Source organism: Crocodylus siamensis, chromosome 7 (genome assembly GCF_052110815.1).
Source record: "Crocodylus siamensis isolate JL-2025a chromosome 7, ASM5211081v1, whole genome shotgun sequence".
In the NCBI taxonomy this organism is placed as follows: Eukaryota; Metazoa; Chordata; order Crocodylia; family Crocodylidae; genus Crocodylus; species Crocodylus siamensis.
Window position 1 is genome coordinate 86,157,877 of NC_143401.1, and position 121,896 is coordinate 86,279,772.

Genomic DNA, 121,896 nt, shown 5'->3' on the forward strand with positions numbered 1-121,896 from the left:
AGAATCTAATTTGGACAACTTTGACATGTGGTGCTAACACTCGGAGACACGCAATTCCTTCTAGTTGTCAGTAACAGAAGGCTTGAGGTTTTCTTATGGACCCTTCCGTGACAGTCCTGGATGACAAGCCGGTTTTCTTAGGGAGTATTCTGTTGCCCAGTCTCACATATCTTTCCCCCAATGTTATTTTTGCGTTGTGTTTTGAGGTTACATTACATTTCCCCCGTTACCCTAGCAAGAAAGGTACGGAAGCATTTTAGCAGTGCATTTTGAAATCATATCTAAAGAACATGCTGCTGTTTGCTTGTAGCAAGAAATGATCTGTTTTAGCTGTTTATGATAAAGGTTAGCTCGTGGGGAAGCCAGTGAAAAGGTTCCTGTTTTACAGGCCCTGAAGACAGGTGTCATGGGATCCCAATCGCAGGCAAACAGAGCAACGTTTTTTGTGTTGTTTTGTAAACCGGTAACTGGATATTGGGGCAATAATTTAGATGCACGTGACCCCTTTCTCAGCCACCTGCATTGTCTATGCCCCTCAGAAGGGCTTTGCTATTTATAAATGATTGATGGAGACTACCTTTAAACACAATGATACACTTCCGAGACCAAACTTAGCAGTGGCCAAAACAGGCACAGCTTTTACTGACTTGGAGGTTCTGCCCCCTTATATCTGTAGTCAATTTGGTTCCCCACTTTGAAATGCGATCATATTGTTAAGAACATAGCAAACCTATTGTTTTTAAGCTAAATCACTTATTCATTAGTCTCCCCAAAAATATTGCCTATGAGATTTTTCATGTTGGGTTTTTATTCCTCAGGTCCCGTCGTGTGACATCAGTACTTTTTTCTCTTCCCGTTCTGACCATGTCCCTTTTTTTTGGTTTGGTTTTGTAACTGGCCACTGCAAAAGAGTTAAAATATAATTTAACCTTATTTCACATGCAGTAGCCCCAGTAAGACCAATTCTAGTCTAGACCCTTTGTAGTCATTGTGTCATCTGTTCTTCTTTGGCTCAAATACTATGATAACTTTTAGAGCTAAAACAGTTATTGTAGAGCTTCACAAGGTGTACTAGCTTGTTCATGATCATAAAACGCACTTCCCCATCCCTGTCCCGAGAGACGCTTTCAAAGTTGGTTTATGAGAGGCCTGGGAGATCTGTTAATGAGTGGAGTAATTGTTACCTATGGGCACAGATTTACAACTACTTCATGCTTTAGATTCCAAAAGCATCAAGGTCTTTGTTACAGCCACGTTGTCCGCAACAACCAAAAGGGAGGACACTCGCATCATCAGAGCAAGAGAGATTTGGCTGTGCAATATATGTTTTTCTATAATAGGAAATAATCATTCAAATAAACAGAGGATTTGGTGTCACCACTGCGAGATGACCAAACACTTCTTTCCAAAGGACCAGAATATTTTCCATCAAATGAATGTGATGAAATCTGAACTGTTTGTGTGCATGTGTAGATGGATGAAATTAGCCAAAAATTATTTTTCTTTTACACAATATCAGACGCTGAATGCGAAGAACACAGTCAGGCTACAGTCACATTCAGTTCAATTCCCATTTTAGTAAAAAATTGTTCATATGGTAATCTTGCCTATTATCTTCTAATACCCAGTTAAACAGTGGTTCTTTACCTGGAAGTAGCAGTATAAAGGGGCCTGAAAGAGAACAGAAATGGTTTCCAGGAAGCCTCGAGGTTGCTGTGACTTAGACGAGGCAGAACTCTGCGTCCATTCAGAGTTCCAGGTGGACAGAGGGAGCTCAAAAATGTCATTGCTCCAATCCTGATAAGATGATGAAGAAGAGAGAAGAGCAAGTTAACTAACTCCTTGTTTTACCTTGTGCTCCCATCCCATGACATTTTGTCTAATTTCCTTTAGCTACATATGTATTATGAGGTCTACCTGAAATTTTATCACATCTTGCAAACGTGTTCTCTTACATGCAGTTTCCCTACCAAATTAGTCTCTCAAAATGAAAGTGATGCCTCACCCACTCTGTCAGCCACGGTTGTATCACTCTCCTTCTACCTAAAGTTTAAACTTCTCCACTGACTGGCTCACCCCATCACACACCCATCCAGCCTCCATCCGGTAAGTCCCATGGACTTCTGTACCAAGCACAGCCACCCTGGTAAGATTGCTAATTGCCCACTCTCTTCTCCATCAAATCCATGCTGTTCCATTTTTCCAGTTTCTTATTATTGCTCTCCCACTGCACTGCATGGTGACTGGTAACAGGCAGAAAATGCAAGGGAGTCCATATGCAACTTCTGGTCTATCCCCAGCCCCGGAGCGCAGTGTTTGTGCCTCTGGTCTCTAACCCCCTCATGGCAGAGAGTTCTTACGTCATTTTTAAGTGCCGTCAAGGACTGTATACAGTAACAGCTGCTAAAAGTAATGACTGGTAATAATGAAAGAGAGCTTTAGCAGAACTAATGTGATGAGAAGAGTCATTCATCATGTGGTTAAATATAGGCAATGTTGCTAGGCCTAGGCTGTCATTCAGAGCTGAACATTTCAAAGCCCTAATATTTCTTTTCTGACCCCCGTCCTCCAATGAGAAGATGAAGAAAGGAGAAGGAAGCACCTGGCTTCATTGCAGCACACCACTATCTCCCAAAGGAGGGACATTTAGGGGCCTCTGCGTTGGGCTCTGCGAAGAGAAACTCTTGTACTGGCGTTTGCTGTCCTCCTCAAACAATTAGAGGCCCTTAAAGGGGAATGTTCAGACTTAAGCGAAAGAAGAGGAAGGGATGTATATTTAGAGAGGAAAATAATTCTTTTTGCAAGTCGTTTCTCCATTCCCTTTTACCTTCATTTCAGGTGCCTTGTATCTGAATATTAAACTTGTCTTCTTAAGACCCAGCTTCATCTGGGTAGCTTGTATGGAGGAATTGCAATCCCACATCCATAACAATAGTCTTAAAATGAACATGAAAGTAATGTCTACAGGTTCACCATAATGATCCTATAGGGATATTCAGGGGGCATACAATAAATATGGTATACAAAAATTAGACGTTTATGAAAGCAATAGGTCTTTATGTCCATTGCACAATATAATTAAAAGCTGAAGCAAAGGTAACTAACTTCCTACAACTATTAATCGGTCAATGCACATGGTCCAAACAGGCAGTGTAAATGGTTTCAAGCAATTTTAGGGATAACTTAATATGGTATAAAACACATATATGGTATAAAGAAGGAAGATTGGCTGCCTGATTCCAATCCCCAATCAGTGAAAATTAGGAGTGGCACTGAGTGAGAACAGTGAATTAACTCTGAACCCAGCAAGAAGAAACAGAAGACTGTCACGTTTATTAAATATAAGGAACCAGTTTGTGCTGATTTTGTCTTGTGATAGCCACCCGCAATTTTCTGAGATTCCAGGCAGTCATTTATTCTTTGCCATGTTGTTTTCTGTTGAGTGAGTTGAAAGCACTCATGAGCACATGCATGCCCATGGAAGGTCTGCTGATGGCTGAGAGATTTTCTCAGTGTTTCTGAACATGAGCTATGCCATCACTAGCGGGTCAGACTTCTCCCTGGTGAGAGCTCCCTGAAATAAGAGGAGTTGAACAAGCAATAAGTGTGACTTTCTCACAATGCAGATATACAATTTTGCCAAAGGATTATTTTGACTGTTTAAACAATTAGCTTGATCTAAATAGAGAGCCAATCTAGCATGAGAGGCTGATTTCTTTTGCAAAGTATTTTCATGCATCTTTTGCCCTTTACACCAAAATCAGCATGAAAAAACCATGTAGGAACAGCTGGGTCCCAAATAAATATTTGTTGCACAAATATGAACCATCGTGCAAGACCTAGTCATACGTATTCAATGCTGCTTTGATCAGGTTCTCGAAACTTCGAGAACATGGAACACAATGGGTCCCGCTAGAGGGCTCACAAACTATTTAAAGGAATACCATCCTATTCAGAAATACTACAATTTTAAAGGTACTTAAGGATACAGATAGTTACCTAAGTGCTCTTGCAAAACCTGACATCTCTCTATATCTTTAAGCCACTAAATACCACACAAATCTAACTTTACATCTTCCATCTCCTTACCTTTTTTCTGTATTCCTTCTTTTGGACCTGTTTCTTAATCACTTGTCTCACGTATGAATGAGTCACCTTTTGCTTTTAAAAACCATGTAACTGAATGTCAATTTATATCATGGAAATGTACTTCAAGGAACCACTTGCAGGATTTTTCATATGATTTACATTACTTACTCCCAGAATAGGATCCGACCGTATAGAAGGATACTGTTAGTCTCTAGAAACTGGAGCTGTTCTAGCTAATTAAAGAGTAACATTATTATTTGCAGCTTTCTCCTCCCTACCTGGTCCTGGACCGTACAATGGTGGACACTGAGAATGAAAAGAAAGGATGGAGCCCTGCATGGCTTCTAGGGGTGCTTGTGCACATGACGGGGTTTAATCCTCACTAAATTAAATGGGTTTATAAAAATGGACATGGTTTGTTTTAATTTGTCACGTCACCATTTACAAGTGACAGCTTTTAAATCAAATTAAGCTCAGTGCACCGTTCACAGTAAATTACAGCAAAAAGCTAAATTACAGGAGGGGGAGGGTGATTCACTAGGAGTTATAGCTTATCCAAATATATTAAAACCTTGAATCAGGGGTTTAGCTTTTAGCCATGTTGGTCTAAGGACATAGGCAGACAAGGTTCTTTGGGTAAATCAACTAGTTGGACAAATTCTTCTTTATAATCTTTCCGGTACAAAAGCCCTTCGTTAGGCAAAGGAAGCACCTTCTGCCTGGTATTTGTACCGGAAAGCTTGCAGAGAAGAATTTTTCCAACTATCTGAGTTGGTCTAACAAAAGATTTACCCAAAGAACCTTGTCTGCCTTGAAACCTTGAAGAAACAGAACGACTCCGTTCTGGGAAAGAAAATTTCTGTTTCAAAGTAGATCCACTTGAACCAGCTTGCCCATTGTTCACGTATAATATCGATTGTGTAGGACTTTCTAGAAGATACGCTCAGGTCATCTACAAGTTGTTGCTTTTGACATGAGACCCTCCAGGTGAAATATATGTCTGTTATGTTGGACTAGATGGCCCTACTGGTGTCTTCTGGCCTTAAAACCCATAGTTATACATAAGGCATGCCAACTTTCAAATGAAGGTCACCAACCAAGTTTTTCATAGAGATCTCTTGGTTCTAGAGATCAAGTTGTAAATCAGTTTGTATATTTAATGCTCTATTGTTTATTTTTAAAAGAGGTGAACTACACCCTATTGCTGTAATAAATGCGTTATAGTGTGTGCGTGCGTGCACATGCCCATGCGTGTGCGTGTGCATTTAAGAATACTATTTTTACTTATTCTAGGATGATTTTGAGCTTAAAAATATTTTTTTAATTCAGAAAAGGTGAAGAAGCCATAAAAATGTGAATTGTTTGTATACATTATCTGGGAACTTCATGACTTGCTATTTCCAGAATAGAGCTCTATAATTTGATTGCAGAGCTATATTTAAATTTGGGGGCAGAGTCTTCCAAGGACCATGACACGTCCACGGTAAAAATTCAGATAATATGGACTTCAGGAGTTTAGAGTTCAGTCTATCTACATACTGATGTTTTACAACAACAAGAAGTAATTTAACAGAAAGAATTTGCTCCTTTTTGGTACAAGCTCTAGAGCAACTTTTAAAAATACCCTCAGATTTAAGTGGAGTTTCCTAAATATCTGAATTTACTAAGACAGGTCCAGTGGACTTTCTTTCATTTGCATATTTTTGGCAGCAGTCCATCTCATTAATGTAGGAAAGAATCAGCCAATATTATAAGAAAAACACAAGTGACGCTCAAGGGAATTAGGACTCTATTGTTAATTTGATGGAGTGTTAATAGGCCTCCTAAATGTCACCAGTTTTTCATAGCGGTTGTCTTAAATGCATATTTTTTGTTGGACCAACAAAATTTACAGGTTCATATTATGGGACTGAACTTGGTGTTAACTCCAGCTCTTTAAGATGGCCATGTGATGTCAGGGAAGTTTTCAGCATCTCACTTTGCTTCATCTTAATCAAAGAGGAGTCGTTCAATCATAGGAAGTGGGGGGGAATCAAATTCTCCTAACTAATCTATCATGTGAAAGTATATATTATTTTTGAATGATGCTTCTTGAGAAACGTTCGTTGACCTCTAAAGCAGAAAGGCTGCAATGGAGCTGTTATCTTTTCCCTTTTGTGACCTGCAGCTGAAATCAGCATAGGCTAGCGGATAGAGAGAGATTAAATTCAGCGTGTCCCGTAAGCTGATAGAAATATGAATCTAAGCAGCGCTGTTTAAGAAGCATTAGAGAGTATGGGGAAGAACTTAAAATTCCTTCATGTTAAGTTACCAAGTATTTACTTGCCTTTTCTTTTAGATAGACACATTGGTCTCTAAAGAACCGCACTATTACTTTTGACCTTTTACTGCTATGGGCCACGAGGTTAGAAGGTTTGCTCTGGTAATTACCTATCAGTCTAACAAAGTAACCTTAATTAGTGGGATTTTTTTTCATATCATATATAGGAACAGGGCAAAGTGTGAACACACATTATTATGATTTAACACCTTGCTCAGATCTCATGTATATTCTTTGTCTTCTTCTGTCACCACTGTAATTAGGCAGCAGAGGTGCAATGTATTCTGATTTTTGTCAATACCTGCCCAAGGATCTAAACACATATGTGAAAGAAATGGAGACTAATATGCAAAGAGTAGCTAGAAGTAGCTTCACTGGAAGCTGTATTATTTCATGCCCCTCCTATTTTGTTCATTTGATCTCTTTTCAGTTTCTTTAGGACACAGGATGTCCTCTATCTGTTCTACTTTTCCGTCCCCTCACTCAGAGTAGGACCAGTTGGTGAGTGCATGAAACTTTTTCAGTGTCCCATAGCCAAGGCTGCCTTTCTGGTACAGGGTGTAGTGAAAATCAATTTTACTAACTATAATTTGTAAAGTCCAGAATGCTCTAGGCACTATCTTTCTCTTTCTTCATGCCCTAATCACCAAAGTACTGGGAACAAAAAGAAAAATGTAGTTTTGTTAATGGTCACAAACTGCAAAGAAGATGTATCCACTGCCCCTCAGTCCACACCATCACCAAAGATGCCCATGCAGCCACTGGGTGCCAGTGTCACAAGAGAAATTAAACTTCACTTTTGCAGCCTGACAATGAATATAAAGTCATTTAATGTTGCTAGAACTAGTCCTTGGGTAGAAGACTATGTGGTGCAGAAATCAAATGGCTCACAGTCTCTTAAAAAAGCCCCGATTCCTCTTCTTTGTTACCACTACCACAGTAAGTTTTAAGGCCTCATATCTGATTTTGAGAGCAATGTTTAACCCATCAGAGATTAGTGACAATGCTATTATGGCATATGTAACCAGTCAGGAGTCCCTAACACAACTCAAATTTTGAATAGCCTATAGTTGCAGTGAACTCTTGCTACAGAAAGCAAATGGTAAAACCTCTCAGAGGAACCCATTAAGTAAATGTGAATAATTTTGTTTAAATGAAACTTGACTAGAGAGTTGGAGAGGAGAAAAGAGGTAATTAGAGGCACAGAGTAAATTATTTGTTGTGAATAATGTGCTTGGAGGTAATGTGCTCATCAATTGTATCTTGGGCATAAAGGCAACACAGCAGAACTGTGAAGATGGAGATGTGTTGGCTTTGCCATTATCTGGATATATAATATGCAATTGTTACAAATAGTAATTGATCTGTCCTAGCACTAAATGACAAGTTTTAGGGATGCCGTTTTTGTCAGGATAAAGTTGTGCTTGCACATTATACAGCAACACTTCTTTTGGTTTTCTACGCCAGATGTACAAAGTTGCACATTCCTAAGCAATAAAAATACTGAGGATATAGTTGGACAAGGTTCTTTGGGTAAATGTGGTATCTTTTAATAGTCCAACTAAGCAGTTGGAAAAATTGTTCTTTGAAAGCTTTCAGGCACAAACGCCTTTCTTCAGGCATAGGGAGAGTCCAAAAAGCTTGCAAAGAACAATTTTCCCAACTGCTTAGTTGGCCTAATACAAGATCTCACATCTACCCAAAGAATCTTCTCCACCTGTGTCCTTAGACCAACACAGCTACAGCCAACACCCCCAAAATCAGAATATAGTCTGAACTCTGCAATATATTTTATTCAACTGTAACCTTTTTAAATCTTAGGATTAAGCTTGCCTCCTGCTGGCTGCATGCCCAACATGGCACCACTTGCCAAGAGTAAGCCAAACTGAGGAGACAAATTGAAGTCAGTCCATCCCCCCCCCGCCTTTCTTCCCAATGCTCTGGAAAAACAAACAACGCTATTGGACTTCATTCTCTGCGGGCACTTATGCAAGAGCCAGGTTTCCCAGCAGTCATCTCCAAGAGGTATTGCACGGAGTGTATGAGGCAGCTGACTGTTTCATTGGTGCAATTAGGCTGTAGTAAAGAGACATTTTCATAAGACAGGACTTTATAAAACAAGCTGAAAGGCCAGGGCTGCACTGCTCTCACAGTTTACACTTCTGGCTATAGCACGTCTCTTCTCACTGACAGCTTCATTTTGATTTTGCACCCCATCAAGGCATGTGTGGGCATCACTGGAGTCTGGAGCGGAGTAGCCCTGCCAGAATGTTGTGCCTGCTAAAGTGCACTTCTAATTTGCTAATCACATTAATTTGTAAGTCACCAGTTTGTAATGAACTCCTCTTCCCAGCTGCTTTTTCTAACATCAGGCTTCGAGTCTCATGGGAAAACCTCTGTCAAACGACCTCCAGGTATAGTTCATTAAAGCTGTGTACATGATGAAGAGTCACTTGGGAGAAAAAGAGATGCAACTATTATGTGTATTAGGAGACTGGAAGTAGATATACAGGCTACAGAGCAAAGAATGCAAAAAGATGAATGTGACATGGGAATGCAATTTAAATACTTTAAAATGTGTATTAGCATAGAGGTGTGTCAGATAAAGTAGTATAATATGTAGTTTGCTCACAGCAGGACTGCTTCTGCAATTAAGACCTGATCCAAATAAGTCTAATGATTTACTTGGGCTTTGGATCTTACCTTGAGCCACATGAATAGTACCTTCTTGTGAAGTCAGTGATATTTCTTGTGAAGTAAAGTAATGCTCAACATGAACAAAGGTATCTAGTCCTTGCAAAGAAGCCATGCACTCCTGATGTCTATGGGTGTTCAGTTCAGATATGAGAAGAAATAGGAACTGGAGGGGGAAAAAAAATGTACTAATAAGAATAGTGAATTCAATCTGGTGACATATTTACTATGTTGCTTAGTAGTTGATTAAGAAGTGAACAAAGTGCAGTTGTTCTATGTGGTTTAATTACAAAATAATGGCTGTAAACAAAATCAGAGGATTTATTAAATGCTTCCTTGATGAGTGACTGCTGATCTTGAAATACATTCAGAGTGCAATATATCACACAAAAGTGTGCATCATCCTTAACCACTCAAGAGTTAATGTACTGTAAATATCTACTTTGCACATTTTTGTCTAATGAAGACATGGTGGGAATCTCTTCTCATTAGGTTAATGTGTCAACACAACCAAGTTACATCATCAGGATATTTTTAAACTAACAAATGAGTGTAGGCACACATGTACACATGCTTATTACTCTTTAGTTGGTTCAGATACCAGGCCTTTAAACACTTGCACAGAAGCCACCTTAATGAGTTAAGAAATTAAGTGTGGGGTTTCCAAATCTTAGGCCATAAACAGTCTTTTGAAGGTGGGTATGCAAGGTGATCTCTTTTTTTCCTACTAATTTCTCTGTAGGCAGCATGCTATATTTTTTGCCTAACCCATAGTCTTGTGAAACATGAAAATATGTGCTGAACAACCTTCCTAAAGGGAGAGATTTTGATACCTGCATACCTCCAACTCATCCATATGCGCAAGTGCTTTTAATTATCTAAATTGTTACGTATATTTCCATACTATCCACTAGTGCAATATCTAATCGCCCTTTTACAAAGATTATTGTATTTACTAGATCTAGTTCTTCTGTCACACTACTTTCATATTTGTGTAGCAACGTTGATTCCAGTGGACTTCTGATTTCCACCAAAGAGTAAGTGGGATCAGAAACAAATTCACCCTTGCGTCCTGTTGCCAGGGGTAACATAGTGAACTTCAGTTTTTATTAGAACTTATTGAGATTTGCCTACAAGTGTGAAATAAGGCTTATGCGTAAAAAAATTAAAGTGCTTTATTAAACCCTATTGATTAAAACAATAAATAAGAGCTGTACACATAGTAAAATATCAGATTCAGGTCTTTAGTCCCCCTTAACACTAATGTGTTGTGCTCTGAAATAAGAAGCAGCTGATTTTATTTTTATTTTTAATACATTGCAAAGTCACATTGATGTTGACCATTGACTTCCAGTGGCCTAAACTTCTGGTCAGTCTCCACTTTCATTCAGAGAAGAAGCAGTTCCTATTCCAAGTAGTTAGGAAATGAATCTAGATCTCCTGCATCGCAGTTCAGTGTCCTGCCTGCGGAAGAAACTCTGTGAGAAACTCAACATCAGGGTGTCAGGGCCCATCATGGAAAAATAAGATTAGGAAAATGTTCTCTTATAGCAAGTACTTTATCAGACCCATAGCAGAACAAATCCCTGAGTATGACTGATTTATGTTTTGTGTCAGAATAGTCTTTTTTCCCCCACCAGTGAGAGAGACAAATGCAACCAAACATACTAAGCGCTTTCTGGCACGATAGTAGTAGTAGTAGTATTACAATTAGTTTCCAAGATTAAATTTATGAATGTGCTGAGTTTCTCAAAATCTAGATAGCACAATCTGCGAAAATCATTTATTTTTTTATTTGGATATTTGAAACAAGTACTTTTTTTCTCAACAGGATGGGGGAGCAGTCCAGCTGAAGCATAAGCATACAGTACAGCTTACATAAAATTACATGCTTACATAAAATAGCATTAGTACATGCATGCTGTATAGTACTCGATTATGAATCATCGTCTGTCTCTGAGTATTTTTCTGCAGACTTCTTGGCCATGGTTTGGTGCTGGATTGAACAGACAAAAGGTTTAAACCTTTGAGGCATTCAGGTACATTCCAAGGACAAATCAGCCTTTCTCCTCTGAAGATATGAATGTGACAAACGAAACCAAAGGGTTTGTATTTGCCCTGAAGTGTCTGTTTCCCAGAAATCACCAGAGACGTTGGCTCAATTCCATACAATTTGGCAGGCTTTGCTAAAGTTGCAGGAACTGCAGGACCATCCTCCCTGGAGTTAGGGATCTGATCCAAAGCTTATGTCAGTCAGCTGGGAGTCTTTCTGCTGGTTCGCTGAGCTTTAGATCAGCCCTTCAGTCCAAAATGAAGTGCCTTCATGAAGCATTGCTAGGTGGGAACCCCAGTCCTGTGTGGCTCCTCCAGCCAGTCTGACAAGCCCTTCATTTTAATAAACAGTATAGACACTGCCAATTAGAGGTGACTACAGGCAGTGGGGTTTTGATGATGACCTAAACCTACCAGAAATGCTGTATTCACCTTGCTGTGAACGAACTGTTATATCCCACCCTCCAAAGTTATGCCACCGAGTGCTCACCTAAATGATGTCTCTCTTAGAGGTACAACTTTTAAGTCTGGACTGACTTAAGAGCCTTGGAAATGTCCACTCTGATTTAGTGTTCTGGTGTCGGGCATATTTTGTTCATTAAAGCTCAGGACACCCGTTTTCTTCTTATTTACCTCCATTTGGCATTTCAGGCCACCAGATGAATAACTAAAAAATGTTGATTTATACCCAAGGGAATGGGAAGCTCCTAGGGAGCTGTGGCAAACTTTAAGCAAATATGTCATAAAAATAATGGATATTCTCACTGAACACAGGTTCTCATACCAAGAACAGAAAGACTCCCATGAATGTCAGTGAGGGTTTGATCACATTTTTGCCCTGATTCGGCAAATCACCTAAGCCTGGTCTCAATTCCTATTGAAGTCAGTAGGAATTAAGCATATGCTTGACTGCTTTGCTGCATCAGAGCCATAACACCTGCATGCTAAGGAATCGGGCTTTAAATCTTCAATTGCCGTTAATAAAAATAACGTGGCTGCGAATGGTTATTTTAAATCTAGAAACTCACTGGAGCTGTATTACAGCACGCACAAAACAAACACGCACTGACTTTAGAGCTGCAGTTCCAAAATTGTAAATATAAAATTCTCTGTTGTGCCTTTATTCTAATTATTATCCACTTTCTCCAGTTTTCTCCAGGGACTTGAGACTTGTTTGTTGCAGCAGACATATCTATTATTAATCTTAGGTAGTTAGTAGCATAATTTGCAACTTTCATTAACAAGTATCACCTTATGGATTACTACACAGCTTCTATGCTTTTGCTAATGAGCCCCAGTAGTGCAATACTTGACATATTTTATACCAGACAATTATGTGATGCCTTGCCTTTATAGTCAACCTTAAAGTAAATTGTTTCGGACATAAAGATAGATAGCTAACACACAAGTAGCTAGCGCTGGGAAACCCTGCCTCCCGAGCTATTGAGACGACACATTTCCACGACATTCTTTTTATGGTATCTAAACCCTGCGATCCGCACAAACGGTATGCGGCTCACACTTGGGATAAATCATAACAAATGGAAAAGAAAAGGGAACAGGAGCAGTGCTGAGCTGAATGAAGCTGACTCCGTCTTAAAAATGAAGGTATTTAACACTGAATTTAATGCTGATGGTAAAATGTAGATTGTATCACTAAGTGATTGGCAATTTCATTTACTCTTCAGAAGCAGCACTCCTCAGGCCAGATTCTTAGTGGGTGTGATTTGGCCTAGCTTCATCAAAGCCAAGGGAGAGTCATCAGTTTACATTTGGTTCAAATTCAGCCGTGAATTAATTTTGCCTCATTATTAGTACGGTTTTCAGGGTTGGCCTTCGACAGAGTGCTGAGCTGTTCCTTTCACCCTTATTCTGGGACTCAAATTCTTCCCCTTCGCTGACCCTCAGGCCTACCTCTCACTTTTAAAATGTAAGTAAAATAAATCCAGCCCAAGCTGCAGTGCTCCTGACTTCCCCACACTGCCTTGCCACAGTGCAGCTCTGCAGGGACCACCTGTAGGCATATGGGGATAATTCACTCTGAGTGCCCATTAAATCCTTAGCCTCTCCTCTGAGGCTGCAACAAGGGTGCCAATTAATGTCAATTGTAAGTGGTGGTTTATGTACTAGAGACACCTGCCCACGAGGCACAGATCTGAGATCACCAGCCAACCGAGTGCCGTACCTAGTGAGGATGCAACAGTGGATAAATAATTTCACAGGTTACCAAGCAGCCATCAGCTTGTCACGACTTTCATTTGCTACCAACCCGAGCTGGATATGAGCTAGAGAGGAGCTACTGGAGAAAAGGCTTTAACCAAGTTCCATTCCACACAGTCATTTGATCCTTTTCTGACCCTTCAGGCATTTTTCTTCTTGGCAAGCTAGCAGGAGCCGTCGCCTCATCTGTAGCCGTTGCTTATACGACTTTGCGAGTCAGCAGGTATAGGCTATGGCTGTGCAAATGCCAAGAAAGACTCTCATTCCTTGTGAAACCAGCCAAAAATCATGTTCCATAAAAACTGATGTCTTTGGCATTTTGCCTCAGATTTGTCAAGCTGCCACCATATCAAGGGGCAGTTTGTTCAGGTGGAAGCTGCCTTGTAAATGCCTGTGCTTCTGTCCTTCCACAGAGCAAGGGCCATCAGGTGCCTTTCTCTACCCCTCGAGTCCTACGGGAGCTTTTTTGTGCAGCGGAAATAATCTGTACCCGGTAGGGAGGCGACAAGAAGAGAAGGTGGGCTGGGTTCCTGGGGGATGTGCTTCAGGTCCCCAGGGCCCGACAGATGCCACAACAGAGCTGTTATTGCTAGCGCCAGTTGAAAACTTTCTTGCACTAGCTTCCAAGCTGTCCTATTTCAGAGCTACTCACGGGCTGCGGAGAAGGTCTGATAGAGCTGTGCAGCTCTGGAGTAAGGAAGTGGGGAAGAAGATCTACTGATAGTATCCCTAACACTATCGTAGCACATAGGAATCCTAGGGAGGTATCCTCCATGAGGTTTAGGACCACGAGTCCTGCTTATTCCTCATGCAAACAGCATCAGCTGCCCTGGGAGAACAATAAAAAATGAAAATCCAGGAGGCAGTTTTCCTACCTCTTTGTCTCCTTCCAGCAGATTTCTTTACTAATGTGTAGGCATTTGGCCCTTAGGTGATTGGATTTGGCCAAAAAGAGTACCGTGCCTTGCGCACTTCTGAGACAGGAGTAGAATTAAAAGGGATTTTGACTGGTATCAAAATGATGTACAAGTGTCATAGACAGCAATGCCAGGCCATTCTGTCCAGCCCGCAGGGCCCCTACAAAATTTAGAAAATTAATATTTATCAGCCCCTGGCTGCCTGTCATGCAGCCCTCGATGGCTTGCCAAAACTCACTAAATGGCCCTTCGCCCAAAATAATTGCCCACCTCTGTTCTAGTGCTAGTGCTCCTTGCCTTGCATGACCTGTTTCTCCACTTAATAAGCACATGATTGGTAGAGGCTCAGTGTAAAAACCCCGCTCCAAATTCTGCTCTTAGTTACACAGATGAAAATCTATTGATTTCACTGAGATTGCAAATGTATAATAGCGAGGGGAAAAAACGACCTGGTCATTACAGTGAAGGAACTGTAAGATCCAGGCTGAAACCTTGGCGCTGATGTCAGCAGCAGCAACCTCTTTTCAACAAATTATATATTTCAAAGATTTATTTCCCTTATGATATATGATTATCTTTGTTCTCCTCCATTTGATTTGAATGCAGGATTGACTCCTTCAGAGCCAGGAAGAAAAGGGAGGCCGGTGTGCTAACCACATTACCAGCAAGGTAGCAGGTTCCAAAGCAGATGTGCGACTGCAAGATCTCAGACTTTCCTTTACTCTCTAGCTTCTAGATTTCCTCAAAATCAAGGCCCAGCTCACTCGCGATTATTTGAAGTTCCATAGCACTGCTTGCAAAAAGCAAGTGTTGGCTCCTGTATCCCACCCTTATTCCAACTTGGACAAATACACTGCCCCTATATACGTTCCACCTCTCCCTACAATATCACTCCCTTACAGTCATGAAATATTGTGCAGTAAGACTGTGAGATTAAAGAGATGTATTATTTCAGCGAAGATTTCGGAAGGACTTCCGTGACAAGGAAAAATGACTCCAGTGGCTATAATCAATGCAGGGTGCAGGATCCACCAAATGAAAGGCCCTAAGAATAGGACCGGTGTGTTAGTGGACATACACACTTCTAAGCCCACTCAGATTGTTTCTGTACTGGTTCCGCAATCTTTAAACCAGCCTGAAAAGCTCCCTGTATTTTCCATACAAAGTTCCCCACTTTTTTTTAATTTTCCATGAAAATCTGCCAGCTGTATGAGGGTTCTGTCATGTGCAAATTTTCTTTTCTCCCCCTCCTTTTCACTCTATCCCCTTCCCTCCTTATTTCTCTCCCTTTATCTTTTTTTCTCCTGTTAGCATTTTGCCATGAGCCAAGACAAAGTGGGGGTAAAAAACGAGAGAGAGAGAGAAGATCGAAATTTTACATTAGACATTTCTTTAAAAGAAGAGCAAAAGAAGGCAAAAATTTCCCTGAGAATTTTGCATGGAGAAAATGCTTTCAAAATACTGTTCAAAAAAAAAAAATCCAGATGAAGGAATCTGTCAAGCCCCGTTGAATTTCGGCAAGCAAATAATGAAATAACTTGTGCATGGGATATTTATAATGGTCCAGTATGTGGATGGTGAATGCATTAAACAGCATAAGATTAATATTTTTTTTTATGTACCAATGATTGTGAAATTTTCTTATACCCAAATATTTGTCTGCTTTAGCACTCTGTATTTCCAGAAAGGATGGGAGAGAAAAAACCCTGAAGAGTTCTCGGTCATTACACACTGTGATTCCTAGAATATTTATTGGTTTATTAGAAAAGTAAATGATATAATTAGAATAACAGCTTAATTAAGCTACTGCTTTCCACATTTCATTATGTAGCAGGTGTTTCTTAAGATATTGTGCCTCACAGTCAGCGAAGATGGTGTGGGTGTATTTTGTTCACTTTTTAAAGAAGCAGTTACATGCTGCATTAAAAAAAAAAAATCAAAACAACCAAACCCGCAAGTTCGTTTCCAAATCTTAGTCTAGGTGGGCTTGATGAGTTTATAGAAAGTTGTGTTTTGACTGCGTTTGCTCATGTTGCGAGCCTCAATTGTGGGTGTCCAGTTGAAGCCGGTTCCTCATATGGGGCTAATCGAGGTGGCTCCATTCGTTTCAGCAGGACTATGCTGATTTGTACGAGAAAAGGAGCGGACCCTGGTGCCTGATTTTCAGAGAAGCAGAGGACCTACAGCCTCCATTAAAATTAATTGATCCCCTGGGACTCACAGCTTTGTGAGTGGCCCCCACAGCTTGTTCCATGGAGAGCCAGCCCCTGCCTACACAATGGAACAATTACAGAGAAAACTCAGTGGGGAAAACCTCAGGGAAATGTCTTTCCTCTTCCCGGTGGGTTTTCATAGGTGCGTGGGTGACTTCCCCCACTCCTAATGCGGCATTACCCTGTATTTCTGAAACTGCTATTTGCTATTCCTCAGTATTGTTTCAAGGAGCCTAGAATAATATGAAATTACCAGTGTGTCTGAAATATAACTGTGCCAAGTTTATGCCTTTCCTTGCAATCTATCCAGCTATCTATCAGTCATATTCAGGTTCTTGTACTGCACCCATCACCATGGCATCTGATCATCTGTCTACCTGTTACCTAAGAAAACTACAGATGGTCACACCAAAATATAATTGAATGGCCAGTGTAATGATTTGTATTTTCCAGGGTTTCTAAGGAGCGTTATTCCATCATTCTGCTCTGATAATTACAGAAGTGCTGATGAGTTAGCTGTCTGTGGGAGGGAGATCCTATTTTGCAAGACACTCCTGGAAACATCAAAGACATGAGAGGCTGAAGTAAAAAATAATATATAGATAGCTGTGGCTAGCTATAGCTGTCTATATCTGGGTGGATTTAGGTGTGAGAGCTAACTAACATCAATCTTCAATTTCAGCTTTTTGATATATATAGATACAAATATATAAATATAGATCTATATCTATATCTATCTATATATCTATATCTATATATATCTATCTCTCTCTATATATATATATCTCAAAAAGCTGAAATTGGAGATTGATGTTAATTAGCTCTCACACCTAAGCAGAATATCTATATCTATCTATAGACAGTTATATAGGTAGCTATAGCTATCTATATTTATATCTATAGATAGATATAGATATATACATAGATACCTAAATCTATATATATGTATATATATATATATATATATATATATCTCAAAAAGCTCAAATTGAAGATTGATGTTAGTTAGCTCTCACACCCAAATCCATCCAAATAGTGTTACAAGAGTCTCCCTGGCACAAAAAGAGATTTCTGTGTATTTAATTTAGATTGTAAGCACCTCCAGGCAGTGCCCTTGTCTTTTTACAAATCTGAATGTCTCTGTGCCCTAACATGGCATCAGCTAAATAATAAATAACAATCAGATTGTTTTAATTAAGGGCTCTATCTCTGCTAGCATCTCTCACAGTTATTATCATGCAGCCTGTCGAGTAAAGTGAAGGGTAGATCCTTTCATTAGTCAGTGAAATTACTGCATCCTTTCCTGGGGAAACCGTCAGAGCTTCATTGGTACTCTGAGTTGAGGAATGACAGCAGTGTTTGGTTTGTGTTTTGGTTTGTTTAAAATGACCGTGTTACTAATCTGTGTGAATATACTTTTTATTTTACAATAGAAGGATCAGCATGATGATCATTTTTCCTGAGCAGTGATGTTTGTTTGCTACATGAGCTGCCAGCTGTCCTAGGGGTCTAGTGACGTGAAGGGGGTCAAGGGAAGGTACTCATATGTAGCAGGGGATGGAATTGTCTCAAGGTGGAGTCACACATTCAGCTTAACACTTACAAATGACAGTTAAAATGTGAGCAGGCACACATTCAAGCAATTTCGCTTTAGTTTTAAGTGCCCTCACAATGTTGCAAAGTTGTCCCCTTTCAGGTGCAGGTTATCTCATTAACATGTACTAGCTCTAATAGGTTGCGCTGTAATGATTTGCAAGTGTTGGAAGTGAAGGTGGGATACCACCCTAATATATGCTAACTTTAATGCAGCACAACATTACAATAAACTGCAGCTGTTGCATGTGAATGGCAATGCCCTCAGCCAGAGGGAGTACAGGCCTGCTGCAAAGTAACTGATACATAACTACTGGCTTCCCTCCTTCAGCCAATGCTGGAGAAAGGGGAGGGTGAGTTGGGCAACCATCCCAGGTGCCAAAGCAAAGGGGTGTCAAAAGGTGCTGTCCAACTGGGGCAGGGCGTAGGACAGAACCGCAAGCGGCTCGTTTTTGGGGGCACGGCGATGGGAAAAAGGCGGTTTCCACCACTGCGTGCACTCCCAGGCAAGCATGGGGGGGGGGGGGGGGCATGTGCCCCCTGGATCTGTGCGCAGGCTGTCGTGGAGGGCTTTGCCCCAGGTGCCAAACTTCCTTGCCATGGTACTGAGTCTGGTTGTGAGTATATAATCTGTATAATCATTGCACAGATCGATTACATTATGTGGATCCCTTTTCTCTGGCAATCAGATATTATTTAGCCAATCAGAGTGAAAGGGATTTGCATAACCAGTGTATAGTTATTTCCCAGTAACCTATACTATGAATATGCAAAGTTCTCCATTCTAATCGGCCATCATAATTCATCTCTTCTGATTGGTTCCCTTGCTCTTTACATTTCAAGCCATTTTCCAGCAACAAAAAAGCTACTTCTGCTTCCCACTCCCTTTAGCTGCAGTTGAAAAAAATATATATTCCAAACTACATGAAAAAGAGGAAACAAGCAGAGTGTAAAGAGAGTTCCTAAACCGCCCTAGAATCACTGGTGTGTTTGTGTCACCACTGGGAGGATCGGTGCAGTTTTTGATGTACAATATATTCAGCTACTCTGGGGAGCAGAGATTTTCTGTCCTATAGGGAGGGTAAAGGGGAAGATATAAGACAGCGAGTAAAGAAAAAACAAAGAAGGATTTACAAATACAATAGCCAAATACAGCTCTGCTTACAAGCAAATACAGCCCTCACTGCTCTCACTACATCTGGCCTGTAGAAATTATGTCGCCATTTACTTCTTCTGAATTTGTCCCATTGAACCTAATCAGATCTATATTGCTTGTCATGATGCAATATACATTATGAGTGAAGTCATGATGCAATACATACATTATAAGCAGTATCATTTAAACCTTGCAACACACTCTCCTATTTTGTTGTATTACTTGTATGTCAGACTATATTTGCAAAATCCCAATCCCTTAGAAGTCAAAGGCAAAACCCATAGCTTCGGATGAAGTAAGCCCTCTGTTTATGCTATGCATCTCTGATTTTTAGTTAATTATAAATCTACCCTGCCTTCTGCCTGAGTTCAGACTAATCTGGTTAACTAGCTCTCACAACTCACTTTTAACATCAGTGATAACAGGATTTCACTCCATGATAGTAAATTAATTCATGTGGTGGGTTTTCCTCATACTTACACCAGTTATAACTAGTCTCAGTCCAGTAATTTAAGCATAATTATTGCTGATTTATACCAGTGTGAGAGGAGCATCTGATCCATTCAGTATATAAATAGTGGAGGAGCCAATCTTTGAAATGAGTTGACTTGAGGTTAGCATGCTATTGAGGTCATGGGTTATAACTGAGACAGTATTTCTAACCTAGAGATGGCAAGATTGTTTTGAAAGACAGATGGTATTGCTTTCAACAGCTAATAGCACAAAAAGTATCGAGATTCAGCTTTTAAGGTCACAGGGCAAATATAGGTCATTAATAATGTGGCACCTCTTTCAAAAACTCAATGGGAAATGACCTTAGAAACGATGCATGACGTGACCTGGAAGTCCAAATAGTCTAAGAAGACTCCATCGCTGACCAGTCAACAATCCTATGTTCAGATTCCCCACATTTTATGTCACAGTACACTGTAATCCATAAATCTTTGGTAAATACCGACTTATCTCTCAAGCACCTATACATATTGCCAACAATTTTTTTTGTAGAACAGTAAATTCTTACCACTTCCAGGTATTTTAATGTTGCTCTGACTCAGATATTTACCGATCAGCCTTAAGAAGAATTATGCTCCAGGCAAAATTTTTTCCTTTATTGCCGTCTGTAATAGGCAGATATTTTTCTTGCAAGGGATTTCCTGCAATAAATACCATTGTCATTCTGCCTACTGAGGCTGTTGCCTTAATACACCTTCTGCTGAAATACTGCCTTTGCAAGCCGTTATTATATAATTACTACAGCTTTTTTGACCCAGTTAAACAAAACAGAGGAGATGCTTCTCTTTTTCCTTTCAATGTTTCCAAAGAAAAAGCTAAGAAAAAAATGTGCTTCAGATGAAGAGTGGCTAATTTATGGCCACACTTAGACTGTATTTGAGCCATTTATCTGTTGTGGCATGACCCATCTTAGTCTGTTTTAGTGGCAGGAAAGAAATGTGGAAATACAGGAGAAACATGCATCTAGAAAGGAAGGATGTCTATTGTACCCAGTGCCTATTAAGCATGCCAGGGCAGAGGAGACGAAGGAATAGGTTGCAGGTCACTAATTCTGGGTCCATATCTCGAGGCTCCTCTAGACTATCCCAGCTTGTAATCCCCCCCTAGGAGCTATCTGCAGCCAAGTAGCTAGAGTGCAATAGTGTTTTGAATATACTTTCTTTATGCCCTGCCACACATCCAGAGTCCACAGGGTGGGGAGGTTTACGGGATGTCAGCCAATGACTTCTGCTACTAGGGGATTTGCAGATGAGAAAATCTGAATAGTTGTGTACCCTAAGCAGCACGAAGGGATGGTAGTGAAGGAAAGAGCCTGGCCCACCTCACAGCATCCAGCCATTCGATTTTGTACTTGCAGGGCACGTCTACACGTGTCACTGTGGTGATGTCGTTACTGCGCGGTGATTTAGGAAGTACTAAATCACAGTGCAGTGACAGCCCGTACTGCTCTGTGCGTGCGGCTCACGGTCATTTTTTAGCAGCTGTTTTTCTGTAGTGGCACGCTTCACCAGGGGAGCTCATCACTACTGCGAAGTAGCTGCTGGTCACCTGCAGATGTCCATGAATGCTACATTGCCATCATTGCTACAGTGACATAGTGTCATGTGTAGACACACCCTACAAGCATACACATGCCTGTTGCAGCATCTCAAAGCAGTTTGAGAACCGCAAGAGGCATACTGGGAGCTAAAAAATGTTCCCCGGGATGCATATTTCCAGCACGGACTCTAAATGTGATACCAGGAAGTCCTGGTATCAAAAAAAATAGCTGCTGAAAAAAGCAGTGTAGGAGCGTGTCCTGAAGCAACCGGAGGCTGAGTCCTCCAAGGAGATGCTCTGGCACCCTTCCCCTGAGGCAGCACACTGGGGCAAATAGCAGCAGGGCAAGGCTGCAGCAATGACCCACACCCAGGCACCATACCTAGTAAGTAGGGGCATGGGTGTGTGGGAAGGGGGGACTGGACTGCTCTGGTGGGGGTCACCCACCCATGCCCTGCACGGTGCTCAGCCCTCCTTCAGCAGTGGTCATTGAGTGCTCAGGGCCCACCGCTGGCAGAGCCCCCTGCAGCGTGGTGCGGCCCTGGCCGCCTAAGACCAAGCACCACCTGTGCCACATCGCGGGCCCGGCCCGGGGTCATGTACCTTCGGACAGGACTGGGTTGCTCTTGCTGTCACCCGGGGTCCTGGCACCACATACAAGGGCTGTGCATTGGGTCGGGCTGGGTCCTGTTTCCAAGTGCCCCACGTGGCATTTGGTCAGGCTGACTCCATGGAGGCAAGACCTGACGCAGCCCGACACACAGCCCCTGAGTGCAGTACCGGGACCCTGGGTGACAGCAAGAGTGGTCCAGTTCTGCCTGAAGGTGCACACTCCTGGGCTGGGCCCACAATATGAGGCACAGGCAGCACTGAGCCACATGTCAGATGGGCCCCTGAGCAGTGTGGACGGGGGGGTGGGGAGTGGTAGACCTACCCCTCCTGAGCAGTCCCCCCAACACCCACAAGCCCCCCAGCCACATACCCAGCCACAAATGTCACCCCCTCAAACTCCTGCACAAGCCTCATACCCCACCACAAACCTCACCCACACAAACCCCGCTACCCTCCCACATTCCTTCCCCTCCCAAACCTCACCCCACCACACACACAAATCTCACACCCTGCATGCCCATTTGGCCAAATGGGATGGGATTGAACCTGCTGGCAGGAGCCATGGCTGCAGAGGCAGCTGCCACACTGAAGCTCTGCCCCATGTCCACGCCGGTGCTGGGACATGCGTCCCCAGCCGGGGGGCGGTGAGGGGCTCCTGGGCCCACGAACCCCTTGGGGGCTGGGAGGGAGGAGTGGAGGTGGCAGCAGGGGTGTGTGTGACAGACAGATGGGAGCCGGGGGTGGGGGAGCGCTCCAGGTAGAAGAGGCCACCAGATCCAGGTTTAGAGCCCTTCTAGAGCAGCCTGTGCAGGAGGAGGCCGACCTGGAAGGGAAGGGGCTTGCCCAGCCCAGTCCCTGAGCCCCAGTCAAAGGCTTCCCAGGAATGGCATGGGGGTCACTGGGGCCTGGGCACAGGCACAGGGAGCAGAACAGGAAGGGCTGGCACTGCTCATAGCTACAAAGCAGGACCCAAAGAAGGACCCATGTCCTAGTGCTGGGACAGAGCTGCTGCTGGGAGCGAGCTAGCAGGGGGCAGGCAGGGGTTGCAGGTCAGGAGTGAGGGGACTAGGGGTGCTGTGGGTTGGGAATGAGGGGCAAGGGCAGGGGCAGGACACCCGCATATCAGTACTGCTTAGCACCCCACATCCTGTTAAGTGAAGGGGGCAGGGGCAGATCTGGTTTTTCGATGATAAAAAACCCAAAAGCAAATGCCAAAGTGTATAGATAGTTAGAATTCATTTTATGATGATGATAGAGGCACAGATAGGCTTCCAAATTGCTTTAAAATTGTAAACATATCAATAAAACATTGCCCAACTGATCTCTCTTGATATAGCAGTGTTTCATTTTCATCATGAAAGAACACAGATTTGGGGTATTTTAATGAAAGAATTTGGGTTTTTTATCAGAGAATTTGCAATTTTTTAAATGGGGAACACCAGGATCTCTACTGGTGAGACAACTGAGAAGACCTGGGCAAAAGACCCTACCCAGGGCCAGCACTGGGCACCCAGCTGGAGGGCTCGGTGGCTGACCTGGCCATTTGGGGCCAGGAGGACATGCTTTGACAGTTCAAAGTGGGCCACCACAAGAAGCACATCTCAGCAATAGCCGCCCAGATGGCAGAGCAGCAGCACCAGAAGACATGACAGCAGTTCCACATAAAGGCCAATTGTGCAGATGCGGCCCACCAGCAGAGGTACAGGAGGCTCTGATGCAGTGCCCATACCACAGCCCAGGTGGCGTGTGGTCCCCATCTGGGTCTTGCAGATGCGCAGCCATGGGCCTATGGATCCAAAAAGGTGGATGTTGTCACAGGTGGTAGCAGGCCTCAGCCAACCACGCTACCAGGCTGCTGCAGTGGGTAGAGGGTGCTGGGTCCACTCTAGGTCAGGGCTGCTTCAGCAGTCCAGCTGGCGCAAAGGGTAGTGTCCCCAGATACCAACTGGCTGGGCCTCAGAAGGTCCTGAGGGCAAGTAACCCTGAGCTGCTCACCAGGACAGGTTTTTATACTGCTGGGGCCAGCACTCTAGCTCCCCTGGATGAAGAGCTGGCAGGAGCTGGGCAGCCTGCCCCAAGGAGCACAATTTGCCCCCCACCAAAATGCACGTTCAGGAACGTGTGCTAAGGCACAAATCTCTGGCACAAATTTGTGCTGCTGCTATTTGAGCCGCTGCAAGTGCATGTGCCTGCATTTGTGGATGCACCCCTAGTGTCTTATAATCCTATCATTTCTTTCTTACTGCTTATTTCTTCTTAGTGCTTTTACTGTTACTACAAAAGTGTTTAAAATATGCTCAGCCCTTTGTAAGTATGTAGGCTGTTTCAGGGAAAAAAATGAACAATTAAAAATCCTAATACTTGGGGTTATTTGCTATCTACCCGTTGTACCTGAAGTACATGAGTACAATAATGCTCTGAACTACCCCAGCATGCTCTTTATAGAGCTTGGCCCTTAAATTCAGTAGAAGATTAAAGACATCTATATACCGACCTGCAAACTGGAAGAAAATCTTGTGCACAACCACAGCCCGTTTTTTCTTCTATTCAGTACTACTGCTAATGTTAAGGATGCCATAAAACTTAAACTGCCCAAGAGGAGCTCTCATTGTTACACCAGAAAACTTAACACTGTCCCATGGATTGTGTTGCAAATGTTTTAAATGCAGTCAGTGACATTTCAAATGTCAGTATTGGTATCTATGTTTTGGTTTATGAAGTACTATTAGAAGAACATCTAGTATACTATGTGTAAGTATATACTATACATGGTAAATGTGTGTACTCACATGAATGCCTACCTTGGGATGTGTTGTGTTGTGTTGTGTTGTGTTGTGTTGTGTTGTGTTGTGTAGGACCAAACTTTGGCAAAGTACTTATAATTACTGTTCCTAAAAATGAATGTTGCGTACATTATGTATACATGTTAAAATTATATCTGGAAGTCTGAGGACTTGTAGGTGAGGCAGATCCAGCTGACATTACTTTGTAGATATGAAAGAGCTCACTGTTAGCTCCTACCTCGAATGCTTTAAACTGGGTCTAGGAATCTGCCTTAACAGGATAGATTGGGATTCCCCACATGGGAATTTCCCACATGGCACCGAGAGGGCATAGTTGGCTCTCTGCCATCCCTTCCTTTCCCCAAGCATGCAGAAAATATGCTGGGAGCTGGAACATGTTGGGAACATGTCTGAGACAGTAGGGAGTGAGGGTGCAGCTTTCCTAAGAAGTGGAATATCCTTCAGTGGTCCTTACCATCAGGCTACTCTAAAGAGTACAAGCAAGTGACGAGACAAGCAAATGGGACTGGGGCAACCATGCGTTTTTGTGCAACATCTAAATGTAAGCCATCTTTTCCCTGCACTTCAGGTTCTGTGCCATCACAGCTCAGCTAGACCTGAAGGCTTGGCCCGGGAGAGTTGTGTCTTTCTCAGAGGGCTATGATTTGTGTTTCTATTTCTAGATTATGGATGAAAGGAAAAATACGTACTCTGGGTCACTGCTGGATGTTGTGTTTTGACACATGCATTTACTTGCACTTGATAAGAGAAATGTGGCTGTGCTTACTTTGTAATTATAACCCAAAAATGTTTGAAGAGTTTTCTTTGGCCTTTGCAGAAATATTCTCCTTTGTCTTCAGAGAGAAGTTGGCAACTTCCAGACCAAGCCAAATTCCCAAGCCAAAATGATGAGGGGAGGGTCTTTCATATGAGAAGGAAGTTATTGATGGAGAGAGTAACATTTCCCCATAAAAACAGAACAAATGAGCCCCTCCATCTGAGCTCCACTGAACCCTGAAAGGGCTGAGAGCCTGGATCCTATTCCTTGCTAAGTGGAAACTAAATTATGGCAACTTAGCTTTAATCATTCCTGGGTAAGTGGCCCCAGTTAAGCTTTCACTTACAAAGGGATAGGAATGAGCATGTGAAACAGTTACTGCACCGAAGCTTAATGCCTTGCAAACTGCACCCCCACTCCTCCAACCCGCTTCTCTCGGTATATCTCTTTGTACCCTCAGTGACGATGATTCTGCCCTACAACCTCCACGTCTCACAGAAATCTCATAAACAAAGCCCTTTAAACGGGGTGCTACATAGAAGAATGTATGTCGCAAGCCAGGTTCTACTCGGGGGTTAATTCAACATGAACACCTATGAATCAAGCAGGATTCACGGTAGCTTTTATTTCTTATTGTGAACAACCCAGATACTGCAGTCGGGGACCAATGTGTCTGATGAAGCCCATTCTCTGACCATACAACCTGCATCACTGCTCCTTCCCCTGCCATATGTTTGCTTCCAAGCATGTTAAATAAGTCTAATACAGTATTTGAAAGTAATATCCTCTTATTATGTAACATGTGAAGGATGTTTTAATAGCCTCCCAGATCTCATTGCAGCCAGCTAGTTTAATTTGTTTACCCAATGCTTTCTCTTTTGTTTCCTAAATATAGTTTTTTTATTTGGATTGCTGGAATTTAATACTTTATAAATAGTGAAACCACCCGCTTTTAAACCGCAGTTGTTATTAATAAAGGTTTCAATGACAGACAAGTCCCTGCTTAATGCCTCTTTATTTTACCCTTGGGAGACAGTTAAGATATATTGTTTGATTTGTATATGCCAATGTTATCATGTGACTGGGAATTTGTATTTTCCTCAGAGTGGAGTTAAATTCGTCTTTAACTCCTTATTAAACAGTTGCTAGCCATTTCTTTTGACTACTTGGTCTCCTGATTTCTAACATCTCAGATACTGTTCTATGTTTTATTATTTTTATTTATTATCATCGTAACGTTGTGAATATGCTTATCAGTAATATAGACTATACATACAGATCTATGTGTGCATAAAGATAATATTGTGATCATAATATTAATTGTTCTAATATTTATTGCCATTGTTCAATCTCATTTCACATCCTGAGGGTAGGAAAAAAAATAACTCGTGTGTCTGTAGCTTGCCCATTTCTACCCAAAATGATGTCATATAAATACTAAGTGCTCTTAAACCATGTGTCTAACCATGTGTCTAACATCCTTTAGCAATTCACTCCTTATCTCCCTTGGAAGTAAACAGTTGTTTCATCACCTGCCAAAGCCAGTATAGAGTGTCTGGTTAAGAAACAAATCCCTACCGCTTATTGTTTTGTGTGGCAACAAACAGGTAAATTTTACGTGAGCCCAAGCTCAGTTTCCATGAAAGCAAGTGGTAGCACTCCTATTGACTTCATTGGAAGTCAGATCAGGTCATGTAACAAGGGATTACTGGGATAAAATCTTGAGGTTTTTCAGGATTTGGCCCATTATTTCTTATGGACCATAGCCATGTTTCTTTGGGCTACAATCTCTGATATTAAGCAAAGTCAGAACCACATGGCCCTTGAATGAGATATCACTAAGGAAAACTGCAAGACTGGCTGGTGCTTCAGTAGGTGGCACTGCCTATCTTAACCCCGTCGCAGTCCCCTTGGACATGACCATCTCCTGCACTTTTCAGTACTTCCTTGTGATGTTAAACAGCAGCCACATTGCATCTGGAAGGAACTTCATGTATGCTGTCCAGATGCTGTCCTGTAGCTAAAGATTTTATTGATTTGCTGCATTATTCATTGTTCCTCATCAAGTGGAACCTGTGCAAGGGATCCTAAAGAGGCGTCCATAAAACTTTCATGGCATTTCACATCCTCATGCATTCTGGATATGTCACTAAGATGCTGCACTAGAAAGGTTTTAATGTCCTTAAAAGATTCTCCAAAGGTGATTTCTCAACCCTCAAATGTAGCCTACTGTAAAGGATAAGACTGGGAAATCAATGCATCAGCCAAGCCCCAGACCCCTACCTGGTCTGTTCTTACTGTGAAGGAGGTTGCACACCCTGTTGAGGATTCTCAGCAGTTACGGCACTACCGGGCTGGATTTGCTCCCTACTGATGACAAGCATTTTATATCTATGCTAAGATAGAGATGATTCACACCAACTGAGCCTGCATTCTCTTGTGCTTTCATTTTCATGTGTAAGCACGGCATTCACATACCAGGCTATGGACAGTATATTTGAATCCACCATAGAGTGTAGTTCCATTATAACCACAAATGTTGCTAACAATTAAACCAGTCTCTGGAGACTCTTCTTTTACGGTGCATCATTTTCCTATGGTTATGGGTAATATACAGCATGCTTAAGCTGTTTTCAAATCTGGTCAGGCCTGAATCTTTTATGTGATCTTTACACAGGTCTTTGTATGATAACAGGCATTTTCCTGTATCCATGAAGGGTTTGGGCCCATAAATAGGTTGTGTTAGTGTAAATGTGTGCAGGAGACATTCTACTCACTTAGAACATGTCCTAGTGGTACGTCAAAGCACCACTGAATGAAAAATCAAATGCTTTTCAATTGTTATTTCCTCCCTTTGCTTTACCCGCACCTACTTCTAGTGGGTTCTTGTGCAAATGGAGGTCGAAGGGTCCTCTCATGCAATCCTGGCATAGAAGCCAAACTCCAGCTGAACTCAGGTCCTGTGCAAGATCTGGAATCAGACCCTGAAAGTCTGTTCAAATAAATCAGAAATGATTATCACTGAGTGATGAAACGGCCATTTTTGAGCAATGATATGTATTCATTTGGCTCTTCTAGTTTTTGTAGTTACATTCATTTCAGTCAACTCGTTAAATGAAAAACAGATGCCACAACCAAGTATTAAAGTTCACAAAGATGGATTTTCACATTTCTGTGAGTGAGTGTTTTTATCAATAATACACATGAAAAGGAACTGTGAAGTTTTATTACATTAATTTAGCTGCCATAAATCAACATATAATGCAAAATTCATTTAAATTACCACCTTAGGGCCAACACAGAAATAATGAAGTGTTATGTTCAAGTCCTTATGATGAGATTGGTGATAGTCTTCTTTTTACATATGACGATAGAGCTCATGAAAGGATCTGGACTGACAGCTCTTGTAACAGACCTGCTCTGTTTATCTGCAGAAGTAGTAAAGACACAGCCAGAGGTACTACAAGTGTAATCCTCTGCTGAGTGTGTATTACAGATCCCCATCTGGGCCAGTCCACAGAGGATATGAGTTGTTACAGCTTCCAGTTACAGAGCGATGGGCTGTTTAGCTCGACCTTGAATCAGCTCATGTTTTTACCTTGGGAAGTGAATTCTGTTGGCCCCAGATACCCTAGAAAAGCTTCCTCTGACCAAAGGAAGTGTGTAACCCACCAGTGAGCATATACCATGGGTACATGCCAATCCACATAAGATGCAAGTTATTACATTCCCCTTTTGAAGAATTTGGTTCCTTAGCATACTTTGTAGTGCCTAACAGTTTAACTCTGGGGCTAAGGAAAGAGGCTCCACACAAACCAGTTCAAGTCATCAGAAACTAGTTTAAACCTGTAACAGAACAGAAACTTGGTGCGCATAAATCAGTTTCAAAATGGTTTAAACTGATTTAACATAAACCTGGTTGACTGTAGTATCAGACTTAACTGATTTGGGTCAAATCAGTTTATGAAACTTCTGTCCCAGACCCCTTCCTGGTTCAAGTTGAATCACAGTCCCCCCAGTATCCCAGTATGCTTTTCAGCCCTGGGCTGGGCTATGCTGTCTGCTCCAGCAGAGAAGGATTGGGGGGGAGGCAGGGACTGCTCCCCCCAGGCAAACCCTGGTTGGGGTCTGGGCCCCCAAGTACAGAGCTGCCCTGCTGCTAAACTTACTGAAACTTACAGCTGGCTGTGATTGTGGACTACAAATCCCAGAGGCACCTGGAAGCAGGAGGAAGTGATGAGCAACCCTGGAGAGTCGTGCTGCTGTGATTCTGGACTGCAAATCTCAGGGACTTCAGGGGCAGCAGGAAGAGGAAGTGAACACACAGCCCATGCTGGCTACATGCCAGAGAGGCATGTTTTAGTGCCCCCTGGCTTCTGGCCTCAGCCACTGCAGACATGTGGCTGCATTTCCTGAATCAAACGTAAATGTGTGCCCAGTTGTTTCTCAATTTAATCTCTGCATTTTAGACTAACCTGCAAAGACTGAATCGAGTCAGCCTTGGGCTTTTTGACTGTCTGTATCTTAGCCTGGAGGTCCAAAGTTCAACACCAGCAGCAGCCACATAAATCCTTTCCAGGTGCCTTCAGTGTACCTTTTTACTCTGACTTCTGGAAATCATAGCTGGATGCAAAATTACTCCCAGCTTTTTATAAACCTTACAATTTCCCCAGTGATGTCATCATTTTGTTGTTGTTGTTGTCACATCAATTCCCCAGACAATCCTTTGGCCTCTCTATAGGGATGCCCAACAAGGTCACCAAGTACAAAAGTGTTATGATGTTTGCAGATGGTCCCATACCCACTAAGACCTGGACTGAGAGCATCAGTTTGTTTCATAGAGGACAATGAATAACTATCAGATGGTCATGACTATTGTTTAATGGATTCAAGTTAATGGCCTAGAAATGAAAAGATTTTTTTATCCCACTACCAAACTCCAGAGCCAGATCTGTCCTATTCTTGGCTTTCCATCAAGCTGTGGCTAAACTGATTCTCCAAGATGGTTTCAAATTATTTTGCCTGTCCCTTGAGACCTCTTGGGGTCTCTTGGTTCTCTTAAGTTTTCCTCTCCCCCCTGTATATCAGGTGGATCCTCCAATGCTGTGATGTGAAGCCTAATGGGGCACATTTTTAATCAGGGTGAGTGTAGAGGATGTCACGTTTTCCTCTCCTCTGACTATAACAGGAGCTATTCCTTTTGAGAAGCTGTTTCTTAGGAAAGCACAAGCATCTGCAAAATATATTAGCTCCAAATATGAACAGACATTTATCTATCATTCATAATTTCCCAGTTTACTTGCAACAGCTTAAGAAAAATTAAAAACAAAGTAGATTAAATATTTTTTTCAACTACAGCCATAGTACCTAAGGCTGTGCATTAGTGCATTCTCATTATTTAAACCAGATCAGCCTTAGTCAGTACTTCAAAGGGGTCCTTTTTACATCCAGTGAAAATCTAAGGTCCAGGTACTTCAAGTCCTGATAACATGTATGCACTCTTCTCTCTCTTCATATTCAATTCATGCACTAGTGTGGCATTCAGATAATATTGTACTATGGAAAGGTACCCATTCTGATTGGAGCTGGCCAAAACAAGGACAATTATCCTTTTGGGGTCAAAAAGAAATTCAGTGAGTGAAACTCAGGATTTTGCCACAATTTTTTTTTACAAAAATATTGATACTTTTTAATTGTGGAAGTATTTTCCCTTTTTATAATGTCCCTGTATTTCATTAAAGGGCAGAACAGAGCTCCAGATCATTTATGGTCACTAAAGATGCTCCAGGATTGCATGCCTGTAGACAAATCAGATTGAGTGCTTGTCCAGCTGTTAGCTCTTTCTTCTGCCTGTGGGTTTTTGGCAACCAGAGTATGATCTCTACAAAACTGGAAGAATATGTCAGACTTTATTCAAAGTCTCAAATACTTTGAGTCTACACTCAAATGCTGGCATAAAGACCCGATAATATCCTGTCTGTTTAAAATAGGCATGAGGCTGGGCCCTTCAGATCATTTGTACCATTCAGACCTTTCTGAAAACAATGCAATCCTCACATTAGATTCACATTGTACAGTGGAGACTGTACTAAAGGCAGCTGTCCATCCCATGACTGCATTAAGACCAGAGAGTGATGCTAGTCCTCAAAGCTGAGTTCAATTAGTAGAGGACCAAGAAAGACAGAGAGAATTACAGGTTCTTTCCTATGTCTGGCAAGTGATAAAAAAATCCTATTGTATTCATTGCAGCCAAATTCTGGAACCATATTGCATCATTCAGAAAGAAAAATATTCACATTTGGATCATCCAGATACAAACCCATGAGCTTATTTGAGTAATTCTGTTTGAAGAAGTTGAAGAACATTCAGACATTTCTTCTGCTATTTGCCCAGGTATACATAATACATATCCAGTATTCATATATTCAACCTTAATATCCATGCAGTTCTTGGAAAATATTAATTGCTCTATAAAGGCCAAGCAGATCATATAATTGTATTTCAATATTTTACCCTAAACAGTTAGTACAGGTAATTTTTTTTTTTTTTTTTTTTTACAGACAAAGCATTGCCATTCAGACACTCCACTGGTGTGATTTTTCTTAATCAGCTAGATATTCAGAATAAAAACCTGGCCCTGTGGAAATTAGTGAGAGTTTTGCCATTGACTACAATGTAATTCAGGATTTCGCCCTTGATGCATATGATATATTTGTCATGATATTTAGTATGATGTAATGCACCTCATTTTAATAATCCAAGTTATAAATAGTATTTGTCAACTAGAGAAAACTTTAAATCAAGCCTCATGAATCTTCATTGGCACAACTTTGTTTCTGAGCATTTTGCACTAATGTGCCCTTGGCTATTTTGAGTCAAAGGCCTCTTCTTCCAGTTGGTAAACCAATTCTGTGTGGATTCACATTTGAATGTAAGTCAGTGCAGGAGCCTGGGAGTTTTAGTACTCATGGAAACATTTACCCATGTCTTGTGACCGACATTTTTCCAGAGTAAATTCTTCATTAGACGAACCCTTAATGTTTCACAGCTTGTTACCAAATTGGGCTCTGACTCTCCTGATAGTTTAGATCTGTTTAAAAATAAGCTTTTCAGCAGAAAAAAAGCTGCCTTCTCATTGATAAGAACCATAAACAACAATATCATAAAGAAATTCTCTGGCTGTTTTGACAACTTTTTTTTGGTGAGTATTTACTCAAGAGCAGATGAGTAAATTTTAACCTTGTGTTTCACATTTTTTTTAAAAAAAGGGATGGATGAAGACTGTGCCACAGCTTGTCTTCTGGGAACATTCATTAAATTGTTTGCACGTTAAATCACAAAGAAATATATTTCCAGCCTTTCACTAAAATTCAAATACTTTTTTTTCCCAAATAAAACAGAAGAATAATTGAGTGCTGTTCTCTGAAGAAAATAATGGAGAGTCACGGCATAGGTTCCTAGACCGAAGGCTAGAAAGGATCTCTTTGAATCTTCTGGTTTTACCTGCTGAATAGCACTGGCCATAAATTGAATCGGTATTCCTTCAGTTATGGGTATTAAGTACAGATAACTCTTACGTACAAGAAGTAAGCAAGCTGCCCCTATCCACCTCTGTCTTTCTTTGCCTTCCTTCTTAGTTTCGCTCTCCTGCCCCTGTTAGTTAATGCTGATACTTAACCCTGTAAGGTGTTTTGGGTTATAATGTGTGAAGAAGGCACAGTACCAAAGTAGGACCTAGTATCTGCCTGGTACTCAGGCAAAACTCCCACTGGCATCTATGAGCCCTTAAGCAATGCAGCATGATGCAGGTGGAGTCCTTTATTATGTGCAGTTAAAGGCAACTAAAACCAGCTTTCGTTGCTGACTCAAGGACATGAAAGAACACACACTGTTGTCATCCTCATCACAATTGTCACGTTCACTGGGTCCAGTTTTGTTTCCATTTAAGCACTGAAATGAACGGAGCCAGGACAGTCTCACCATCTCCTTTTTCTGAAACCCAACCCTATTTAACGGCAACTAGAGTGCCTATAAAACCGATACATTACAAGCAAGGGGCCAGATGCAGAGATGATGTGGAAGGTGGTATAAGTTACACATCACCGTAGGTAGAAAGAACGCTAAGGCAGCCAATGTCGGTCTGTCCTGCGCACCAAGGAGACAGAAAAAGGTGAAATCTGTAGAGAAGCCCTACCTAAAAATTGATGGTGGGATTTAGCCTCCAGTGGGCCAGACAAGTATATTTTTCCATAATTGTTCTATGTTGTGTTGTATAGAGTACACATGTAAGGACTTGCCATGTAACATTATACCCTGACATCTGCCTGCTTGTAATGATGATCTGAATTACCTGTACATGTGATGTTACAATTCACTTTGCTTTATAAACTGTCCTTGCAGCCTCACTCGTGCATTGCACTTGGGAATGCTGCATCCAGCAAGTAGCATTCTTATTTTACCAGTGTTAAAATTCACCCGGTATCTATTTCTTGCTAACTACAGGTAGATACAACACTCCTGAGAAATATGACACTCAATGCCTGTGAAATGTAGAAACAGGTCATTAGACAACTTTCAGAAGCAACCGTTTAGGATGATTAAGCCACACATTCACAACACCAAGAGTTTATTTTATATTGGAAAGCACGCGGTTAGGAAAACAATAGCATTTTCCTCTCCCCCCAAGAGAATGTTAATTAATTTGAACACCCTGAAAAACTGAACTGTTCTTGCCACAAATCTATAAATCAAACTATGTTTGTTTAGCATAATTTTTTGCTATTTTAGTTGCGCTAGAGTCCAACCACACAGGGCCAAGATACTTCCATGATGAGTATATTAGAAATAGTCATTGGTGATAGATCTGAGGGATGTAGGGACCAATCCTGAGCTCTCTCATACCAGAATAACTAGGACTAAAATTCGACCCCTGTGTAGATCAACACACAAATAATAGTAAAGTTTTGTAACTCCACCCATAAATAGTATAGCGTGTCCTCATTTTTTTGTATCATAGTACCTGGACCTTGTATGCTGTAGTGTACAAACAGAACAAAAAGATGTGTATGGGACAAGACAACAAATAAAAGGCTTAAATTACAATGCAGGGGATTTAGGCTGGCTATTAGGAAAAACTTTCTCACTGAGAGTTGTTAAGCACTGCAACAGTTTATCTAGAGAGACTGTGAAATCTCCATCATTAGATAGTTGGACAAATATTCATCTGTGATGGTTTAGACAGGGATGATCCTGTTGTAAGTAGCAGTTTGGACTGGGTGACCTCTTGAGATCCCTCCCATGCCTGTTTTTCTATGAATCTATTATTCAGTCTCTTTCTAAAATAATGTTTTTGTCAAAGTTGATGGAAAACAATTCCTCTTTGGCTGTTAGGAAACAGACAGGGCCACATTTGCAACTGGTGGAAGGCATGGATCTCCATTGCCTCTGCACTTCAGAGTTTGTAGAATCATAGGATTGAAAAAGACCTCAAGGGTCATCTGGTCCAATGCTCCTAAATCATCCCTGACCAAAGCTTATCCAGCTTCCTCCTGAAAACCTCCAACGAGAGAAATACCACAACTTCCCTAGGCAATCTGGTGCAGTGCATTAGTGATGGTCAAAAAGAAAGGAACAAGGACATTCTTCCTGAGGTCTAATTGCAATCTGTTTTGTTGCAATTTAAAGCAGTTGCTTCGTACCCTGCCCTGTTCTTCTTTATGGAAACCTTCAAAGATTTCAAAGCAATAATGCCCACCCTTAACCTCCTTTTCTCCAAGCTAAACACTTGTTCTCTCAACCTTGTCTTCCTACCCCTTCATCATATTTGGCACTTATTTTTGGACCCTCTCCAACTTCCCCACATCCTTCGTAAAATGGGGAACTGCACACAATACACTAAATAAGGCCCAACCGTTGCTGAATAGACTGGCAGTAGCACTGATTGGGCACTTCTACACTAGATGCTACGGTGACTTAGCGTTGGCAGGCACAACCCATGATGCTGCAGCTACATTGCCGTAGCAATGTGCCCCCTTGCTCTAGCGTGGTAACGTAGCAGCTAAAAATAACCATGTGCCACCAGCATGGCACAGTACAGGCTTTTACTGTGCCACGGGGGCACATGTAGACATGCGCATCGTGTGTTACATCTAATACACCCGTGGATGCAACCTCAAATAACGTTCAGGCATGGCAAGTCAGCTGAAATAGTCTCTTGCTCCTGATGTAACGGGGGGGCAAAACATTTGGGCCATTTCATATCACCCCTAAGCTTGGACCTGGGATGGGCATAAATCCGCTGCAAGGAGGAAATTGTGCCATATCTCTTCTAGAAAATGGGACAGAAGTGCTGGTTGTCCTGCCTGTGATCAACCAGCTCCCACAGAGTTGTGTAGCTTGCTAAACCCTTGCACAGGCATAGCTTGTTTGGGAACTGGAAGGCTTGGTTCCACTTAACTGTACAATGCATTGAAGTGTAGTATATATTTTCTAGAGCCCGTGACTATCCAGTGTTAGCACAAAAGTACTTTGAGGAAATGTTTCAAACATACTAACAAGCATGAAGTCTTGTGAAGACATGTCACACACACACACACACAATCCCCCTCCCCTAGCAGGGGCAGCTTCTCTCCCTGACACTGAGGCCACCACCTATGAGGTTTCTGTTTTCTGGATGACCATGGGCTTTGACTGACACTTGCATTCTCATGCGTGCCAAATAATGCTGTTTTACACGTTTATTCTATGCCCTAAGTGACCCTGCCATTGAGGAATCATAGCAATGTGCCCATAACTAGCTTTCCAGTTGGGTGCTTTAATAGCCTGGGTCTGATCAAGATCTTCCTTTTGGTTATTGGCTTGGTTCTCAGAGAAGAGCTCTGCCATTCCCTTGGTTTTCACAGACCTGCAGTCATAACTCTCAGCTGTACTTCATTTCAAGGAAGGTCTCTCATCTGAGTTCAAAGCAGCCTACATTCCACACCCATTTCATGTCGTCCATCCCCTTTCTTTCCTTACTAAAAAAAATTGCCTGAAAAATAAACAGAATACCGAGATTTTGGAAAATTGTATTTATAGGGGAAAAAATCCAATCTATTCTTTATGTTGGGTCTTCACGACACACCGGGTGCTCATGTGGGCCAAAACAGGTGGGCTGGTAAGCAAGGAGAGTCTCATTAAGCCATGAATATGCTCATGATGTCGTCAAACGGTCAGTGATTTGTCTTTGATGGAACGTCTCCTTAAATGGAGATTGGCCAAGAGATGCATAATTGTTAGCACGGTTTCCATGATTCAGAAAATATTCAAGTCCCTCTGCAGAATGCACAGCATGTCTCTGGGCAGCCAGGATAAAAAACAAAATGAACTGTAAAGTAGAAATGGCAATAGGAATTTAGAAGCGAGAGGTAATAATGGTGAGCAAGAAATTTAACGGCCCCTGTGGTACGTCCGATACACCATTACCCAAAAGGTTGCCAGTGACACTACAGCATCGCAAGGTCACTTATAGTGGAACCCGACATAGAGACAGAAGGTTTACTACAGCAGTCAGGCTGCAAGACAGCCTCATTAAATCATTAAGAAAAGGGGGGAAAAAAGCCAGCAAGCTTCTTCAGTGCATCTCAGTATGTATTGTTTACTGTTTTGTTTGCAGCAAGATTTCCTTGAAAAGATCATAGGCTGCATTTTTTTTCTTTTGATTTTGAATAGAATAGGAAGTTTGAAACATTTGGAATAAAGTTCCAGTTAAAATTAGTGATCTGGACTAAAGTTTTTAAAAAATGGTGACAATGAATAGGAAAGAAAGTGTAATTTAGTGCAACTTCGCTGTAAGAGGAAACCACTCTGATGCTGGCAGGTACAGGGCTGTGTACACGCAGGCATGGCTCTTTTTGCAGTCATCAAAATGAAAACATTCTGAGGACTGTTGCTTTTAATTGCATATAAGTTTTCTCAGGTTTTAACTGAAGCACTGTACACATTTCTAAAGTATTGAAAATACTTAGATTATCTAAAAAAAATAGGCAATTATTTCTTAGATGAAGGACAGTTTCAGGGCCATCGGCAACTTAAAATAGCTTCATTAGATGGAGTTAGTAAAAACTTTCAAAAACATTTAATGTACCCTTTCAAGCAATAGTTATTTTTAATCCTTGTATTTATTTGGTTGCTGCTGTTGGACTCTGAGAAGGATTCCCAGTAGTGTGTTATTAAAGAAGAGGCCTTGTGGAAACCACAGCTGTTCATATTGCCATCAATTATTTTATGGCACAAAAGGGCAGCCTTCCCTCCCCCGGATCATATTTGGGCCTTCTAACATGTCACAAACCATCCTAAGAAGCTGAGTAGTTTTGCTGTTCAATTATATGCAACAAATATAGAAACTATCAATTCCATCTGTGTCATTTGTTCATAGACTTGGCCCCCAAACCAAATAGATGTTCTTCCGTCAGGCTGTGGGTGCCTGGAACAAGGAACAAGTCTGATGCAAACGTCTGCGAATGGCATTAAGCACTCCTGACCCTCTTTATGTTCCCCAGTGGTGATTTCCCAGGCAGCGGAAGCTTCTGAGCAAGGGCCACAGTCCAGGGTCTGTCTGCATTGCAAACAAGACATCATCTTTACTGTGTAAAAATCCAGGGAGGCTGGGTGTAACAAAACACAAACAGAGCTGGACTTTCTCTCCCTGCTTTACTGCTGGAAAACATTCCCTTGGTAGCATGTTGTGTCTCCTTCCAGGGAGACTGGGGGGGGAGTTACTTCAGTTCTTTCTGGAGGTTGTTTCTCAGGTACCCGTGCGGATGTCTGCGATGCCGCGCCACAGACCAGCTCTTCTTTTGGAAACCGAGTAACCCCTGAAGCGCTTGTTTTTTAAACAGTGGCTTCTGGTCTCTTTATGTTTGCTGTTACACCTACAGGCATTGTGCACCCTTGGCAAGGAACCTGGGCATTGTGCACAGCCTTTCACCCAAGTCATCCCCTGCCTGTGTAAGCTGGACGGGAACTAGCTAGACACTTTATTATGAATGAAGGAAAGAGCGTGATTCTAGCCAAGTTTTTTGGAGGCACCGTGTAGGGGTACTGGCCTACAGTACCTTGGAAACTTTCTGATTGCACAAGCATATTGGCTGGGAAAGTGCAAATGGAGAGATGCTGAAGGGGGTTCCTGCTTCACCGAGACCCTCAGCTTCTCCTTTGCAACCCCCTGATGCCAAAGCCTGGCCTGATCCAAAGAAGCTGAGAGAACAAATTAAACAGGGGGCCAGAAATTACCCTCAGCAATTGGGTATTAGCCTGACTGAATGGAGACAGGTTCCCACCTAGCAGCTCTTCTCTCTTGTCAGGTTGAACATTAACAAGCCGGCCAGGCCTAGAAAAGGGAAAGACTATTTCTACTCCGTGCGGGTTTGTTTCCCCCGTGCCACGCTAGTGGCGACAGATTAGCAGGTCGCCGGACTGGGGCTGCGAATTGCTGCCAATTACCTCCTCTTTGCTTGTTGCACTAGTCTAATGGCATCATTTAACACGCACTCTTTTCTCCCAGCACCCCAGCTGGTGACACCCAATAAAAAGCTTGATTGATAGGTGGATGCGTGTGCATGCAGATACTGGGAAGGCACTCATCATCTGGAAGTCAAACAATCTTCCCCGACCACTTTCCCTGCCCTCTTCCCACCCCGGACAGGCTAATCAGGTTTAGAGAGAGCCTGTTTGTTTAGGGCTCTTAAAAACCTCATTATCAGACTTTCAACCTGTTCAAACAGTGAATCAGCGGCGGATAAATTTTATATACTCCGGATCCCACCCCGCTTTCCCTCCCCCGTGGACGGGAACGCTCCGGGTTCCCAACTTAACCCCGCAGCCCCCCGCCTCGGCTCCCCCACGCACCCAACCCGCGTCTCCGGCACCGCTTCTGGGGAGGAGCACCTCGGTCAGCGCGGCCGCGGCTCCCGGAGCTGCCCCTGGACCTGCCGCGGGGTGGACGCCACTTCTTTTTTGTCTGTTTGTTTCGGGGTTGGGGGTTTTGGTAGAGATGCATCATTCCCGTAGGGAGACCCCAGCCCCGCGCTCCTCCGGCTCCGGGGAGCGGCCGGGCGCCGCCGCCCCCACGCGGGACCTTCTCCTTGGCGGCCGGAGCGTGTCCCCGCGGCCCCGGCCCCTCGAGCTCGTGTCCTGGACACGACCCGCACCCGCTTTTGAGTTTTGGGGCTGCTTTTTTTTTTTTTTTTTTTTTTTTTTTAGACGTGAAGAAAAGGCGGCGGGGGCGGCGCGGGTTTCTCCCCCGGCGTTTGCCCCGAGCCGAGCCCCGCTTTTGCGGCCAGGTGGGAAAGCCCTGGCGGAGGGTCCCTGGCTGATTAACAGGCTCCCCTGAAAGCCCCCGAGGGCAGGGCGGGCTCCGCTGTTGCCCCCGCGGCTTCTGGAGCGCGCGTGGGAGGGGCGGGGGCACCTCTCCCGCCCCCACTCGCCGACCCAGGGGGCCCGCGGAGCGAGCGGCCCCCTAAATACCGCCCCCCCCAACCCTTGCACACACTTGGTCTAACTTCTGAGTCCGCGGACAGCCGCGGTGCCGCCGCAGCGCCCGGCCCGGCCCGGCCCGGCTGCGCGTCCGCGGGGCGAGGCTTCCCACCCGAGTCCCGGCGGGCTCGGTCCGCAGCAGCCTCGGGGGCATTCGTATCTGTGCGGCAAAAATGAAAAACCACTGTTAATTCTCCAGTTGCCTTCCCCAGCCCCCCCCCCCCCACACGCACACTCCCGATGGTTTCATGCCACTCGTGGAAACCCCGGGGGGGTCCGTTTGCGCTGTGGGTCCGGCCTCGGGGCCCGCATCGTGCTTCCCACCGCGGTGAAGGCGGCGCGGGCGAGAGCCGGGAGGTGCGGGGCGTTTGTGGGGTATTTTCTCGAGGGAGGAAACGAAAGGGGGCGAGAGCGGAGGCCGAAGCGGCGGCCACCACCCTGCCGGGCCAGCGACAAAGCCTCCGGCCATGCCCGGCCTGCTCGGCCGCCCCCGGCTGCAGACTCCCCATCTCACTCGATATTGGGTGCTCCGCGGCAGCTCGCCTTCGTAAATAATATACAAAGTAAGAAACCTAATCCAGCAGGCTCGAATGTTTAATTCATCATTATGCGAGCTAATTGGAAGGTGATTATATGGTAATTGCTCATTAGTGGTGTATATTTATCGCTGTACCTTATGTCAAGGCCATGGGAATTGTGTAGAGGCTGTTCTCTCATTTCAAGGATCGGTTTCAGAGGCAGGAGCGAGGCAGGCGAGATCAGGTTCTTCCTGACGTCAGGTCCAGCCCCGTGCAATGGAGACCCGGGCTATAAATATTGGCTGGGCTCCCCGGGACCGGGGGGAGGCGGGGAATCGGCCCCGGGGCGCGGGGGCAACCGACGGGGCGGCCCGGGCTCCCTCCGCACGCCTGGCTGCAGCGCGGGCCCGCCGGCCTGCAGGATCCCGCCGCCGGGAAGCGGGGCCGTCCCGAGCGGATCCTGGCGCTAATGAGGGGAGGCTCGTTCCCGCCCGGGCCTGACCCCCGCTGCCGGGGTGCCGAGCCGGAGCTGCGCTGCCCCCGGGGAAGGCGCAGGCCCCTACTCCCCCCGATCCGCAGCGAGGCCCGTGCAGACGGGAGACCCGCTCCGGATCCGCGCCGCCCCGGGCAGCTCCTCACCTCTCCTCCCCCGAGCCGCTCGCCCCGGCCCTGGCAGCTCCGGCCGCAGCCTCCCCGCCGAGCCCCCGCCTGGGCTTGGGGAGACAAAAGAGGGGAGAGAGAGGTCAGTGGTGCGGCCCCGCGCCGCTTTGCGGGGAGCCGGGCGCCCCCCGACCCCGCCAGGGGCTAAGCCCGCTCGCCCTCCCCTGCCAAGGACCCCGGCCCGGGGCAGCAGCTGGACCCCGCAGAGCCCGGGCCGGCCCTCCCAGGTATTTCCCGGAAAACGTCTTTTTCGTGTGTCCCCGCAGCGCCCACGCGGGCAGTGCCCTCGCCGGTTCTTCTGTCAGCGTTGCCTGGCATCCGGCGTCCACGTTAGACTCGCTAATCCTGCCACTTTAAATAGATGAATTAATAAAGCAAATGAGGGTCTAATAAGCGGACTGTCCTGCCTATTGAGGCAGGGGGAGAGCGACTAGAAAGTGCGCCAAATTTGTTTGCAGTGGATCAAGGCTAGCCGCCTTTGCTTCACTTTCTTTATCTTAATTCCGACTTGAAAAGATATAATTATCTAGTTTGAACAGAGCTGCTATCAAATCCTTCTTTAGGCAGGGAAGGGAAAAGCTGGAGTGGATTGCACTGTTCTGAGCCGCTTGGTGCAGCCTGAGATAGGGAGTAATGAAGTTGTGGAGTCCTGAGATACAAAGGGCATTAACCTCATTAGCATGAAACCTTTTCTTCTAACCATTGTGGGACCCTTTCAGACTCCTAATCCCCCCTATTTTCAAAGCTTGGTTTGTAATAAAGCTTTTAGGGTTTTTTTTTTCAAAGCTAATGGCATTCTCTGAAGATTTTATTGCTGTTACGCTACATAGGACGCTTAAATTTTTTTCCCCCTCTCTCTCTCTCTCTCTCTCTCTCTCTCTCCTTGCAGTTAAAAAAAAAATCAAGTATATAGCTCCTGCAGAAATAAGCCTTTTATCAAGATGGGAAACAATTTATAGAAAGACCCAAATCTGCACTCTGTTTAATGTTTGCGCATTTGCATGGGTTTGAAGTCGGACTCGAGCTAACTCGAGCGGGCTGTGGTGCAAAATGCGCCCGGGTGCATCGGAAGAGCTGCACAATCCGCCGGGATTTTGCGGGGTGGTGGCGGAGGACGACGAGAAGTTTACCTTGGGAATGGCTCTGCTCAATAATTAGGCGGAAAGGGAAGGGGGACTGCATTGCGGCAGGCATCGCACCCTATCTGGGCCTCTTTAATATTGGAGCAGCTCTGAATGGAAAGTCACCGCTACGTTGCATGGGATCCACGATGTTAAAAAAATCAGATCGGATTTTTTTTTTAATGTACATAGTATCCTATAGTGCCAACACGTGCGCGGAATGTCTAATCTTAACTTTTCAAGGCAGGACGCTTAACAAAGCTCGTATTTTCGCGATCCATTGTAACTTCGCCTTATCACAGTGTAAAGGGTAGTCAGATTGTCCTAAATTATGTCCAACTAGCCCCCCTGGATCCACGGATTAAGAGATTAAAGGAGACCACTGGGCAATGCCTCCTCTTTCCCCTTCATATTCCTGGTATGATAATTGCCTAAACTGATTTGCACTTTCACAAAAGCTTGCAGGATTCTTTGTAGCTCGAACAGAGCAGACGAGGTTTCTCTATCAATGGAAATAAAACTGATTAATGCAGTCTATCAGGCTAAAGAGCAAATGAAGCATGAAAAAACAACTGTGTACCCCCAGAAAACCAGCTCCTTTCCTGAGCATTGGTTGCAGCTCCCCTCCCCCCCCGGGCTACAGCTTTAACGATGTCCGCAGAATCGGCCCCCTGGACAAAGGTACTTCCCGCTCCGGAGGCACGGCACCAACTCCCGCACCCTCATCTCAACATAAAACACAAAGAAACCCGCACACAACCGCCATAGGCTGTTTGGTTGAAAAAGTCAGGAATCTAGCAAAAAAATAAATAAATAAAATGCCTGATCTCCCCCCCGCCCCCAAAAAAAGCTGCAAACGGATCATTTTCAATTTTTTTCATTTAAAAAAAAATCTAAACTTCGCATGAGACTCTTTTTTTGTTTTAATCTACATAAATTGACGCCCGTGGGTTATTTTCTAAGCGTTGTTTACAAGGGATGGAGTGAAGGCATCAAATCAGCGCCCCCCGCTTGAGCAATGGCATCGAAAGGAGCAGAGATGTTTATGGCCTGAAGTCCATACGGTCCCCCCCCCAAATCTGGGGGACCTACGGATTTGCAAACCCTGAAAAAATATGGCTTAAAAAAAATTTAGGGCATATTGATAAATCTTTATTGACAAAATATTGACAATGACATACTTCTTGGAAGTATATAGTGTGTTAGAATTCTAACAAATTAAACACAAAACACAAAAATATTTACATTCTGGTATAGAAGACATTAAGGAAACATTTGTCACTTGTTTTTAGTAGCTCTATGATCTTGGAATATTATAAGCTCAGTGCTTGAAACTTGCCCCCAATGAAAATGGCCATTTTTGATCAATCCTCGAGATCGAGTCCTTTTTCCTGCATACTGCTAGTTTGGAAGACCTGCCAATTAAGAGCCGGCACCACCGAACAGTGGCCATCGGATTTAAAAAATATTAATTAAGTTGCACCATGGGGTATATATATATATATTTTTTTTTTAATTGGGGGATTTTTTTTGTTTTTTTGTTTTTGCAGCAAAAAGTCATAACCACCCCTCCGCTCCCTCCCGCCCACCTCCCCGCGTTGTCCGTTTGGAAGGAACACTATGTTTAGTTACTGCTACTTCATTTAGCTTTCACAATCACTTTGACGCCAGAAGTTATCATAAAATGTTTACAGACTGCACATTTCTCGTAAAATAAAATTAAAAAGCACACAGAACCTGTCTTAAAAAGAAAAAAAAATACAATTCATTTCTGTCTTTAGGAACCGTTTTAAAAAAAACCCAAACGGCTTTTTCTTTCTTTCTTCCTTTTTTTTTTTTTTAAACACATGCAATTCAAGTTTCTGAAACAGGTGTGGATTTGGACTGTGCACGGCATTTGTAAAGGCTGGGAAAAAAAACTGTGAAGTGCAAAAAAATGTCCTGTTAGGTGGTGTTGGGGGGGGGGTTGTGTATATATATCTATATATATTGGGGGTTTTTTCTTTTAATTTTTTTTTGTCGTTATTGGATTTTAAAAGTGGACTGCGAGAAACGGAATACCTGTCAATCATCGTGTCTCGGTGGATAGGTTTTGACTGACAGATCCCCCTTTGCCAGAGCTGTGCCAGCAATGCCACATTTTGGACCTCTCGCTCCGCGCCTCTCTCAGCTGCCTCCTAGACGAGAACTGCATTTTGATGAAGCCTCTGCCTCTCCCCCGCACGCCGCTCTCCCGGTGTGTGATCCTGCGACACTTGGGTTTTTGTTTTGTTTGCTCGTCGGAAAAGTCCCAGCGCCAGGTCTTAGTCGTCTGAAGTGACGTCTATTTCTTCTGGGCTGGCTTGTTTGGTGGCAATTCTCCACCGGTTAATGTGATGAGTCCCTTTTTTCTTCTGTTGTGAGTCTGACCCTTCCTCTTCCAACTTTTGTCGCTTGAACTTTGTCCTTCTGTTCTGAAACCATACTTTTACCTGCGGAGGGGAGACGAAGGCGGGGGTTAGCTGGCTGGGCGCTCCTTGCGCGGGCTCCCTCGGTAAGGACCAGTGGATGCGGGGGGTGATGCGTGTGTCCCGTCTACTAAGTGCCAAATGCAATGAAAAAGGGGTCCGGGACTGCGTGCGTGTCCACACACTGCCTACACCCAGAGGCAGACGCGCACACATCTGTCTGCCTCCAGCTTGCTTGTGCCCGCGGAGGTTACACATGCACGTCCATACACATGCGCGTGTGCGCGCCTCTGCACAGACACAGAGAGCCGCGACTTGCGGAGCTAGTAGGCACACACTCGTCTCCGCACACGCACTTCGCATCACGCCCGCCGACACAGCCATCAAGGCTACCATCAGCTGCAAATCCTCCGCCAGCCTCCCCACGCCGCAGCCGTGGCGGGGCGAGGGGGGCTTCCCCTTCCCAGGGCGCCCGCCCGCCTTTCTGCAGCGGGCCCTTTCCCCGCGTGTCGGGGGTCCCGCACCGGCCAGGTGCACCCACCACGCCCTGCGCGCGCGAAAGCGAAAGTGCTTCAACCCCCTCGAAAAGGAAGATTTCGGCGTTTTGTTTTGCCGCCTGAATGCGCGCCTTGCCAGCCGGGCCGGGCCGCTCCTCTTCCGAGAGGGGCTCAGGGAAGGAGATGGCATCTTCGCCGCCGCCTCCCCAAAACGAAGGGCCCGCAGCACGTCCCGCAGGGGCTGCCGGCGAGCGATCGCGCTCAGGCAAAACCCCTTCCAGTGCCGTAGGAAATGCCTCTCTGAATTTGCTCCGAGTCGAATAAATCTGACTTAACCAGAGCCCAGATTACTGGAGTCGTTTAATTACAGATAGTATTGATCCCGAAGTTATCTCGAGAGCTGGCCACACTCCTCGGAGCGGCCAAAGGTAAACACGGGTCCTTTTGCTTTTTCTTTCTTTTTTTTTTTAAAAGCAGTTTAAACTCTGGTTCTGTCTGAAAGTGCCTGATAAAGGCCCCAGCGAGGGGGGGAAAGGGGAACGGGAGCATTTTAATAAGCTGGTTTAACCCGCTTCGCTGCCTCTTCAGAAGAGAGCGCGGCGGTGCCAGACACACAGCTCCGCCGCATTTTCATATTCTCCTAAAGTCCCCCATTAAAAAGCTGAGCGGGGAACAAGGGGTGAGTTTAATTTGCTTTTAGTTTGCTAATTGAAGGGGAGGACGGTTCATTTCTGCCCGCTGATCTCCCCAGAGCGAGCTCGTTTGTAGGGAACCGGGGGTTTGACATCTGGACAAAAGACCCCAAGCAGCTTCGGAATCAGACGGGACAAAGACCACCTTAAATACAGCTTTGCCACTGGAAATAAGCCTGTGACCGGTCCCTTGTTCCGAGAACCTCATAAAAGTGGCGATCCCTTTGTCTTGTTTTGTTAGCCAGACATTTTAAAACAAAAGCCCCAACCTCTTTATTGCTTCCCCCCGAAAAGGGGGGGGGAAGTGTTACAACTTAATCCCATCTGTTTACGGAGAACTTTGAACCAGGCTGCGGCTGGGGGTTATCCCCCCCCCCCCAGTACAGTGCCACATACTGTAGCAGGGACACGTCCCTCAGGCAGGGAGGAGAAAAAATATGTACGCCAAACCCTGCACCCACAGCAAGGAGAAGGAGACATGCAGCTCGGGAGAAGCCGAGCGCAGAAACCCGCGCGCTAAATAATCCATCCGGGGCCGAGCAGACACACGCGCAACACGCGCCCGCGCCAGGCTTGACCCCGAACAGCGCGGGCAGCCGCGGGACAGTGCTCGCGCAACTCAGCCCCGCCGCGGCCGAGGAGCCCCCTGCTCCACGCCAGGCCTCGCGGGGCGCGGCGGGGCAAACCCGACGGGGCGCTGCGCCTCCTCTCACCTGAGTTTCCGTGAGGCTGAGGCTGTGCGCCAGCTGCTTCCTCTCCGCTCCCACGACATAATGGTTCTTCTCGAAGGCATGTTCCAGCCGCAGGAGCTGGGACGGCGAGAAGGCGGTGCGGATGCGCTTGGGCTTCCTGGCCAGGGCGTTGTGCAAGAGGAAGCTCTCCGGGCTCGTCTCGTTCCCTGGCCGACGGGGCAAGAGCACACATTAGCCCCGCGCTGCTCTGCCGGGGGGCGGGGGCCCCTTTGCTCACTGCCCTCGCTGCAGGGCCCGGGGAGGGCCGAGGGCTCAAACCCGCGCGGGGAAGCCAGGGCCGCTCCCGGGGCCCCGCGAGAGGCCGCCCGGCCGGCCCAAGGCGGCTGCACGGGCCCGGGGGCCCCGCTCGCCAGGGAGCCGAGCCAAATAAAGAGGAGGGCCCACTCCCCCCGGCCGGCCCTTGAGGAGCCGCCCCGGGTGGCCGGGAGCAGGCCTCCGCCGCTGTCCCGGCCTCGGCAGCCCGCGCTGGGACCGATGCTGCGGGCGGGGAAACCTGGCATTTTGCTCCGGGAGGGCGGCAGCCGCCTCGCTGAACTGGACTGCGGGGGGGGGGGGACTTTTTAAAAAGTAAATAAATAAGGACAACTCTCCCCGCCACCCCCACCCTTGCTGGCTTTTTTATTTATCTTTCCCTTCGGGAAGCGGCTGGGTGCGGGGAGCGGGCGGGACGGCGCGGGGAGGGAACCTGCCCCCGGAGGAAGCGGGGCACGGGGTGGGGGGGAGCGGGGGCATCGCCTGCCCCGCGCCGAGAGGTGGGGGGGACGGTGCCCCGAAGTGCGTGGCAGGCCCGGCCCGCTGCACCGCGGCCTCCGCGGCCGAGCGGCGCCCGGCAGCCAGCGAGGAGAGGCCGGAGACCTCCCCGCCCCCCCGCCGCTGCTCGCCCCTTGCCGGCCCCGGAGCAGGGGAGCACGGGGAGCCCCGCGCTGCGCCGGGCCGGGGAAGGGCAACGAAAGCCGGGCGAGGGGCGGTCGGGGCCGGCCGGGCAGGCCCGAGGCGGAGGGGCTCGGCCTCGTCCCGGGAAGCCCCGCGGGAAACTTGCGGCGCTGCTCCCGGGGCCCGTGTTTTGGTTGCAAACGACCGCTTGCCCGCAGCCCGCCCAACCCCCGCGCCCGGGCCCCCGCGTGTCGGTGTCGCGGCGGGGCACGTACCTTGGAAGCGGTGGCCCAGATACCGGTACCTGTGGATGAGCCAGGGGTAGAAGGTGGAGGGGTCCCGCTGCTGCGAGGCGAAGAGCGGGTGCGGGGAGTGGGAGGACGGCAGCGGGTGCGCGGCCAGGGCGTGGGGCGGGGGCACGGGGTGCACGGGCACGGCGGGGTTGGGCGGGTGCGACACGGCCTCCGCGAACACCAAGTCCGGGTTGGAGTAGACGCCGCGGCCGGCGGAGTGGAAGCCGTTGAGGAAGGGGTTCATGGGGCTGGAGTTGGCATAGCTGAGCGCCGCGGGCCGGATGGGGTCCTCGGAGCGGGACGCGGGCAGGGGGCTGTCTTTGGCCACCAGCGACTCGATGGTGAAGCAGCGCTTGGGCGCGGGCTGGAACATGCTGCCCGACGGCCGCGGCCCGCGCTGCGCCGCCGGAGCCGGGGCCGGGGCCGGGGCCGGGGCCGGGGAAGTTCGCCGGAGCGGGTGCCTGGCCGAGGCAGCGGCGCACTCATCCAGGGGCTGGGCGCAGCGGCCGGAGCGGCGGGGCCCGCCCCGAGTTGCCGGCAGAAGTTCCCGTCGCGCCGCTACGTCCAGAGACGGTCCATGGAGGTGCGCGGTCCCCGCGCCGGCGGGCGGGCGGGCGGGCGCCTAGTGCATGCGCCTAATTAGCGCGGGGATCACATCAACAGCTTCCTCTGAAGCCTGGTAAATGGCTTGATGATTGGTCGCTATTACTCGCCTCGAGGTGGAAGGGGGAGACTCTTTAAAGTGCGTCAGAGGGGAGGCGAGCGGGGCGCGGGGATCCTGGAGGGCTGGATCCCGGAGCGGAGCGGACTGGCGCGCGGGCGGCGCGTGTGTCTGCGCGGCCCCGGCCCGGCCCGGCCCCTCCCGCCGCCCCCGGCCTCCCCTCGCCGCCTGCGCCCCCAGGTAGGCAGCAGGGCAGCGCCTTGCGGGAGGGTTTGGGGAGGGATCCCCGCCGGCTCAAGTTGCGCGGGTGGATTCAGCGGCGCCGGGCCAGATCCCGGGCACCCCTTCCCCGGCTGCGGCGGGAGCCCCGGGCAGGGCCGCCCTCAGGTCCTCGCTGCTCGGGGGCAGCGGGGAGCCGGGACTGCTGCAGCCTCCCTGCCCTGCCCTTCACCCCGGCGCCGGGAAGCCGCGGGCAGCCCGCGGAGCCGGCCAGAGCCGCGCAGCTCCGGCCCTGTCCGGATTTTCGCGATTACCTCTGGGTTCCGGGATGATTTTAGGGCCGAGTTCTCGCGCTCCCATTGGCTGGCGCGGCGGCATAATGATGATCACGGCCGAATGCTGTTGGCTGCTGCTTACTGTTTATTGGTAGTTAAGGATCTATTATCTATTCATCAGCCTCCTATTTTTGCCAATTACATTCTTCTAAAGTGAAGTACCAGCAGGTATTTTGCACATTTACAATTAATGATAAAAAAAAAAAAATCTGGCGCGCTTTAAATCTATTACGCCGCGGTGTCATTTATCTTCAAGATGCAGAATTACTCATGTCAATGACTGTTGCTGCTGAACTGGGGAGGGGGGGGGTTGCAACGGGAGTCTGGTCTTCCCTGCTTTTATTCTTGTACTTCCTTCCCCCTCTGCTTTTAAATAAAAATATCCATTTTCTCTCTAGCCTTAAAACCCCCTGAAGTCGGTACAGGAAGATAGCGAGAACTACACACGCGATTGCCCCCTACTATCTGCCGAGTTAATCCTCCCCCCTCCCTCCACCTTCAGCGTTAAAAAGTTGTCCGGGGCCGGCCAGCTGATATTTTCAAGATAACAACAAATAGAAACGGCCGCATTTGTGCGCGCCGCGTAACGTCTGCACGCATCGATGCAGGCTCCGCGGAGATCTAATGTGCGGATATGGACGCGCTGGGCGAATATCCTCGCCGTGTATAATGTCATATACAGGCACTTAAATATTGCGGATGAGTGAATAAGTATTTACGCGAGTGCTTTTTGTTTTTGTCGGCAGGGTGCTGATGACCCGCGTTGTCCCCGGGATGTGGCGGTCTGGACCGCTATAGTTTTCTTTCCTAGATCCCCAGCCCGGGGAGTTGTGGGAAAGGTCCGTAGCGCTGATCTGCGCGTTCACGACTGTGCGAGGAAAGCTGAGCCCAGCCGCAGCCTGCAGCTACCTGCGCCTGCCGCAAAAAGCCCCGCACCCCGGCGCACGTGTGTCCGGGCTTGGGGTTTGGCCTCCTGTGGCTGCTGGGCTCGGGGTCCTTTGAATCACGGTTTCCCGTGTCCCCCCCGGCGTTTCTCCTGACAGCTTTCCCCGAGCTTAGCTACGCCGATACCATCTTTGTCCCCCTTCCGCCGGAGCCGCCCGGGAGCCTCCCCTCGTCCCCCGCGCGGGCCCAGGCGCCCGGCCGCCCCTGGCGCCGAGGCCGGGTTGCTCCGGCCCGGCCCGAGGCCCCCGCTCGGGCCGGGCAGCGCAGCTCCGGCCCCTCCGATGCCGCTGCCCGCCCCAGCTGCGGGAGCCACGTCGGCCTGGAGGCGGCCGCACCGCGGGGCCGGCGCCGCTCGCCCTTGCCGCGGGGCCGGAGCGGGACCCCCGGCCCCAGCTGCCCGCGGCAGCCGCGCAAGCTTGCCGGCGAGGCCTGCGGCCGTGTCCGAGCCGCCCCGCCCGGAGTCGCCGGCCGCTCAGTGTCCCTGCGTGGGAGCAGCACCGCCGCGCAATCCCCGACGGGCCGGCCTCCCCGCCAGCGCCCCCGCTCCGGGGGGCTGCCAGCGGGGGCCTCCGCCAGGCTGCTCGCCCCGGCCCCGGGACAGGGTGCCTGCCACACGTGCATGTGGGACCAGCTGCCCGTGGCCGAGGCGCCGGGGCCGGGGCCGGGGCCTGCTGCGGCGACCGGCTCCGCCGACCCCGGCTCCGCGCCGGCCGGCAGGATGCGCGTGTGCGCAGCGCCGCCTGCCGGCCGGCCGGCCCCGGGAGCCGTGCCATTTTGAAACCACGGCGCCCGGGAGCGAAGGCAGGAGAGATGGAGGGGCCGGGACCGGAGGAGCGGCTCCCAAATGGTTTCCAGTGCGGAGGCCGGGTTTCGGGCTCCGCGTGCAGTCCGAGTGGCAGCAGCTCAGGGCGGAGGGGGACTGTTGCCAACTTTCCCCGCTCAGGTGAAACGCCCCGGACACGCATGCCGCGGACGGAGGGCTGTGACGCCGAGTGCAACGAGCAGAGCGCCGGGGGTGTCCCGCAGTCTGCACTGCGGGAGCAGGCGGGTAGATTTGCACGGTACAGACTATCCGAAGTGTGCGTGTGCGTACACATGCATGCATACATCTATACAGATACAGCGCCGAAGTGCTTGTGTTTGCGTGTGTGGGTATCCAAACTGGGTATGGAGCTACATATATTATACGCACACACACGCGCATATACATACATTTTGGGTACATATAGAGATAGATATCTATATTGTGTCTCCGTCTGTGTGTGTATAGATAGATAGATTCAAAGTGCACGTGTATGCGTGTGTGTATTATATAATTCACGAAGTATAATACACACATTGCATGTGTATTGCGTGTGTATATATTTTATATATATATATAAACACGCACGCACATACACTTTGGGTGTAGGATATATATAGATATTTGGATACATATAGACAAATCTATAGATCTATTCATGTAGATATATCCATACACTTCGGACGCGCGCACAGACACAAGCACTTCGGGTATAGATATAGATATCTCCCAAGTGTGCGTATGTTTATATTCATATGTGTGTATATATATGTATGCGTGTGTATACATAGAGATTTTACAGATATATAGTGTGTGTTTATGTAACCAATGTGTGTGTGTGTGCGTGTACACCAAAAGGTGTGACGAGCTGAAGTTCCCGTCCCAGCCCCACGGGCACAGACGGTCCCGAGCGACTTTTCGAAAGAGCCCACGCGGGGCTGTGCGTGTTGCTGGTAAGGGGGCGATGAGCTGAACTCGGGTTTGCGGGGAAGGGGCCTCTGGAAAGGGCTCTGCGGGGCCGGGCTGCCGGCTCGGGGCCCCCGCTCGCCCCCGGGCTCTGCCCATCGGCTGGGAGCTCAGCCCAGCCTCGCCGGGGCCCGGGTCCGCCCTGCTCCCGCAGGGGTGAACCCGCCCCAGCCCGCGCCCCCACTCGCGGCAGGGCCCTGGGGGGCAGGGGCTGCACCCGGCGTGGGGGGCGCTTCCTCCGCTCCCCGGCGCCGGCGGGGGATGGCGACCCCGCAGTCCCGTGCCTGGGCCAGAGGGAGCGTGGGAGCGGCGCGCCGCGCCTGGCCCCCCTTGCCCTCCACCCCGCACAGGCTGCCAAGCCCCGGCCCCTTCGTCTCGCCGCCCGGGAAGGCCCCGCCTTGCCTCGGAGCCCTGCCCGGGGCTGCCCCGGCGAGCTGCTCCTCGTGCGTGTCCCCCCGCCCGGCACTCGCAACTAGTCCGTCTTCGCCCGCTGCATCCCCGCGCCCGCCCCGCCCCGAGCTCGGGCCCGGGCTCCGGGCGAGGGCCCGATCCTGCGGGCCCCCGCCGGCGGGGGGGGCAGCATTGGGCAGCAGCTGGGCTCGCGGGGACACGAGCGGTGTTTGCCCCCTTGGAAAGCACCTGCCCAGCTCTTCCCTGACCCGCACCCGCCAAGCCGGCCACTTTCGCGGTGTCCTGCAGCTGCCCAGCTCCCCAGCGGCAACCCCGGGGCAGGGGCGCGGGCCCTGCTGCCGGCCGGCCCCCGGGGCGGCGAGCTGCCCGGCGTGCGTGTGCTCGCGGCTCCTTGCCCCGAGAGCCGGGGCGGCAAGTGCGCCGGGGCCGCGGCTGGACGGCGGCTTGGCCTCGAGGGGGCTGATCCAGCGGCCACGGAGGCGGGCAGCGGGGACACACGCCCGGCCCGGGGGTAGGCTTTAAAGCCGGGCGGCCGCCGCGGCGGGCCAGAGGCGGCGGCCGCCGCCGTCGGGCAAGGGCCCTGCGGAGCCCAAGGCGGCGCGGGGCCGGTAAGGCTCGGCTCCCGGGGGCAGCGGGCGCCGGGTGGGGGCGCGGGGCCCCGGCGGCGGGAGAGGAGCCCCGCCGCAGCTCCCCGCAGGGGCTCCGCGGCCCTGCCCCGCGTTTGCACGGCGCGGACGACGGGCTCGGCTCGCACGGGGCTGCAGGATCGAGCCCGGCCCTGGGAGTCGCGGGGGCCCCGCGGCTCTGCCACTCGGCCCACGCACGGCAGAGCTGCGCACTCCCCGCGGCCCGTCCCCGCGGCTGACAAGGCGCACGGCGAGGTGCCCCACTCCCGCGAGGAGCCTGCGGGGGTGTCACGGGCCGACAGGCCCCGTTCCTCAGTGAGAAAACGAGAGGGCCGGGTTTCTGCTAGTGTAAAGCAGAGGGGAGTGTTGGGTCCAGGGGCATTTTTGCCCTTTTCCACCATCTTCAGCGACTTGGACTCAGTAAATGATAACAGAGGGAGGGAGCAAGGCAGAGGCATAGTTGCAAAAGAAGGGTTGCTTTCAGCTTGGCTTGGAAAGGACATAGCTTAGGCCCTGCTTGGGGACACTGCAGTCACTGAATCTATTGAGAGGAGGAACTGCTGTGCGGCTAGTTGGTTGTTGGCTCAACAGTATCAAGAGTGTGTTTAGCAGATTAGAAACCCCAGATGGCTTTCACTTAGTAAAGTACGTGTATGTGTATATGCAGGTATGTTGGTCGGTTGGTGGAACCTAAGGGATTTGTTTTAATTGTAATTTTAATCCGTAGTGATGCACGGTGACTTTTTCAGATTCAGGCCAGGTTTTTGGGGGAGCGGGTGTCAACAAAACAACATTGTATAGAGTCTGGGCTTTAACATTGTGTTGTGGATGCAAACTACTGCATTGCTGAAAAGCTGACATCTCACAGCCATTTCAGCTCCTTCCAACCAGTAAGACACAGAGAAATTATCCTCTTGTCCTGTCATTTTTACCATTGCATGACTTCAGTGTAGTTACTGTTGCTTTATTAAGTCAGAACTAGGGGCAGAATAGGTATTTGGAAGAATAGGTAATGATGCTTTGGAACTTATGCCACAAGTTTGTGTATATATATAATCACTGTACCGGCTCAGAAATTGGCACCATGTTGTGAAAATCTTATTTAGGCTTTTAGGAGGCAGGGAGGAGAGGGACATATTCCATTAGTCTGAACATTTCTGTTTTCCATAAACTAGTGTAATGAAGTAAAATGAGTGCATGTAGCTGGGTGTGTCTAGTAGATGAATACAACCCTTTCACCCCTGGGTTTTAAATACTAAGTAAAAGGCGCTTGATGCTCCTTATTCTGTTAACATAGGGAGAAGATCTTCATTGTTTATACAATTACAATTTAACTGTTTGGAGGCAACAGCTAGAAAATATTTTCAGAGAGGAAAATTATAGCTGTTCAGAATGATAAAGCTATAACAAACCTATCTCCAAACGAATGCAGTTGAAAAACAGCAAAAAAAAAAAAAAAATCTGCTTTACAGGGAGGCATGGAAAGTTTTAGGAAATTTAACTCCATAGTTGAGACAGAAACTGCATAATCAACTCTTTGAATGTAACTGTGTGGAAGATTTAATTGCTAAAAATTTTTAGCAGTGGTTAAAGTATTACAACTTCAGTAAATGGGAAGCTTCCTGGGGAAGGCAAATTTACAGCCTATGTGAACAGAAACCAAACAAAGTATTAACTTCAAATGATACAGCTGGAATGGGAGTAGAATGAACATTTGGAAAGAGGTGAATAGAAAAACATAAAAACGTGGTATGGGGAGGGGGTTAGAGAAGCACATCCTGAAATGAATACTTTGTAAATTAATACTAACAAAGAAATTAGCATAATTTTATCCTTAAAACAGCTTATCCATTAAGTTCACTACCATAGAATATCCCATTTAAAACATGCCTTCTAAAGCAGTGATCCTCAGTGCTGAATATCTCAGGAGCCGCATGAGCAGTCTGTGGTAACCAAAGAGCCGCAACAGCATATACCCCCTCAGTGACCAGTGACAACACACGCTTGTTCAAAAGAAAAAAAGTACCGTACAACGGGTGGCAAATTTCCAACGTAGCGGCATGGCTTTATGGCCTTATGGATGTACTTTATCCAAAGTAATGAATGCAGTTGAGAGAGAAAAAAGTTGATAGCATTTTATTGCCAAGAGAATCTGAACTTTTGGCTAAGAAGAGGGGTGGCTGTGTGTTATCCAGAGTGTCTTTCCTTATTTCTTGTGCACGGGTCTATTGCTCATGGTGAAGCTCTGTCATGCAAGGTGCAAAGTTCTCTTGTGTGATCCAATCTGTGCTTAATTTGTAGGCATGAGAAGCTGCAGCTTTAGGGCAGTGCAAACCCTGCAGTCTCAAGTAGCTTCGAACTGCCAGTGGCTCTCATTGCTCTATAACACGTTTGGGTGCAGTTGCTTGGTTAAAGTGTAGGGGCTGGACATTGAAATTTTTTCACCGGGTCTCCAGAAGCTAAACCCCACCGCTGGGCATGAGCACAGGGCGGGATTAACCTAGATACCAACTGTGCCATATTGTACGGCCTCCAGCCCAAAGGGGCCCTGCAAATTTGACACTTCTGTTGCTGGGGGGTACAAACAGATGTCACATTTGTCCCGGGACAAAGTGCAATCATGCACATATCCATGCCCATTGTTCCAGGATAAATCCTAAACAAGTTTCCAGGATAAGAGGTACAAACAGTTTGTCTCAGGATATTGCAAAATATGTCTGTAAAGTTGTACCAGGATTGCATCATTGAATCAATGGCGGAAAAGCAGCACTGTATTCAGCTGCTTGCTAGACCCTGAGTAGAAGGGTGATGTGTGTACATGCCAATCCCAGGATATTTTTGTTCTGGGACAAGCACAATTTATCCTGGGATAAATGCAACATCTGTTCTTAGCCTGTGAAGCAGCCAGGGAGTCCTAGAAAAGAACCTCGCCTCTCATGTCACAAACCCAGGGAAGGAAAATAATGCTGCTGCCATGAGTTATCACAGAAGAGTGGGTGGCAAAAGGCTGGCAAAGTATGGCTTCAGATACTTGACCGAACTGTTGCTTAATGTGCCCCTGCCTGTGGGTGCCCCACCATGGACCTGAGCCTGCGACTGGCTCTGTGCAATTCTGCAGAACATGAGAAGAGGATGTCAAAGACCCCTGCAGAGGGAGCAGCCAGAGCATAGCTGGGCGCTGCATGCCTGTGCAGGGCTAGAGATCTGCTTAATTACTTTACTTCAAAGAAGGGAGAGGGGGAAAAAAGAAAGACAAAGCCCACCCCTTCCATCCCATCATGCTAGTGCAATACCTACAGCCCAGGAGAACTACTGGAATCCTGCTGTATCACAGCCCCCACACATATCACATGCACAAAACATGGCCTTTCTTTCTATTCACAGTCACCAATAAGATGGAAGCTCTTTGAGGTCCAGGGACCTTTTCTGACCTATGTTTAATTACTTACAATGCATTTGCAGTGTTATAGCAGCCCGTATCTCCAGACAAAGATCAGAGTCCCCCAGGGCAAGGAACTGTACATGTATATAACAAAATGAAAGTCTACACTCTAAAAACCTAGGTAAGATTACATCATACATGCCTACATTTTTAAAAAAAGAAAGGAAATTAAATGCCAAAAGTATGTTAAGACCATGTTAAAGTTGCACAGTGACATATGCAACAGTCAGGAAAATGGTAAGGTAAGGCTACCTGGCCAGCCTTTACTCTGCTTAAAAGCCCTGCTATGACAAAGTACCCATTGATTTTCATGGTGTGTTATGATTAAACTAAACAATTTCCTGATCCTATATAATTATCAAATCACGTCACCTAATATCTCATTTTCCTACCATCTTAGGTAGATATGTGTATCCTGAATGGTATTTTTTACTCTGCATATAGACAAAACCTGTCATAAAAATAATATGTAGGAAAATACATAGTAAACTATATTGAAAAAAACATGCTATTGACAAATCATAGTGCATAGGGTAGTAGCAAAAATATTCTGGTAGATGGATTTAAGTAAATTACAACATGACCTCTTGTAGTGCCTGCATCACTGTAAGTGGTGCTTTATTAACAGGTCATATTATGTAAAAAAATCCCTTATTGCTTAATGTAATTAAATATTTAGCAGTTAAAATGCTATCCCACAATAGCTGGGTGAATTATTTTGGGCTTGATGTCAGATATGTTATACTTTGCATTAAGAATATTGTAGATGTGAATTCTAACCCATATGCCAAAGGAAAGTTTAAAAAAAAAAGGGTTTTGGAGGGTTTGGGTTTTTTTAGCAATTCTGGCTAATCTTAGATGTTCGCCTTCTCCAGGTTCTAGCAGAAGTATTTGCTGTCGTCTTGATCCAAATGAGAAGAGCAATGTATGGGCTCTGCTGGTATTATAAAAAAAGAGTATTTCTCATAAAAACCCAGGCTTGTTGAGTCAGAGACAAACAGAAATCGGACAACTCGTGAATGGGGGCAAGTAAATACTCCAGGCAAATCCTAGAGCTATTGAAGTCAATGGCAAAGTTCTCAGTGGCCCCACTGAGGCCAGGATTGAATTCCTGAGATTTTCATCGTTGACAATGTCAGTATATGTCCTTCCCCATGGTCAAAGAGATGGAAACAGAACAGACTTAGATTGGGGTAAAAAAATTGTGCCAGCTGATTCTTTTATTTTGACCTTGAGTTTCCTTGTTTTAATTCCAGCTTAACCACTACCCCCTCATCTTCTGTTGACCTGGCACTTGAGTGTCTCTGAAGAGCTGATCACTGGTATAAATCCAACTTATGTCCATTAAGAGATAATTAGGGTCTGCAAGAAATGAGAGGGGTGTAATTTTCCATTGTCACCCTTTGTCTGCTGTGTCTCCAGAAGGGCTGATGACTCACCAGCATCTGAACTCCTCAGAGGTTCACTCACAGCAAGGCCAAGGCAGGTTGGCAGGGTGGTAAGTCGTTCCTGCCACGTGACAAATATTGCTGTCGGTTTTGTCAATTTGGCATCTTTCCTGGACACTAAATCCACTCTGCGATTTAGGTCAGAACTGTTAGCGCATATCAAATAAAATATGCAACCCATACATGCAGCTGAAACAAAGCAAACAACCAGACATGACCCCCATATCCAAACAGTTGCCATCGGGTGAAGTATACACGATGATTTGTACACATTTCATTTTTTGTCTAATGAAGATGGGATCTTCATCTTCAGTGTTATGTTCCTGTCCTTTGGCTGCTTGATTTCCTAGAAGCCTTCTGGTGGTTGTTGTTGAGCACCGCCATCAGCAACCAGGACTCTGGGAGGCGCTCTACGAATGCAGAACAACGAAGATGGTCCCTGCCCCAGAGAACTTAGGATCTGAGCATAAAAAAACCAGCAAGAAGTGGAGACAGATCGGGGAACAAAGGGAAACGATGAGACAATGCTGGTTGATTTGATAGGTGGCGGTCTCAACACCCTGGCTGCTTTCGTTCATCAAATTCTTCATCAATTTATTTTTCTACCCGGCATTTGACAGGATCCACAATAGCATAACATTTCATTACAGTGTTTTCTTTGAATACTTTTGTCAAAATTATTAATATTCAATAGAAAGAGGGAAAACATCTCTCGCTTCTGAATCTCAGGACCAGTTAGATGTGGCTACCTCCAAACATAAAAGCCCATGGTCCTGAAGCACTTAAGCACTTGCTAAATTTTAAAGGTGTGAGTGGTTTTATTGACTTAAATAAAATAGTCACATACTTATAAAGTTAAGGATGTGCTTAAGTGATTTGCTGGACCGAAGCCTACATAAATGGGCCAATACATTTTACCCCATGTGTGATGCATTTCACATCAAAACTGCCAAAAGCATTTTGGGATTGTAATGATGGCTTGTGGTTGTGGCTTGGCAAAAGCATAAGAAGGCAAGAATGTGTCTTTCTGTCGTACTTATTTGCCAGGAGGAAAAAATATTGAGTATGGCGCTTGCACTCATTTTTGTGACAATGCTGCGAGTAAGAAATGTTTATTAAAAAAGAAGGAAAACTCATGAATTGTAAAAACTGTGCTGCAGTCCTCAAATTGTCAAGGTAACTGATTTGGAATTATTATTCATAAACAGTCTCCCCCCCCCCCCCACCCCCATCCCCAATTTACTGAAACTGCAATTATTGGCTCAATCACTTAGCATTAAATATCAGACCACACAGTGTTCTTGCAGCCTGATTTTCAAACGTAGGCACGGAGCAAGATTTGTGTGCTCCTGGCTTATGCAAGCAAACGCCAGATGTGTGTGTTAAAAGCGGGTCATCACATGGTCAGGTTAGGAGCTGAACTGCCCTGGTTTGCTCACTAATACTTGATTTGCTTGTGCCTATCTGGTGCTTGTGCATGCCTCGCTTTGAAAACCTTGCCCCATACTAAATTAAGTTTCTAGTTAAAAGTAACTCATGTTAGGCTTTAAACCCGTAGCCTGTAAAACATAATGTGCTGTAACACCCTTTTTTCAGCTATAGCCTTTAATTTAGCAGTATTTTTAAGAGCATTGTATACTTGAACTCTGCGCTGCTCTCAGGTACCTAAAAAGTAATTGGAGTATTTAGTCTAATTCTTTTTACGTTGGAGAGGTTTAATGCCTGAAACGTGGTGATAGGATTAATTTTTGGAGGGAGATTAAAAAAAACCCAACCCCCTATACTTTCCCTTGTCTTATCTAAGCAGTCCTCACTGCCCTTAACCCCAACCTCTTACTGACTGCTGTACCCCGCTGTCTCCCTTCAGGATATACTGTGTAAAACTAATGTCTAGTTCTGCCAAAATGACTGGGCATTAGCCCCACTAAAGTGAAAGGGAGTTTGCACAATAGTAATCGCCATTTCCATCTGAAGGCGGTTGTGCAGTGGGAGCCCTTGATTAGTAGTTTTTCAGGGCAGGAACGTGGCACTTACGCACCCAACTCCTATTTAGGCACCGGATTTCCTATTTTCTTGTATAAAGTATCTAGCAGTTCTTGGTCATTATGAATAACAACAATAAAGGTGTTCTCAGTTAATAAAGGCTGGAGTCTGCTCTGGGTTATACTGGTATCAGTCTGGAATAATTGCACTGCTGTTAGCGGTGTCATTCCAGATTTGTGTACATAGAAGTCACAGCAGCATTTGTCCTGATTAAAGTCTGTAACAGTTACTAGTCTCCTTCTTTTCAAACTTTGTACGCTTTCATGAGTTTTTAAATTTCCCTGAAAAGAACATTACTTAAAAAAAAAAGTAATAACAGAATTGATTATATATTAAAAATGTTGAACACTTATTGAACAGGTTTATACTATTTTACAGATACACACACACAAGTGTGCACATGCAGAAGAGATATGTTTTAGTATATTTAATGTCCTGCCTCTCTAAAAGAGAAACTGCCAACAGACAGGTTAACACTGGAAGGATAGAAGGAGACAACAGGATGATGCAATGCCAAAGACATGCTGTCCTCAAATGCTAAATGGAAAGTCTAACTTTCAGTAATTACAGAGAGTGCACTGCAACTAAAAAACAATTCAAAGTTTTCTTGCATTCCTCATTCTATTCACACATGCTGATCTGTAAAATAGTACATGCCTAAGGTGGATTTCACTCTTTCCTATTGTGATGAGTAATGGACCAAAATGATCACTTTTTAATTTCCATGTTTAACCCTGAGCCATTGATTTTTCTTTTTATCCAGTCTTGACTTAGAGAAGAGTTGCTCTACAGATGTTCCCAGTTTATTATTAATCTAGCCCATTTTGGAGAACTGTGGAAGGGTCTGTTCTTAATACAGCACAAAGTAAACACTTCTAAACACTCCTTTTCTTTTCCTTTTCCTTTTAAAAATGTTGAAAAAAATTAAGCAATAAAAGAATAATAAAATATAATAATAATATCCAGTGTACACAAGATGCCTCCAAATGAATTGAGAAGAAACGTGGAAAGGCAACACATATGCATTCTTAGTGAAAGTAACAACACCTAGGTTTTTTAATGCTATCTCAGAAATATATGACTTCAAATACAAGTTTTTCACACCTGCAGTAAATAAGACGATTGGTAAATCACAAATTTGGAACCTAATGATATCAACTAAGGCAAATGATTATTCCCATCCCACTTGAAAATTGATCATCTTCTGCTATTTATCATTACACTGATATATTCCCTTTTGAGCTGATTAGCCCACTCATCCCTATTGCAGTGGATTAGGCCCAAGTAAAGACTGACAGTTCTGTAAGGTCCTGTTCTTTTCAGTATAAAGGGTTAGAGTTAAAATGTATTAGTCTTAGAGTTTTTCTTTATGGCAGCCACATGATCGTAGATGAAAATCACTGTACTTCAAAGCATATCTAGTTTAGAATTAAATTGCTTATATTTTAAAGCGTCCTCTTTCTAATACTAAACTAATAGCAATATTCCATAAGTAAAACTCCACTACTCCCAAAGCACATGTGAAGCAAAGGTTCTTGCCTCTTCCAAGTATCTGTGGCTTCCACATTTACCATTTCAGTTGGTGTTTTTTAGAAAATGATCTGAATTAATTCCAGTTGTAAATTTGAGACAGAAGTTGTAGTATTAATACACTAATCCCTCAAGTAATATCCATAATTACATTCCTTCCCCATGCCAGTCTCTGTTTGCCCATGACTGCACTATATCTTAAGCAAAGACCTTGGCAGTAGGTCGTGACACCACATTCAAAGAGAGGCACAGTTTGAAGCATCTGTAGGCTTCAAAATAAAGTACGATATGTAAGCCCATAAAACAAAAGGGCAGTATGGACTAGTAAGCATGAAAGTTTGGGCTATACCAAACGTGCCATACCCCATCCTCTGAAGTAAGCACTTGGCAGTCTTGTGGTTGAAGCAAGGCTTATCATTTATTACAATATTTATCATGTTTCACTACCATGTTCGTTATCAATTACACCATTATGGTAAAGGTTAATAATAGTAGCCATTAGCATTTCTATTACAGTGAGCGTAACGGGTCACATTGCGCTATGTATTTTACAGCAAAAAAATATGACAGTTCCTGTCTCAAAGTGTTTACACTCAAGTCCCAGATCCTGCAAAGACTTGAGCATATATTTCATGTCATGTGAGCAATTCAACTGCATTCAAAGAGACTACGTACCACGTGGGAAGTTATTCATGTATCTTAGTCTTTTCAGCACTGGGGTTTAATAATGGATAAAATGCAATGGGGGGATACAATCCACAACAGTGGAGTGAACATCACAGTGATGGAATAATTTATAAAAGCTAACTCTGGTGCTGGTATTTATGAAACCCACTGGGCACATCTATGCATCTTCCTAATTCTCCGTATTTATGGAAGATGGGGTGAGTGGCAGGCATGGCCTTCTTTTAGGAAGATGTCTCACTTACCCAGGCTACTTTGGGTCATACAAGCTGTTGTACAAGCTTTTCGGGTTTGTTGCGATGCTGGTGTATTCTGCATTAATGTGATTTAGAAAAACCTTTATTCCATCTTATATGTAACTGTCAGTTGGACAGGCAGTATCTGCTTGTAACGATACCCTCATTTGGGTCATCTTTAAGGATTAAACTTGAGACAACTAGATCTCAAAGTGTGAGCCCCACCCATTTGAGCTAGCCAACCAGATTTGGCTAGCTCAAAGGAGGCTGCAACGGAGGCTATAATGGCCTCACAAGTCCATTGGAGGCTGTAATGGACTCACAGGTCTCTTACAGGCTCCATCCACTCGAGACTGGATTCCTATGAGTGTACAGGAGTCTGCTGACTACTTTTATCTAGCTGGACACCTTCTGTCCGTGGAGGCATCTTGAATCCTTTTGAAGGCTTATTTCTTAAACAGTGAATGTGGCATACCATTGTTTTACTTAGGCCTCCACCCTGCGTGCCAGCAATCCTGTTTCAGTCCAGGTTCTGCTGATCTCAGCTGCATCTAATCATATGTGTAAAGTGAAGCACACGTATAAGTCATTGCAAAATTGGGGCCTTTACTTTCTTCTACCCTCACAGTGCCTTCTGCATCCCATTCCACCAGAAGTGGCTGTTTTTCTGTCCCTGTGGGATACAAATGGTCTCTTGGATGGCAGTAATCATTTAAACCACTCTGTCATTGTCTGTTCTTCTATAAACATATCTGAATTGTTAATAAATATTATTGGAGCGGTTTTCTGTAGAGGCAATGCCCTTGATTCATGCACTGATTTTGACATGGTTGCAACTCAAAAGACATCGTTTCTGGTTTGCACCAGTCAATGAAAGGAGTTAGAAATAAGGCCAGATCTTTTGATGGTGATAATGATGTAGGCTCACAGAAGTCAGGATGGTGATGATTTACAATCCCATTCCATTGGAAAAGGAAATAAACACAGATGATACTATCACCCTTCTACTATCAGAGCCTTTATCAGAGGTGGGCGACTGAAGATATGAGCTCCTAGCACCTCAGATCTGTTGATGCTTGTCTAAGAAAGCCAAATGCAAAATCGACATCAAGATTTGGCACGTGATCCACAATGGGACACAAGAGAAAGCAGGGCTCCAAAGGAGCTTTAGTTCTTTCAACATGTTATGTTAAGCCACATACGGAACAATTTCGGGGCTTCTGCCTCATCGTTCCTACGTATCCTGCAGGGCAGTGTATTGCTGTCTAGCAAATAATTGCACATGATGTAATTACTCTGGGGATTATATTGTTGTTATTAAAAAACCTTCCACCCCTGGCAACTTCCATGTAAAAACTACATTAAAAGAACTTCAAGGCAGAAAAGTGAAGTTTGGAAATGACAAATGTAAAGTTGCCTTATGATCCAGTCTCTGATTACGTGATCACATATGTATGTTGAATAGTGAATGAAGCAGAGTTGGGTAGTCCAAGTGAATGAGTTATGGCAGAGCCCTGTCTGACTCACTACAGAGGTTGGATGATATGCAGTATCTGAGACATGTGGCTATACAGCAAACAATGAGCATAAAAATAAATATTGAACAGCTGTTTCATCTGCTGAACCCAATCCATCTTTTACACTGAGCAAGGCTGTGTTCTTGTAGGGAAAAATAGCATGTGATCGTCTTTGCTATATATACACACATACTCACCACACAGATGTATCAATATGCAGTACTTTGTATGGCTGAGATAAATTCTGGGATCCAGACAGTTATAAGAATAAAAGACATTTTTAGAGTGTATTGCATTTCTGGCAACATGTGTTGGCTCAGAGAAATAGTAAAGGAAGTGAATTAAATACTGCTAAGAATATATATATATTTATAGCACTTTTCATATGAGGCTCTCCAAACACATTACATAAAATTAAACAAAACAACCTTCTGAACTAGGTGAAGACACTGTTTTACTCTTTACCTGTTTTATTCTGATTTTTTAGGTGTTTTATTCTGATTAGTGAGATGAAGCACAAAGAACTTAAATGACTTGTGAAAGGTGTCAAAGCCAGGATTAGAACAACTGAGTTTTCAGACCACCTTCGCTATACTAGTTACCCTCCCTTCTGGCAAACCTTCTTTAATTCATGTTGGTTTTCATGTTCTCTTAATCAAAAAAGCAGCAAAATCATGAAGTATATAGTTAACTTTAAGCATATGGCTTCTGGCTTAAGTCTCTGAGAAGCATGTGAGAGTGAAATATATGCAGTTTTCAAAGGCAAAGTATACTCTTCTAACAGTGCAAGACAGCTAATCAACTGTGCCTAGAATTACCTGAGTAATAAAGGATATTCAATTAAATCTCCAGTGTTAGTGGATGTTAAAATGCAGTCTTCCAAGGAGCACAATAGATTTCAATAATCTTTACCAGTTTCTGACAATCTGATATTTCTTTTAACTATCATGCAAGGCACCTTTTGTTGAGTCCGTGACACAAGACTAGCTGCTGAGTTCTTGGATTTGCAGTGGAATATTATTTATCCTATTGGTAATAGCTGTTGTACCTTATAACATATGGAATATCTTTCCAGGTAAAGTTATGTCTTTAGGAGACCCATTCTATTAAAATAAGAATTAACTATATACTGTTGCCTCTTCTGACCCGAGCAGTTAGCCTGTATTTGATGTCTTTTTGGATTTCCCTTTGGAGCAAAAATGGATGGGGTCAGGTATTTCTTAGGTACAATCGTGGTTATAGATGGAGAAGTTCAGAGTGTCCTGTCTCCTTGCACATAGTAGGAATAAACAACAGGCAGCACAGTCCTTGTTCGAAGCCCAGTCTTGCTTCCGGCCAGCTCTCTGCTCCAAAGAACTTCCCTCTCTTAGCTTGCTGCCAAAACTCATATCTTCAGTGCTTCTCTGCTTTTTTTTCTGGCTTTCTGCTTCTCATACACATACTAACACAAACACATACCTTCTGTCCACATATCACCAGTGTATATTCACTGTCCATATGTCACCAACACATACCAACACTTCCCAACTCTTGCATTTTCTATCATTTCCCGGAGGAAGCCCTGAATGAATCCGTTTCTGCTCCAAGCATTTGGAAGGTTATACTCAAAGTCTTGCAGAATAAATGTTTAATATTGACTCCTATCCTCTTTAAAGATCAGAGTGAGAATAAGACAACATTACAGACTGAGGCAAGTTATTATTACAAATACCTTTTTAAATCTGAATTGCAAAGGCATTCCAATTAGCTCATGGTTAGGAATCTTTTATGTTTGACTTGCATTTAGACTGATTACTGGAATAAGGCAGACCCTGTATAAGTAATTGGCACAAAATAAAAGCATTCAAGCTGCAGAAACCCTCCTACAGGCTGGGTTCTTTCAAAAAATATAAATAAAAGCTTCCTATCTCTTCAAGCTCATGAGCTTTCTCTCTCTGCCCCTAATAATAAAACAACCCATTGATCTCTGGTAGGCCTACTGGTATCACCGTTGCTTTTCTACCTATCTCTTTCTTCTCAACAGCAGCAGGGGGCCTGCTTCCTTTTCACTCCTCATCCTTGGATTCTCCACTCCCACTGCTGCAAGCCTCTCTAGTGATTTATTTATGATGCTTAGTTGTGGCTTCTCTCACACCTAGATTTTATACTGCCTTCACATGCCTGTCTCTCTCTCTGTCCTGACTTTCTCCCTCCAACAGTCACATTTATGTCTCCAGTAGTCACATGAGTGACTGGGAACCGTTCAGTTTATTGGCCTACTGATATAGGTTTTTTTTTCATAACTCCATGTGTTTGACACAAAGGCAAAGGACAAGTCTTCGCAGCAGGGTCTTGGTTGTTGGGGTTTATTCCAGGATTATGCAAGTGTCCTTCACAGACCCCTACACCATGCTTCCTTTGCCTGAAAGTCTATCTGAAGTGGAGCTCAGAATTGCACGAAGATCCACAAGGACCCCTTAAAATCAATCAGTGGGTGCTGACAGACGTGCTGTCAGCACAGGCTGGGCAAACCCCAGACGAAACTCCCTTTCTACCCTGCCCCCACCCCCCAACTGCATCTTGAAGACAGCACTAGGGATGGGGATGGGCTGCTTCAGCCCAGCTCTGCTCTCACACACACCAACGCAAGTTAATGAAGACGCTTCACTTTATAGGGTTCATTTGTTGCATGATTGGGCACTTTTGAAAGTGCTGTGCATCTGTGCACTTCTGCCAGTGCACAACTGCAGAGCAGTTTCAGTGGCCAATGACATGACAAAATGTCACTTCTGTTAGCACCCATAGGGAGTAGAGCTTCCAGCAAGGAAGCATCACTATGGCAGTCTAGGGTTGTGCCACTACTTGGATCACCGGCAAAGGCAGCAGTGTCACCAAACCCTGTTTTCTTCCAAGGATAAGTCCTGTTAGAAAACTGCTATTCTCCTGAACATGGATCCCTGAAGGATATGCAATGACCTCTCAATATGGCTGTCTCTCTGACAGTTACATGTGCATTGTTGGTATTTGATGAATCCAAGATACTTGAGGGTGACCAGGATATCTCAGTCCAGCCAGTGGGGGGATCTCCACCTCACCTGTTTTAGGGCTTTGTATGCAAGAAAAGATTAATTCAAGTCTGCCATATGTCTGAAGAAAGCAAGTCTTTGAATGCTTTGGCATTCTCAGGCCTTGTAATATGACAGACGTATGCATTACATACAAAACCATGTAATTTTACACCAGCAAAAGAAGTTAGAAAGCTCTGGAAAATGCCTGTAGTCTCTGTAAGTCACACTGGTAATATCTGCATCTTGGAACCATAAAATAGCACAGGTAGGGCACAGGTCTAGTAGTTCCCTCAGCAGGATGACTGTTAACTTGGCTGTTCTGCATGAGTTATCTAAGTTGCCAGCTGCTAAGGCTTGGTCCTAGTCCGAGAGAGACAGAGATCAAGTAATATATCTTGTCTCAAAGCAGGCAGGTGCAGATTCCAGATGTTCTGCAGGACAGCTACATCACTCCACAGCCACCGGTGCACTTGCACCCCCTTTGGCTCCTGCTCCTCCCAAAGTGTAGAACCAAGCACCTGGCGGTGGCAGCGCTACTCAGGCAGCTCTGAAAGAGTCAGTTGACTCCATGTCTCATTATAATTTACCTGATGGCTTCTCATCTCTTCATTCCACAGGTGTTAATGACCCTCTCTTTTTTAATGGGCTTGATGTTCTGCTCATTAAGATAATCTTTCCTCTGAAGCTGCTCTTGGTGATGCAATTCCTATTTCACCACCCTACAGGTTATTTTGCACTCCTTCCAATGCAGTTATATTTGTTTTTGCTTCCATTTTAAACTGAATAATGCATCCCTGGGCCCCAGGCATATAAATATAGCTTCTAATTTATTTGCAAATGGAGAAAAACGTGTTGTTTCATACGCGATGATCTGCACCATCTGCACCTCCTGTTTCAAAAATCTAGATCCATCCATGTACCATCCATACCTCACAGGCAGGAGGAGAACATTGTGAAAAGGTGAAACCGAGACACTAATGCTTTTATACCTCTGGACTTGACTGCCCTACAAACTGAACTGCTAGGTTGCACTGTTTTTTGGGGTACAGCAAGTGTGCTTGATGTGCTTGCACTTTTTACTGTTGGTGCCCTTAGTGAAGGAATTCTCTCTGCTACTGGCAATGGTCTGGATGGAGCCTTAGGCTTAATATCCCTATTGTACTTGTGCCCAGACTCAAACTATGCTGTGTAGGAAACAGGTCTACCACAGCACTCAGAGCAACAACTTGTTGTGCCTGTCTCCCAACATGTGGTTGTACAAAACTTAATACACCGGGCCTCAGTCCTGGTTGGTCCCAATAGATAATAAACTGGAACGTTTTACTAAGCAACCTGGACTGTGTTTCAGGTCAATGTTCTTGGTGGGTGTTTTCAAAGATGCAAACTCTGAAGATGCCAACTCAGGAAAGGATTTTTCAGCATGTGTGTAAGTCCATTCCTGTTCTACAAAGCACACGGGCACTTGCTCAGCCTTACAATTAAGCATGTATTTAATTGCTTTGCTGAATAAAGATGCTTTCCTGAACTGGACCTAAAAGTGTTACATAGCAACAGGATATAACCAGAGCTGAGTGTTAGTAAAGTCTTTATTGTGTGAATGAGAAATATTCCCATGGACTGCTGTCTATTTTAAATTAACTTTGATTTTTATGGGACTCTTTGAACTAGAAACCATTGCAGAATTGTTAATACTAAGCTGATAGTAATTTAAACATCTATGTACTGTTGGAAATATTTATCCTGGCTATGTATTGGTAACTGTTTTATATATGTATTTACTTTTCACATTAAAATAACCACGAATTCACTTTTGCCTAAATTTGAACCATTCTGATTAGGTAAATGCAGATATGTTCCTCACTATGTGTCTCCAGTAATAAAGATGAAAAATCGTCAGGCATCCCAAACAAGTTGTAAACTAGGGCAAACAGTTTTGAACTAGCTTCATTTAAATGTTCAAAAGCAATGTCCGGGCAAATTAAAAGCTCTGGGGGCAAACCCTGGCTCTGCTGAAGTCTATGAGAGTTTTGCTGCTAAACAGAGGCAGAATTTCATCCTCCTTTATGGCTCTGTTTCTCGCACAAGGAGATAATATTTTCTCAGGGTCAGAGCAGCAGGCTAAAATGGCAAGATGTAGCTTATACTCCCTGTCCTGCTACATCTTTATTTGCAATAAACAGTCAAACAAAACACCTCCCATCCTAACCTTCTTCAGACTACAGCCAACTTTAAAACACACAGAAGAGTCAGATTCCACTGTTTGCCACAGATAGCACTACCTGGGCATCAGCATAAGCAAAAAGGCGTTCAGCATCTACAGTAAAATCACCAGAGTTCACTTCCTCTGCTTTTCACTGATTTGATACTGAAGGGGCCTGCTGGCAGGATCTCTTAGTTCAGGTAGATGCCAGGCCAGTGACACACACTATATTTGTTCTGATTCCTTTAATTAGATGACAGTACTACAACGTGCCAGATCTCTTGTCTAACCCAGGTGCCTTGTTCTTCGAAGCTTTTTGAGATAATACAGGAAAAGAAATTACATAATACAAAGCATTATTATGATTACATGCAAGCATGTAAAACTTTGATTAAAATCTAGGGGAATAAGGTGCCCCAGCCTGAACCATTCATCAAGTACATCTAGTAAATAGAAGAAAAAAGTTCTTGAGGCAGTGAATCAGAAGCGGCAAGTCAAGTCAACCTGGCAAAGGGAAGAAGATTAAAGCTTAAATTTTCAAAGCTGCTTAGGGGATTTAGCCACACCATTCCTATTGAAATTAAAGAAAGTCATGTCGTTAATGTTTTAAAAACCTCTTCTTTACAGGGCTCTAGACCAAATGATTCCAGTTTCCATTCCTCTTTTTGCCTGTTTGTCCTCTGAATTCCCACTGCCTGTACTCCCAATCCTCTGCCCCCTGTGGTAAGTGCAGCATTTTGCACCCACTGATTTCAAACTTTATTTTGTAATTTATAAAAGGTAAAATGTTGTGACTTAAATCAGGGTGATTGTCTTTTGACAAACATGAACCATCAGTGAACATGTTCCGGGTTGTAGCACCAGGGCTGGAGGAGGTAACTGGCTTGCAGCTACAAACAACATTAGGTACACTTCACTCTATAAGGTTAACCAGAAAGGAAATTATGCAGAGTAAATTTTCCTTGGTTAAAGCTTTCCAAATTGTATTTACATTTAATTAAAAAGTTGACACATTAGCCATTTTTTCTATACTTTTTCCGCAGATTCTGCCCTAGATCAGCATTTCTCTATCAGATGTTTAATGATAATCTTTTTATAAATAATAAGGTATTTATACAGGTTTGCCTTTAACCCTGGGGCTTGCTTTATAAGCTTAATAAGTTCCCAAACATATTATTAAGAGCTGCTGACAAAAAATGAACACTGAACCAAAGTGCATTTTGATATTAGATTGATTATTCCTCAGGAACCATAGGATTGCATGTTAAGAAACCAATGAATAGTCACCATGTAAAATTGACATTACCTGTTTCAAAACTGGAACAATTTCTTAACTAATGTGTGTGTTTATACTGCACCAATCACAGTGGAATCTGCAGGCTAGAAAAATATCAAAAGCACAGAGTTTTTTTAAATGACTAGCTTTTGAATGTGTCAGACTGAGACTTCCTGTAATGAAGCTGATTTCTGGAGTTAGGTACTCAACCTTTCCCAACATCGGGCACCTTTAAGATGCCTTCAGTTAAGCAGACAGCTATTTAGTTTCTGTTAGTAAAAATGATGGATCCTTTGCTTTTTAATTGTGGGACAAGTTATGTAAAATGAGTTGTACATTTATTTCTGGAGCTGATGAGATTCTTGTTTGAATCATTAGAACCTCTCTAGGTAATTTATTCCAGTGTGGTTAGAAAGTTTTTTCATGATATCCAGTCTCTCTTGTACTACATTCTAGTAATTCATCTGTCAGCTATCAAGAAAGATGCATCTCCTATGTACCCAACTATGAGCCCCAGTGTTTGAAGATCTTCTTATTCTGTAGAGCATGGCTGCTGTGGGAAGTGATGGTTTTCCAAAAGAGCCAATCTGTTTGACAGCTCGGACTAATTCCCAGGGAGAGCTTTGGAGGTTAGGATCAACCCCTGTTCAGTGGTGAAAACCGGACACTGGGGTGATGTGCTCTCCTGTGAGCCTTGCATTACTAAGCAGGCCGGTGCGTTCTCAAGCAAATGAAGTTTTTTCAAGGTCAGTGTTTTGCAGAGAAATTATATATATATATGTATATACATGTGTGTGTGTATATACAAATTGTGAAGGCTGTGCATGCTTTGCTCACAGTAACCAACTGGAAACAGAAAGGCTGGGGTTACCAGGTCAGGTGTAGGTGAAAGAGAGAGTTCTTAGCAGCTATAGTTGTTTGGGTATCCAGCAAGAGGAATGGTCCCCAAGACCTCCACACCCATAATTAGTGGTGGATGATGTTTTGGTGGCGGCTGGTCTTTGATGTGCTTTCTTTCCCCCCATAAGCATCATTTCCATCTAAACCCAGCCTAAGCCTCAGCCAGCTGCCTGCTCCCAAGTGATGATCATTCTCAGTTGCTGTGAGGAATTATCAGCTCACTTATTAAAGCACTAATTAATAACTTATTACATTTTCACAATAGAAGCATGTACACAAAGGGCCACTGAGTTGCGCATTACAGCAGCAGAATATAATCGACAGTGAAACAACAACAAGATATATTCACGTGGTGCCCAGACATGCCCATGTATTGTAAGTGAAGCTTCTAAGTGATGAGTATATGTGTTGGATATTTGACTGGGGTATCTTAGAATAGAAGAAAAAAGAAAGCAAGTGGAGTGGAGGAAAGAAGGTGTTGTTTTTTTTTAAAAGGATAGATTGTTTATTTCTAATTCCCAACACCACAGGGTAATGTGAAAATTCAGATATCAAGAGCCTGCCTATGGAGATACAGTACTACAGCACATAGGTCTGATAAGAGAAACCTCTTCAGATTGTAGAAGGATGCAGTGTACATAACGTTGTTTCACCTGTCAGCATCACCGAGCATCTTGTGTGGGCATAGATGACACGTAGGGGGATCACAGTGGGGTATGTGCCCCTCCCTGCCCATAGATGACATGTAGGGGGAACACAGTGGGGTATGTGCCCCCCCCCAGATTTCTGTGCCAGCAGTGGGGCATAGGGCTGCAGCCCAGTGGGAACTAGAGCCTGGCAGCAGTCAGGGCAGCAGCAATGACGAAGGCAGCTGGAGTTGCGCCCCCCCCACTGCAAAAACATGCATGTTGTCTACATGTGTGGGTACTAGTGACATAATTTAAACAAGTGTGATGAAATAATCCTGAATATGGCCACCCAAAAGAAAGCAGTTTCTTATAGTGACATCTTTAGCTCACTAACTGAAGCCCAAATCTGTTGCAGAAAGAGAGTTAACTAAAGAAAAAGGGCAAACACTAAATACATGAGAATTTCAAGGCTGCCCCAATATTCATCTGAAGAGAGATGATACAAAAAATGATGTAGTGAAAAAAAATCCATGTTTTGTGGGAAAGGAAAGTCAGATTCAAAATTTCTAAGAATTCTGCCCAGCTCTAGATGGGAAGCCTGGGTTCCAGTGATGGCCAGTGGAGTTAGAGGGCAAGTTATAATCCTGACGAGTGGCGACCTAACTTGCACAAGTCATGACAAAGCCAGACACACATGGACACACATGGATCAGGACTGACTTTCAAAGGACAGGTTACGGTGACTCTAATTTGCAGTGAACGTACCACACATGCACAAAATGAGCTTCCACCAACAAGGAAACTCAGGACCCAACATACTCTGACTTCTAAAAAATACAAAATGGCTTCCCCCTAGTATTCCTTGGCTTTCTACCATTTCTCCAGGAGTTGGGGCATTGCAGAGTCTCAGTGCTCCACTTCTGCCACCCTGGAATGATCTTATGTTCTCTCTTTGTAATGATCCACATCCCCATCTAATTGCCTTTTCTACTGGGTTGTTATAAAGTTGGAGCTTCTTCCAGCTACACTTCAAATGGAAAGGAGGGGCTTTATCCCACAACATCACTGTTTTTTAGGGGCCTAAAATCAGCCTCCCTCTGACGAAAAAGCATATTCTGGAGATGAAATGTAGGGAGCTGGGTGAGGGGAAAGTAGGACTTCTTAGGTTGATATTAGTAGTACAACTAGGTTGATATTATTAACAAGCGATTATATGAGAAGCATTCACACGTTGTGAGGAAGACCTAGATGTTCAAAGGTATTGTGGCACGAAGTTGCTATTGATTTCTATGAGTTAGGTTCCTAAATACTTGTGACCGTCTGGGTTGCTCCACTTTGGCCTGAGCAGGGTGGCCAGACTCCAGGCTCCGCAGATGGGCATGGTCTGTGGGCTCAAAGCAGTCCAGAGAGAGGACTCGGCTGTCAGCGTTAGTTGGTCAGTGTAAAGATTTCGCTGAACCGCTAACATGAAGAAAAGAGGTGCTGCCCATCCAGATTCCTCCGACTGAAACTGAAAATGCATCCTTAACATCTACAACTCTCAGGGATCATGAGGAAAAATAAGAAGTCGGAATAATGGATTTGCCAGCAGGCTGATCCAAAGCTCCCTGAAGTCAATAAAAAGACTCCTGCTGAACTCAGTGGGCTCTGGATCAGATCCAGGTGCCTTATGCAGCTGACCACCCTGGGACATTGCCCCATACCTTTTACTAATGGGAATGGAAAACATTTTAAAGGCACTCAGGCAAAATCATCCACTGATTTTAATGCAGCTTGGCCCTGGACCAGTCTGGCCTACTACAAGCATCTGATTACTAGGAGCCAGAAGTAACTTTTAGTATTCCCCAAAGTGCAACCGAGGCACACATGGTCCCACATCTCCCCCTGCCATGCTCAGGCTCCAGCAGTATTAAGGAATGCCTTTAGATCCTTTGCTTTCGAGGCAGATCCAGTCTTCCAAGCCCGCGAGAATATAGATGAATCATTATCGCTGTTGTTGTTATTATTATGCTGCTGCAGGAACTGGTATCACTGGAAATCATCACACGCGTTCATTTTCAGCAAGGCTAAACTTCTGAACTTCTAGAGCTGTTCCTTTTATGTTGCCTTCCACAAAGACCTTCTGTCCAGTTCAGCAATGCATGGAGTAAGGGTGACAGCCTGTGGCAAAACAGAAGAATTTCAATACCTTAATCCTATTGATTTCCACTTTCTTTTGATCTCGGCTGTACTTCCTGCTTGTCAGGCAAGACAGAGGTGATAAAGCTTGGGTCAAACTCTTTTAGCGGCTGCGAGGAACCTCTGTTTCTTTTTTTCCTTTTTCTTTTTTTTTTTTGTGAGTTGCAAAGGTGGAAAATTGGCTTTTTTCCTCCCACCCCTTCAGCCTTCCCCTGCTTGAGGCCCTAAGGAAAAGAGCAATAAATAGCAAAATGGTCCAAACGGGTGCCATTTCTGATTGCAGAACTTGAAGGTTATGGGTCTGGCATACGCTCTTCCGGGAAGTCTCCCCCGTGCTTGTTTTGGTGGGATCTTGGTCTGGGTTTGATGCCAGCTGAGGAACTGGAAGAGCAGCAAAGACAGCTGCTCCAGTACAAATCCTCTGGGTGCGTTACTCTTGCCCTGCTACTGTTTATCTGTGGCATTGGGCTGATAGGTATTAAAGCCACTCCTGAGCTGAGGTCTTCTAGTTGGCAGGGCAACAATCTGCTATCTCACCAGCAAGGCAACAGACTTCTTGCTTCTAATAACACGTTAGTCATTTTTCATTCCTGAAATGTCTACGCTGGGTTGGGCTTTTTTTTCTTCTTCGTCTTAAGCAATAGGGTTAAGAAAATCTATATTCTTTCTGTATTGTGCCTGAATTAATGAAATAAATCTTCTTTAAAGTGACGTTAAATGAGTCACAGATGGTTCTGCCCTTTTACAGGTTGCAGAAATGGCCCATTACAGTTCTTTTAATTTATTGGGGGGGGGGGGGGGAGAAATGCCCTCTTGATCCCTTTGCAATAATAATCAGAAACACTCTATTTGGGGTCTAATTTACCCAAAATATGTATTGATAGTTGCAATGAAGACTATGTGACCTCTTTGGAAGTCACCAGTGGATGGAAGGTAGATAGTTTTTATAAAACCACATTTAATAAAAAAGAGTGTTATATTGAGTATGTTTGCTAGTATATTTAAGCATATGGTTTCCATATCAGGAGCTAAGATGGCAAACACATGCTTTACCTTCTGACTAACCTTTCTTATATTACCCACTCCTTACAAACAGAAAACTGAGAGAGGTTTTCTGTTGGGGGTTTTTTTTGCAGCTCTGATTATGTGAAATAGTGCTGAAGAATTTTCAAAAAGAGCAGAAAGCTTATACCTTTGTACTTATGCAACAAGAAGCGATGAAATACAGCTTGCCTCTTGGTCTCACCCCATTGACTCCCTTTCCATCTTGCTGGGTGTTTCTCTTAAATTTACTGAGTAATGATTTCATGCTTTGTAAACTCGTTCTTTAAAATCCTGCTCCTCCGTTGTCAAATTTGGGTGCCCTAACACAGGGCCCTTCGGTGAATGCTCGTACACTTGAATTAATAGCCTGATTCTCCTGGCAGTCAGTAGCTACAGTTGCAGGATTTCTGGGGGCTCAACACCTCTGGAAATGAAGTCAATGCCCTTGTTTGTGGTGCCTACAGAGAGATTTGGGGACTTAATTTAAGCACCTACGCTTGTGCCTTTTACCACCCCCCCCAAAGGTAATATTTCCCCCACAGCCCTGTGACTAGTTTGGCTTTTAATTCAGAGCACACTAGAAATGTTAAGGACAGAAATCATAACTCTCACATAAACCAAACCCTCTTTGTATAAGGCAGATCCTGGAACTCAAGAATTGTAACCAACTGTACCAAACTGGGGGCCGGGGGGCATCAATAAGAGGTGCATTTTCGGCTTTTTTGGTGAGAGTGCTCTTAGTTCTCCAGCGGCAAATGCCCAGTCCTTTCCATCCTGCCTTTGCAAGCCGGGGCACAACCCCTGGAGCCGAGGAGCAGTGGCACTGCCCTGCAGCATGCAGAGTGCAGGGCTCGCCCGCTTCGCTTCAGCCAGTTATAAATCTCGTGGTGCCATTGCTTTTTCGTCACTTGCCTAATCCCGTGCCCTTCTTTTCATGTGTTGTAATTACTAACATCTGCTTTCTGAGCCTGAGCCGTGGGGGCTTGCAGAGGCCGCTCCCATCCCGAACAATGGCAACAGCTGTTTCACTTGCCCTTGGGCCAGGGCTTCCTGTTCAGCCTCCAGCTGCCCTTCTGTGTCCAATTTATGGTCGGGGGGCGTGGGGGACCGTACTTTCTGGGCAAGAAAAATGCCTGCCTGGCCACTGGTTTCGGGCAGCCCCCGGCTTGCGGGGGGCCGGGCCCGTGGACGGGGCTGCCACCGGCCGGCCCACGCGAGCCCGGGCTCACGCGGCCAGGCCCCGGGCGCAGGTGCGCGGCACCCGCGTGAACTCAGCCCGCGGGCGGCGGGACCCGCCTGGCCCGGGCAGCCCGGCGCAGCCGCTCCCGCGTGTGCGCGGACGAGCCCCGCGCCGCCTTGCTCGCAGACAGCGCGGTTTCGGAGGGCAAGAAAAGCCCCACCCGGGGGCCGGCGGCGGGACTTCGAGCCCCCGCGGCGGGCGACGCCCCCCGGCGGGGCTTCCCGCGGCTGCGGGGCGGCGCGGCGCTGCTCCCGCTCCTGCCTGTGTCCCGGCTGAGGCTCCTTTGATCCCCGCCGCCACGAAAGGTCCTCGCCGCTCCCGAGCCCAGCGTCCTGCCCGCGGGGCCGGGCCCACGCGACCCCGAAGCCGGGAAGCGCCGGCGAAGTCGCGGCTTTCCCCGGCCTCCCTCGCGGGGCTCAGGCCTGCGGATGCGGCCGCGGCCGCGGCTCGGAGCCCGCGCGCCTAAGCCCCACGGCCGGAGCTCTGCGCGGCACCTCCGCGGCCGCGGCGGCGCTCAGACGAATAACACCGCGGGCAACGCAGAGCGGGGCGGCCAGCAATGGCAGTGTGTGTGTGTGTAACCTCGTTACGTGCGTGTGCGTTGTATATGTGTGTGTGTGTATAGATATATATAACCTCGTTACGTGCGTGTGCGTTGTATATATGTGTGTGTGTACACACACGGGTGTATATGTGTGTGTGTATGGATATATATAACCTCGTTATGTGTGTGTGCATTTTATATGTGTGTGTGTACACACACGGGTGTATATATGTGTGTGTGTGTGTGTGTATATATATAACCTCGTTACGTGTGTGTGCATTTTATATGTGTGTGTGTACACACACGGGTGTATATATGTGTGTGTGTGTGTGTATATATATAACCTCGTTACGTGTGTGTGCATTTTATATGTGTGTGTGTACACACACGGGTGTATATGTGTGTGTGTGTGTATAGATATATATAACCTTGTTACGTGTGTGTGCGTTGTATATATGTGTGTGTGTACACACACGGGTGTATATGTGTGTGTGTATAGATATATATAACCTCGTTATGTGTGTGTGCATTTTATGTGTGTGTGTGTGTGTACACACACGGGTGTATATATGTGTGTGTGTGTATATATATATATATATAACCTCGTTATGTGTGTGTGCATTTTATGTGTGTGTGTGTGTACACACACGGGTGTATATATGTGTGTGTGTATATATATATATATATAACCTCGTTATGTGTGTGTGCATTTTATGTGTGTGTGTGTGTGTACACACACGGGTGTATATATGTGTGTGTGTATAGATATATATAACCTCGTTATGTGTGTGTGCATTTTATGTGTGTGTGTGTGTACACACACGGGTGTATATATGTGTGTGTGTGTGTATAGATATATATAACCTCGTTACGTGTGTGTGCGTTTTATATGTGTGTGTGTGTACACACACGTGTGTATATATGTGTGTGTGTGTAAAACCTCATTGCCTGTATATATTGCCATTTCCTGAAAAAGGAAATAGCTGGCAGGCAAAGAGGTCACATATACCTCAATGCAACTACCCATATATATTTTGGGTAAAATAGACCCCAAACAAAGTATTTCTGATTGTATACACACACGCACATATATGTATGTATGTGTGTGTGTGTGCAATACATGTATATATCTGTGTATAACCTCATTACATTATATATACTTTCTAGTGTATATACCTATCTATATTGTCACCCAAGAATATAATATAGTACAGTAAATATAATGCATACATAAATTATATATAAATAATGTAATTAAGTTATATGAATGTAGATCTGTATAACCTCATTACATAGTATATATATTTAATTTCTGATGTGTATACATATCTATAGTGCCACCCAAGAATGAAATACATTACATTATATATAACGCACATATAAATGATATGTATATATAATGTAATGACGTTGTATGCATGCAAATCTGTACCACCTCATTACGTTGTATATATATAATATATTCTATATTGCCACCCAAGAATATATTCCAGTGTATATATAATGCATATATAAATTATATTTTATAATGCAATGAAGTTATATGAATGTAGATCTGTATAACCTCATTACATTGTGTGTGTATGTATGTATGTGTGTGTGTATATATATATATATATAATTTCTAATGCGTGTACGTTTCTATATTGCCACCCAAGAATGTAATGTATTACATTATATATAACGCATATATAAATTGTGTGTGTGTGTGTGTGTGTGTGTGTGTATGCACATATATAAATAATGTAACGAAGTGAGCTGAACGCAGATCTGTACCGCCTCACTACCCGGGTATCTAGGATTTCTAACGCGTCCCGAGACGTTTGCGTGCCCCCCCGCGCTCGCGCTCGCCCGCGGGGAAGTGCTCCCCGCCGTGGCCCCCGTTTCTCCCCGTGGAAGCGAGAACTCCCCGCAGCCCCACGAAGAAGCACGAGGCCGGAGGGAGGAGGGGGACAGCAGTGTGTGCTGCCCTCTCCCAGCCCGGGCAGCGCCGCAGCCGCGGCTGCGGAGCGGCTCGGTGCCGGCGGACGAGCAGCCCGCGGGCCTGGCCGCGCTCAGCCCTTGCCGCTGCTCAGAAAACCCCTTTCTCCTCCTCTGCTCCGCAGCCGGCGCCCCGGCCAGGCTCGGCGGGGCTGGGGTGCAAGCAGCGACGTGTCGCCCCCGTGCCGTTGCGCAGCTCCGCGGGGACGATGCGGGGCGCCCCGCGGCCGTGCCGGCCCCACCCGGGGAAGCGCGAGCAGCGCCCGGGCCGGCGGCACTTGGGGAGCGGGGCCCCGCGTGTGCGTGGCCGCTGGTCACCGCTCTGCAGGAGCTGGCTTGTCCTAGAGGGGCCCCAAGAGCAGGTCGCCCCGGTGCGCTGGGTGCGGCCCCAGCCCGGGAAGCCGCCGCCGGTCCTATCGAGGGCGGCCTTGTGCCGCGCTCCTCTGGAGGCGGCTCGTCCCTTGTGTGCTTGAAGACCAAGGTGGCCGGAGCCGGCGCACACCCAGAGTTGTGTCGTTGCCCCCCCTTCGCAGTGGTGCTGGTTTCAAAAAGAAAAAAGAAAAAAAACGGCACAGCCCTTTGGAGGAAGACAGGAGTGGCGTGGGGCATCTTTCAGTTGCCCAGGTCCTGTGGCGCTGCCCAATGCTTCATCAGACCGCTCGCCCCAGGCAACCCCCAGTTTGCGCGCACACTTCGCGCAAGAGGCTTCCTGTTGTAATGTGTCCCTGTGGTGTGCAATGTCACCCTGCCCTCTCCGGCATTCATATGCTGCCATCTACTGTGAGAGAGCAAGCTTACAAGCGCGACAGTCCAGTCATTTCCTGATCATCACATTAAAAGTGCCCTTAATCCGAGCCGGTGCTTTTGATAGATGCTGAGTTCCTCCACTGAGGGTGCAGGGGGGGCTGTGAGTGTCTGGCACCTCCGCCAGCCTCTCGGTTTCAAACTGGGCATCCAGAATGGGAGGTACTCAGATTAATAGCCACGTTACACATGTGCACTGCGGTTGTCCTGTTAACATGGGGTTACTCCCGTTGTCACATCTGAGGCCCCCAGTTGTGCAGACTCTTCCCTACTCCTAGGAGACTGCACATTTTGACTGACTTAATCGGTCTGGGTTGTGAAAAGCTTTTAAATGGAGTTGGGGGGAAGTTAAGTGTACATATTTTCATAGGGTTTTTGGTTGTAGCGGTGTTGATCTAAGGACAAGATTCTTTGGGTCGATGTGATGTCTTTTATTAGACTGAGTAGTTGGGAAAAAGTTCCTTGGAGTAGCAGAACAGCAAAGACTTCCTATGCCTAAAGAAGGGTGATTGCACCAGACAGCTTGCAACGAACCTTTTTTCCAGCTACTCATCTACCCAAAGAACCTTGTCTGCCCATATTTTCATAGCAATTTTGAACGATCGTTTAAGTCCCCAAATAATTCAGCCAGAAAGATAAGAGTGGAGGCTTGTGGATAAATTACAACAAAGATCCCAGGAGGACAGGAAGCAGTGATCAAATGACCAGAGAAAATTGCAGTTTTCCTGGGTTCTGTTCCTAGTCCCGGAGTCATATTTTACCTGAAGTCAGGCAAGGCATTTAGTGTCACAATTTGCTATAGAAAAAGTAAGGATAACATTTCCCTACTTCATATTTTCTGTAAGTCTTAATTATTTTACTGGGAAGTATTTTGAGGCCCTCTTGTGAAAGTTGCTCTATAGGTACAAGTTCCTTTGAGGCTTATGAAATATCGGTTGCATTATGTCCTGCCAAAAGTAAAGACCACATGTTTTAAACAGATCAAATTCCTTTCCAAATCAGGGGCTAAACGCAGATTTAAATGATAAAGACGGCCCATCTTCGTGTTGGGCTAAATCAAAACCTCATATCTAAAATCTCCAAACTTTGGAGCGTTTGAAATCTGAATCAGAACTTCGTCCTTCTGAGGCCATCTAAATATGTGTGCATGCTTGTTTGATTTAAAAAAAATCCTGCTGAAGCAAAGCGTTCGGCAGAAGTCTTTCTTAGAGTGAATGAGGATGCCAGATGACAAAACATGCAAACCCTACCTTTTCCCTCCTTGCTATGAATCTGCCTCCAGAAAAAAAAAAATAACGTGAGTATGTATGTCACAGGCTGAAGAGATCTGCTGGCACATAAGGACAAGAAGAACACCATCAACAATAATTATAATAGGAAAGGAGCCTGAGTCTACCCAGATTTAGATGGTAGTTAGGGCCTTAAAATACAGTGTATATTCTTTATCCACCTATTAAATAAGTAAGTAACTTGCTTAACTACATGAAACCTCCCCAGTCTCAACTTTTTACCTCTCATTGTAATAGACCTTGGTTATTGGTTAATTGAGTGAGTTGATTACTCAATTACTCAATCTGTTAATTGAGTACTGGCTGCCTCCTTGTAATGCACTAGTCTTCCCTTTAACTGCATAATTGGTTAAAGTGACTGTGAGCTGTCAAGTCAAGACTGCTGTTCCAGACGTAAAAGTTCTGGGGAATGAGATAGGAGTACTTAGTAAGGTGCTAAAAGCTAACCCCACGCTGTTCCTGTAGGGATGAGCATTATTCACAGCAAGTCCTGAGAAGTTCACACCATGTGTGTACTGTCTTTTAGCCAGTATGGAGCCTGTGCGTTTAAATGGCCAGTGGACACTGCATATTTAAGAGTACTCTGACCATATGCAGCCAGTAACCATGCTTTTTTTTATGTGCGTGTTGTACCCAGTTACTGAGCCTAAAATACTTGGGGGAGTTTCCCTTGAAAATTGAAAATTCTGACATTTCATCCAAAACCCAGTTTCTTTTTGGCCAAACCCGGACGTTTTCAGCTGCAAAGTGAATGTGCGCTTTTTCCAAGGAGGAAAGAGAGAGGCAGAGAAAGGAAAACAGACATTTTCCAAGAATTTTTAAAAGGGTTTAGCCAAAAAAAAATCTGCTGAGAAATATTAGCAAGGCAAATATTTTGACCAACATTTGTGTCTGGCTCATTCAGAACTTCTGAGGCCTCTGTCTCTGACTGGATCCTCTGGGCACTGGTACAACAACAATAATACTATTAATAATAATCGCAGACTTGCAAGTATGCCAGGAAGGGGAAAGAATCTGCTTACCATTTGGCTTTACCATTGTCAGGACATGTCAGTCCACTAGGAAAGTAATAATGGACCCTGCCAATACCACAGCAGATGGGCAAGGCCTGATTTGAGCCATGGGCTCTTTGTTGAAATGTGCTGGATTGTCAACTGAAATCTTTTCAGAAGGATAAAAGTAACAGTTAAAGACTCCCAGGTCATGCTCACTACTGACTCAAAAATACTTGTTTTGCCATTCAGCTATTTTTCCGATGTTTCCAAGGAAGTGTTGCATACGTGACGATTTTTGAATCAGAGTAATTATTTGTAATGCCACGAAGATGTGTTTCTTCCTGAATGCCCCCAAGCTCTCTGTAAGTGACATTTCTGTCTCACTGGAAAATATCTAAAACAAACTTTTCTACTAAAACCTGACAGCTTTCCAATGTGCATCTGAGAGTGAGGATTCTTAGCAGTTCTTGGTCTGCAAAAGATCTAAAGGAAGCAAGTGGGCACTTTGGCAGGCTTTGCCCTTTCTGCTGTCACCCTGTTAACAGTTTGAAAATGTGGTACACACCCTTCGGAGAGCTCCTTCATGTATCCGAAGCTAGTAGCAGAGATCATTTGTGGGATTCATTTCTCATGGGAAGGCAGTGGGAAATACCCACATATATACCTACCTCCACACTGCTGTGCATTCCAGCAGTGCCTATACAGGAGTGTCTGGATATAGGTCCTACACTAGCCAGTCAGTACCTAGTATGCCTTGCAATATCACTGTGAGTGGATGTATATATATTTATGAGTAAGAGATTTCTTGGCAAATTATTGACTCTCTTAGGTGTATGTTGTCATGGGTCGGGGTTACCTGCTGAGTTCTTATTCTTGAATTGATTTATTATATATATGCACACACATGCATACCTATGTATACATAAAATAAATCAACGGATGTATCAACAAGGCAGAGAGGAGTACTATCTTCTCCACTTTGTATGGCAAGTAGCTGAAAAGATAAAATAAGTGACTTGCTCAAGTTTACTCAGAAAGTCGGTGGCAGAGGCAAGACCCCTTTATAGCATTATATAACATACATTTACATTTTTTTATACATTCAATAATGCATCAAATGTCAGGGGTACTTTGGGTGGCCATCATAGAGGATGGTCCAGTTGTCCTCTGTCCTCTATTTTCTTGAAGAGAAAAATAGAGGACATAAAGGCGTCGGGTTTCACAACAATAGAGGACAGAGTAGCAGAAAACCGGAATGTCCTCTATGATGGCCACCCTAGACTCACCCTCTTGAAGAGGCAGTTTTGGTTTGTTAAATCAGCCAGAAAATACTGGTAAGCACATTCAGGTCTGCACCAGTGAAGTGATTAAGGGCAGGAAGCCTAGAACTTTTGAAAAAGTGTCTTGCCTCTGCCACTGCCTTTCTGAGTAAACTTGGGCAAGTCACTTATTTTGTCTTTTCAGCTACTTGCCATACAAAGTAGAAAAGACAATACTTCTCTCTGCTTTGTTGATTAGAGCACTGCCGCACAAACAATAACTGAAGTGCTAAAGCATTCAGAGAAAAGTAATCAGCTGGTGTATGAGGACCAAAAACTTCTAATAAAAATCCTCATGAGTAAGTGGAAAAGAACTGATATCTCAGTAGGGATGTGGTGACTGGCTTTGACTGGTGTACTTAAAACGTAGGGGGGATGCAGAATCAAGGATGTGGAGGTTTTAGGAGGGATCAGACTCTTTTTCACCATGTGTTTGTGGTCTCCTGACAGCAGATAAAGAACATGATCTCACCTAGGTATAAGAAAGGAGCTCTCAGGGTCTCAGAAGCCATGGTTTTCAGTCATGTGTTTATATGAAGACACCAGCACATTTGGCAAGTCAGTGGAGCGTGGAACTAGCTGATACCAATGCCCCACTACTGATCAGGCACAGAGTTATTTGGGAGTATCATATTCATGAATCCTGTTATTAATGCAATAAATATGCAACAAACATGAGCACTCATAATAGACTGAATTGTATTTCCCAGCCCCAGTGATCTCACATAGGTCCATGTTCCAGGAGTTATTTCTACTGTTGCATGACAGGTCTCAGTCTTCACTATTCCCGAGCGTAATGTCTCTAAGCAAAGTTTAGGAGCAGGTTAGCAGGGAGTGGAGGTCAGACGGATTGGATATTGGTGAAGACTTGTGTCTCTTCCCAAATGCCCCCATCAATTAAATAAGTCAGCTGCTGAGGGATGACAAAAATAGATCTGGGGAAAATTGGGCACGTCCTTGACCAGCTCTTGCTGCTGGTATAGATCTAAAACAAATTTCTGTGTCTCCTGAAGATGGGAGAGCAAGGAGGGAATTGTGATTATGTAGACCATACTTCCTTCCCATGGAGACTCATAGAATAGCACACTATCACACTGCCCTGCCTTTTCTGCTCTCTCACAGCAACACAACCTAATTAAATGTGTATTTTAATACCTGTAGTACTCTTAACCTAGTTAAATAACTTCCTCCAGGGTAGAGCTTACAAAGCACATGACGTGAATATTCAGGTTTTAGTACGATGCCTTTAACTACTTGCTATTAAAGGTCTGTTTTAAGTGAACTGGTATTTAATTGACACAGTTTCCTTCTGTCTTGGATGCTGCAGTAGTCAAAAAACCAAAGAAAACTGAAAATCTGGGGCAGGCAAAAAAAACCCCCTTGAAATTAGCCATCAACATAACTAATACTTCAAGGAGTATCACACCTCTTTTATCCACGTCCATATAAAATGCTCCATTTCTTGGTTCACTTGAAGCTGCAGAAATTCCAGTTTGCCACGTTTCAGTACCAGACTAGCTGCTTGAACCAGGGGAGATGTCGTTTCATCCCACAGAATCAGTAGGACTTGAATTTAGTCTCATTCTTTACAAGTCCCTTTTCCCTTACTATAATTTTATGCAGCTAGCTAGAGAACCCTAATAATAATTGTTTAATTTGAAACAGGACAACCTAGTTAACTCCCTGATTAGGGAAGATGACTAGCTCTTTAAATGGAGGCTCCTTCAGAAATTCTGCTTGGAGACTATGAGATCAAGATAGTATGGTATTAAAAAGGGGGTAGGCAAGTAAAGAGTCATGTAGCTGCAGAAGAGCTGATCAGCTACTTGATTCTGCCCAGAATAAGGCAAAGAGGATCTTTATGAAAGGTTGAGAGCTGGGAGTCCAACCAAAGAGCAAAATTAGACCAGAAGGAATAGGGAATAGCTGGCACTAAGCCTGCCAGACCTGCCTAGAGCATGGTGAGTAGAAAATCCCTGCTTGTAATTGTTTCAAAATAGAGAAAAGTGCATAAAAGATAAAATACTAGGAAGTTATTTTCTGGGGAAAAAAAACAAAACTCAAGTTGCCAGTGTCAAGGTGCATTCTTCAGCTGTAAAAGCCTAACATCAAAGTACTAACTAATGAGGCTTACATGATAGGGGACTGGCAGGGTGAGCTGCCCAGTTTATAAAGGGAGCTGTCCTGGAGCTTTTGCAGGATTGGTTTGATTTTTTTATGCCTTCAAAATAGAATACACATGTGAAAGCGTCAGAAATAAAGATGCTTTTATTACTGCCTGAGCAGGAAAAAAGTATAGAAACTGCTGCTGAAGGTTTTGTGTTGTATTTTTTTAAGGGAGCAATTGTTATCCTGGCTATCAAATAGAAACTGCACTGCCTGAGTCAGATCTTCAACTGATGTACATCAGCAATGTCTCACTACTGGAGCTATCCCCTTTACTATAGCTGAAGTGGTTAAACCACGCTGATAGCAAGTTGTGGCTTAAACAACCCAAAATGAACTCCATTAAACACTTATTTCTGAAGGGGATGCTGCTGAAACCTGGGAAGGAGGCTTGCAAATGTTTAACACACTTGTCTGTAGTAGCGGGCTTTGTTTGAAACCAGATGCACGGAGATACTTAGCATTGCTACATATGGCAGGAGAGAATGTGTGCCAAGGTTTGGTTCTCATCACACCCAGCCTTAAATGAGGAGTAACTTCATTAAGTCATTGGAATTACACCGGCATAAGTGAGATGAGAGGTAGGGCCAAACTATTATTACTTCCAATGGGATTAAAATAATGAGGAGCTAAAACATGCTAGAAAACTCGAGAGAGGAAAAATGGTAATACTACGTTCCCGGAAATGAAACTGGCGTGGGAAAGGCCCGTGCTCTTCAGGATTTACAAAGGGGTTGTAACGATTGATCATCGTGGAGCTGGGTTAAGAACCAAAGCAGCCGTCTGTGAGTTTGAACGAGTCTTGGGCAGTTCTAATAAAAGGCAGAATGGGCCGTGGGGGGGAAACAAAAGAAAGAAAATAAGAGCTGGGCTGCAGGCCGGAACTCGCAGGTGATTGACTCGTGTAGAGCAAGATGCGGCTCGGTGTTCGGGGAGGCTGGGAGAGCCGAGATCTCTGTGCTCCAGTGCAAACCCGCTGGCAACAACCAAATGACTGAGGGGGAGGTCAGCCAGTTAACCGTAGCAAGCGCAGTGCTAACTAGGGAGCTGCTAAAGGGGTCGTTTTGGCAAAAGCAAGGGATTCTGCCCCCTGCCCCAGTGCGAGTGTTTTTCTTTTTTAGGAATCCCAATTTTAGATTTTTGAAGTCAAGATTTCAACAGCGTTTAAGTAGAAATGAGATTTTTTTTTCAAAACCATGCAGGTGTCTAACTTGCATTGAAAAGAGCCACATCCAGAAACGGACTTGGGCATGCAACATGGCAATTCAGGAGAATGTAATCCCAAACTCTGAGTCCTGAAACTCGGTTCCCTAGGTGTGGAAACTAGGGTGCAGCTTAACCTAACTCTGGAGGCACCTAACTTCCATAGAGGCCTCAGTTTATTCACTCTAAGGTTCCCCAAGTGCCTGCAGTTCAGTTTTTGGGCATGCCCAGAAGCTTCTCGGTCTTCACAAGGCTGTACTGTTTGATCTCTGCTCATGCTTCAGCCTGGCCAAGAGCTAGAACCTGCCTATCTCCCCTCGGGTAGGTGTTCTTGGGCAATAGGCTAATGCATATTTGCAGGGTAAGTGCTCACAAATCCAGGAGTGACTGCAAGCTTCTTTTAAAACATGGCTGGAAGAGAAGGAGGTATAGCGGCACCTTTCTTTGAGCGATGGCTTGGTGTTTGCAGCCCTCAGCCAGGAGGCGAGAGACTAGTTCAGTCTTTCTTCCTGCTGAAAAGATTCAAATTCGTGTCTCACCCAAGAGTGCTCTAAGTGCTAACAGCTGCTCTGGGAGAATGGGGAAGTGCTCCTTAAGCCAGAGAAAGGCCGACACCTACCTGAACAGGTGAGGTAGGTGGAAGAAGTCTGATGCGGCTTAGGCATGCAATAGGAGTGACTCAGCCCTGCCTAGACTTTTAAGTAGAGACACGGCAAGCTCATTGAGTGCCTGAGGCAGAGGGCATGGGTGTGGGGTTATGCACTGAGGGGGTGCAGGGAATGGGTGCGAAAGGAAGCCTTACCTTCCTGGGCTGCTGCTCTGCTCTGACAGCAGCAGCCCTGTGGCAGGGCTCCCTGGGAACTGACCCTAGTGCCCACTTCGTTTTGGGTGGCGCATACTGCCACCACATGTGCTGCCATGCTTTTCTCTCCACAAATTAGATCCTGGTATCTAATTTTGCCTCCAGGCTGCAAATATGTAGCTCAGAGAACATATTCACATGCGCTGTGTGCATTTTGTGGCGCCGTGTGCATTTTGTGGCACCTCAAAAGCCTTTGAGGTGCCGCAAAGCGCATGTTCCCACTTCTGGGGAGGCAGCCATGGAGCACAACCCCACAGGCATGCACGTGTGTTTTGTGGTGCTGCAAACTCATCTATGGCTCTGCAAACCACATGCGCTGCATATGCACACGTTCTCCTCACTGCTAATTTTCAGCATGGTGGTTTTTTTGAAACTGGGTTCTCCTGATGTCAAAAAAACCCATGCCAGAAAAAACCATGGCAGCGCACATGGCAGCAGCCTATGCTGTCCAAAACTGGAGCCTGACCAGCTACAGCCATGCTCCAGCTGCCAGCCAGGCTCTGCATGCCCGGACTGCCACCACTGCGACCCCAAGACTTCAGGTAAGGCTGCTGGGGTGAGCCCAGGTGCTGGCCCCAGCCTCCTCTACCCGACCAGAGGCAACTTGCTGCATGCCAGAGCATGTGTGTAGGGGCATTCCCTGGGGACAAGTAGCAGTGGTACAAATACGTGTTGCTGCTATTGTCCCTGGGGAAACACATGTTCCTGCTCGTGGGGATATGCCCACGGGCCACGTCCAGATGAACGCGGATGTGTGCCACATACTGCACATGCAGGTGTTCCCCGTGCTGCTATTTCACAGCTCAAGGGGTTTTCTTGACCCCAGGGGATTCCAGGGTCAAAAAAACCCATGCCAAAAAAAGCAGGGTGGCGCACATGGCAGCAGCGCGCAGCACCCAAAACTGCAGCCTGGCCAGCCAGAGCCACACTCAGCTGCTGGCCTGGCTCCCTACTGCAGAAGCGCCACAGCTGCAGTTCCCCGAGGGCCCCAGGACCTCAGGTAAGGCTGCTGCCCCACCTGGGGTAACCTGCTGCACACCACCTGAGCACACCCGGCACGGGTTTTCACCAGGGACAAATAGCAACACAAGGTATGCCACTGCTACTTGTCCCCGGGGAAACTCACCTTCTAACTCATGGGAATGCGGCCATGAAGTCTAATTTTCAGAGACGCTGAATACTCACAGTTCCCAGGGAATTTAAATGGCACTGTGGATGGTGACCCCAGCTGTCTAAAACTGGACGCCCAATAGTCCAGACAGTTTGAGGCAAGGACTCCATCACACATGGATGCGGTACAAGTAAAAACCCTGGGGCTTTTGCAGAAAGATGGTATTCGAACAGTGAAAGACTTGGGACTGCACCCAAGAGAGTTGAAGAATACTTGCATTTTATGAAGTTACAAGAAGAGAATGATTGACAGATGGATTTACCAGAGATCACTGGAAAATAATTTGTTGACATAGTGACAAATGGGGCTGCAGGGACTAGTGAGAGAGGTCGATACTGTTGATTTTGATTTGTATTGATCGATGCCACTCGGCTGCCTCCTGGAAAGCAAATTTATCATCATTACAAAGTACTGACTGTGTAATAGGCCACATGATCCCTGCCCCACAGAGCTCACGATGTAACCTGATGTATAATCTAATGTGAAATTACAGGAAATCATAAACCCTGTGGCTGGCAGGAAGAGGAAAGACTATAGAAATAGAAGGGATAAGGACTCCTGGAAGGGCATTAATTGTTTAGTATTAGTTCCTATTCTGAACTCATCACCGAGTATCATACGATGAGGTTCAGTTCAGTTTTGTTCTGTTAGGTGTGAGAGGAGAAATAGATTAGACTTGACCTGAAGTAAATGCCGAAACAGAAGATGAAAGAAATGAGTTTTGAGGTGGCATTTGAGCTGGATCTTCTGGGAAAGACGAACTGGTCTGTTCTACTAACGGACGATATACATTTGAGCTTTAGTGTTGGGAGCACATGTAAACTCAAATGGGTTCAATAGCATTAAAAGGGCAAAAGGAATTATAATATTGTCATTCCCGAGCAACATGACAATATTGACAATGACACCATTTTTCATGAGCCAGGTTGCCTGCCTGTCAAACCATGGTGGATCCTAATGCCCATCCAACTTTTAAAAGAAAAATTAGAAGGCAGGTTAACTGCATGGAGTTGGGCATGTCCCACTGTGTCATATTGAGGTAATGCCTCTTCATCTTGGGCAAAATCCCATGGAGGACTTGAGTACCTACAAGTTAGGTGCTGCAGTGCCCAGCTTCCAGATACTAGAGCTCTCCCGTGGACGTTGGACTTCTGAGTGAGGTGTGCAGAATCCACTTGACTGTGTATGGATGGAGTGAAGCTCTCCAAAAATCACCCCACATGTAGAGCAGGGAATCCCTTCAAGATAGGTAATAGGGATCCTCTGACATGCTGCCCCTCTCTGAAGCTTTGGCACCTGGCTCAGGGCTTCAGGGAGTCACCTCCATTCACTGGGTATCCACAGGCCATAATTCATTCCTGAGAGTAGGTGCCTCCTTTCATTCTTTCAAGGAATTGAGCAGGATTTATTCATTTCTTTTGAAAAAAGAGCCACCCGCTAGCTCAAAACAGATTATAGTCGGATGTTTAAAGCACCACTAAGAGTCTGAATCCTCTCCAGCTGACAAGAGACCTGAACTCTCACTTCCCATATCTTGGGCAAGGCTGAAACCACCGCTGCTTGCTCCTCTTGGGCCCCATTTGGAAAGAAAGCTAATGCAATTGCTGTGACAGGTCTGTTCTGAGACAACCTGGTGGGTCAGGCCCCTGGAGAGGCTCCAGTCCTTAGGCAGAGGAGTGCCTCCCTTCTGGTTTCCAATTAGTCCTGGGTGGGGGATTGAGTTGTGGACACTAGAGCGCTTTCAAGTCAGACAGCAGGGTACCACTTCAATGGGATACAGCAACCCAACAGATGTTCTGGGGCTGCAACTTTGTAACATGGGTGCCTCAGGTTCCATAGAGAGATTTGCATCCAAAAAGCCATCAAATGCTAAATAGACCAAAACCCCTTCCCACTCCCCCCCCCGCCCCCCCCCCCCCCCAAAAAATGACTGCACAAAGGTCTAATTAGGTATTTTTGCAGTGGCTCCCTAATCGCCCCGAAGTCTGCTGCAGGCCATCCAAACACACAAGCAGCACGTTCTTCTGAACGTGACGAGTTCGTAGTCTACAAATTTAGATGAGAGGAAATGAGGCAAAGTAACAAAAAGAGGCTAGAAATAAGAAGAGGAAATGGACAAAGTTAAAGGTTAAAGAAGTTAAAGAAGTCGCCAGATTATGTAACCTCCCTACATCAGTGTAAATTACTTTAATCTGGTGTAGAGATACCTCAGTGAAAATCAGAGGTAAAATTACACGGGTGTAAATTACATTGGGTAAGTGTTGTCTGTTCGCTTCCACCCCGGGGTAGTCTTTCTACATATATAGCCAGAACTAGAACACTAAAAGCTACTTGTTCATAGACCATTGCCCTGCCCAAAATCCAGTTTTGGGGTATAAAAGCTGACCTAATTAATAAACTGAAGACTGAACAAATCTGCAGCTGTTACATGGTCAGTAACCCAGAAAGGGAGACAGTATCTTCACTGAATTGAATCATTTCCAGATAAACGAATACTAGTTGAGCAGCATGGAAATTTGGTCCAAATTTGTACTACGTTTTCCCCTGCCTGATTTGGAGCGGACAGTTGTATTGATACTCGTTAGGGCTGTGTGAAATTTCAGCAGCCGTTTCATTTTGAAGGTGTTTTGAAGCCCGAAACACTGAATCTGAATTGAAACAGAAGGCCCAGAAACATCTCCAATGGTTCAACATTACTCTGGGGCCAGGCTGGAGGATCCCAGACGGTAGAACTACTTTCATCTTAGATCTGTTTTATTTTGCACAACGGGCATTGGTCATAAGCATGGTTGTTTTCTGTGCTGCAGGATGGCTGCAGCTAGGGGCAAACTGCAATGCGCTGTCAGCCAGTCTGCCTCCCAGGCACGGCACTGGCCTTGGCACTGGTACCACACAAGCTACCATTTATTTAGGCTCTTGTTTATTTGATTCTGCCCAACTCCTCCCTCTTGTTTCTCCTTGCTGTAACTTGTTTAATTGTATTTAACCTCTAGATTGCAAGCTGTTTGAGGCAGGGACCCACTTGTGAGAGATGCCTACCTTGTCTTTGGATGCAGTACAAATACAACCACGATAATTATTAGACTGTCTGGGATAAGCCCTGAAAAATCTTGTCTACGCTAGAGGACTGAGAATCTTACTAATGCATATGGGGGAGCATTGCAGAGACTGCGGTGTGGGAAAATCTGCAGGAGAACTCTTGTCCCCCTCTATGATTGCACACACTTAGCCTATTCAGCAAGTCTTTAGGAAAATAACTAAGAGGATTTTCCCCTTCAGATTAAGTGATCTCCAATGATCTCACCCACGGCAAATCGGCAGGGGGAGTGGAGAATGAGGTTAACTACGTTTTTCCTAAAACAGGGGAAGAGAGGCACATTCATTTGAAAATCATCTGCTAAATTAACAAAGACGTGAACGTGCATTAGGCTAAACCTATTTGGCTTATTAAAGGCTCCTCTCTCAGATCATTTCCTTCTGTGTGCGCCTCTTTATGTATTTTCTTTTTTACTTCAGAGACTTTTCTGTTTGTAATTTCCAAAGTTAAAAAAAAAGGAGATTGTATCTTTTTAAGGGGCAACCCTCAGCTTTCAGCAGTAAGAAGCAGTATATACAATAGTCAGCCTAAGATCCTATATGAAGATCAAAGACGAGACTGCATATCGTTAATATAATAATAGGCGATTATGACCATCTCAGTGAAAGAAAGTGAGAGTGATGATCTTTTACTTTTTGTTACAAAAACATTTATAGAGATATTTTGTGTCATAAAACTTTGTTTGAAGATATTTTACTTTCCTGGGAAAAAGGTTTAAGTTCAATGAATTTGACTCTCATGGTTCATTACTTTGACTCCTACTGATCTCACAAGGCTCTGGGATTAAGCTCTCTCTCTTTTTCTTTTAATTCTCTGCTAAAGCAAGTCTCCTATTTAACAAGCTGTATAGAATGAATGCAAAAAATTCAACAAAGAAATTTGTAGTACCTACTATGTTGACATCCAATAAAGAAGAAAAAGGAAATAAAATGCAGACTATTTTCAAGGAAAAACTAGTAGAATTTTTCTTTACATTACAGATTTTTTTTTCCCCTAATAGCTTGAACTCTTATTAGATGAAGTTTTGGATTAGCAGAGAGGGATGGAGGGAGGGAACTACAAGCTCTTTTTTCCCATTTATATAGGCACTTGTACTAGGATTTGTTTGTACTTGGGCTGGGGTTTTCAAATATGTTCCTAGTTTTGCTTACAGTAAAATCAATGGGAATTTTACCACTGAAATCAATGGAAACAGAGCTAGCCCATTCCCAGGTGTTCTTGAAAATGTTACCTTTGGGAACCTACGAGAGCCTTTCCAACCCCATCGCTACGCAGGGGCTGGGTCTCTGTGCAGCCAGGGGTCTGCCACGTATGTCTTATGGCAGGAGCTAGATCCAGCAGAGTGAAGGATCTTAGGTGTCCCGGGGTTCCTTCCATTTTCCACAGCATTCATTTTCAGGAAGCCTTTTTTGACACCCTCCCCAGCTTCATCCTTTGCCAACATCTCCCTACTCAATGTAATTTTGCTTCAGACTAAGGAAAAGAGAATTAATTTGTAATCAAACACTTCCCCTTCATATTCGTATGCCAACAAAAAGAAGCTCTTTAGCTATTCAAGTGCATGTGAGCTCTTCTGTGCAGCAGCACTTTTATTTAAAATTGATTTTAGCGAAAGGAGACTGATTGGAGCATTCTGTTCTCTACAGGAGTAACAACCAAAATCCAGGTATAACAATATTACATGTATGGTATTAATAGATTTGTTCTTTAATATTTCAAGCCCCCAAAAGCTCAAAATTGCTTAAAATTGTATGGATTTATAAAGTTGAAAGATTTAAGGAAAATCATCAGTATCAATAAGTGGGTTTTCTGGGGGGAGGAAGAAGGGGGTGGCTGATGTCTTTTTTTCTTTTCTTTTGCTCCTGTTGTGAGATTCACTGTAGTGTAAAATCAACCAAAGCCTAGATCCTAATCATTCCTCTGTTAGTGTGCTGCTTGAAATAAAGGTGTGGATTTTGGAGTCTTTAACTTATTCTCTGCCTTCAGATATTTCTACTTAAAAAATTCCATATCTCTCTTGAAATCAATAACCAAGCTTCCATAGTCTTGAATGGAGGAATATTTGAATTGTGGGCATTGCTTGTATCAATGGTTTCCAGCCGATACTTCGGCTTACTAGATTCAGTGTGGTAGATTTTCAAATGAAGCTGTGGCTCATATACATGTAACAGTTTTGCTTCCAAGTAGCTCTGACTTCCGTTCTTTAATTTGCAGACAAGGTTCTTTGGGTGAATCTGATATTTTTTATTAGACCAACTTAAATAGTTGGAAAAAAAAATTCTTAGCAAGCTTACCCTTTGTCAGGCTGAGGAAGCATCTGCAGGTGGTGTGTGCTCTTCCTGGTTGGAATGAATACTGGGGAGTCAGATGTCAGGTTATAAAGTGTCATGAATCCAATGTCTATATTTAGACCATGATTTCATGTACCCAGGAGGTTGATGAAGTGAAGTTCGTAGGCTCATCTGTGAAAAGTGTTTTGTAAATTCCCTTTGAGGATTAGAACTGAGAAATTGGAGACAAAGTAGTTTTCTTGTGAGAAATGTGCCCCCACAAGTAATTTCTTATTGTTGTCTTTAATAGATTTCCGGTGTGCATTCATTCTGGTGTACAGTTGTTGTTTGGTTTCTCCTATGTATTTTCCATCAGGGCATTGGATGAGATGCATTATGTTTCTGGAGGTGCAGCTCTAAGATCCAGGAACACTCTGTTGTGGGGTGTTGTAATTGTGGGGGTGGTGGAGTTGTGTTGGCAGGTTTTGCATTTCTTGTCCTGGCATGGTCTGGATCCTTTTGATGTGTTCTTGGCTGTAGGAAGTTTGCTTCTGGTGATGAGCTTAGCGAGGTTTGGTGCTTGTTTGAAGGCTAGGATGGGTGGTTCTGGGAGGATCTCTTTAAGAATAGGTTCTCCTTCTAGTATGGGTTGCAACTGTTTGAGGACTTCCCATATGAGGGAGGGGTGATATGTCATAACCAACAGTGTGCGAGTCATGGGGGTTTGTCTTCTGTACTGCAGCAATTCTTTATGTGGAATCCGGGTGGCTCTTTCAAATGTGTGATCTGTCTCTGAAGGAATGTCCTTGGGTGAAACCTGTCTAAAATGAGTGAGGTGGCAATCCCAGATGTTCTCCTCAATGCAGATTCAGTGGTATTTGAGGGCTTGGCTGGTTCTGTGCAGGTATGTATGTTGGTCTGCGGGTTTCTTGTATAACGTGGCTAGTATTTTACCATTCTGGATACTGATCTTTGTGCCTAAAAAGGAGATGTTGGTGCTGGAGTATTCAAGAGCTAGCCAGATGGAGGGATGATAATTGGTGAATTTCTGATGGATCTCAATCAGCGATTGCAGGTTTTAGTCCAAATGATGAAGATGTCATAGATGTATCTTAAGTGTAGCAAGGGTTTGGTGGTACAGCCCTTGAGGAATTCCTCTTCTAGGTGGATCATAAAAAGGTTGGCATACTATGGGGCCATTTTGGTGCCCATAGCTGTGCCCACAGTCTGGAGGAAGTGTTGGTTATTAAAAGTGAAATTGTTGTGTGTGAGGATGAAGTGTATAAAGTCAGGATACCTTTGGGTCTCTACTCTGAGCTGTTATCTTGCTCACATAAATTTTTCCAAGAAAAATCTGTCATTTTTCTTGGAAAATGCCAGGTTGTCAAAACTGAAACCTTTCACAGCAGCTTACCAGTTCAGCAAAACTTTCATTGGGAAAAGTTGCCTGGGTCCAGGATGGAATTTCTGGTCAAAAGAGAGAGAGAGACTGATCCAATAATGACAAAAAACTTGGTGATCACAACACCTAGATGGAGTGTGGGAAGATGGCAGAGCAGGAACTTAGACCTGGGTCTCTTGCTTCCGGCTCCAGTGCCCCAACCATCAGGCCATTTGCTACTGTGGGATGGAAGGTTTTTACATTTTTTTTTAGTTTCTTTATTCCCTTGTCATGAAAGACCTCCGTGGCATTTGATTTTGTTCTGATGCAGAACAGAACAATTTTTGAAAATCCCCAAGTTTTAGAAGATAGGAGCATCAGCTGTCTTTGGGAGACTTTGGAAGGAGGGAGAGAAATCTGCTCTGAGCTTCAACATAGCCCACACACTCATTCCCAACAGACACTCATTGACACAGTCATATGCTTTCTTACCATGGCCACTGTTCTCTTCATTGCACCAACAGGGCCTAGTCCTCAGGTTTGTATCTGTTAAACTCTAACTCAGCCAGATTTGCACTGAATTTCAATATTTCTAATTTGGATCACCAGTCACGGACCAGACCCTAGTGTGCTTGATGCTGTACAAACCCAAAACAAAAATAAAGTCCCTATTCCAAAGGCCTTACAGTCTGAGTACTGAGAGTTTGGCTAGGTAAAGATGTAATGGTTGGCCTGTAATATGGTTGCAGCAGCAACACTAGAGATGTATACAGAGATATTTGTAAGTGTACAATAATTAGTTTAAATGATAGGGCAGCTTTAAAAATGCCCCGTCTCTCTTTTCAACACATCATTCTTTTATGATCCTTCCTTCTTGCCGGTCTTCTAGTCCATCTGGTCATCTCCTATTTTTCTTAATGCAAACCTTCTTATTTTCCCCTCTAATTTCTCTCAGAAAGTCTCTGTACTCCATGTGTTGTTATCTTGAGCTTCAATCTAGGCCTGTTTGCTGTTCTTTTCTTGGCACTGCAAGTGGTCTGAGTGGTGGTTTCTCCTTTTGTGTGTTTATCAGCTTTCACCGGTAATATTCCTGTGTTGGACCTTTTCAAAGCAGGCTCCAATTGCCTTCTGTTTCAGCTGTGTGGTGTTTTGCTTTCCTATTCGGGAGTTTTATGTATTGTTTTGTCTTAGTATTTTACTTTATTGAAATGTGGACTTTTCCTCTGTTTCTGGAACGGATTGTTGATTATTTTTTTTAAGTTTTTTTTTTTTATCAAATGAGAAAAACTATAAACAAGGAGGGAAAGCCCAAGACTTTACATTCCAGTCTTCTTTCTACCACAAGAAACCAAGAATTCCTTCTATTTAAGACAGTCACAGATTTTATCACTGTGACTGGTTTCCATTAGCTTTTTAAGTACAAAGACATTTACTAAAGCTGAAAGCTGTCTCTTACGTGATGACAGACTTTGCCTGTTTTAATATTTTTTCTGGTTAACTACCAAATCCTAAGTCTACCATGGTCTACAGCCAATATCCAGTCTTCACTGCTCCTCAATATGATGTAGCCAGAAAGATATAGTTCTAGGCTTTTATGAAACTGTAGTATCTTGCTTTTATGAAAACAACAATTTTTAAATGTACAAAGAAGTACTTCATCAAGGCCTTCTCAGAGGCAGGAATACCAAAAATGTGCAAAGGTGAGGCCAACTTTGTTTTGCGGTATAGGGTCTTGTCTTTGCTAGAAAGCTGCTCTAAGTTAGTAGAAAGTTACAGGATATAGGTAAAATGCTACATCCCCTCCCCTTCCTGCCACGTACATCCATGTACACCAACATAAATGGGTTTTATGCCAGTATCATTTACTCCTGCATTGGAAGGGGAAATAGGCCACAACAATAGGCAATAAGGCACCTTTAGACTGGAATATTTACACCTACACTTGGTATAACTGTTTGGGGTTTTTTTAATTACCCCCCTAGCTGCCATGATTCTACCTGTTCAAAAACGGGTGTATGTTACTGGCTGAACCAAGCTAGGACGTAGTGGCATAACTGAGGATAGATGACCAAACCAGCAGCCCCAGGCACTGCCTTTGCAGTGGGCCCATAAAATAGCTGTCACCATACCTGGTGCTGGACATACCACTGCAGCTGGCAATGCAGCAGCTAGTATTGCCCTGGGCACAGTGCTGCCTTGTTACATCTCTGTCGGGACAAAGCGATAAGAAGCGTGCTTTTATTTCTGCTAACTTGGATTTCCTCTTTCTCCTGCTAAAGCCAAGCAATCATCTGAGGTGGAATCAGGCACTTGGAACCAGCTTGTCAAGATGTGTGTTCCCATTAAGGCACTTGAATGACACGACCTGATTTTTTCAGTAGTGCTTAGTGTGCAGCAGCTCACTTTGGCTGCTTTATTCAGATGACTAACTGGCAGTGGAGATCTGGTGCCATGTCCTTGGAAGAGCTTTGAGATATGCAGCTCACTCCTCTGGCTATTCTGATGTTTGTTTCAATCCCCAATCAGTTTGGTTCCTTGATAAAAACTGACGGTCTATGAAGGTGTTTTGGTTTATTTGATCTTCAGGCTAAATCTTCTCTAAGCCCTGGGACAGTCCTTCCTAAGCCACATATTGTTATAGTGTATTAAGATCATGGCAACCATTCCCTGACCATGTGGAGAAGTAACTTATACAAGCAAAGGAGTCCTTTATCCCATAGAGCTTATTAATTTGAGTAGTTGAGGAAAGAACTTTTGCTGGTAGAAAGCTGTATCCCCACTGGGGAGCATTGCTAGTATAATAAAGTCATTGCGATCTAGATCAGTGGTGCTCATCTTTTCTCCTCATGGGCCAAATGAGCAGTGCCTCATCCATCCGCAGGCCAGATCCAGCTGGCGGTCCTGATCCAGCACCTGGGGCAGGTGCAGTGGGCATCATCAGGCCACATGGAGGGGTGTGGAAAGAGGGTTAAGTGTCACTTCTGACACAACTGGTATATGGCACATATATGTATATCCATAAGGACCTCAGTAAGAGAGTAAGTCTATGCAACAAGGCCGCTAAACAGGTGCCAAACAATGACAAATTTCAGTCACTAGCCAGCTAGGTTAGATGTAAACAGATAGCCGAGAGGGGAAAGATTCCTCCCACATGGGATTTATTGGCAGTATAGATTTTTTTTTAAGTTCCCTGGAAAAGAGCTATTACCAGGGATGTTCTCACTCAGTCTTTTTTACTAGGGCTGTGCGAAGCTTTGGTTGCTGATTGTGATTCAGAGGAGATTCGGCAGCCGAATCTCCAAACACGGATCAAATTGGGGGACCAATAAAAAGGTCCAAATTGATTCAAAGCCTCCGAATCAATTTGGAGATTCAGGAAGTCCACGCTCGCCACCACAGGGAGCAGGACCTGGACTCTCCACTGGTAAGCAGGGGGCGGAGGGGACTATGGGGGGGGGGGACCCCTGCCAGGCCCCATTTTCTTCCAGCTCCCCCAGCCCCCTGAGTGCCACCCAGCCCCATCAATGGCTGCTCCACCCAGCCCCAGCATCCTGGCACTTCAAAAAAAAAAAAAAAAAAAGCCCCACGCTCACCAGCTGCTGCATTGGCCATTGCGGCCTCTGGGTGCTCATGGCACAGTCCATGATGCAGTCCCCCTGATGCAGCGCAGGGCAGCGGGGATCACCCTCCCCACACACACACCTGGCAGGCGCTGGTGAGTGCAGGGCTTTTTTTTTTTTTTTTTTTTTAAAGCGCCAGGATACTGGGGCCGGGCAAGGCAGCCATTGACGGGGCTGAGAGAGCGGGCGGGGGATGGGGCCTGTTCAGTTTGGAGATTTGGTCGATTTTAGTAGTGGCCAAATCTCCGAATCACACAACCGTAAAGCTGGCAAGTCAATCAGCAACACAGAAGTCCTTCACCAGAAGGCTTGTCAGTCTCACGCCCTAAGGGACCATGACCCCAGGGAGAGGGGAGTTCAAGAAGAGCGGTTGCTCCTCAAGGGAGTGATCCTCAATGCACAAGCTTATTCAATTCCATCTTGGAGGAAAGGCAGCAAGAGGGCACAGCAGCTCCCCTGGGTCTCCAGGGATCTAGCAGGCCTTCTGAGGCTAAAAAGAAAGGCCTACAAAGGATGGAGGATTGGATTCACCTCCAAGGAGGAATATTCTGCACTGGTCTGGTGCTGCAGGGAGCAAACCAGGAAAGCCAAGGCTGCAACTGAACTCCAACTAGCTTCGAGCATCAAGGACAATAAAAAGTCCCTTTTCAGATATGTGGGGAGCCGGGGGAAAAGCAAGGGCAACATTGGACCGACCCCTGCTGAGCCAGATGGGGCAACTGACATCTGATGCTCAGGAAAAAGCCAACCTATTAAATGGGTACTTTGTGTTGGTCTTTAATCAATCCCATTGGATGCCCATGCCTGCTATGGGACAGGGAGGTCCGGGTGAGGGAGATCCCCTGCCCTCCATTAATGCTGACCTTCAGGAAGGAACACTTTGAGAAGCTGGATACCTTCAAGTCAGCCAGCCCTGACGATCTGCACCCCAGGGTACTCAAGAAGCAGGCAAGCATCATAGCCCAGCCCCTGGCACAGATCTTTGAAAACTCCTGGTGCTCTGGTGTAGTGCCTGAAGACTGGAAGAAGGCCAACATGGTGCATATCTTCAAGAAAGGGAGAAAAGTGGATCCGGCTAACTATAGGCCCATCAGCCTGACTTCTGTTCCAGGGAACATCTTAGAAAAGTCTATTAAAGAGGCCATCCTTGAGGGACTGGCCCAGGCTAACATCCTAAGGGATAGCCAGCATGGCTTTGTTGCGGGTAGGTCTTGCTTGACCAATCTCATTTCCTTCTACGACCAGGTGACCTATCACCTGGACAAGGGAGAAAAGATTGATGTCATTTATCTTGACTTCAAAAAAGCCTTCAATCTGGTATCCCATGATCACCTCCTGGCGAAACTGGCCAATTGTGGCCTTGGGTCCACCACAATCTGCTGGCTGGGGAATTGGGTCCCTGGTCGGACCTGGGTGGTAGTAATTGATGGAAGTCAATCATCAGGGTGTGCTGTGACCAGTGGGGTCCCTCAAGGCTCTGTCCTTGGACCTATGTTGTTCAACATCTTCATTAATGATGTGGACATTGGAGTCAGAAGTGGACTGGCCGAGTTCGCCCATGACACCAAACTCTGGGGCAAAGCAGCCACGCCAGAAGATAGGCGGGTGATCCAGGCTGACCTGGACAAGCTCAGCAAATGCGCGGACGAGAACCTGATGGTGTTTAACACCGAAAAATGTAAGGTTCTCCACCTTGGGAGGGAAAACCTGCAGCACCCTTATAGGCTCAGCAGTGCTACGCTGGCTAGCACTACAGAAGAAAGAGACTTGGGGGTCATCACTGACCACAAGATGAACATGAGCCTGCAATGCAATGCTGCGGCTAGTAAAGCAACCAAAACGCTGGCTTGCATCCATAGATGCTTCTCAGGCAAATTCCAGGACGTCATTCTCCCCTTGTACTTGGCCTTGGTGAGGCCGCAGCTGGAGTACCGCGTCCAGTTTTGGGCTCCGCAATTCAAAAGGGATGTGGAGAAGCTTGAGAGAGTCCAGAGGAGAGCCACGCGCATGATCAGAGGTCAGGAAAACAGACCTTACGATGACAGGCTGAGTGCCATGGGGCTCTTTAGCCTGGAAAAACGCAGGCTCAGGCATAATCTGGCGGCCACCTATAAGTTTATCAGGGTGACCACCAGGATCTGGGGGAACATTTGTTCACCAGAGCGCCCCAAGGGATGATGGGGTCGAAAGGTCGTAAACTCCTGCAAGACCGTTTCAGGCTGGACATAAGGAAGAATTTCTTTACTGTCCGAGCCCCCAAGGTCTGGAACAGTCTGCCAGCGGAGGTGGTTCAAGCACCTACTCTGAACACCTTCAGGAGCAAATTGGATGCTTATCTTGCTGGGATCCTATGACCCCAGCTGACTTCCTGCCTTTTGGGCGGGGGCTGGACTCGATGATCTTCCAAGGTCCCTTCCAGCCCTAATGTTTATGAAATCTATGAGATTTGGCCAGATTGATTCAGGACAGTGATTTGAATTACTGAATCAAATTACTGTCCCCCAAATAGGCTGAATTCGAAATGAATACTAGCCGCTTCACACAGGGCTATTTTTTACTACCTTAGTCCCTTTTCTCCAGTAGTCATGCTTCTAAGTGGCTTCCTATTACAATATCCAGTATTGCAAATTGCAATAATCCAGACTGGTGATTCAGTGATCATCATCTGATTTTCTTATCGGCAGTACACAGAAGCAGATAATTCTGTTGCAATTTGTGACAAAGGCAAGTATAGGTGGGGCCTGAGCAGAAGGAAACTGCTGGGATCCTCTTAGAGATCGCCCTAACCTTTAAATCAGCAATATGGGGTTGTGGTTTGATTTCTTCCTCTCTCCCTACAAAAGAAGCTGATCGGTACACAGAGAACTACATCAGGCCACATGGTCATCTGGAAACACATTTCTCTGCACTGGCTTCCAGAACTCTTGCTTCTGACAGCATAACTACATCGAGCCATCCTATTTGGGTTTCTTTCTCCATAATGTCACATCTGCCCTCCAAGGGGCATTCCCAAGCTCTTACCTGGGAGTAAGAACTACATACAGCCTTAAGTTGTCCTGACTGACACCTGAATTTGATGGGTGTGGGGGTTGATATATTTTTCTCATGGTCCTTCTCCAAAAGCAGAGACCCCTGGACCATCATCGAGCTCTTAACAAACTGGAAGTGATGGTGTCATGATAGTGGTGACCTGATGATTTCATGGTGTGCCAGAAGGTTAAAAGCTCTGAGCACAGAGTCTCCCCCAAGCACAGATCCAAAAGGAACAGCCTGGCCCAAAATGTTTGTAGTGTTTGCTCTAGTTTAAGACTTTAATCTTGTGTATTCACTTACATTCAAATACAACTGTTGCTAATTTTATTCTTTGTTATTGGAGAAAACCCCCCATATTTAATTATTAGAAACGGAGAATCCATAATATATTCAAAGCTGTGAAAACTTAATCCTGGATAATTTTTACTCGTTGAGAAAGTCATTATGACTGAGCTATTCTTTCAATCAAGAAGACCCATTTAGTTTATTTTTAACATTCCTTTCATTATGTTATGAGTTTCTGAAGGATAATGAAATAATTGCTTGTCTCTTTGATTGATCTTTGTTTTGAAAGGGAACTTTAATAGTGTTATTTCTAGAACAGGCTCACAGTATAATATCATTACAGAAAAACACAAAATTAAAACACATCAGCATGCATGTTTGAATAATTAGACCTAAGGTCCCAGTCAACGGGATGGATTCTGTAGCCAGAAGTGAACACTAATGTTTGTTGAGGAATTTATGTTATTTATTAAGTACATTGGAGCAGTACCCTGTAAACTGGTGCCTTTCCCAAATGTCTCTGAAAGGCAACCCACACAAGCATGGGGAAATGAAATGCAGCTCCTTCTGGCATGTAGAAACACTGCCATTAACAATGAGGGAACAAGAAGTCAGTTTTAATCTTCTCCTTGCCTTGGACAGAATCATTCTCTCCACAGCCTGAATAATCTTGACCTAAAGAGTCCTGTTCATCTCCCTTGCCTTATGTTGGGGAAACAAGCCTCTTGCCCTAAATTATCACAGCATAGTTGCAAAGGAACGAGCACTTGGTAACACGAGTTGGGTGTTTCAGGCATTTCTTTATTAGCATGTATGACAGACAGACATTTCATCGTTTGTGGAACAGAATATTTTAGCAAGGAGCTTCACGGGTTCTCGGCTTCCTGTATTTATGTCCCATTTGTTTACAAGCACCCTGTTCACACACTAGTCGAGGCCCTGGACATAGAGTGGAGGCTGTAGTCTGCAGATTGCCAGTCTCAGGTATCCTAGCAGTGTCTCCTGGTGATACTTTTCCCAATTTAAAATAGTTTTGGGCAAGATACTCACCTGGCCCATGTTGGCAGAGGACCTGGCCCAGTGTTTGCACTTCGTTTCAGAACAGATACCTGTGCAGGGGAAGACAAGTAAATACATATTTTATAGGCATTTTTAACTGCTAACATAAAGGTTCGGGAAACATGCAGAAACCAGTTGGGTTGACTTAATTAAGGCTTCGTATCGACTACCAGGTACAGTGTACGATTTGTTCAATTCCATATATGATATCTCTTTGAGACCAGGCTGTGCCAAGGGACAATTTCACTACGTTTTGTTACTTCACTTGCTTGTTTTGCAGGTTGTCACATGATGAGTTATCCACCATGGTAACCAGTTTGCCGGAAGAGAATTACAGAACTCCAGCAAGAACGGAGAATCACAGCTGAATGTAGTGGAAAATAATGGATACCATTATGCTACTAGACCACACTACTGCTAATGGATGCTATTTCCTTTGGGACACTGTGTAAATAAATATGGTATCAGAGCACACAGAGATGGTAAAAATTGTCACATTCAGTACAGGTTACTGAAGTGGTGGGATTTTAGGTACAGATCCATGTAAGATGAGTATGAGTTAACCTTTCTTAAGTTGCTTATCTTTTGATAATTGTAATGGACCATTTCTTGTCTGATATTAACCACAGCTGTTGCATTGGTTGGATGTAAATATATCTTTTATGAATTGTACCTTTTCCAACCTTTATTCAGCCAGGAAACAGGCAGAGTCCCTAAGGCAAAGCGTTCATTAGCATGCGAACAGAAACGGTGCCAAGGAGAGTATGTTCAGACATGCAATGGTAGGTGAGGGCGTTTAGTAAGACTCCAAGGTGTGAATAGTAAAACTTTCTGGCTACTTACTCAGTGTTTGTTCCAAAATTAGCACATGCCGCTCTCATAATTTAGGCAGATTAAAAGACTTTTTTATAATACAGGCAAAAAGTAGGGATCTACACAGATTAGAAGAAAGAAACCAAATTGGTGCAGATGCTTATCCTTTACACATACGGTGTAAACCTTTAAAATACACTTGTATTTCAGTACTGATACCTGGACCATAAGGTCCAGTAACACACAAATATTTAACACATGGTCTCATAACAAGGGTAGGACATCCCAGTGGGGTCCCGCAGGATTCAATCCTTGAACCGGTGTTATTTAATATCTTCATCAGTGATTTGGATGAGGGTGTGGAGAGTACCCTCTCCAAGTTTGCAGATGATACCAAGTTATGGGGCAAAGTTAATACACCTGAGGGCAGGAAGCAGATACAGGCTGACCTGGACAGGTTGGATCAATGGGCAGAACAAAATAGGATGCATTTTAACAAAGATAAATGTAAGGTACTCCACCGAGGAAGGAGGAATCCCTAGCACACCTACACGTTGGGGATGACCTTCTCAGCAGCTCAGAGGCTGAGAGAGATCTTGGAGTTATAGTTGACTCTGAGATGAACATGAGCCAGCAGTGTAACGAGGCCATCAACAAAACCAATCACACCTTGTCGTGTATTAGTAGATGCATGACCAACAGATCGAGGGAGGTGATGCCCCCCCTCTATGCGGCATTGGTCAGGCCGCAGTTGGGAGTACTGTGTCCAGTTTTGGGCACTGCACTTCAAGAGGGACACGGAGAATTTGGACAGGGTCCAGAGAAGGCCCTCTCGTATGATTAGTGGTCTCCATGAAAGACCCTACAAGGGGAGGTTGAGAGATCTGGATCTCTTCAGCCTTTACAAAGGATGACTGAGGGGTGACCTTGTAGCTACCTATAAGTTTATCAGGGGAGGACAGCAGGGACTTGGGCATGCACTGTTTACCAGAGCGCCCCAGGGAGTAACTAGGAATAATGGGTGCAAACTAGTGGAAAGTAGATTTAGGTTAGACATTAGGAAAAAATTTTTACAGTAAGGGTGGCCAGAATCTGGAACGGGCTGCCAAGAGAGGTGGTACTGTCACCTAACATGAAGTCTTCAAGAGGAGGCTAGATAGGCACCTGGCTGGGGTCATCGGACCTCGGTCCTCTCTCCTGCCAGGGGCAGGGGGTCGGACACGATGATCCCTTCTGACTCTATAATCTATGAATCTCTCAGATTTTCCTGGAACACTGAATAATAGGCAGACTGGCAAGAGTGGCTCGGACAAAAGATTTTTTAAAGATATAATGGCCTTATCTTTTTTATCTACTTCACTCAGTAACTGAATTTAGGTCCCAGTTAGTTTGGTTTTAAGTGGGTTTCAATCTAGCTGTGTTTTTCATTGAACTGAGCATTTAATTCAATTTAATTTTTATTGTGATTGTTCACTTTTATTTAATCCCCATGTTACCTACAATCATGGAGATTACCTGTACACACTCATGGGTTGACTAAATCCTCTGTTGGAAACTTTCCTTTCACTGGAACCCCAAAGTGAACGGGGTGGATCTTCAGCTGGTGTTAGTTATGGCAAGCCCAACATGGCTGCAGGTATGTTGAATGAGTTTTTCAAGGCCAGGGCAATCCAGACTTTAAGTTCACAGTGCAATAGTTTCTGTACTTGTTTTTCAGGATTCCAGTAAGTCTGAATTAGTAAACACAGATGACTATAATTACGAGTTCGAGAGAATCTTGGCACATTGAAATCAGCTGCTAACTGATCTCAAATTTAGATAGAAGCAGAGACCTTTACTCCCAAGCTGCAAGAACATCTTGAATGTGTTTGTGTGTGCATATGAAAAAAATAATTGACTCTCTATGGGCGGGATGCTTTAAGAATGATAAATGCTCAAATGGTTTGTGTCCCCGGTACAGATGGGATAACCTGTTCAGTTTTTAAATTCCTAATAAATTTTAAATGCAGGGTTGTGGGGTGTATGCAACAATAAGAGGACCAGCAGCCTTAAGACTTGGTAAACTAATTGTTGGTTGGCTGTGATGAGTACTGAGCCTCTTAAGATCATTTTAAACTGTTGGGTGCTGAAGTGTAATGAGTTCCATTGATGGTCCTGACAAAGCCAGCACAGCAAACATTAGCCATAGCCCTGTGCTCATCTGATGTTTCCAAAATCTCGAATTTGATCTCTCCCAGGATGGGACACTCAGTATCTGGATCCTGACCATGGAGTATGTTCCCTAGTACCTCAGGTGGGGGGGAACTAAGGGAGAGCACAACTGTGGAAATAAAGTATTCCTTGTCATACAGACAGCCCAGATCCAGAACTGTGTGACCAAAGAGAGCATTTACGAAGCAAAAGTAGACCTTTTCCATAATGCTGGAGACCCAATGACCTAGCTATTCGGGCTGTGCAAAGCTTCAACCTTAATATTCGATTCGACAAATATTCGACATATTCAACCTTGAAAAGTGAAAGTCGAGTCAAATAGCAGCTGGTCAAATAGCTGTCGAATCGCATACCGGAAGTCGAATATTAACAGCGCGGGTCGAATATTCAGCTTGCCTATACTGGATTCCCTGTGGGGGGTGGGAAAAGGAAAGTAAGGGGAGGGAGGGGGAGAGGGGGAAGGAGTGGTTTCATGACTGATGTGTGGCTGGCCAGTGACCTCTCAGCACTCTCTGAGGTCCCGTCCAATCCCAGTGCTCTGGGGGAGGGCCAGAGAAAAAGGCATAAAAGGCAGCAGGTTTTCAGCTCCCTGCTTTCTGCCTTGGGGCCTGTTTCTGAGCCACTGGTGTTCTCCAGCACCGCCGCGTCAGCCCGCGCCGGCTGGAAGCCCTGATCTTCAACAGATTCCCTGCTTGCAATGCTAGCAACAGGGATTTCTGAGAACTCGCTGCTTTTATTTTATAACTACTTTTCATATTAGTTTACACTTATACTGGATAGGGTTAGTAGTAGCCTAGGATCTATTCTATATATAGGAATTTAGTTTATATATATATATATTTATACATCATTCATTCTTTCCACCACACCAACACTTCTCAATGTATTATCTACACACACAAATATTTACATAACATCCAGAAATCTAACCCGTGGCGCACAGCACACTTAGAGGTGCCAGTTTACTTATGAGGGAACACATTATGAAGCGGGGTGGAAAGGCAGGTGGCCGCACTGGCCAGCCTGCACAAAGGGGAGCAAGGGGGGTTGCAAGCGGGAGAGCTGCAGTTTCTCCCCCACCAAACTCAGACGCAGCCTCTTTCCTCCCACTACAAGGGATGAGGCTGCTACAAGCAGTAAAGAGAGGGGAGCAGCAGTGCCACCAGAGCCACTGCCTGTGCCTGAGACTCTCTCATGTCCAGACACAGCAGCCACAACCTCTCCCACCATCACTGCAACCAGCACGGCTGCGCGCTCCACCCCTGTGTCACTGCTGATGCTGAGCCTCCCAGTGCCAGAAGAAGAGCTGGTGCTGGATCTGGATCTCAGTGCCCTGGCAAGGGAAGCTCTGGGGAAGGAGGGGGAATCAGTCGAGTTTGCACTCGACACCCCCCAGGTTTTTTCCTTTCAAGCTACGAGGTCTTTCCCAGAAGGCACTCCAGAAGGTGCCTCTGTGCAGGTGAAGGCAAGCGGCTCAGCCGAGTCCACTCTTTCTCTCACTGTGCCTCTGGCTGCTGGAGAGGGGAGAGTTCAAGCAGCATCCACAGATGCACCCGCACGCCAGAGGGAAAGGCCAGGTACTAGCATGGTCTGGGATCATTACGAGCTGGCAGATGACCCCGCATTTGCTATCTGCATGCACTGCCGAGCCAAAATCAGCCGGGGCAAGGGAACAAAGCGCATGACCACCTTGGGGACGCTGAATCATCTCCGCAGGTGCCACCCCTTTGCCACAGAAATGGCCCCTGCTCGTTCCACAGCCCCCATCCCCCCACAGCAGAGGCAGCGCACCCTGAAACATGGGGGGCAAAAGGGACCAGTTGCAAATGCGAGCAAGGTCACCCAGACCATTGGGGAGATGCTTGCTCTGGATGGCCAGCCCTTCCCCTTTGTTGAGCGGCCAGGGCTCAGGCGGCTCCTGGCACCGCTGGCTCCTTCCTACCAGGTGCCCGCACACATCACCTTCAGCAGGACGGTGGTGCCCTCCCTATACGAAGCATGCAGGGAGCACTTGAGGGAGAAGCTGCACAAGGCAGGTCCGCAGGTGCCCGTACACTTCACCTCAGACATCTGGAGCAGCCAAGGTGGAGATCATGCGTACCTCTCCCTCACAGGGCACTGGTGTGGCCAGTCAGGCCGTCGGTGGACTCTCTTTCACGCCAAGGTGATGGATGAGTTCCACACAGCAGCAGAGATAAGGGGGCCTTGAACCGCATGGTGCAGGGGTGGCTGGGCGTTGGGCAGGCTGAGCTCATCCGCAGCTTCATGGTCACCGATAATGGGGCCAATACGGTCAAGGCAGTCCGTGATGCCAACTTTGCTGGTATTTGCTGTGTGGCACACAATTTACGTCTGATTGTGAGGGATGCCTTGGAGGGGGACAGGGCTGCCGGTGATGGCGCCAGCAACACCAGCAGGCTCGTTTCCAGATGGAGGAAGGTGGCAGGCTACTTCCACTGGAGCATCAAGGGGGGCAAGATGCTGCGGGACAAACAAGCAGAGCTAAATGTCCCGCAGCGCAGAATCATGCAGGACGTGGAGACTCGGTGGGACTCCACATACCTGATGCTCGAGAGGCCGGTAGAGCAACAGAAGGCCATCCATGAGCTGGCCTTGCTTGGGGAGATTGGGATCAGCGGCCCCCTGACCAAAGCTGAGTGGGATGCCATCTCCCAGATCTTGCTGGTCCTCAAGCCCTTCCTCGAGGCCACTGAGCCCCTCATGCTGCTGATGCCTTTCTCAGCCAGGTGGTGCCCATAGTGAAGGAGCTCCACAGCCAAGTGGAGAGCTTCCTGGGGGCCGATGTCCCTGCCTGGGGCAGGCCGCTGTCACCCGATGTGCAGGCACTGATGAGGCGGCTGAAGGAGGCCTTAGGAAAAGGCGTGAACCCTTGGGGTCCAACACAGTGCATATGCTGGCTGCCATCTGTGACCCGAGGGTGAAGGGCACCGTATGTGGCAGCAAGACACCGAGTCACTGGAGGGAGGCACTTATTAAGAAAGTGATGGAGGCAGAGCGGCACAGGCGGGGGGAAGTGGGACAGGGGGATCCACTGCCTGAACCCAGCCCCCAGCCCCGAGCCAGTCTTCCCCTCCACCACAGGCGCTGCCAAGATGGGCTAAGGCCATGGCAAACACGAGGGGGCCCAGACCCACCAGACCCCAGGATCAGGCAGCCAGCCCTCACACCGCGGTGTCTGCCTATCTTGCTGAGCCTGTGGAGCCCCTGGCCTGCGACCCCTTGGCCTCCTGGCCAACCCGCAGCCCAGTGTGGCCGGATCTGGCCACAGTTGCCCGGGAATACCTGTCCTGTCCACCGACCCGTGTGCCAAGCAAGAGGGTGTGTGGCATGGCTGCGGATGTTGTGACACCCCGCAGCTCCTGCTTGGATCCTGGGTTGGGGGAGCAGCTGGTGTCCCTCAAGGTGAGCCTCCCGCTGCCGGGGGCCCCAAGCGCCGGGTGCAGACGGAGCGAACACCACCCTCCTCGCTCCATCAGCATCACAAGTTTTGTCTGTCAGCAGCTTAAGGTGCAGTGTCCCCCAAACCCCTGCACCTATCACCATGAAAGTTGGCGGGCTTGGTGGGCGCCTCAGGGGCTAGCAAGCCAGCAGTTTTGAGCTCCCTGTGGCTTTGCACATAGACATTACAGGTGGCTTGCTCTCAAGATTTTGGGGTGCAGTTTCTCTGCACCCCCTGAAAGTATCTTGTTTAAACTTGGCAGGCTTTGTGGGCTTCTCAGGAGCTATCATTGCTGCAAGTTATCAAGATCAGACTAGAAATGTCAAAGTTATAGCCTGCTTCAACCTTCCCCATTCTAGCCTATGGAGAAGTCAAAGCAGCTCGAATATTCGACTGAGCTTCGACCTCGACTCGAAGCAGACCCGCTTCGACTCAAAGCGGACAGCAAATCAAAGCGGGACCTGGTTTAATATTCGACATGGCTGTTGAATCGAATATTACCTGCTCTGCACACCCCTACCAGCTGTGTCTTTGGGGTTCATCTTCCATTTCAGACTTGTGGGGCCAAGAAGTTTTCTAAGTCTGGAGAAACAATTAGGTAGACAGTCCAGGCCAGAGGAAGGCTGAGAGCCCAGATGAACCCCATTGGGGTTACGAGCAGAAGTGAGAATTAGGAGAGTAGGAAAGGACGTAGCTCTTCTGTGAGATCTGAGGAGCAGCACAATGGGGCAGCAGGTTCCCTCCTTCTCCCCCCGGATTCATTGCCATTCATTTCCCTCCTCCCCTCATCAGCCATGCAGAGCTTGGAAGGAGAATCCTAGTTCTTCGGACATTAAGACACGAGGATGTGCAAATGCATGATTTTTCTATTTAATACATGTCATGGTTTCTCCTCACTGAAAACAAAAACACGGAAAAACTTCACATCTGTTTTTGCTATTTTTAACCAGAACAAGGCAATAGAAATGGCGGGCCAAGAGGAAAAGGAGGAGTGGTCCTGCTGGTTCTGTTATCCACCAACTTGTCTGGGGCACTGTCCCAGTACACAGGAGGCCACTGTTCAAACTTCTGCTGTGTCTGAGGATGCTGAATCCTTGGTTTCCATCTTTCTCCTGAGTAAAACTCACACGTGTTCTTGCATGAATGAGTTCTTAATGTCTCTTCCACTTCAGAACACCTTTTCGCATGGTGTTTCAGCTAAACAGAAAGTGGATTTGGGCTTTCCAGGCAGAGGATGGATTTCACCTGCACCTGCCACAGCCTGGATGAGTGCCCTAACCATTTGGTAAAGTACAATGTGCATATGCTTCCTCTTCCCAAGTTCTCTGAATCGAGTTGGAAAACAATTTTCTAGCTGCAGTCATTTTGCTAATTTGATCTGAAACTGTTATAATACTTCTAGTCATTAAAAATAAAAAATCAATTGGGAAGTAAGCTGTCTTAGGACCACAGAGCATTCAAGCTAGAAGGCAGATGCAAATTCCTCAAAACCATCAGACAACTGGTCAGATGCTTCCCCAGCCCAGCCTGGCCCCCCCTGCGAGGACATTGATGAGTCAAGTGACCAGGAAGAACCTCTGGGAGCAGCAAGCCCCGGACACGGGGACTATAAAACCCCTCCTTCTGCCTGTGGGACTTGTCCCATCAACAACACTCGGGTGTGTGCTTCTTGGACTTGCTCCAGCCTTGTTCCTTTGCTTCTGCCTGATCCCAGCCTTACTACAGTCCCTGCCCCAGCCTTGTTTGGACCTCCCACCTCTGATTTACCACCTGCTATGACCACAATACTGCTTCAACCCTTGGCCGGGTGACTCGGACTGCAACAGATACCTGGCATGACCATCGATTGCCTACAGAATGTGCTAAATTACTGTCCGTGATCCAGTCGATCCTGACGAGCAGAAGGAAAGCTCCAGTAGCCCACTTAGTGAGCTGTGGGAACCTACAGGTCTGGCTAGAAGTCTGCATTAAAATACTCCCCCTTCCCAGCACTCTTCCCCTTCTGAAACTGGGACGAATTCCAGAAGCTGAAACACATGGAGTTTCATCACCCTGCAGGGTCACCAGCTGTCCACAAAGTTACATGCATCCTGTCACTAACCAGGCTAAAAAGGCCTGTCCATAAATTCCATAAGAAACTTGTGCCATCCATAAATTGCAAACCAAAAACAGCTCCACAAAAGCATGGAGGTGGTGAGAAAACAAGCTGGGTGCATTGCTGAAGCACAGCTGGAGCACAGCAATGCCAGCTGGTGTAAGTGGAAGCTCAGCAGCAAGAAGTTTTTTAGGGTTTTGTGGCTCCTTCCCCAATTCCCCAGCCATATGTTGACAGTGGGGCTCCTCCCATTTGCCTGTAACACTGCTGGGTGGCAGGTAGGCAGACAGTGGTCCTTCTTTCAAGATCCATGCTGGGATGGGGGGAATAGGGCTAGTGGGCGGTAGACTGTGGTCCAACACAGTGCAAGGTGAAGTCAGGTGTAGGGATGAGTAGGGGACCATAGGGTGGGGCAGCATGGTGTTGCATTACCCTAGTCAAGTAGGATTGCCAACCCAAGTTTATTTTTACTGATAATCTCCAAACTATTCTTACTACGGTTTGAACCCTGCCTTGTCCAGGCAGAAGGTTACATTTCCATTTTATAAAGCGTACGTCGGGCAAAACCTATGTCAGTTAAATAGCTTGGTCATCAGTAAAAACTTTGCAGATTGTCAATAAAAAAAATTGTCTTGGGTTAGGTTGGCATGGTGCCATGCCTCTTTCCTCCTGTATATAATATGCTTCATCTGCACAGTGCTTTTCATCCAAAGATTTCAAAGACACTCATGAATTCTCACAGAAACCTTTGTGAAGTCACTGTTCCTTATATTAGAGAAGTAACAACTGATATGCAGCATAGTTAGGGGACTTGACCAATTTTCATACCACCATTTGGGGGGTGAGGAGGCAACACCATGACTTCCTAGTCTTGTGTCTTAATTAAAAGATATCCTTCCACATGGCATAAATTAGAGCAAAATATTTGAAACAGTGACATCCTACTTATAACATGAATGAATGCACTGTTAGTTCTGTATCTTTGGGTCAGTTTTGTATCAAGCACTTTCATCTGTCCCACAGCCACAGCTTTTAGTATTGGTTTCAGTTTAGTTTTGTTTCTTTTTTTAAATGAGTACTTGGAGTTAGACTCCTATGTACAAGTCTGAATAAGTATCTTGACTTCTATATGTGCTGAGACCAATCATTTTCACTGCCATAAATAGGAACTGCTATGAATGATCAGCAATTTTTAAAATCAAGATACTTATTTAGGTGCTTAAATCAGGACTTGGGACTGGAATTTACAAAGGAGCCAAAGGGAGTTAGATGCCCAAGTACTATTGAAATTGGATTTGGGAGTTCAGGTTTGGTTTTTTTTAGTAATTTAAATATCCCACCCCAAAGCCTAATTTTCATGTACCCATTTTGAAGAAAACCTTTGGCTTCGATGCATATATACATGAATTGGTTAGTTCTTATTTATCTGGCATCAAGACACCTAGTTTTGCCATATAATCCAAGAGGAACTAGCAGTATTTAGTATAATTTCTGTAATCTTTCTTTTGAAAATAAATAAATCACTCAAGTGGAAATATGTCAGTATCTGGGCACATATCCAGACACAGTGTGCCTAACTTAGTGGCAGAGTCAGGCGCACATCCTATATTGTCAAGGACACTAAATGTTTTGGAGAAAAACAATAATTCAATCATGTATTATAAAGGAATTTCCTGGAGGAGCTCACCTCCACTCAATCATTCTATTACATTTTCTTTAATGTGGAAGAATGACACATTCAATTTATTAAATACAGTAGACCAGCTACATTTATTTCCAGATGGGTTTTCATAAAATCATTTAAAGTCTTAAAAATACACATCACGTGAAATACTTCTTTGACAAATCTTTACGTGCAACTCATACACCGTTGTATTCACGAGGTCTCTGGTATCAAACGGTCACGTGGACCATCTGATCTTTCTCAGTGATTACAAACTACAGTATCTACCCTCCTCCTGTAGATTCTGGGGTTTCCCCTGTAGTACCCTGTATTAACTTTACCCGTGTCTCATATGTACATGAGTGTCTCATATAGAGGCCCCTGACAGATGGTAAAGTAAAGGCATGATGGGATCTGATGTGGGATCACAATAATCTTGTTTCCTGCCATGCCACATGTGCGTAGGAGGAGGCACAATTGTGGGATCCTGCATCAGACCCCACGGCACAATATTGCTGGTGCAGGGGAAGCCTGATCCCAGACTTCTCCTGCATCATCAAGTAGCAGGCTTGGCTCCATACGTCCCCATGGCTGGGAGCCCCATCAGCTGCTCAGATCATGCACTTCTCCAGCTGGGAGCTCTGTCTGTTAATCAGACTTCCTAGGGTGCAGTAGTACACCTTGTAGTCCCCTGGCAGGAAACTCCAACCAGCTGACGGGGCTCCCGGCTTGTGGAGCATGCGGGAATCCCTGTGCACATCTCCTGTGTGCTCCAGATGCTGGGCACGTTCACTCAAAGGCATGATATAGGAACCAGCTACAGTTACTCATTTCATCACGTTTTAATGGTCCCTGACGGACGTTACGCATAAGAAGCATTTTTTTTTGTTTACAGTGTACTCGAAGTGGGATTTTTAAAAGTGCTCTACTTCAGTCTAACTTGGCTACCATTGAAGTAAATGGACGTTTGGGCATGGATTGCAGCAGCAGAGTTAACCCCCCAAAATGAACACTATTGAAAACACTAGCATAACTTTATTTACAACAGCAGAATTGTTGACCTTGCCCAAACAGTCTTCCTTCTCTCTACTCAGGAGCACAGTGCTGGGACGGTTTCTACTTCCACTACGCTCTACACACCCACTAGCGGATGGCTGTGAGTAACCATCAGTTAAATAAGTGAGCATGAGGTCCTTTACGTGAAAGGCTCAGAGGTCTATCAGACCAGACTTCCATGCCTGTGAAGATTATCCTGAATTAACTGAACTTCTCCCACTGGCAAAGTCCCAACTAACAATCATCGCTCTCTCCCTCTTTTCTTCATCACCTCCTACACAGTCATAAATTTTTAACAATCATTTAAGAAACACGGAAATTCCAAATGGAAAATATTTACTCCCTGTTTTAAGCACCTTTTCCCCTTTACTAAATCAGGCCTAGACAACTAGCATGATCACAAATTCCCTCCTACACTGGATATTAAATGCAAGAATCCATGTCAATGCAGCAAAGTCAAAAAATGATAAGCACACTGAAGTCTGCAGCTGAAAAGATGGCTCCCTGACAGTATTAACTGACTTTTTTTTTTTGGTTGTACTTGCTTTTTAAGGACAGGATTCTGAAGCACCTAAACAGGGCCAAGACAGAGTTTAGGTACCTACCTTCCAAAGACTAATTGAAAAAGACCCTATACTAGCTTCCCCAAAAACTCGGTGCCTGACTGAAAAATCATAGAAAATTAGGATTGGAAGGGACCTCTGGAGATCATCTAGTCCAACCTCCTCCTCAAAGCAGGACCATCTCCAACTAGATCATCCCAGCCAAAGCTTTGTCTAGCCAGGTCTTGAAAACCTCCAAGGATGGAGCTTCCACCACCTCTGGGTAACCTGTTCCAGTGTTTTACTACCCTCCTGGTGAGACAATTCTTCCTAATCTCTAACCTAAGCATCCCTTGCTGCAATTTGAGACTGTTGCTCCTTGTTCTGTCATCTGCCACCACTGAGAACAGTCCAGCCCCATCCTCTTTCGAACCCCACTTCAGGTACTTGAGGGCTGCTATTAAATCCTCCCTCAGTCTGCTCTTCTCCAAACTAAATAAGCCCAGTTCCCTCTGCCTTTCCTCATAAGTCATGTGCCCCAGCCCATGAGCCATTTTTGTTGCCCCCTGCTGAACTCTCTCCAATTAGTCCACATCCTTTCTGTAGTGGGGTGCAAAACTGAACACAGTACTCCAGATGTGGCCTCACCAGGGCTGAATAGAGGGGAAGACTCACTTCCTGAGACCTACTGGCAACACACCTACCAATGCATATGCTGTTAGCCTTCTTGGCACCAAGGGCACACTGTTGGCTCATGTTCAGCTTATTGTCCACTGTAACCCCCAGGGCCTTCTCTGCAGAGCTGCTGCCCAGCCAGTCAGCCCCCAGGCTGTCCCAGTGCATGGGGTTGTTCTGTCTTAAATGTAGGACTTTGCTCTTGTCTTTGTTGAACCTCAGGAGATCCCTTTTGGCCCAATCCTGCAATTTGTCCAGGTCACTCTGCATCCTAGTCCTACCCTCCAGTGTACCTACTATTCCCCCAGCTTGGTGTCATCTGTAAACTTGCTGAGGGTGCCACTCTGTGCCATCTTCCAGATCACTGATTAAGACACTGAGCAAAACCAGCCCCAGGACCAGTCCCTGGAGCACTCCACTTGAGACCGGCTGCCAACTAAATATCACACCATTGACTGCTATTCTCTGAGCCTGATGATCCAGCCAGTTTTCTATTCACCTTACAGTCCAGTCATCCAGCTCGTACTTCCTTAGCTTGCCTGCGAGAATGTTGTGGGAGACCATATCAAAAGCTTTGCTGAAGTCAAGGTATATCACATCCACTGGGATCCACAGAGCCAGGCACCTCATCATAGAAGGCAATCAGGTTGGTCAGGCATGATGACTTGCCCTTGGTGAATCCATGCTGACTGTTCCTAATCACCTCCTTCTCCTCCAGGTGCTTACAAATAAATTCCTTGAGGATCTGCTTCATGACTTTTCCAGGGACTGAGGTGAGGCTGACTTGTCTGTAATTCCCTGGACCCTCCTTTTTCACTTTCTTAAATATGCACACTATGTTTGCCATTCTCCAATCATCCAGGACCTCTCCTGACAGCTGTGAGTTTTCAAAGATGATGGTGAATGGCTCTGAAATCTCATCAGCCAACTCCCTCAGCACCCTCGGGTGCATCCCATCCAGCCCCATGGACTTGTACACATGCAGCTTTTCTAAATAGGCCCTACCCCAGGGGTGAGCAAAATGGCCGATACGGCCAGCAGCTGGACTCCATTTCCCAGCTGCCCCTGCCTGCATGGCTGAGACCGGTCTCCATGGCAACCCCAGCTGCATGTGGGAAAGCTCAAGGCTGGGGTTGCCATGGAGGCCAGTGGCAGCCCCCTGGCACCAGGTGCAGCAGAGAGAGCAGAGCAGGGGGCTGTTTCAGAGCCGCTGGGGATCTTGTGATGGGGGCAGCTTGCTCCAGAGCCAGGGCAGAGTTGCCACCTGTAGCCGGCACACTCTGGGCAGGGGCACGCAGCAGGGGTTGCAGCTCTGCCCCAGCTCCTTGCAATGGTGACAGCCTGGTCTGAAGCAAGGACAGAGCCGCAATCTCCTGCTTGCACCCCCCTGCCCAGGGTGCCGGCTGCAGATCGCGGCTCTGCACTGGTTCCGGAGCAAGCTGCCCCCATCGCAAGATCCCAGCGGCTCCGGAGCAGCCCCTTGCCCTGCACGGCTGTGCGCACTGCCAGTGCCACTGCGGCTGGTCTCCATGGCAACCCCAGCCTTGAGCTTTCGCAGCAGCTGAGTCTGGGGTTGCCATGGAGACAGGCCCCAGCCACACAGAGGTGCCTGGGAAATGGAGCCCACTGCTGACCGGATCTGGCCCACAGACTGGACTTTGCCCATCCCTGCCCTAACCTGTTCTTTCACCACTGTTGGCTGCTCACCTCCTCCCCACACTGTGCTGCCCAGTGCAGTAGTCTGGGAGCCGACCTTGCCTGTGAAGACTGAGGTGAAAAAGGCATTGAGCACTTCAGCCTTTTCTGCATCTTCTTGTCGCTAGGTTGCCTCCCCCAGTCAGTAAGGGACCTGCGCTTTCCCTGATCCTCTTCTTTTTACCAACATGCTTGTAGAAACCCTTTTTGCTACCCTTCACATCCCTTACTAGCTGCAACTCCAATTGCACTTTAGTCTTCCTGACTTCATTAAATGCTTCTACTGTTGGACTGCAGATTTCCCTAGGTGCTGCAGGAGCAGCCAGTCATGCTGCAGGGGTGACTGCATCCCTGCTCCCAGCCTCCACCCTGCCCAATCCACCAGTGTGGGCAGACCATGCTGTGGGAGTCCCTGGGGACTTTTTAAAGTTCCCAAACTGAATAAGCATCCCTGCTTTCCCCTTCATGCTTCCTCCTTCTGTCCCCTCTTCCTCCAGTTCCTGCTGCTTTCCCTGCTGTCCTGGAAATGAAGGAAGCTTCAGAGTTGCTCCTACCCTCTTGAGCTGGACTGCACAGAGGTTGGGCTTAACTGGGAACAGCAGCAGCAGCAGCAGCAGCAATGGGGAGGGTGTGGTTTCCCCCACACTGCCCATTGCCCCGAAGAAGGAGGTGTGGGAAGCTGCTGCTGCTGTCACTGTCCTAGGTGAGCCCAGGCCCCACACAGCGCAGCTGCAGCAGGCAGGAGCAACTCTGAAGATGCTCCTGCCCCCAGGACCATGGGGAAAGCAGCTGCATGAGCTGTGGGACAGAGGGAAGGGGACGTGCCTCTGAGCATGGAGGGGAAGGGGGATTCTCTAAATTCTCTTCCATTTCTTTTAAAGTCCCCAGAAGCTTCACCTGCACAGGTCAGCCCAAAAGGGGTATGCAGCTGTGCCACTGCACCCGCTCTGGAGCCTCCCCTGATCCTGTACATACACAAAAGCATGTGGGACACTTTGCCTCACTGCAGCACCTTCCTTAGCTCTTTTGTGACTCTTAGTTGTTGGGAGGCATCTCTACTCCATCGAAGTCCCTGGTGTACCTTCTACTGATGGTTGAAAAAACACTATGCCTAACCACCAAATGCAGCTCAAAGATAGTAATGATTGTGTCCATCTTCTGCCTAGTAGTAATCCTCTAGTTCAGGGGTGGGCAAAATGCAGCCCATGGGGCCCCTAAAAAATTGAGAAAACTAATATTTATCTGCCCTTGGCTGCCTGTCATGAGGCCCTCAATGGCTTGCCAAAACTCACTAAGAGGCCCTCCGCCCAAAATAATTGCCTGCCCCTGCTCCGGTTAAACTGAGCCATTGCCTGAGAATTTCTGCCAGGTTTTTTTGTTGCTACAAAGGGGCAAGATTCTCTTCTGCTAATTGTAAATGAGTAGTGCTGTGAAGTTTTAGCTGCCATGGCTATTGACAAGTTCACAAGCTATAAATGTAGAATCTGTTCATAGCATTTTGTTATTTGGTCCCCTGCTGTGCTGAATCAAATATCCCCGCTATTAAACTGGTAAGTCTTTGTTCTACTCTGATGGAAACAGTTTCATACAATTTTGAATATCTCACTGGGATATTTTATTGTAATTGTTACATTAATCATGTTACCCTCTGCACTTACAATGTCCCTCATTCTAGATTTCTGTGTCCCTCATTTGTAGCTGTATTTCATCTGTGAATTTATAAGCTTATACTTTTTATACTTTTTTTTAATTGTCAAAACTCTTTTTTCCAGTTTAGGATGTCCAAAGTAAAAATGAGGGATAAAAGGCAGAGAGAATCTTACTGGAAATGTCCTTAGTGAAAGGCTTTTTTTGTGCAGCAATTAATTTATACTGTTAACAAGATAAAAACTGTGCAAACGAAACATAGATTAACTGCATTATTAAAATTATCTCATAAAAATTTTGCTCAGGCTACTGGAAAACACTATGCATCTTACTACACTGATTTTTTTTTTCCACTGGCGGTAATGCTCATTGCCAGAGCTCCTAATCTTCCTACTGAGCTAAATGCTCACAGACATGATGGACTAGATTTGGATTAGACTGTGAACTTGAGTCTGATTTCTGTTATGTTGGTAGTATGTGTGATGCCCATGATATAAGGATCATCATTTGAAATCCTATAACTAATTGAAAGCATATGTCCTTTTAAACTTCATTACCCCAAAACTTATTCCTCTATCTGGAGGCAGGTACTTTGAACCAAGACAAGTAACTCACAGAGGTGTTTCATTTTTTTGCTGGCAGTAAGTACATGGAAATGTGTATGAGAACAAGGAACTGCTCTCACAATGTGCTTGGAAAGTTACTTCCAGGGGAAGCTTAAAGAACAATCATCTCCAGTTGTCTAATGAACTTTTCTTAGGGCTGAAGCAAACTCTTGGGTCCTATTCCATTGCTGACTTACTTTGCAACTTTGGACACATTAAACTTCCCTGCACTTCAGTTTCCCCGTTTATAGCAGGGAGGTAATTCTTACTTAAAGAAGAAGGGAGATCTGAAGTTAGCTGTTAAGGGCCAGATCCTGCCACCTTTCCTCAAGTTGAAATAGCACCTTAGCATGTGACTCATCCCATTGATTTTAATGGGGTTATCTGCAGAGAAAGGCAGCACTCAGCAAGAGTCTGGGTATTGACACCTGGCTCTTAATTGTGCAAACCACTTTGAAATCCTCAAAAGAAAAACTTTTCTATCAGCACAGAGAGAAGTTCTTCTTCTTTAGTGTGTAAGTTATAGATGCACTATACTACTTGGGTAACTGCTGCCAAGTTATAAACTACACTACTTGGCTTCCGGCTGCCTAGCTTGGGATACTGTTAGTTAAAATATTTCATTCTTTCTGGTCCCAACTTCAGTGAATGTCATTTTCTGTTTAAGGATTCTTACAGACAGAAGAGAATATGAAGGGGGTGGGGATTTAAAAGGGGGCCTATCTAAGTGTTTCTGACTGCTTTTGATTTCCCCATTGTTAGCGCTGGAGAGCACAGGAGCAGCTTAGGAGACTTCAGTAAAGACATGCAAAGTATGAGAAAGTATTGATGTTAGAAAAGAGAAGGCTGTTGATAGAGCTTTAACATCCTAGTGGGATCTTATTTGGAGGAACTAGAAGCATAGTTGCATCAATAGTTATACCAGTGCTATACCAGTTATACCAGTGCTACCCCATAATAGCACTGTATTTTATGAAAGACATGGGGAAAACATGAAGGAAAAAAAATAGTGTATTGCTTTGGGTTTTGTTTCCCTTGGGGTCATATGCCTTTTTGCAGTATGTGGAGTTAGGGAACCACTGCTTTTCCTGCTGTATCAGCCCAAAAAGTAATACAAGTGCCCGTTGTCCCATGGAATAGTACATTATGGTACACTACGTATTATATTTATATGCTGCCCTTCCCAACTAAGGCTCAGGGCAGCTTACAGTAAGAACAAAATAGCTGTGCCGCTACCCAGTGCATGGCATCCACAAGTGGCAGATAGAGGAATGGATGATTTCCAGGGAAGGTTAGCTGCAAAATATACAGGGGTAACGCTGATGAATAAGCAGTCATGGACCAAGCAGTGGCAGCGCCACCAGGATGTGATGGGGACAGCAGATGGCAATATTTTACCTCCTGAAAAGCCACGCATATCATCTGACGATGCTATTTTACCTCCTGAAAAGCCATCATCTGACGATGCTGTGACATGTTGAGTACTGGTCACCACTGTAATCAGCCTGTCCAGGCCCCAGCCATGGGTCTGCAAGTCCTCAGTGGTGGAGCAGGAAGAAGAAGATGTAAGACTCTCAACAGCTGTGAAGGCAGATGAAGGCTGCAGCAGAATGAGATCTCCAATTGTATTGGCCTCCTCGCCATTGGATCCAGGTCCAGTTCTGTCAAGAACTGTGTGGAAAATGATGTGCAGCAGCCTCTCCATCATAAAAGAAATTGTACATAGGCATCTTCCATGAAAATGGCTTTAGCGCACTTTTTTGGACCCATAGATAGGACAATCAACCTCAATTGCGAGGGATTGCCGATGATGATGATAAACAAGTAGAATATTAAAATAAAGTATAAAACAAAAACTTCCAAATACTATCATAGCCTTGTCGTGTTTGCCAAATTTCTGCCCACAAAATGTCCAGACTTTGGTTCTGATATGCCTCAAGGGGGAAGAAGTGCCAAAGCTGAGGAGCAACTACTGAGAACAAACTTCCATGTCTTCACCAAGCAAACTTGATGACACTTGCAAGAAGTTTCTTTCAACTGACCTTTTACATGGAAAATACAGCCGGATTGTGTCGTCCTCACTGCTGCTGAGTAGCATCTTACCCTAGGATGGGACTGTCTAACTGGCAGC

At 45.6% G+C, this 121,896-nt stretch overlaps 2 protein-coding genes across 3 annotated transcripts; one reads left to right on the forward strand and one right to left on the reverse strand.

Annotated features, from left to right (window-relative positions):
* Positions 1-43,422: 43,422 nt before the first annotated feature.
* On the reverse strand, positions 43,423-48,941 carry EMX2 (empty spiracles homeobox 2). 2 transcript variants are annotated; one of them, XM_090057300.1, is made up of 3 exons: positions 47,829-48,931; positions 46,642-46,826; positions 43,423-44,763 (listed from the first exon to the last, which is right to left on the reverse strand). In XM_090057300.1, exons 1-3 carry the CDS (start codon positions 48,217-48,219, stop codon positions 44,596-44,598), a joined length of 744 nt encoding a protein of 247 aa, XP_089913426.1. In that variant the 5' UTR covers positions 48,220-48,931; the 3' UTR covers positions 43,423-44,595. The 2 variants fall into 2 exon arrangements, with proteins under 2 accessions (XP_089913426.1, XP_089913427.1); XM_090057301.1 differs by lacking the exon at positions 46,642-46,826 and having other exon boundaries at positions 47,829-48,941.
* Positions 48,538-121,639, forward strand: LOC149860080 (uncharacterized). The gene is made up of 5 exons (XM_090058732.1): positions 48,538-49,152; positions 50,121-51,091; positions 103,584-103,785; positions 116,325-116,591; positions 121,217-121,639. Exons 1-3 carry the CDS (start codon positions 48,538-48,540, stop codon positions 103,669-103,671), a joined length of 1,674 nt encoding a protein of 557 aa, XP_089914858.1. The 3' UTR covers positions 103,672-103,785; positions 116,325-116,591; positions 121,217-121,639.
* Positions 121,640-121,896: the final 257 nt, after the last annotated feature.

Bases quoted from the DNA above. Each gene is read 5' to 3' on its own strand.
- EMX2 (XM_090057300.1), bottom strand. From the start codon at position 48,219: ATGTTCCAGCCCGCGCCCAAGCGCTGCTTCACCATCGAGTCGCTGGTG. The intron at 46,827-47,828 runs GTACGTGCCCCG...CCCGTCGGCCAG, and splicing joins TCTGGGCCACCGCTTCCAAG to GGAACGAGACGAGCCCGGAG. The intron at 44,764-46,641 runs GTGAGAGGAGGC...TCCCCTCCGCAG, and splicing joins TCAGCCTCACGGAAACTCAG to GTAAAAGTATGGTTTCAGAA.
- LOC149860080 (XM_090058732.1), top strand. From the start codon at position 48,538: ATGATTGGTCGCTATTACTCGCCTCGAGGTGGAAGGGGGAGACTCTTT. The intron at 49,153-50,120 runs GTAGTTAAGGAT...CCCCGAGCTTAG, and splicing joins CTGCTGCTTACTGTTTATTG to CTACGCCGATACCATCTTTG. The intron at 51,092-103,583 runs GTGCGTACACAT...CTTGTTTTGCAG, and splicing joins AGACTATCCGAAGTGTGCGT to GTTGTCACATGATGAGTTAT.